Genomic DNA, 132,341 nt, shown 5'->3' with positions numbered 1-132,341 from the left:
GATGCTGAGATAGATTTAATATATCTTTTCATAACACTAAAACTGTTTCAATGACTATGGTTATCAGGGTTTTAATGCTTAGACTTAAACCAAACACCTGCTTTTTACCCCATTGTTTTAACTACGGTACATGTATAGTACTGCTTTTTTTTGCTCATTTATTATGTGTACCTCTTTTAATTTTGATTAAATTAATATATGTAACACTCCCAAACGTGTCCTTCCCCCCAAACGTGTCCGATTCTCCCAAACGTGTCTTTTCTCCCTAAACGTGTCCGAAATGTACAATATTTCCCAAACGTGTCCGATTTCATAACCCCCAAACGTGTCCGATAATTGTTATTCGCCAAAACGTGTCCAATATTTAACGCCAAAACGTTACACGTCTTTTAGCGCTTTTACATGTATCTCTCGCTGATAACGTTTACGGCAATTCTATGATGGGAGACACACGTGATGAAGATGTCATTTATCAGATTAAGTTAGTTCGATGTAGGTTTTTAATGATTATAATAATTGCAAAATTAATCTGTTATTATTAAGTAACTTTGACTGCAGTTGTTTATTGTCCAGTTGCAAGTATTTCATATTCGTTTAGAGCGAACATACACATAGTTCTGGAGTTGAATTAATCGTTAACTTTGTTAATTCTTTTGTACTTATAAACTCCGATGATGCCTTTTATATTTATCCGAATATTGCATGGCAGAGTTTTAACAGTATTTTTTTTTTTACTTTTGTCAATAGTTTGTGTGTATTTCAAAAGCTCATCAAATTATAAACTTGTTATCCGGGTTTTTAATAAATTTTAGGTTTCCACCATCACTAAAGACACACGATAAGAAACATAACGTCCAGTGCCAAATATTTCATGCATAAGTTTTATAGATTCTTTTTTTATGAATATTACTGTTATGTGATCAACGCCGGTTTTAAATGCACATTTATTTTGTAGTGTATAAATAAACTTTAGAATGTTGATTACGTATTGTCCAGTTGCAAGTACTTCATGCATATTTAGAGCTCACAATAGTTTTTCAAGTTTTAACGTTTTTACAGTTGTACTGTACACATTAACTTTAAACTAAACTTTAAACTGATGATCGCGTATTGTCCAGTTGCAAGTATGTCATGCATATTTAGAGAGAACATACAAGTTTTAATGTTTTTGCAGTTCTATGTAGAGAGAACATAGGCTACCTGTTTTGTTTTTTTTACATTTTAACATACATGTTTTAATGTTTTTACTGTTCCCTTTGTTAAGATAAACTCTAGACTGCTGGTTGCATATTGTCCAGTTGCAAGTATTTCATGCAAATTAGAGAAAACATACAATTTTTAATGTTTTTTTCAGTTCTACTGAATAAATTAACTTTAGGCTGTTGATTGCGAATTGTCCGGTTGTCAGTATTTCATGCATAATTAGAGAGAACATTAAAGTTTAACGCACAGAGAAAGGGAGACTTTGACCCGTTAACTGTACTGTTTAACTCAACATGTTTGCTTACAATTTACAAACGAAATAGCCGAAATGACGCCCCCACTTTAAGCCAGTTTAATTCTTCCGTTTTAAAAAAGTACTTACGTGCTTATGTATATTTTTAATGAAATAGTAAAATTAGTATACAATGTACGTTAATGTAATAGCAATAACCAAATAACGCTTGATATGGACACGTTTTGGGGATTGGACACGTTTGGGGGTTAGTAGAGAAATGGACACTTTTGGGCGTTTATACAAATGACACGCTTTGGCGCAGTTTTCAACTAGACATGTTTGGGGGAATCGGACACGTTTGGGAGGAAGGACACGTTTCTGAGTGTTACATATATATCTGTGAAATTTGAGTTGTCTTATACATTTTTCATTTTGATATCGTTTTTGAAAAACATGTCTTTTGATGTCTTACATGTTATAAATCTTCCGCATAAACTGTGATCCATTATTATCAGTCTTTCGAAATAGTATTCATATATTATTGTTAAAATTGAAATATTCATGTGTCAAATGTCTATTATCTGAATTTGCAAATTACTTGTCTAAAATAAAATAAAAAAAAAAAAATCAATGTCCATAACTTAACAAAGTTGTCTCATGTCAATAAAATATCTGTATATTTTCCCCGGGCGGGCGCACTACGTTTGCGCGCATTTGGGGATTAAAATGTTTTACGTGTGCGCGCAGCTTTCGATTACATTTGCGCGCATTCATTTTACAGGTAATCTCAGGTAAAAATATAAATAAAAATATATTAAATTAAAAATGTCTATAATTTTTGGTATTTTCATAATAGATATTATTAACCCCGCCACAAACCTGCCACATTATTTGTGTATGTGCCTGTCCCACAGAAGCCTGTAATTCAGGGGTTGTCGTTTGTGTGACATATTTGTTTTTCGTTCATTCTTTTATATAAATAAGGCTGTTAGTTTTCTCGTTTGAATTGTTTTACATTGTCATATCGGGGCCTTTTATAGCTGACTATGCGGTATGGGCTTTGCTCATTGTTGAAGGCCGTACGGTGACCTATAGTTGTTAATGCCTGTGTCATTTTGGTCTCTTGTGGACCAGGGCCGTAAATTACATAGAGGCATGTAGGCAGTTGCCTCCTATTGCAAACCGAGAAAAAAAGAGAAAAAATGAAGAAAAAAACACTAAAAAAAACCCAAACAAATGGTTAAAATCATGCTTTATTTTAATAGTACTGGTTGTTACTCTTGAGCCTAATGGAGGTTGGGTAAAAATATTCGATAGAGCAAGCATTCAAACGCAATGTCATGCAATTAAAACATGGAACAGGTGAACAATGACGGAAAGCAGATTGTGTAATCTCTCTATGCAACACTTACATATACATAGAAGTCACAATGTTGCAATATTGAATGCATATAAGTACTAAAGAGATGGGATTCGACCAGGCACAGAAAAATCTTTTTAGCATTTGACAAAGCCTAACCGAATAAAACTTTCAGTGTAAACAAACTGTGTTACGCTATAATAATTTGTATTTGATAATTAAAGTTTTCTTAAGTATGCATTTTCATTTTAAGGTTTGAAAATTGTGTCTTAGATCTGAAATGAAGTAAAATAGCTCCATTTGGACAGCCAAAAAACCTGATAAACCATAAAAAAAAATATTCAACTTCTGGGGGCATTTTATTTTAAGTACGCAAATTGGTTCCCTAAAACTTAGTAATAATAGCTTTTGAAGAGTCATAAAGCAGGACAAAGGATAAAAGAAACTTACATGTTATCTAACTTTGGATAAATAAATATTTTCAATATATTTATTGAAATATTACATAGATTTAACAACAGGTGAATTCTGGGAAAGTACATTGCATGTTCTGCATAAAAAGGTCCACAAAGTTTTTCGCTTCGCTCCGCTCGGCGAACCTCAACTGCCTCCTATTATAGGGAAGGCAATTTACGGCCCTGAGTGGACAGTTGTCTTATTGGCAATCATACTACATCTTCTTTTTTATATGACTATCAATTATTAGTTTTGAAAATACTTTGTTAATTCAAATTATATATTGTTCATATTGAATTCTAAAACCAATTTTAAACCCCGTTATAGCTTAAGGTCAATCAAAAAATAAATGGGCTATGTCACAAATTTCTTAAAATTTTGCATACACCTTTGACTTATTGAATTGTATCCGAAAATCAAAAAATATGCGGTTTTATCTCCTTTTTTCCCTGCCTTAGGAGACTTAGACTAACGGAATGGATACTGATACTTGTAAACGATTGAACAGATAAATGAATAAATAATTATTATTAACAGTGTTTTCCCTAAAATATTACTGATTGAATTCTTTCAAAAAAGGTGCCTTAGCAGACTTACACTGACGGAAGGGGTACCGATACTTGTAAATAATTGCTCAAATTAATAAATGAATTAGTATTATTACCTGTATTTTACCTCAGTTTACCTGTCAAAAATAATGCGCGCAAATGTAATCAAAAGCTGCGCGCAAATGTAATCAAAAGCTGCGCGCAAACGTAATGATTTTTGCGCGCAAATGTAATGGTAATGCGTGCAAACGTAATGCACCGCCCCGGGCGCCTTTTCTGTTCCCCGGGCGCTATATTTTCTTCTCCGGGCGCTTTTTCTTTTCCCCGGGCGCATTTTAGTAGGACCCCATTGTAACTATTATTATTGTTATTACAAAACACTCGTGTTTCGGAAATTATAGAAAGAAAAAAATAATAAGAGTCGAATGGAGATCGATTCCAAAGGAAGTTGCATGTATGTCCGAACTCAGCATTATAAACACCTACAGTTGAATAAGTCCTTTAATATCATGATTTTTTGATATAACTCTGACAATAACTACAGTTTGTATATGCAAGCCAAACACGAATATACAGGAACAAATGAATGTTGACAACCTTGCAATATTTGAAATGCTCTTTGGTTTCAGGCTGATTTGTGCTTTGTTGATTTGCATATGTATCTAACTAATCAAATAAATAAAAAAAAAAAAAAAACAATCAAACTATTTGGAAATATTCAATATAATAGTATATTTTTTTTAAACTGACATTTTTTTCTTTTGTTCGTTCGTATATTCGTTTTATATTAATTATTTATTTATAGTAAAAGACATTGGTCAGGAACTACTTATCTGCCTAAGGAACCTCATTTCCGATTTTTAATAGTTTTTTGTTTAGGCCGAGTCTTTAGGTATCTGTGTAGTATTTTGTCAACTTTACCTTTATAATTGGCAAAGACAAAACCTGTCACGAAACATCTAAAAATGCATTATTGCATTATTGATAAGAAATGTATTTATATTTGGATATATTCGATTGCTCTGAACTTTAAAGAAACAGGCAAAGTTTTAATTCGGTTAAAGGAGTTTGAAAACATTGCAGCATTTTATTAAACGATCGGGCAATAGGTTTGATTGATAACACAGTCAACAACTATGTATATTTGTCTTTCCTGACATTTCCCAATTCTGTGATTTCAATTTTCTCAAATTTAATTAAATCTAGAGAGTGTGTCAAATACAGCAGTACATTTCAAAATGAAAAGTATATTTTTTTCCTTAAAGGTATTGACATTTCGTTTTGGAAAAGCCTGAGGGAATTTTCATTTATAATAATAGGAGAAAAACAACAGTATGGATGAATGCTTTCAATAAGTAGATTGTTTATTGGCGTAGCCTTTTTTTGATTTATAGGAGAAAAATCGGTCAATAAACAAACATATTGAACAAAAAAAAAAAAAAAAGAAATATGCGCTCACGGTGATACACTCGGTGGTTAAGAATTAGTGGCATGAATAATGTAAGACTTAAAGGGTTCTAATCGTATGTTGTTATGAAAGATAATGTTTTAATATCCATTAAACGTTTATTTTTTCCATTTCGTGTAATATTTGATATCAATGATCAATTTTCGGTCAATATGTAAATTGTCTAAAAAGAATAAAACGACTAGGTGAGTATCATTATACTGAGGCCTAGGGCCGTGTCAATGAAAGAATCCTTGAATATGTCCTAAGATATGTCTTAGGACATTATTTAGGATGGTCTTAGGACGTGTCTGAGACATGTCTTAGGATGTAAAACAAAGCTGTCCTAGGATAGTCCTAGCTACGATGGTCCTAGACCATCCTAACACATGTATTTAATTGAAAAAATATGTGGAGATTTCTATGATATAGATTTTTTTGTATTTTAGTATCTAAATGTAAAGAGAGGGACGATGACTCTTGGAAAACAATTAACGCAAAATAAAAGTTAAAGATAATACTAATAAATTTGTTATTAAATATGTTAAAAGATATAAATGAAATTAATACGAAAACAAAAGTAATTAGTCACAAATCTTTGTTAAATGTGATATTCGTGCTGCAATTCTAGTACATAAACTAGTTCTTAGGTTCACTCGATTTCATTACACATATCGAATCAGGATAAGTTTTCCCAATGTTTAAATTAATATTGCACCGTTTTTGGTTAGTCGCAAACATGTTGCTTATTGTCGTAGTATTTTTTAGGCTTCAAAAAAGGCAGCACGAAATAATTTAATGTAATATATTTGAATCTTTAACAAATATTGAAAAATATTTTGTTTTATCAATTTAATTATAATAACAGTATGATAGTTTAATATTGTATTAATACTTTTAGTATTGAGTTTAAGCCATATTTGTTGTTTTTATTACGTTAAAGGACATTGTAACCTTTAGGACTATCCTAAGACATCTATTTTTATATCCTAACTTTAGGACTAAATTTAGGACATATCTTATTTTAGGAGACTTTCGTTAACCGGACTTAGGACTAATTTGACCATTTATAGGTTACACTTCTGCAAATGTTGAAAATGCAATCTCTCATAGGAACTCCTTTTAAGTCTTAAACTGTGTCCCTTTTACTGAGAAGTATCGTACATAATTATACCCTGCAATAGAAAATTCTAGCGAAGATAAAAAATATATGCATGTGCGGTATATTTTCAACATTTATATATGCCTGGACGTTCTAATAGTTTAAAATTGCACTAAATCTGTGCTTTCGCTCATTTTATTTGGTTTGTGAATCCGCTGTATTTACCAAGTTTTACCTATAAAGATGTAAATGTATCATTTACCATGTCTTATACCTTACTCCAGCAGTGTCATAAAATCAGCGTATATTTGTATTTTTACAGATGTACCGGTAGGAGCGCTGTGAACCTGACTCAACCAAACTCTTCAAACTATAACCATGATAACGTATCTGTTGAGTGCACACAATTATGCTCAATCTCGCTACATTCTGTATGTGTCTGTCAAAGTCAAAAGCCTTCAATTTAGTGGTTCTCGTTGGTTGCTGTCAGGCATTTTGGTTCACTTTTTATTGATTTCAGCAGGAAAAAAGGCCACATTAGTTTGATGCGACTGTCATATAAGTGAGGAGATCAGCAATCTTAAAAACCGGGTTTAATCCATCATTTTTATTTTCCTGTACCAAGTCAGGAATATTGTAACGCGTTTGGCTTATAAACTATCTGTTCGCATCCGTTTTCACAGAATCTGAGATACTCCAATATCAATATCTTAAACTCAAAACCTAACTACAACTTGAATAATTTACTAAAAACTACGAGACTAACATTTAAACTTTGAAACTTAAAAAAGAAACAACAATATTTACACAGTTAACTTTCTATTAAAAGTAGTCAAAAGACTAAAACCTCAAATTATCCTCAATGCTTTCACTGACTTCGAGGTCCAACTGATTTGCTTAACAATTATAACCTTTCAATAACCATAAGAGGAAAAGCTTCAAAACCATAGTTTCCTGAAACACCTAGTTTCTGGGATCCTAGTTCTAAAACGACTAGTCTCTGAAGCACCTAGTTCCGGAGACAACTAGTTTTGAAACACCTAGTTTCCGGAGCACCTAAGTCACCAGATCATTACACGCTACCTGTTCGGGGGACTGCAACCATTCTCGATGTAAATTACAGTTTTAGAACAACCCGGTAGCTTCCAATAATTGTAAAACACTTAGTCTCCGAAGCACCAATGTCATCAAACTATTACACGCTACCTGTTCGAGGGACTGCAACCATTCTCGATGGAAATTACAGTTTCAAAACAACCTGGCAGCCGGCAACAATCGTAAATACTTCTCAACCGATTGCTTCAAAACCACATGCTTTAAACTCGAACTAGGTTTACAATCTTCTCAATTCTTACTTCTTTATTTGCTGGTATTCACTTTCTGATGCTTAACCATCAACAGTCAAATAACAAATGAGCAAACATGCACAATGGATTGTCGTCTTTATATACCACGAGCGTGGACATCGAAGAGAGCACCCTAGCAACAATTAACGCTTTTCATAACAACCAAGGATAAACTGATGATTTCCCATGTAGTTTTCGTTAACGCATTGTTCAAACGGGTAATTTATTATGACGTACATTTAATCACTGAATAACAATTATTGTATTTTGCTTAAACTGCATTTTTTTCACTATATGACAGTTGTTATCCTTTCATTTGATGTGTTTGTGCTTTTGATTTCGCCAATTGATTAGGGACATTCCTTTTTGAATTTTCCTTAGAGTTCAGTATTTTTGGGATTGTACTTTTTGCATAGTTTTTTAAAAAATAAACTGAATACGAAGACAAGTCAACAAAGCATACAAAAACGGATGGAATCGCCGAAACTAAAAAAGGAGTGCAACTAGGTGCGACGACATGATAAGCTTTTACCCGTTATTCGAATCCCATATAAATCAAACCAAATAATAATCAGTTTTCTCTTTTGAAATATTTCATAGACAAAAGCTTAGAATGGTATGGTACTTATTGTTAAAGCCCTGTGACCTATTATAGTTGTTAACTTCATTGCCTTGTGACCTATTATAGTTGTTAACTTCATTGCCCTGTGACCTATTATAGTTGTTAACTTCATTGCCCTGTGACCTATTATAGTTGTTAACTTCATTGCCCTCTGACCTATTATAGTTGTCAACTTCATTGCCGTTTGGTCTTTGATGTATAGTTGTCTCATTATATTCTAATGGTGATTGTTTGGTCTCTGATGTATAGTTGTCTCATTGTATTCTAATGGTGATTGTTTGGTCTCTGGTAACAGTATCTAATTGTTTTTTTTAATGTAATTATATATTGATGTCTAGTACAGATTTACCCATCTTACAGAACTCAAATATATAAAAAGAAGATTTGGAAATTTATTTTGAACACATGAAAGATATGAAGTGTTGTATATAATGTGTTGTGTTAATCCATACTTCATACTGTGTTGACACCAAATGAAACTTTTTCATCAGGGATCGTTCACAATATCAACACATTCCAAAGGTGCTTTAAATGTCAATTCCTTTTCTCTTCGAAGTAATTTGCACATCAACAAATCCTTTGGGAATGAACAGGAAGAACGGACTGTTGATAGACTAGATCGATATACTGACCGTATATAAACCTGCACTTTTACAGTCACTTTCGAAACAAGGCACTCTTAGTTGTTGTGTCAGAACCAGAAAGGATACATTTTTATAATCATAACTCGGAAGAAAGGAAGATAATGATAATTGATTAGTAACTATTATATTATTATCAAATATTTCCAACCAATAAAAAGTCAGAATACCAACAACACACTACATAACATATATAAGGGTGTTGAGGGCTGTGTCGACAGTGAAAACAAATCCCCAACGATAACAGACTGAATAAGATCTCATGACAAACCCGTCAAATTATTCCTGTCAAAAGTCATATCAATAAGTGGTATCATTAACAAACCGAAAAACATGTCATATCGATACAGTCGATGTCAGATGACCACAGCTAGCATGTTAGATCAATATTAAAGGCATGTCAGAAACACACAGTTGACATGTCAAATGGACACGATGGACATGTCAGATGAACACAATAAACAATAAATCAGATTGTCACAGTGGACTGTCACATTTCAAATTGACACAGTGCACATTTGAGCTGTATTTATTTTTATCAATTGCTCACATTTATACATTGTCATGTTACCTTCACATTCAGTAAAGAGGTATACCTCATCAGGACTGCCCTGGGAGAGCTTTTTGTATAACACTGAAGCCCTGTGCTCTTCTGATTGGTAGATAATGTTTGTGATGAATATTTGTTGATAGATGGACTAAAAGTAGAGTGTAAAAGAACTGAATGCACTTATATGTTTTACAACAGGGTTGAAAAGAAATAAGGGCCGATTAAGGAATAAAGTTTGAATCTGCAGTGATTCTAAACAAGGTCACGCGAATGCCCAAAAATGATGCATGACCCTATGTTTCTATTGTGCCAAAAGAAGTAGCGTCATTTGTACTTTGATGAATGATATATGAAAGCTCCGAATTTATAAAGGTAAAACAGGTATAAATTTAATTCAAAACATAGACTTTTATTAAAGTGAATGGGAGATTTTTTTTACTGAATTTACCCCTTTTACGACGACTGGAGTATTGCCAAGTATGTCACGATGAAACTAGTACAAATATGTGTAATTCCGCTACCTCCCTAAAAAAGATTACAAACAGAAATGAGATTGAGCTTGATCAGCAGTAATAGCAAGATACTTATTGTGAATGGAGGTAAGACATCTTAAAGTTTCGTAATCTTCGGAACTTGACTGAAATAGATTCGACATAATTTCAATGAATTAACTGTCACGATAGCCGTGTCAATTTCCCACTTTCCGTTGTGACAAATACTCTGCCATTTTTCAATGCAATCCGATTTTATAGTTCTAAATGAAAAGAGAATAAAGTAAAAATAATAGAAAAGTGCATGCCATTAAGATTACATCACATTATAATAAACGTCTTAAGATATTTAAATCATCCATTGGAGTAGTATATCTAAATCATCCATTTGTGTAGTATATTTAAATCATCCATTTGAGTAGTATATTTATGGAATATGGAATTTGGTTACTGAAGCGTTTTCGAATATCTATATTAGATAATGATTGGAATTAGTAAAATGGTCAAACAATTTGCCTTTGCTGATTACAGCTTCCAATCCCACCATATGACAACGAAATTACTCGAAGGACGTTACATTCCATTATATTCTACAAACATGAGACGATTTCCGGCAACTTAATTCCATCTACAATCCTCTTATAATACTATTAATGTACACTGATGGAATACACGACAAGTGCAATGTCAACACGGCAAGATTGGATACCAATTTCAGGAGTTTCGTAACACTATTTCCTATTTCGTAAGCTCTCGAATCGCGTTATAAATTTGATGGGACATATCATTTCAGGACTCATTGAGTGTGTCACAGATTTTTTTTTATCTAACAGTTTTTGGCATCTAGGAGCAAGGCTTTATAGAAAAGACAGAAGATGACGAAGCAGAATAATCATAAATCGTATAAAACGAACTTTTAACTCAATTTGAGTACCAATAAACTTCAAGTATTTGTAGATAATGTGCGATTTGCACATTGTTTACTGAATGGATGTAATCCAATCTCGTTCGATTTATCGATTTTTATTATCTTCTTATATTTGCCATTAAGACCAAATTCTTCAAATGACCTTAAAAGAATGAAGATAAGATAAAGGTCAACAGCTGTCAATATTCCTGACTTGTAAATGGCGAATGTACATTTGGGTCTTTACTCAATCTGCCGCTGAAAATATGCTTGAAAAGGATTATTTTGTATATGAAAATCGAGAGTACCATCGTATAATTTACAAGATAACTTCCCTGACGAGCTTTTATTTTATTACAAAGTGAAGTATTTCATTGATAAGATATAAAACCTCTCAAGAGCTTTGTATAGACGATATATTTGAAACTCAAGAAACTGTATTCAAAGATACCAGGCTTATAATTCGTATGCCAGAAAGCGTTTCGTCTATAAATAAGCTATATTTAAAAATGGAGAAGTCCATAAACCATGAAAAAATCCATAAACCATGACAAAGTCCATAAACCATGACAAAATCCATGACAAAGTCCATAAACCATGACAAAGTCCATAAACCATGACAAAATCCATAAACCACGACAAAATCAAAGGAAAATATCAACCAACGACACGAATGGGAAACAAATGTAATATTCATGACTTAGTATCATTTTCTGAATAAAAAAAAACCCTGGTTTTATACCTAGGTAAACTATCCACTTGTATGACAATTGTTTATAGTTTTATTGAATTGACATATTTGAGTGATAAACCCACATAGACATGTTTCGTTTAAATGACAATATTTATGATCCAGCAACCAAACACATACAAATTCAACTGAAAATCTGACAAAGCGACAATAATTAACCTATTGTGTATTTGATAGAACCAACAGCATAGTAAAACATATGTATATATAAAATTATATATATATTTAATTATAGTTCATGTCAAAATTTGAGATTCTGATTTGTAAATACAAGAGATACAATTTACTCTATTATACTTCATGTCAGAATGTGGGATTCGTTAATACGAGGGGGGAAATGTACCCTAACCCATGGCAAATTCTCTCTTACCCTTTACGGAAACACCTGAGCATTTGTGCACGTTTCTAACAACAAGTAAAGGGATTATTGTTATGTACAAGAGGTCAATATTTACTTTGAATTGGAAATTTAAGAGACATTATTAGCAGAACATCTAGTATTATAAAGTGAATAATATATAGTTGAAAGGTTGATACACATGTAGATCAGATTGTCGCCCCTCAAAAAGACATTGTCTACCTTGGCCTCGCCGCGGTAAACAATGTTTTCTTAGGGTAACAATCTGCTCTATCGCCCTCTTAGCGATGTGTTATATATATAATATACACTTTCAAAAGAATTAAGATCAAGCAGCAACAAAACAATATTCACCAGTAGCGCTAAAATTAAAACAGTTGTTCATATCAATTGGTCAAATAGAAAAGGATTGTTCCTGAAACAGAAGCTTACTGTACACCCACTCTTCTCTTGTTTTTGATTTTTTGCTGTATTCAATTGTAAATAGTAAAATTACAAAAGTACTGAACTCTAAGAAAAATTCAAAACGGAAAATCCCAAATCAAATTGCAAAATCAAAAGCTTCAACACATCAAACGAATGGATAACAACTATCATATTCTACAGGCATGATTTGTGTAGAAAATGGTGAACTTAACCTGGTTAAATAGCTAGCTAATCCTATCAATTGCATGACAGTTGAATTAAATTCCATTATATTGACAATGATGTGTGACCAAAACAAACAGACATAATAGGTAAAAATGTCAAAAATAGAGGTACACCAGTCAGCATTGTTTTATAATCTTAATCACTTTAAAACAAACAAATCTGAAACAAAGAAGCACAAAAAGGCGTTTAGACAAAACACATCAGTAAAAATGAAAGACACGAATTTATAATTGCACAATAACATAATGACGGGATGTTTAAGTACAGAGCAACATCATATGTATCAAAGAAACACAAAAAGGCATTATAGACAAATTTAAACTCATAAGCAAAAATGAAATACACGTATACAAAAAATATCGAATCTATACATCAAGACCATCGTGTATCATTTGTGAAGTTGATACGGAATATTTATAACCGTTCGGGTTACATATTTACAAAAGATGTTCTTTGAATACCCTGCTTCATCAACTTTCTGCTCAGATTTTGGTGACGGTTTGTCAAAGTCTGAGTAGGAGCTGCAAGCTCTTGGATACTGAATAATCTGGGAAATGTATATCCCATATGCAGATGAAGTTGGTATATATAAGGTGAGAGAAATTAATCATTTCAAAATCATTTCAAAATTAAAATCGTCTCGTTTGTCATAGATTGTAAATTTCATCTTTCTTTCTATTATCAATCAAATTTAAATACCAGTTTATTCCCTCGTGTTTCTGAAACGTTCTTCCTCGGGTACGCTGGAAGCAATTAGTTCAAAGCCAAAATATTCATGGCATGAACATCGAGATGAAAAACACGGATTAGTCAGAGTTACAGGTACAACCTTAGTCAATTATAGGAGATGATAAACACGGATCAGTCAGAGTTACAGGTACAACCATAGTCAATTATAGGAGATCATAATCACGGATCAGTCAGAGTTACATGTACAACCTTAGTCAATTATAGATCATAAACACGGATCAGTCAGAGTTACATGTACAACCTTAGTCAATTATAGGAGATGATAAACACGGATCAGTAAGAGTTACATGTACAACCTTAGTCAATTATAGTAAAAACACGTATCAGTAAGAGTTACATGTACAACCTTAGTCAATTATAGGAGATGATAAACACGGATCAGTAAGAGTTACATGTACAACCTTAGTCAATTATAGTAAAAACACGTATCAGTAAGAGTTACATGTACAATCATAGTCAATTATAGTAAATTTACTTAATTTATACATTGATGTGAATGGTAAATTTTACTATCCGCATGTATCGTTCAATAATGCCAACTCATATAAAAAACAAATTTCACCTTGAAAATATCTCGTATTTATGAACAGTTCATTTACCAAACCTGAATTGTACGGCCAATTTCATTGCATTTCTGGTAATCTCACAAAATTGCCAACAATAAAATGGTAATATTGTACACTTAATGTGTTGCTCGCGTTATTAAAACCTCCAACTTTTTACTAACGAGATATTTAGGTAATTTATGAGTGTGTTGAACCTTGCTATTTTAAATTGTTATTTCATTTAATGGGAGCGCACCAATTAGAAAACATTCTTAGGATTGGACCCAGACATTGATACTTATTTTCTTTTTATATTTGTCTGATAGACGGATATCTAGTTTATTTATCAATAATAATTAATGTATAACATTCTATCTAACATAGTTAGTCTGACTATTGTAATCTCAGAGATTGTAATGAACACATGTATTCAGTACGTCACTTTGGTATGCACCACATACTTTTTAGGCTTATAAAAAATATTATAAAAATAAATAAGTATGTTAGCTTCAAAACAAGTAATGTTGTCAATGGGTATACTTTTCTACCAAATGATCATTTTCGCTTTTTATCTTGATCATACTACAGTGATATTACAGTTTCATATGGCTATATTAAAATGGTTTCATAGTGTTTTATTTCTATATTAGATTGATCTCATATTTTCATATGGATATCTTAAGGGAAATAAGCTTATTTGTGGGTTAAGGACTTTCGTTCAAGCCATCATTTTTGGTTGTTAAGTATACAAGGTCAATATATTGCTAAAACTAGAACAATAAGAAATGTATTTTTATTAATCAACATCAAAATGTGTTTGAGCTTTTGATTTTGCTATTTTAAAAGGGACTTTCCGTTTCGAATTTCCCTTGCAGCTTGGTATTTTTTTAAGCGACATATATTCCAATTTTCAAAATGCTGAATTTTCTTTTCTATAAAAGCATTCATCAGATGGGAAATGGAATCTGAAAAAATCATTTCTTAATCTAATGAAAATGTAAACAGTTTTGTCAAAATCCCCAATCTTATTGGAATTTAAAGGCCAGAGCGAAAACGACCTCATTGATAAGGCATTCTTGATTGATATGTCTTCAATATTATCAGAAAGAACATCTTAAACTATTTTTCATCCGTCTATATATTTGACATTTTAAATAATATCATTTATAGCAATTGGCAGAAAACACCATCAATATCCATTTCAATATCGACCGAGACATTTATATTAGTGTGAAATATATGACCTATCAGAGAACGATAAAATAGAGTGAACAATTATGTTCCATGTGATAAAATACAATCCGAAAACAAATGAAGAGATAAAACACTGAATATTGTAATAGGTCATGTAGAAAACTCCGACATTATAGTTAATTGTTCGGTAAGACAAATATAGCAAATGTCTTAGTACACAGTCACTGGGTCGGAAAAATAAAACACTTACCGCCCCCAAAGGCCATGTACCATAAACGATGTCGAATACATAGTCAGTACGTATACAGAAAGCTGAGGCTAAACAGTGATAAACGTGCATTAAAGGAAGGGTAACTGCTTTAGATTGAAGGTAGAAACACAGGTTAAAATATTAACGTGCATTATTTGTACTATGTTAAACGATGGATGTGTTTTTTTTATTTGATAGATACTTTTTGTGCTTTTTTGTAAATGTTTGTTTGTTTTGAGAATGTAACACAGTGATGACTGCTATAACCATATTTTTACTATTTTACCGATTATGTCTGTTTTGTTCACGCATCGTTGTAAATATAACGGAATTTGACACGACTGTTATACAAGTGAGAGGTTTAGCGCTATAAATCCACCATTTTCTTCATTTGAAAATGCCAGTACCAAGTCAGGAATATGACAATTGTTATCCATTCGTTTGATGTGTTTTATCATTTGATTAGGGACTTTCTGTTTTAAATTTTTCTCGGGGTTCAGTATTTTTGTGATTTTACTTTTTGTATATATACACAGCAAGTATCGTTATTGTTTACAAAACTCTTCAGTGGCGTAGCCAGAGTTGAAATGATGTGGATGCCTTCGCCGAGCGGAGCGGATCGAGGAGAATTTTTTTTAGACTATTTTATGCAGAATTTTTTTCAGACATTGTTCCTGTAAGCACATGTACTCCCCTAGAACCCGACACTGGTTAGATTTTTGTTTAATTTCAAAATACCCACCAATTCATATAATTATATTTCAAACAAAATTTTAATGTTTTCTCAAAATTCTCGAAATTGAATGTAATTCATAATTTATTTATTTGATGTAAAAGTTTCCCACCAATCTTATATTTTACTTCTCATAAACGGCCCCATCCCAGCGGCACTTCTGTATAAAGGAACTGAAGTGATCCCCTTTCCTAGCATTTCTAAAAAAAAACGGCCCCATCACAGCGGCACTTTGGAATACAGGAACTGGAGTGATTCCATTAACGCGTCGCAGGGGACATCATCGAAATTCCTGGTGTCCGTCAATCCGATCTTGCTTGCAATCTCATGTGTACAATTCTTGCCAGATTTTTTATATCATCAGCAATGACAATTTGAATAAGTCCTAAGCTTTGACCTTTTGAAATATAAATTATAACGGAAATCCCATTGCATTTTCTCTGAAGCTTTTATTTCTCCATTAAAAATAAAAGGAAGAGGAAAACATTATTTTTTATTAGTTATTGCCCTTGTTCCTTGGTTACATAAAATATGTGCAATACAGGGGATATATGAACTTTGTTCTTTTATTGAAAATAAAATTAATATGTGGACCTAGATAGAAACTGGAATTTACCTAGGAATGATCACACTCAATTATAGATTAGTTTTTTTCACGTCGTCTTTCATGTCACAGGAAACGATATCAGGATATAGTGGTTTAGTTGTCAGTTATGTTGTTAGTCAGTTGTAGAAGCCATCGCACTGCTAGGCTCAATTTCAGATGAAACAGATGATCTGTGCATCGTCCTTTGCACTTATCGTAGCCGACGACGTAATCTTTTTACGAAAAAAAAAAAATCGAGAACACTTTTCTGCAATTTATCCATCTTGTTTTATTACATGAACTAAATTATCCTTAATAAAAGACCAAGCATACTTCATCGGAAATAATTGGATGTTATCCTCATATCCTAACCCTTGTTACATACGGATACCTCCGAGTTTAACTGCTGCGAACATAATTATCTTTATTTATATTTTTTTTCCTGTCACAATGATGTGGATACTTGAGCATCTGAACATACATGCAAGCTGCTCTTCAAAAGTTCTTATTCATAATTTAATGGAAGAGGTATTGCAATAGCTACAGTTTCCATGTGAAATTAAACAAAAATGTTTAATCACATAAAAGATAATGAAAAATACTGAAATATATTTATTGTTTTTCTGATATAAGAGACAAGATACATTTAATTTCCAATACAGGACATATTATGGGCATACTCAGTGCATGTTATAATATAATCTGGATATTTTAGTGCAGCGTATTATTTGTGATGTCACTATAATTTCGTAGTTATGTTGCAGTTTTGAATATTTAAATGTAAAAACCATCCAATTCAACGTTAAGCTTCAAAAATGATATGATATTTTTTCCTGTTTCTTAATAATTGTTTTGTAACCTACTTTGTTATGTTGTTCACTGAAAACGAAGCATTGAGGCGATTTTTCTCAGAATACGCCGAGAAACGCTAGAATGCCATGCGATACTAGCTGGAAGCAAGGCATACATTTTTCATATCAGCTTTCTTCTTGTAAGCATCAATTCGGAAAATATTGATTCGCTTAAATTTAATGTTTTTATCATACTGTTGAAATAACAAATTATTTACTGTAAGTATATGAAAACAAGAATTATCATATTCGTCCATTCTTTGATTCACAAAAAAGAGGATATTTGTATCTAGGCTATTATGGTCACGGTGGGTATGGTTGTCCTGCGAGAGAACGTTCTGTGCTGGTGATTTGGTCCTGTCAGGTGCTGGTGGGTCCTGATTCTGTGCTGGTGGGTTTGTTTACATTGTATCAGAACGGCAATAAAACGACTGTTGTGTTGCTTAATTTTTCTCTGATGCGTCATAAGTACCATGCAAAATATATAACAACAATATTATATTGCAAAAGTCGTGCAAGTTCGTTAAACGGAATTGTCCTGACGCTGTGCTGGTGATAAGAAAAACGGTCCTGGTTCTGTGCTCCTATGTCCTGGTTCTGTGCCTTTATATTTTAGTTAAAAGTGGCATATATTCAAGATTATTGATGCTGTACTGTTATTGACTAATTAACTGTTGTCTGCTTTCTTGAAATTGACATTGTTGTGAATCTGTTTACTGTTATAATGAGAAAAAAATGCCCCTATTTTTTTTATTTTTTTTTTTTTTTTAATTAACTGTAATCTTATTTATTGGCCTGTTAATGGAACCCTTCTTGCCCCCTTTTAAGATAAGAAAATATGTTTACGATTTTCGGGATTACGATCATTTTGCAAGATCACCAAAATACGTTGTAATGTATACAATACTTATATAAAGTAGATGATGTGGTATGTTTGTTGTCAATGGACAAATTTCCATAAGAAACCAAAGGAAGTATGTGTTAACAACCATACGTCATAGCACGACCTTCAGCAATAACCCATAAAACAATAACCCATAAAAATGTAAAAGGTTTTGCATAAAAATGGAGAGCAAAAATATAGAACAAAGGACTTTCTGAGCGTTTGAATCATATGTCTTTAGCATCTTAAAACACATTTGTTTGTGAACAATTTAGTGCTGACTATAAAAATGACAATAGTATTGCGGGTTTGTTTGTTTGTTTGTTTTTTTTTTTTGGGGGGGGGGGGGGGATGGGGGATAAGTTAGAGCGAGGTTACAGTGAAAGTTTTAAGTTTGGAATAGTTTCCCGTAAGATTTAAAAGTTGTATTTTAAAAGAAAAATGTATCTTACAGCTATTAAGAATCACTTGCTATATCTGTAAGATTTTTTCAACATAATTTTTTTGTCTGAACGGTTATCAGGTATTTTTTTTTCGAAAGTTCGATAGAACACTAAAAAAATTCACTATTTTATGAAAGGGCAGACTAGAATATGTCAATTTCAAAAATTTAAATATCTCGTAGCTTCATACTACCAATTGAGTATAAAACAAGTATATAAGTTTAAAAAAGAAATTCTTAGATTAAACACCTACATTTAACTTTAAAAGGTCATAACAGTTTAAAACAATACAAATCTACACACACAAAAAACTGGCTTAATTTCAACTGGTTATCAACCCGAATCGCTATAAGATCATATATAAGCTCACCTGTGTCGAGGGGTCGTGTGAGGTTCATGTATTGTCTTGGCGTCCGCAATTACAAAAAAGATCTTTTCTGAAATTACTTGACCAAATGTTACCAAATGATTTTTCAAGAGTGAATCTAGGAAAAACAATATTCATCAACAAACATGACCACTGTCTGTTAAAATGTATTTGAGTTTTTAGTTACAGCCGATTCCATTGAGTATGTAGGCAAAGGTAATATCTTTGGTTAGCTTGCTTGTTAGCTAAACCGTGAAGTCATTGTTAGGTAAGGTATACTACCCTCCTTTCGAAGTAGCCTGGTCCTACAGACAGAAAGGTGTGTCATTTGTCGGACTAGTCTACTCTTAAAGTAGGGTAGTTTACTAAAAAACAATGACTTTTCTGTTCAGCAAGCAAGATAACCAAAGATATTCCCTTTGTCTACACACTCATTGAAATCGGCTTTAATATTGCAAAAGTTCAAGCAATTAGGGCAAAACTTACCGAGTAAAAAAAATCAAAAGGCCAATGTCTATCTACCTTGCACATTTCAGAAAATTCAGATCAGATATCGAAACTGGGTCCAGCAACATTTATAAGCAATTTAAGATTTTGACCCTCACAGTTTCCATTCATCACAAATATTCTCGTTACAACGAATCATTTTAAATACAAAAATACCAGTTGCAGCCTTTTGTTTATCTATAAATATATGTATACGGATAAAGTTATGAAAGGCAGCAGGGTCACCAGGGTGAGGAGTCCATGTCATCTAAAATAAATGCTAAGCATAGATCTAGAAAGCGACAGATAATCATGACATTAAAAAAACTCTCTTCTTTTCGACTTTTTTCGAACAAATTGACACATAAAATGAATTATATAGTATTGTGGAATTTTTAACTTGTGTTCAATTCATTGGTTACACCTTTTACTAGGATAACAATCCTGTCAAGTATGAGCTGGGTAAAATATTTCAGAAAAGAAGATGGAAATGTGAAAGTTTCCGTGCGTCAGGTGCAACAGCATACGAACAGCTAACATGCCTCGTCAGGGTGGAAGCTAAAAAGTCCACGAAAATTTGATTTAAAACCTTTATTCGTTCCAACAAAGTTATTGAGATTTTGTTGAGGATTAAACCATCTACGACAACAAGAATTTGTTTTTTTTAGAATTTACAGCTCTTCTATAAATATATGCAATGCAAACCCCCCCCCCCCCCCCAACCTTGAACCTAATTTGGGAAAAATGATTGACCAATATGGATATATGTATAATCGATTTTGCATGCAGCAAATGTTATCCCCCTACCCCAAACTATTTGATTTAAGTTATTATTTTTATCCTACATTGATCTTTTGATGTCGTCCCTTACCAAATAGAGGAAAATATCAAGATTATCAATTTGACGCTCAATTTAACAGTGTCCATTTTGCTATAAATTTTTGTTATTGCACATTGATTATTCAAAATTTTACAAAAAGAATCGTGTTGTAACCATTTTTAAAATTATCCATGTAAACAATTTTGGTCAAATAAATAAACACATTTATTGATAAAATATAACGTATTTTACATGCTTTAACGAAACTTTTGATTGAAGGACATAGAACGAAAATTGATTAATTCGGATATAACTGAAAAACGATGTTTTCCTTCCGATAGTAAAAATCTGCAATCTGCTCAAAACTGTCATAATTTTACTGATATATTGGCGTGATGATTTAATCTGTGATACAAACTTAATACAATGTTAGTTTTGATGGGCGTATGATTGACATATTGGACCTAAAATGGTGGCTTCTTTTAAAGTTCATGTAGTTTTCCATAAAATACAGGAAATGTAAAACCTATAATTAAATATAGATACTTATAGAAGTTATTAGAAAGGTTTATAATACTTTGATTTTAGAATTCAAGCAGTCAAAAATAGGCCGTATCTGACCGTAGCAGTCTTGGGTCTAATTGCCAACACTATGAAGCATTCAATGACATGTGCACCAATTTTGCAAATGCAAAAGGTGTATATCAGGTAGTATTCCATATTCTAAAAAAGACTATAACATTACACAAAAAAGTATCAATATAAGCATGAAATCGGGCTTCAAAAACTTATAAAGTTAATAGAACCGAATGTACTTCAGTATACTTATAAAGTTAATAGAACCGAATGTACTTCAGTATAAAGTTAATAGAACCGAATGCACTTCAGTATACTTAATAAAGTTAATAGAACCGAATGTACTTCAGTATACTTACTTGAACGATATCAATGTCTTATAAAATTCTATAGACGAAAATTAAATTGGTTCGTTCTCTTAATTTCACTTTTTGTTTCATCAATGACATGCTGTCATTCAAAGACGTAACGTTTATGTCAGATTAAATCACACAGTATACAACTGAGGATAGATTAATGCTGGCAAGTCTGGAACAAAGCATGCGGAGAAAATAGTTAATTTCACTGCGGTAACGGCATCGTACATAATGTAAACCTGACAAGCTTTACGAAAAATTTCATTTATTGGCAGTAAAATCAGATGTTACACACATGCGTTGGTGATATTATTCAATTTTCTTATATTAGAAATGTATCAATTATTAAACTTTGGTTTTCACGCGTGTTGTTTTAAGCTATATGGTAATTCATTTGATTTAAGAGTACATCAGAGTCTTAACGATAATGAAATCTGAACTAGGCTAATTATTTACTTGAAAATTCTATGGTTACATATATAGTATGAATCCTTAAGACGAATATGATAAGATATTTCCGGCAACTTTGTAATCATGAATTCTATAAAGTAGTATAATTTTTAATTATATTTGAGTTATGATTATCATAATTTGATAAACTTTTGAAATACAAAAACTTTAATACTTTTAAAAATAAAAAGATATGGCATGATTGACAATGAGTCAACTCTTCACAAGAGATCAAATGACTGAGAAATTAACAAAACCCATACTACCTAAAGTCAGTTTAAAAAAACCGAAATGACAAATGTAAAACAATTCAAACATAAATTATGATTCATTAGATTTATGATATTACTTAGTTTCCAAGTTTAAATTTTGTCGAGTTTTACTAATGTTTGAAAGCTGTGTATTAGGGTTAACGTATAATTAAATCAAATAAAGAAATAATAGAATAAACAAAATTCAAAACAACAAGAAAAATTCAAAACGGAAAGTCCTTAATCAAACGGAAAAATCAAAAGCTGAAACATATCAAATAAATAGATAACAACGTGCATATTCCTGACTTGGTACATGCATTTTCTTTTGTAGAAAATGGTGGATTTAACCTGGTTTTATAACTAGCTAAACCCTCACTTGAATGACAGTCGCATACAATGCCATTGTACATACACAGAGACGTGCAAACAATATTCGGTCACAATGGCATCGTGGTTACGTTTTTACAGGTGAGTGACTTTTAATTGGCCTTGCCCCACGTCATTCACGTCACTAAAAGAGGGACGAAAGATACCAAAGGGACAGTCAAACTCACAAATCTAAAACAAACTGACAACGACATGGCTAAAAATGAAAAAAAAAGACAAACAAAAAAACAGCACACATGACACAACTTAGAAAACTAAATAATAAACAACACGAACCCTCCAAAAAACTAGGGGTGATCTCAGGTGCTCCGGAAGGGTAAGCAGATCCTGCTCCACATGTGGCACCCGTAATATTCTTGTACTAATCTTTAGCGTTGTTCATCACATGTGCTAAAATAACAAGATGGGTACAAAAGATCAAGAACTGTCAACGGATGTCAAAACATGATTGTGAAAATGTTCCAGAATGGGTTTTCTTGTCAAAAAATCGCTGACATACTTAAAATTACCAAGTCAACAGTTATTGACAATGTTCGGAAATGTTTAAACACGTGTTCTGCGGAGAATAAATCAAGAAATGGCCGTCCATTGTTTGTAAAACCACACGACTACTGCAAGTTAGAACGCATTGTAAAGACAAGTCGGCGGAGTTCTTTTTGTGACATAACAAACAAGTTTAATGAAGAAAATCTTGTTCCCGTGTCTAAACGTATCATTCAGCACCATTTACATAAACATGGGTAATACAGGTGTGTGAATAAGAAAAAAAATGTGATCAGGGAAGTCAATCGAAAAAAAAATGACTTGCATGGTGCAGAGAAAGGGAGATGGACGGTTAATAACCACTGGAAAAAGGTTATTTTATCTAATGAGAGCAAAATTATGATTGGACATGATGAACGTGTTAACGTATGGCAAAAAAAGACGAGGGTGGAGACCGGACTTTGTTCAACCGCGGACATCACAAACAATATATCAAGTCATGAAATGGGGTTGTATTTGCTGGAATGGCATCGGCTTACTTACTCCAGTAAAATATCAAGAAATAATTTATGAACATTTGTGGCCAGTGATAGCTTGACATTTTCAAAGAGGAAATCATTTTTCCAAGATGACAACACCCCTGTCCATCGTGCACGGACCACCAGAGTTTGTGGCTCGGAACGGAATAAAAGGTATGAGCTGGCCTGCACAGTCCCTAGACTTGAATATAATAGAATAGAAATTGTTTGGTTATATATAAAAAGAAAACTTCAAACTTGACTGGGATGATTAAATCTTAAAATGAAGTGTTCCAAGACATCCACCGTACTTGGGTCAATATTACCCCTGACTATATTCAGTGTTAATACAAGTCGATTCCGAAAAAAGATATTAAATGTAATCAAGCTAAAAGGACATTTAACAATAAGTATAAAAGGTATCTTTTTATTTTTGTTGTATTTTATTGGTTAATAATTTACAGCGCAAGCATGAACTTTGCAACTTTCGTTTTGAAACGTAAACAAGCCGATGTTTATGACTTTTTATCAAAACTCGACGGTAAACGGTAAAACGGTAAAAATGTAAAAACAAATTGGGTACAGCAGTCGAAATTGTGTTAATCATTATAAAAACAAATAAAAAAGTATACAGAATTCATCATATTGACAATATGATTCGTCTCAACCAAATTTGATGCAACAGTCATAAAAGTGAGAGATTTAGCGCTATAAAACAGGTTCAATCCACCATTTTCTACATTTGAAAATGCCTGTACCAAGTCAGGAATATGACAGTTGTTGTCAATTCGAATAATGTGTTTTATCATTTGATTTTGCCATTTGATTAGAGACTTTCCGTTTTTAATTTTCCTCGGAGTTCAGTATTTTTGTGATTTTACTTTTTTGTTTTTTTTTTGTTTGCTTAGGTCATGTAGATTGGCCCATTTTACTTAATTCAATTACACGTATATAAAATTCCTCAATGTTATACCAACGATCAAGATTTCACTCAATTTTATTAATTTACTACGAAACCATAACTTGTTTAGTAGTTTCTGTGTAATTTTTGATACAAAATCAAAATTTGGGGAAGTGTTTAAATAAAGGAATTATTTTTCATCCTTTATATCCCTTGTTTATTCTACTCAAGTGACACCGAGTAGTTTGCTCTGGAAGCATTGTAATCTCTAATAAGTGGGGTTTTTTTGTCTTAGCGTTTTGATGCATCATCGAGCTCTTTCACCCACTGAATAACGTCATCATTGGTTCCATCATAAATAAGACGTCGAAACATTTTTACAAACTCCACGGTAACCTTCTTCATAGGTACTTAAATAATTACCTTGTTTTCGTAACCACATGTTCAAAGCTTGTTCGTCTACAAAATAACTACTAGCGATAAAATCCTCGACAACTGTTTTGATTTGCCTCTCCCAAGAGGAAATGCCGAATGCATTCGAATTTAGTCTATCTTTTGATGTAAGATTTTCATATATAGACCTCATATACATACCAACGCTGCCTCGTAGTATTTCTATTTGTTGGCCGTAATTTATAGAATTCTTATCTAGATAGTCTTCATCTAGGTGTACTACCAATCGATTTCGTATGAGATCCATGAACTCTCCGGGGAGAGGCTGATAATATGCTTGCACAATACGTGAATCCAAACTCAATCTACCAGTATCGACAAGACTTTGAATATCCATACCTGTTACATCACCAACGAAGCCATCAATGATATCTCTATATACCCTGAGAACGTTGTTGTTGATCACATGTTCTCCCCTGCGTGCTGGGTTTTGTATTTGGCTATTGTCTGGTTCGATATTCCATGGTGTTCTTTTCTTTATTTCAGATAAGTTGGAATATGTCATCCTACCACTTTCGTAGACAATCGGTTCCGCAGTTCTTTTTCCAACAACGTTATTCGCTATTGCCTTGTGCGATTGTTTAGCCATCTCTTTAATATCAATCTTACGAATAGCTTCCGAAAAAGTTCCGAATGTTAGGACATCAAGCGTACCACCAACCAAAGCTTGAGTTGCGTTAATGGCTGCTCCTTGCTAATGGCACATAACCAAGTGCATTCTACCATCAATATATCTTTCTTGTCTGTGAAGAGAAAAAATCATTCTTCATACGTTATACTAAAACACATAAAATTGAGAATGGAAATGGGGAATGTGCCAAACAGACAACAACCCGACCATAGAGCAGACAACAGCAAAAGGTCACCAACAGGTCTTCAATGCAACGAAAAATTCTCGCACCCTGAGGCGTCCTAAACAAATATATACTAGTTTAGTGATAATGAACACTATACTAAACTCCAAATTGTACACAAGAAACTAAAAGTTAAAATAATACAAGACTAACAAAGGCCAGAGGCTCCTGACTTGGGACAGACGCAAAAATGCGGCGGGGTTAAACATGTTTGTGAGATCTCAACCCTCCCCCTATACCTTTAGCCAATGCAGAAAAGTAAATGCAAAACAATACGCACATTAAAATTCAGTTCAAGAGAAGTCCGAGTCTGATGTCAGAAGCTGTAACCAAAGAAAATAAACAAAATGACAATAATACATAAATAACATCAGACTACTAGCAGTTAACATGCCAGCTACAGACTTCAATTAAACTGATTGAAAAATTATGTCTTCATCATATGAATATCAGGCACAATCCTCCCCGTGAGGGGTTTAGTATCATACCATCATACCATATATAAGAAGAACATAACCCATACTCATTTTGATATTGAATTATATGTCACCTGTTTTTTTAACCAAGAAATAATTTGGATTACTTACAAATAGGAAAAGAGAACAAACAACCAGATTTTTTCCTGTCGTTGATCTCGTTATCGTATGCCAAACCCCTTAAATTTTAAAAAAGGCTGAAAATGTGCCTTTGAAAAATATTTTCACCGCTAAACAAATTTGTCTATGTTGTTTTTGCGGTGAACATGGTGAACTTCATATAATTTCTGCCCGTCAGTATGAAACGATTTACATTTTTAAAGCAATTATTATCACCAATATGGAACGACTTCCACATGTTCACTGTGAACCCCCTTTAGTAAACATATATGAAAAGAACTGTCATAATGGTAATCTATTATAATCAACTTTTTTAAAAGTTTATCATGTAAAATTTATGACTTGTTGAATCAACAAACAAGGAAATGTGACCAAAAACTAGGGTAAATTATTTATAGCACCTGTTTCACATAGACACACATATATTATTTTTTATAAATAATGATAAGGACATTACTGACGCTGTTATGTTATAGTAAACTAATATAAATGTATAATCAATTGAAATGATATACTCGTATTCATGTGTGTCTATTTATGAGTGTTTTAAGTATGTACTTACTTAAAAAAATACTGCGAAATTAAACGTCTTCACTTGTCACTTCATCTTTCAGCTAGTTTAGTTTAGTTTACCGCTATATGAATCATTTGAACACTTAGTAGAAAACGAAAGTAGATCTTTCTGAAAGTGAAAGTGCTAAACCCCGATTTAAATGCAGAAGATACACAAGTGGTAACAAACGTATTTCTGGGAAAGCTTCCAACCACATAGATGGGTACGAAAAACATTAAAGGTGCATTTGCACATAAATATATATTGGGCAATTCTGTTTTCCTTTTGAACTAGTTATACATTACGCCAAAAAACTGTTTCACTTTTGCTATGAAGTTTCATAAACACATTTACTGAAATTAAAATGCACTACTTTGTTAAAGGTAAAAACACAGGGTTTTGTGGTTTTTCTTTTCTTTCAATGTCAGCCTCCATTTCCGTGAGAGTTTAAAGCTTACACTAACAATTTGCAGTTATCTCCCATTTACTTAGTATACTTTATTTATAATAGTGAAATTCGACACAAAAGTCATTATAAAGTTAAGAACTCAACAAAAGAAGCATGGTTTTTAATCAGCCATATCAAGAAAGTACACTTCATAAAATTTGCGCGTCACACGCGTAACTTAGAATAAAATATTCCAAGGTCAAGTGTACAGTAAGAACCACAAATGTTTGTAATTTACATATCTCATATTCAGAATTTAATTAATCCAAAGATATCATGAAAATTAGGAATGTTTACTCGGTTAAGATTTACTAATCGAGTACCCGTTTGATTTACCGAGCGATAATCGTGTACTCGCTTGGAAAATCATCTACAAAAAGGAAACACAAAATTATATCCATTCAAAATTGTCTTCGAGAGCCTTTAATAGAATTTTAAATCTGAACATATGAATCCGTCTTATGGACGTAACCCCCACCTAACATTCAAACCTAGTGCTTACCAATAGTCCCACTAATTTTATACCATAATCAATCATCATGGCGCATTTACTACATGGAGTGTTGATGTTTAAAGGAAATCAATCGTCCCGTGGGATATTGAAAATCCCATGGGATAATTATAGTGCAGTGGAATTTTGTTTATAGAATTATCCCATGGACCCCTAAAAATCACATGGTATCTAACCAAAATTCTATGGGATAATGGTCAATCCCAAGGGATTTTGCCCTGTCCCATGGAATATTGAAAATCCCTTGTTTCTAAATCAAATTGCAAAATATATTTAATATTAACAGCAGAAAAGCAATGAATTTATTGAATCCCATGTAATTCTTTACATGTTGATTATATACATGACACCTTAGCTCTAAGGAGAGGCGACGAAGAATTTGCAAATGAGTGTTTTGCTCATTCAAAGTGTCCAGATTAGCTCATTTACGACAAGTACTAATTATGCAAACTGACAATCATCTAATCAATAAATTAATAAACACACATAGAAACAGTATTCATGAATCGTAAAGAGACACATTTTATTATCAATGACTTTTGTTTTTAATTATGCCCCATGTTCAATAATTTTAATTTCGTACTGAGTTCTATTTAAATTCAATTAATAAAATCAATTGTAAAAAAAAACTCTCATTTGTTTTGATTGAAAGGGATATACACACAAACAAAAAAAAAACAACACGAAAATCTCTAGTAGAAACACTGACATGTTCGAAATAGAAGTAAAAATATTTTAAATTGTTCGATCAGTGCCTTCATTTTTATCATCAGTCCGAGCTTCATAAAACCAGGTTATGAAAAGTAAATTTCCGGAACTTTGTATCATTGGAGAGATATACATTTCATTCACTAGTGCTTATGGAATACAACTGCACAGAATAATAATGAAATTGATTTCTTACTTATGATGCCAACCTACCCTCAATATCGATTTACATGTTGGTGTCATTTTTTGACTATGATATCCTTTTGTATACTCCCAATTCTAAAGGAGGGTTGTATACTGTTCAATATCTTTCCGTCCTTTTGTCCCATGAAATATAGAAGCGTTTTTTTAAGGTTTTTTCAAATTAGGTATCAAGCTTTATATGAGAATGTACCGTGTGACACTTTTTTCAAATGCTGTCGCTCGTCCATTTCTTGTTTAGCGAATACTTATATATTCTTACACATAATGGCTATTTATGAAATTTACGTTGCATTTTTCTCAGAAACTACAAATCAAGGGTTTTTTTTTAAAATTAGAAATCCAACTTTATGTTCCAATGTTTACCATGTGATTCGTTTTCATATTGTCTACCAGTATCCTAGTATTTACTGTAAAGTTATTAAAGTGGAATCCTTTATAAACAATATTACGTAGTTAAACTGTGAATGTCTATATGACAGAATATGTACTTTAAACCTTTTTTTTCACAAGTTGCTTTTGTACAAATAAGTGTCGAAAAAGGCATCAGTGTTTTCATTTATATAGTATCAAGGAAAGAAATCTATAGTCTCAATTTAAAACATGTGTCAAACTGGTCATATTTGTTCGGACAATCTAGCTATATAGTTTATGAATTGAAGTCTACGAGTTTGGCTTTTGATTAACAAAAGTGAATACTTGTGCACAGAAAACTCAAATTGTAATAACTTGGCCATTCTCGCTACACTTACTAATAAATATTTTGAGAAACTTTTGTAAATGAAAAAAAAATCACATGTGTTGATAATATACAGTGTTTAAAGAGTGCCTTTTTGATTGTATGCTTTTAACGTTATTTTTATGATCAACATGCAATTGAAAAGGTGTAATGAACAGCTTGTGAAACAAGTGGTAAAACGCATGTATGTCGCAACGTTTATGTTATCCTGTGAAATTAGGGAATAGCCGAATCTTCGGTTTAGGCAGATATACAATATATATTATGTTGATGTCAAAAAGACTTCCAAGGGAAGTGTACGTACTTATTTTTATCAAAGACCTAAAACCTAAACAATCTTGCTCGACATATTGCTCCCGTCGAGTTGGTCATATAAATACAAACCCGAGGATAAGTCTAATGTATTAGGTCACAATCGGTGAAAAGAGGACGAATTGTGGTTACAAAAATACATAGTACAGAATATACTAAGGGGACAATCAAAAAGAGATAACATCCGGACTAAATAGGAGATTACGAAAATATGATCTACAGTTTACAAAATAGTATACAGATAAATAAAAACTGAGCAGTATGAATCCGTGGCATGCACTAATGCTATCCGTGTTAAGGTTAACAATTACTCCTTCACTAGTGCACCCTTTGTGTTACCCATTGCAATTCCAATGTCACAGTCGATGATGTTACAATCAATGAACTGAGAACATAATTGCTACTGCAACGGGATTTTGGTTTGAATTTGGGCAGCACATGCATGTTCTCTAGGGTTAATAGTTTTTGAGATATCTCCCTTCATCTCCTTCAAATGTTCTTTTATTATTGTATGTGTTTACCTCAATTTCTTGTTTGTATTGACCTCTGAATAACCAGATGGGAATAGGAAATTTCAAATGTTTAGCTTTGAGCATTCCTGATGAAGGTAAGTCCTGAAAAGCGATTCGGACGCATTAAAATTATTAAACGTATGTTTTCAATTTTTTACATCACTGGGTCGCGATCGATACCTCTGCTGGTGGACTATTAGTCCCCAAGGTATCATCAGCTCAGTAGTCAATACTTTGGTACTGACATGATTTTACAAACTTTTCTAAAATTGTCCGTTTATAAATTTTAAAGTTATTAAGAAACTAAGGTTTCAACTCCCTCAGGCAAAGTTGACTTTAGATGAATTTGGCTATCAATTATAGGTATTTTTGTCATATATTGTTAAACTGCCTATTCTAGAAGAGGCATGAATCAGATGTGGATACTAACGAAATCCAAAAACTTTTAGAGTACATATAATATAAGACTCTTTCATGATCATCTTGCAATAGTATTAAAACTTTCCACTTTTCTACACTTTACACAAGCATTCCCCCTGTCAAACTAAAAGACAAATTTGAAAAATTTGGTTTTTTTTTGTTTCATAAAAAATAATGGCCAACGTAGATACAAGTATCTTGTCTTAGAGCGGAATAATCCTACTTTATAATTAAGAATCACTCTGATTCAAACAAAAAATTCTTTAAAACTGAAATTATTTAAACTGATAGACAACATATTTGTCAAATTTGGAGGATGTGCTTTTCAACAGACTGTCAGCATTCCAATGGAAACAAATTGAGCCACTTTTTTTGCCGACTAGTTCCTTTATTATCATGCGGCCGACTTCATATAGGAACTTCTAAGGAGGAATTGACAATAAGGGTTTGTTGATTATGACAAACGTGATGATTTCACCTTCCCAATTGTGAACTTTCCATTTCATTGAAGCAACACTCCAGCAGCGCCTGCATACGGAGTTTATATATCCAAATTGATACGATATTCCCGGGCTTGTATTTCTTATGCTTTCCTTGATAGAGGGTTGCTGCTCTCTATGAAGCTATTAAACATGTAGTTCCAAATGGTGAAGTTGAAATCATTCCTTCGTAAATGTTACGGTCCTCATCACGAGTTGGTTGACCGTTCTGGAATAACCGTTTCACAGATGCTATCGATATGTTCCATATGTCGTAAAAACAACATTTTAAGCAATTTCCTTTCCCTTTCACGAATGTTATATCAAATTAAATCATTCACCAGGTTTGTATTAACATGAGCAACACGACGGGTGCCACATATGGAGCAGGATCTGCTTACCCTTCTTGAGCACTTCAGATCACCCTCCAGATTTGTTTTCTTTGGGGGGGGGGGTGTTGCTTAGTCTTTAGTTTTCTATGTTGTATCTTGTGTTCTATTATTTGTCTGTTTTAGCCATGACGTTGTCTGCTGATTTTTATTCTATGAGTTTGACTGTCCCTCTGGTATCTTTTGCCTCTCTTCTTAAAGATGATAGAATATTTTCAGAACTGTTTATAGATTTGAAAGTATTTGAGAATTGGGTGTCTTGTTAATTTAAACAACCGAATAAGTTTCTCTTAAGTAAGAACATTTCATTAAAATGAATTTTCAGATTCATTACCTTCATGTTTTCATACCGTACATATATGTTTAATTTTGTGATTTTGTACAAAAACAGCCTTGGAAGATTGTTAAGACCCCAAAAGGAAAACTGTTATTCAATTTTCAATGGTATTGAAGATGCAAGGAAAGGTGATAGATAGTTAATGATAAAAGAGTAATTATATACAGCACACTATATACGCAAAAGCCTTTGTTAAAATATCCATATGTGACATGAACAAATAACACTAAATGCTCAAGCAATTCCATCTTTGTATTGAGCGTTCGGCAATGCATCGTTTCAATGGGAAAGAAGGTCGATAATCCATTAATCAGATATGTTAAAGTACACAGAAATTGGTGGCCATGGAAAAAGATGGTAGCTAGCATCTGCCAGTAACATCATGGTAATATGATAATACACATAAAGAAAATTTATCTGTCTATGGCGTAGAATCATAATCACTGTGTCAAATAACTCCAACATTTTTGAAATCCAGTACATCTTGAAACATGATAACAGACATTGATCTGGTCCAAGCTTGAAAATTGATTCTATGACAAGAAAACATTTTAAAAACCCACAGAATGTTTACAGGATACAAGACTGCAACCAAAATTATGGAGTGTCATCAACTGAAAAAGGAAAATATACAAATCAAAATCACATGTCCGAAGAAAGTTAATGCCGACGTCACACATTGGCGTATAGACCGGCGTGCACCAAACGTATAGAGAAATTTGACAAAGTCGGTATACGTTACTTGCACGCCAGAGGAACGCTAAGCAATCGTTCAACGCGCATTGTATACTTTTTCGGTACGTCGAAATACAAAAGTATACGCTTGGTAAACGCTACAACTCAAGGAAATTTTTATACAGCATAAAACACCCCATAATAGAACGTCCAAGATACGACCGGGACGCGTCTCAAATACGTTTATAGAAACTTTTTTTCTTCGTAGCGTGCATTCCATCTACGTTCGACAAACACCAGGCATACGCCAACATACGTTTCTTGAACGTCCGATAAACGCTTAGGTACACTTCTCTTACGCCCAATGTTACACGTTACAGATATGAATGATAGGTTGGATGCATCCACAATTACAAGCGTATTGGCAGCGTACATGATTTTTTAACACGCTCGGCGTACGTCCGAGCTATACGCTGATGTGTGGCGCCGGTATAAGTGGTTAGTGTATTCAAATCTCCATTTGCATTCATTTTTAGATATTGTATAAAATATTAGACCTTTATCTCAAAATAATAAAGCAATATCTTCCCCACAGAAAAAGTGGTCTTCATGGTATACCCTGATATGCTAGGAGACACCTTCACTTTTGTCAAAAGGGCACCAATGAAATATTTTTGATTGCAATCGAGTCCTGCAAATTTTAGACACTATATAACTAGAGCCCATCGTTAAGGTGTGAAGTCGGATTAAGGTGGTACCAAACACTACAGGGAGATAGCTCTGTAAAGTCAGCTTAACGTTTTAATTACGTTGTGTTGTAAAGGGAATATTAAGCTTCTCAATGATCAAAATTGGTGTTTGTCAAACTGCTATATAACCAGTGTAATATTCTGACAAAGAGGTTGGTTCAAAATTTTTGAAATTTTTATATTTTCGTTAAAGGGTCAAAGTAAATACTTTGACAAAATTTTATGAAAATTAAACGAGCCAAATTAATTTTAGTGAAAGTGTTGGGTACCACCTTAAAAATGTTATGTGTATGAATAAGAATCAACATTAAATACCAATGTCAAAAAAGTCATTCATTTTGAAATTACAATCCAAGACCCACCTTAATATAATCTGAAAAACAGCAAACTGACCGAGTCCGGGTAGATATTATATTGAAGATTTTTATCTAAAGTTTGAAATAGTTATGTTAACTGTATCTGTATGAACCCAACAACTAATAAAATCTCTAAAACATTTTTTTCTTATGCGTCGTTCACACGTACATCTAATTCGAATTGAATTCGAATCGAATGCGAATCGAATTCGCTAATCGCGTTCACACACTCTTCTTTTTCCGACGTAGTCGGTAGTTTCGGTTTGTGCCCTTTGAACTCAAGGACGCTTAACTATGGCAACAGAATACGAATGCTCGAAAATCCTTTCTGTGATTGGACAAAATGCTGTCATGGTGGGTGATTTGGTTGTGTTTGAAAAAACGTCTCGTTAATTATATCGTGATGGAAAGTAAGTGAAAAACTATAAATATTTGAACTAGATCTTACAAAGATTTATATTTTTATTAAAATAATTGTTTCTCCAATAACTCTGTGCATCCATGACAGCTGTTTATTCGGGACAATTATATAATTTTTAATGTAAACTTTGTTGTACGAACGTACATGACTTTTAGAACGCACCTACGCATGTGAGATTTCCGCGGGGTTTTGGTGAATGTAAACAGAAAGATACGAGGACCGACAATACTGAACACAAACAGAGAAAACGTTATTTAAATGGTAAATCACTCATCTAAATATAATCGGAATATTCACAAAACAATTTGTAACGTTCTTTTGTTGGTAATTCATTGATTTTTAGATAGTTAGAGCATTGTTGTTCACAAGATGGAGGTAGTGAACGGGCGTTGCCACCAAGGACACATTGTGTCAAACTATGCAGTTTTTCAGTCCACTGCAATCGCCTTCTTGTAGTTACATTCAGATGGAGATTTAATTAAAGAGGTCCTGCATAATTAAGTCATTGTGCTTCTGAAGGTCATCGAAATGATAGTTTTAAACATATACTCAAATTTAAATACGTCGGATATCTTTTTTAAAGATAGTTCTTGTTTTAATTCGAATTAGAAATGCATTTTCGTTAATACGAATTAGTTAATTTACTTTAATTCGAATTAAACTGTGGTGTAGACCCTTTCTAAATTGTAATTCGAATTAATTTAAAATTAATTAATTGATAATGCGAATTAAAAGTTAACGTCATTCGGACAGTAAAGCGCATTGCAATTCGTACTAAATTTTACGTTTGGACGTTAATCTTTCGAATGCGAATTAAACAAATTCGAATTAGTTAATGCGAATCGAATTCGAATTACAAGTGAACGCAGCATATGCAGCATCAACCATCTCTTTTACCCACTGAATGATGTCATTGTTGGTTCCATGATAGATTAGACGACGAAACATTTTTACAACTTCATTGTGACCTCCTTCATAGGTACTACAATCATTACCTCGTTTCCGTAACCAAATTTCTAAAGCTTGTTTGTCTACAAAATAATTACCAGCGATAAAATCCTCTACAATTGTAATGATTTGCATCTCCAAGGGGAAATGCCGAATGCATTCTAATTTAGTCCATCTTTCATATATAGACCTTATATACATACCAACGCTGCCTCGTAATATTTCTATGTGTTGGCCATAATTTATAGAATTCTTATCTAGATAGTCTTCATCTAGGTGTACTACCATTCGATTTCGTATGAGATTCATGAACTCTTCGGGGAGAGGCTGATTATATGCCTGTACTATACGTGAATCCGAACTTAATCTTCCAGTGTCGACAAAACTTTTAATATCCACGCCTGTGACATCGCCTACAAAGCCATCAATAATATCTCTTTACACCCTGAGAACATTGTTGTTGATCACCTGTTCTCCCATACGTGATTGTCTTTGTATTTGGCTGTTGTCTGGTTCAGTATTCCATTGTGTTGTTCTTCTCCTAATTTCAGACAACTTAGAATATGCCATCCTACCACCTACATTGACAACAGCTTCCGCAGCTATTTTTCCAGCATCATTCTTTGCTACTGCCTTGCCCGATTGTTAAGCCATCTCTTTAATAACAAGCTTACTAATAACTCCCGAAGTATCGAATGTTAGTACATCAAGCGTACCACCAACCATAGCTTGAGTTGCTTTAATGGCTGCTCCTTGTTTGTCACCCTCTGTAAAAGAGACGAAAGCGTCTGCTTCATTTTTTTAAAGTACTGAATACTGGTACATAATCAAGTGCATTCCACAACCAAGACATCTCTAGTCTGTGAAGAGAATGCATCATTATTCGTAAAACTAAAACACATAATAATGTTATTGTTAAAATATACCCTGTTGTGCTTTATACAATCAATTTTTTCTGGAGACAAAAGCAAATATGAAGAGAGGACAAACAACTCGATTTTTTAAATATTTTACGTCGTCAGGTTGCTTTTTCGTTATCGTATACCAAAGAGTTAAAATGTGCTTTAATGGTCCGGCGTCATGTATCTTACTTATCTGAAACCATAGTTCAGGTCGTCTGTATTGTTGATTATGCACAATGTTCTGTTGTGACTTTTTTATGTAGACATGCTACACCAAGTAATTCGTTGTCATATCGACTGTCTATCAAAATGGTGTTTACCGTATATTTAGTACCGGAGGAATCCTTTATGGGCAATATCGCGCAGTTCAACTTTGAATCCACAGTGTATGAAACTCAATACGATGGAATATGCTCAAATACTCACATGAATTACCGTTATTTCTCGAGAAGCGTTTGTACAAATAAGTTTCGACCAAAAGTCCTCAGTGTTTTTCTTTTCAAAAAGTATCAAATAAAAAGATCAATTGTCCCAATTTAAAAACATGTTTTAAACTGGTCGTAATTCTTATTTGACGATATAGTTTGTGAATATATGTCTACGAGTTTGACTTTTAATTAACAATAGTGAATACTTCTGTACAAAAAACTCATTAAAAATACCAGGCTTATAATTTGTATATGCCAGTCGTGTGTATCGTCTACAAAAGATTCATCAATGACGTATAAATAGTAACCCGATACATTTGTTTTTGCAAATGAAAAAAAGAAATCAAATGTTTTGATAATATACATTGTACAAAGAAAACTATTTTGATTGTATGTACTCTTAACAGATCGTTTAAAGATATATTTTATGATCAACATACCATTGAAGAGGTGTTGTGCACAGCTGGTGAATCCAGTAGTATTATGCTATACGTTCGAACGCTTATGTTATTCAGTATTCCGTAGAATAAGGGAAGACCCCAAACTTTAGATTAAAATTCAGAGGAGAGCTACAGTAATTATAATTTTGTTTTCAATAAGGATCAATTGTTGTGTTACCAAGTGAACTGCACATACTAAGTTCTTTTATAAAGCGGTTAAAGTACTGTTATGCATAAATGAAAGGCGAAAGATACCAGAGGACAGTCAAACTCATAAGTCAATAATAAACTGACAACGCTATAGCAAAAAAAGAAAATGACTAAAAGACAAACAATAGTTCACAAACCATAACATAGAAAACTAAAGACACGAACCCCATCAGAAACTTGAAGTGATCTTGCTTCACATGTGACACCCGTCATGTTCATCATGTAAATACAAACCCGTTGAAAGAGTTTGGTCCAGTAGTAATCAACGGCAACAGTAGTATAAATAAAGGCAACAGTAGTATACCGCTGTTCAAAACTCATAAATCTATGGACAAAAAACAAAATCGGGGTAACAAACTAAAACTGAGGGAAACGCATTAAGTATTAGAGGAGAACAACGACAAAACATTAAAATGTAACACACACATCAACGGACTAAGCATTAGACAACATCCGATGAGAATAACCAATATAACATCAAAACCAAATACATGAATTTGGGATAGAAAAGTACCGTGACACGTCTTATAGTAATGTGAATTCACACTCAAAAATAGGAGAAAACAACGTAAAAATGTTACACACACAGAAACGAACTATGATATAACAATGGCCATTTTCCTGACTTGGTACAGGACATTTTTAAAGAAAAAAAATGGTGGATTGAACCTGGTTTTGTGGCATGCCAAACCTCGCACTTTGATGGCATTGTTAAATATAACATTAAAATGACAACATAATAATACAGGACTACAATACAAATAAATAGCAGAACGTATTTGGCAAAGAAACACATGAATAACAGATAACAAAAGGCATCAGGTTTAAAATTCATTCCGTCAAAAACGCGCCTCGTCCAAACAAGACTTACCAGTGACGCCCAGATATAAAAGTTCGAAAGTCAAAAAAAGGTACAAAGTAGTACAGCTCTGCGGATCAAAATTTGAAAAAGGTTGTCCAAATACGGCTAGGGTTTTTTGCTTGTGATAAGAGCATCCTTATTATATAGAACAATTTATGCTATTGCAAACAGTAAATTTTATCAAGTGAATATAAAAGATTTACAGGATAAAACTGACGTCTTAACTAATTACAGAAAACAAAACCCGAATACATAATACATTGAAGACCAACACAGAAAATAGACACACCCGACTCAGTGACAAACCAGGCCTGAACGCAAAAAGTCATAACCATGACGTCACATACGAAGTGGTGAAATGGCACAATATTACGTCATGCAGACATGTGAATTTCTGAAACATCACAAATATGAAGTCATATTTGAAAAATTATGTCTAAAAATAAGATAGAAATAGGCTTGATTTAAGATTATAATAGAACTAAATAATGATATTACATTTAAACACAATGCACATTGCAACACTTATCAATGGCAATATATATATTTTATATATGTCTGGGTTTTTTTAAGCTAGCTTCAAACATAAAAATCGTACAGATTACGTTGAACAAAATCAAAACTAATAAATGAAGGCGGTGATTAATTTTCTTTACCATAACACATGAATTTAATAGAAAAGACGTCAACCAATTTGACAAAATCCGATGAAAATTACAAATAAAATATCAAGCTAAATACATGAATTTGGGATAGATAAGTACCGTCACACGTCTTATAGTAATGCGAATTCACACTCAGCAAAACAGTCACAATCGGGAATAAGTCATGTTAGGTAATTAAAAGATAAGACGACGTAATAACAAACCACAATCTATTGCGTCAATATTGAGGAAAAGATCAAGGTATGAAGCACTACTTCTAGTATCAGTAGTATCCTTAATTTCAAGTTCGCTGGGATATATGAGATGTAAGTTTTGGTTGAAATATGGGTTATTCAATGATAGAACATAATCAAAATATCGGAAAGTAAAATTAAAGAATTTCGCAAGGTGCTTTTTCTTTTTGTCTTTTAGAAGGTTCTGAATGAATTCTGCTTCATACAAGTACAGAAACAAATCGGCCAGTAGGGGTGCACAATTAGTACCCATTGGAATACCGACTGTCTGTTGAAATATAAATCCTCCAAACTCAACAAATATATTGTCGACCAAAAAGTCCAGCATTTTGATAATATCATCTTCAATATATTTTCTTGAAGATTCAGTGTGATTCTTGACAAAATATGAATTAGTGTAACCCAAAACCAGAAATTTGTATCTACGATTCTCATTTTTATAAAAAAGCTCTGTTTTATGAGATGGTGAAGTCGATCTTTCAACTGAGCATGGGGAATAGTAATGTATAGCGTAGAAAAAATCAAAAGTCTTTATGTTGCTACAAAATTGCAAAGATTGTGATCGAAGATTAAGCAGTAGATCTTTCGAATTTTTGAGAATCCACATCTGGTTAACACCACTGGTAGAATATATCTCATCACAATATTTTTGAAGCCCATCTTTAACTGTAGAAAGAATAGTAGTCAGTACTTTAGAATGTTTAGTCGAACATTTTGAAGAACCAGCTATGTATCGTTCTTTATATGGAGTTTTGTGTAATTTAGGTATCCAGTATAAGGAAGGTAAATTTTCTTCGTTTTCTTCGATGTTGATACAAAAAGAAAGAAGGACAGATTTATGATTTTGTAAAAATTTCGTCCTTGGTAAATGATGTTAAAGAATATGTAGGGTTACCAGTAGTTTTATTTATTCCAAGCTCTGTTGTGAGACATTGCAAATAATGTTTTTTACATATGAAGACAATATTATTGGAGGCTTTATCTGCTGGAACAACGACATATTTGTCATGCAAAGAGGATAAAGCATCCACAACATCCGGATTCTTGAAAGGGTTAGTAACTCTTGTACTCATATTACATCGTAGTTTTTGTATGCGCCTCTGAATGCATGATCGAATAGCTTTGATTCATTCAGACAAAGTTTCCAGTTCTGGTTCGTCTGGTTCGCGCTTTACCCATTTTCTTGCATAGTCCTCAACTGCATCCATCAGTAATTTGAAATTCTTTTTCCAGTTGATTGGCTGGGGGATTCTATATTTTGGTCCCTTGGCTAACAACTGTCTAAGTTGTTCATTGGTAACGATGCCAAGGTCACCAGTAATAACATGACCAGCTGGACTACAATTGTATTGTGACGATGCACATGAGCAATCCGGAGGCTTGGATTTCGTATCTTTGAGGTTAAAGGCCTCTAAAACTCTCTTGTGGTTGAAATCTTGGATGCAATAGACTTGGTGTAAGTATAAGAAATAACAGGTGTAGCTTTATTTTTGAAATAATCAGGTATTGTTTTTTGTACAGATTTTTGATGAAAAATATTGCTAATATTTACAGCATCTAAACCTTTATTGGCGAATTCTATCTTAAAAAAATAACGTTGTTCCTCATTATTGGATGTAGTCGATACAGGTTTGAATAGTCTATGGCTAGCAATGTCCATGATTATTGCAACTAGTCTTTACAAAACAGAACGAGAATCAGTAACGGGAGTGTTTTGGGCTTCTTGAAATAATAAAGAAAAATGTATGTCTACAGACTATTTTCCCTAGTTAATCAAGTCAATGGCAATGATTTCCTAGGAAAATTAGTCTGGTGAAATACATTTTATTAGAAATGTAAATACATAACTCTTATACATTAACTTAGGAAAATTAATGACATGGAAATGATCATGAATTTCTAGGAAATTAGTCTGGGGACATTAATTTTACTAAAAATATAAATACACAACTCTTAAACAATATTAACATAACATTTAAATTTCAATTGTTTAAATGTAAATGATTTAATTCATTAATATTTTCCTATTTAAATAAGGGACATTGGCGTTTTAACCTAGGAATATTATTGACATGGACATGATTTACTAGGAAAATTAGTCTTGGGACATAAATTTTATTAAAAATATAAATTCATTAGGTCACATTCGGGGAAAAGAGGACGGGATTGTGGTTACATCAATTGGAAATTAAATAAAGAGTACAATAAGTTGACAATAAAAAAGACAACACCAAGGACAAAGAAGGAGATGATATAGTCTACAAAACAGTCCACAGTACACTCAAGACTGAGCAATACGAATCCGTCAAAAACCAGGATGAACCCAGATGATCCATGTAAGAGTTAACAGTTTCTGCTTCACTAGTTGCACCGTGTGGGTTACCCATTGCAAATTCGGTGGCATTTCACAGTAGGTGATGTTACAATCAATGAAATGCGAACACAAGTGTCGCTGCAACGAGATTTCTGACTTTAGGCTGAACATGAGTATACACCTTATCGCTATTCCCAGCCGACCGGAGAATCTGTCCCGCTTGAACTATTGACGTCATACAACAATCACTTTTCCATTGTGGCGTCAGATATTTAGTATTATGACGTCAACATTTTACGGGAACTTGTGTGATGTCCAGTAATGGCGGACACATAGCGATAAGGTGTTTTCTCTACGGTTAAGAATAAAGGCAACAGTAGTATACCGTAAATCTATGGACAAAAAACCAAAATGGGGTAACAAACCAAAACTGAGGGAAACGCATTAAATATAAGAGGAGAACAACGATACAACATTAAAATGTAACACACACAGAAACGGACTAAGCATTAGACAAAATCCTATGAGAATAACAAATATAATATCAAAACCAAATACATGAATTTGGGATAGAAAAGTACCGTGACACGTCTTATAGTAATGTGAATTCACACTTAAATATAAGAGAAAACAAACGACACAACGGAAACACAACGTAAAAATGTTACACACACAGAAACGAACTATGATATAACCATGGCTATTTTCCTGACTTGGTACAGGACATTTTTAAAGAAAAAAATTGTAGGTTGAACCTGGTTTTGTGGCATGCCAAACCTCACACTTTAATGGCAATGTTAAATATAACATTAAAATGACAACATAATATTACAGGACTTCAATACAAAAAGTAGGAAAACTTATTAGGCAAAGAAACACATGAATAATAGATAACAAAAGGCATCAGGTTTACAGAAAACAAAACCCGAATACATAATACAAAGACCAAAAAATATAGAAAATAGACACACCCGACTTAGTCCAGGCCTGAACGCAAAAAGTCATAAAAATGACGTCACATACGAAGTGGTGAAAAGACACAAAAATTACGTCACGCAGACATTTGAATTTCTGAAACAGCACAAAAATGACGTCACATTTGAAAAACTATATCTCAAAAATAAGATATAATTATGATTGATGTAAGATTATAATAGAACTAAATACTGATATTACATTTAAACACAATGCACATTGCAATACTTATTAATAGCAATTACTTATATTACATATATGTCCGGTTTGTTTTGAATCGAACCTCAAACGTAAAACATCGTTCAGATTACGTTGAACAAAATCAAATCTAATAAAGGAAGGAGGTGATTAATTTTATTTACCATAACACATAAACATAATAGAAAAGACGTCAACAAATTTGACAAAATCCGATGAGAATTACAAATATAACATCAAACTAAATACATAAATTTGGGATAGATAAGTACCGTAACACGTCCCCTTCCACTCCTTCAATTGTTCGTTTGTAGTTTATTATTGTTTGTATTTACGTCAATTTCTTGTTTGTATTGACCTCTTTTAAGTTGGTTTAATATGATGAATATGCTGAGAATTGTTCATAGATATTTAAGTCCTTGCGAATTGGGTATCTTGTAAATATGAAGAACTGGAGAAGTTTTAGGATCATGCATTGATATGAAATTACAGATTCGTTAATCTTCGTGTTTGCATGGCAAAAAATAAACTTTTTTTGTAAATTTGTACAAAACAGCATTGGAATAATGCACAATAACTCAATAAAGTTATATTTGTTTTTAAAAAAAAAACCCAAAACTGTTATTAAGTTTTCACTGGTTTTGATGAGGCAAAGAAAACGTTATAGACATTTAAGGATAACAGAGTAATTACAAACATCACACCATATACACAAAAGCCTTTGTTAAAATATCCATATGTAACATGAACGAATAGCACTAAATGCTCAAGAATTTCCATCTTTGTATTGAACTTTCTCCAAAACAACAATTTCTCGGGAATAAGGTCGATAATCCATAAATCAGATATGTTATGAAATGAACCAATGAATTGGTTGCAAAGTAAACAGACATTGGTGGCCATGGAAAAAGATGGAATCCAGCATCTGCCAGTAACATCATGGTACTATGATGATAAACATGAAGAAAACTGATCTGTTTTCGTCTATGGCGTAGAATCATAACCACTGTGTCAAATAACTCCAACATTTTTGTAATCCAATACACCTTGAAATATGGTAACAGACATTGCTCTGGTCCAAGTTTAAATGTTGATTCAATAACAGAAAAACAATTTAAAAACCCAAAGAACGTATACGCGGATACAAGGCTGCAACCAAAATTATGAAGTGTCATCAACTGAAAAAGAAAAACATACAAAATCAAGACCACAAGTCCGAAGAAAGTTAAGTGGTTAATGTATTCAAATCTCCATTTGCAGTCATTTTTTGTATTGTTTAAAATATGAGACCATTATCTCAAAATAATAAAGCAATCTTTTCTCCACAGGAAAAGTATATCAGGTATACCAGGATAAGATAGATGACACCTGCACTTTTTTCAAAACGGCACCAATTAAATGTTTGTGATTGAAATCGAGTCCTGTAATCTATAGAAACTATATTATCTAGAGCCTATCGTGAAGGTGGGAAGTCGGATAATAAATTTTTATGTGTTGCTTGTGTATGAATAAGAATCAACATCAAATACCAATGTCAAAAAAGTAATTAATTCTGAAATTACAATCTAAGACCCAGGAAGCCTAATATAATCTAAGGAATAGCAAACAGACCGAGTCAGGGTATGTCGACAGAGTATGTTTATCTTGCTATGTATGCATTGATAGAAATAATTTAAATCGGTGAACAAATTACAAAAGTGAACTGTCAATTTACAAATCTTCTTGTCTCTAAAGATCTAAATCTAAAAATGGATGTCTTTCGTGAGATGAAACTTGGGTACAACGTTTCGGTCAAACTCGTTGTGATGGTGACAGTACAATTTGTGTACTGATGATTTTATTCATGTTTTCAAATGACCAAACTAAAGCATTTTCAACGTTAGGAGTCCTATAAGTTTTCAAATGACCAAACTAAAGCATTTTAAACGTTAGGAGTCCTATAAGTTTTCAAATGACCAGACTAAAGCATTTTCAACGTTAGGAGTCCTATAAGTTTTCAAATGACCAAACTAAAGCATTTTCAACGTTAGGAGTCCTATACGTTTTCAAATGAATGTTTTTTCATGAATACAGTGTTATAATGTTTATTGTGTGTTCAGCTGTTTTATATCACAATATCTTACAATATCATAATAACTTTCATGTTGCTTTCACATGATAATGTTGCAATTTTAACATGCTATAATATAATTTTGCTTATTGCAATAAACGTCTTTATTTTATCTTATCATTCCATTACGGTCAAAATGCGGATTAGTTTGGGTTTTTTTTTTCTCTCAGAAAAGTCTCTAAGATAAACTTAATCTAAAATATAGCAAATATAATAGCTCCTTTATCCAGAACAACAAGTTAAAAGTAAAAACAATAACACATAGACTGGGATAGCAAGAATCAACAAAATATATTTTACAGTTCACCAACAACAACTGTTACAGCGACAGTCGACTCCTTCAAAGCCTTTAAACTACATGCAAATATATAAGGAATAAATAAACAATATTTTCGATTTCAGCTGATACCACATAATGAAACTGTTATCTTTTTGATACCCCATGAGTTGTAAATGACCATATAATAAATAAGTAGTTATAGATGATGAACATGCGTAGGCAGTAACCTTGCATAAACGAAATGCATTTAGAGGTTGAAATACGGTTTCTACAATAGACCAAACTACATGTAGAGTACATAGCTCAATACCATCCAATTAGTTAAGAAAAGTTATAAATGAACATTATAGATCTTATTTATCAGCTTATCATGCTAAAACCACTTTCCTTAAATGAGAAACAAATATTTTCTAAATTTATAACAATGAAATACCTTACGCGGGAACATTCCAGTTGTTTTCCTCTATCTAGGAAATTTAACGTTATAACAAAAAGATATGGTATGATTGCCAATACGAAAACTCTCAACAAGAGACCAAATGTCAGAAATTAAGAGCTATAGGTCACCTTACGGCCTTCAACAATGAACAAAGCCCTTATCGCATAGTCAGCTATAATCATGTTCGTTAAGATTCTTGCTGAGCAATGTATAATGACACGCCATCAGATCACTATTGTGACTAAGACAAATAGAAAGAAGACATTCGGTATCATGTAGCACATAATGTTTGTAAATGTACACCAAATAAGGAGATCGCTATATCATTTTAAGGTTAACCAGCTTCACTGAATAGATACTGTTTTTATCTTCGTTTACTCACTAGTTTAATATCAAAGGCGGTTGTCCATTTTTCCCATACCGGATATAACAATACAATAGCGAAGTGGAAACAAAATAATGGAAAAGAGCGAAGCGAAACAATCACTTCCAAAAAGTTCTGGATACTTTCTGCTGTCAATGTCATTTCTGAAATAAAATGATGACATATATATAAATACAGATATTACTACTGGTACTATTTACTGACTGCACCATTGTGAAAGAGGAAAGAATGCATAATGCTCATGTTTATGTTCTTTTCAAATTAGACATTTGTTAACATTGATAGGACACTGTAATCATTTGAAAAAAATGTTTAACATAATTGTTTTATTTATGAATAAATCATTCCTCAATCCTCCATTCTTATCAAAATGCACATTTGGTGCAGTCAGTAAAATTAGTACCAGTAACACCTTTTTATTGCATTTCATTTTCAAAATATAGTCATTAAAGATAACATAACGCTTAATTAATGCAATATATTTTAGATTCACTAGCTCTTTCATCCGGAGATAGGTTCCAGCGCAGTATTTTGGGGTAGCCGATTAGTTGATTTTCCAACCGACACGATTTAAATTTGCAGACTTAGAAAGGGTTTTCACGCTTATTGTAGAATACTCTCAATCCTTATTTTTTTGAAGTAATATTAAAGGTATTTGATGAAAAAAAAAACTTTACATGCATAACTTAGATCAGGTAATTTCAACCATGAACAACATTAATCTATTTTGTTTAATAACGAGAAAACATTTCCCATGATCCAATTTTCTTTTCAATGCCGCCGTTTGTCGTCAGTCTCCGAGGATATCCTTAGCCAAGTAACTAGTACTTTGATTCTGGTATGGAAATGTGGATATTTTTTTCTTAAAATTTTCTGGTGCAAAATTCTTGAAATCCTTCGAAAGTATTTCCTATTTATATAAGCTCTGATTATTTGTCCGGATTGGTCTTATTTTAATTTCTTCGTGTTTTGGTCAGATTATAAACAGTAGTTTTTATATAGTTTGGCCAACAGCTTCACTGAAGTGACATTTATTGTAAACAAAACTGGAGTTTGGTATCTTTGGTAAGTCTTATTTGAGAAACAGTTTCAAACTAACGATTCTGGTATTGTAGGGAAGAGACTTTTCAAAAGCAGTGTCTTAAAGATTCATTTGAAATAAGATATTTATTTTTATAAATAAAGGCAGTAGTATACCGTTGTTCAAGAGTCATAAATCGAAAACAAATCCGGCTTACTAAATAAAACCGAGGGAAACACATTAACTAAAAGAGGGGGAAAAGAGAACACCGAAATGTAACAAAACAAACACCAACTGCCATATTTCTGACTTGTTACAGGACATTTAAAAAAAATGTAGATCCTACTTGTTTTACGTTATACATTGTGTACGTTATACTATCATGCATAAACATATTTACTATATGCAATCATCTTTATATTATTAACATAAGTTCCTCACCTAAAATCAATTTTCATCTAGTTTAGGTTATCCTGTGCATCATTTGACTTTTCTGCATTTGTTATAAATAATATAGCGAAAATATTTGTATAAATATACTTTCTAGAGATATGATTTCTGGATAACATTAAAATCAAGAAGGTACATGTAGTTAAAAATATATTTGTCGGAAATAGCTTCACAGGAAATAAATTGTAATTCTACAAGTTTGATAATCAGCTCATCAATGCTATATTAAAAAAAAGTTGTTATCATACAATAAGTAAATTACAATAACAACAGACAAGGGATTGAAAATCAAAGTATCTGTTTTACCATCAGATGAAAACTTTTTTACCGTGTTATTTTGGACAGTTTCTTTCGCTTTTTTTTGTAATGAAATGTTTTATTTGATACAGAATGGACTTTCTCAAATTTCATAATTATCATTTTGTCGATACAACACAAAGTCAAGGTAAAAAAAAATAAAGGTATTGCTTGAGTTTCAAGGGACCGAGACCATATGTGTCGTGATGATTCTTATGTTAAAAATACCATTGAATATCAGAGTGAACGAGATGATTTAGTAAACCCAAAGTAATTAAAACTAATACAATAGACCAACAATATTAACTAATAAACCAATACGAATTAATTAAATACCAAACTGTGTAAAACAATCGAATGTTCAGTGTTACGCAGTATCGTTTTACAAAAAGATAGACAGATATTTGAAAAAATGTTTTTCGTGTGGGAAAGCTAACCAAATATTTATCGAAAAATCAGTAATATAGAACAAACTCATTAGTAAGCGGGTTTTTTTGTTAAGGAGTTTCGGTACTCGGTTTAAAAAAGACAAGCTTTTCAGAACACTAGTATATAATGATAGGGAATTAACAAAGGAATCAAAAACAGGCCAACAATATATATATATATATATATATATATATATATATATGCCAATGTGCTTGTTTTCGAGATATTAGACATTGATATTTTGACGGGAAATGTTCTTGATTTTTCATAGTTTCTCATTGACCAGTTCTCAAAATCTAATAATATAAGTTATATGGTTCGCTACTGACCCCGTACGGATCCATAGAGGGTTAGTAAAATCCATAGGGGGTGAGGCCGGAGGCCGAGTCCCCTATGAATTTTATTCATCCTCTATGGATCCGTAGGGGGTCAGTAGTTAACCGTATAACGAATTTATCGGACGCTGGACTTTTTCTGCGGCGTTTTGTTGAAAAATAAACAATGAAACACAACAACATTAATAGATGACGTCGCCATTAACGCGTCATGAACCCCATATGAAACTTACTAACCCCATACGGTCTCATAGGGGGTCACCACGTGACGGCATTTAACCAATCACAACGTGATAATTCATCTGTGGTCCGATAAAAGATAAGAAAGATCTAATAAGATTTTTACAAATGGCTTATAACTATACATGTAAAAAAAATATAAAAAGAAAAATGGTAGCAATGGATTATAATTCTTAAGGCATTCAAATGGATAAAACCAGAGGATTCCGAAAATCTAACAAAAATCCCAAAACATGACAAGCGAACATCCTTAACATGAAATATTACTTGTATGTTGATGTTTTGGTAAATTGACTGTATTTTTTTTTTTTTTTTTTTTATTTATTCGAAAAGTTTATCTTCCTTAATGCATGGGTTGCCATAGCTGAATCTGCATTACTTCACTCTCTCATGGAATTCAAGTTTATATTTGATTTAGCATTATAACTATTCTGAATATAACACCACTGATGAGTGTCATGTAGACAAAACTCATTTCTTGCGTACATAATTATGAGTCTGGTATTTATAATTAGTTATTTATTTACATAATTTTCATTTAAACTGTTTAGAATGAGCAAATCCATTAACAGTAACTGTCATCTTTGTAAAACAGAAGATGAAACAGCCACACATATTTTTCACAGTTGTAATATTATCAAGGGAGTTTACAACGATATTCAAGATGCTTTCACAGTGTATAAGGTGCCAAAGATTGCTATATCCAAGTGTGTAAGACACATATTTAACTAGGAATGTAGAACCTAAATCAAAAAATAATGTCATTATGAAAACAGTACTAAAAACAGTAAAATAGGTTAATCATGAAATTATTATTCAACGTCATGAAAATTGATATCATATACAAAATGTTAAATGCACAATTATGATTAGATCCACTAAACGGTTCATTATTAGCTACTAAAAGCTGTTCGTCATTAAGATAAATTCTTCTTATAAAACATTTGAAATTTGTGGTTCACCTAGAATATGCTTGATATGCGTGTCGATATTTGTAGCATCCCAACTGTGTGGAGGAGATATGGGAGACCTACTGACTAAACTAACAGTTTAACTCTATGTAGGGATATCAAAAATGACGGAAAATATCGTGAAACAAATTGGCAAACTAAGCATTATAACTAAAGTAGTTGGAACGACTAAAATCTGTATTAGAGAGCTGAAAGATACCACGTGGACATTCAAACTCATAAGTCGAAAATTTACTTACAAAACTAAAAAAGAAAAAAAAACCGAAAAAACAAACAACAGAACAATGACCAACAGAAAAGCATTAGTTCATAATTCACAATATAGTAAAATTAAAGACGAAAAAAAAACGCAAACTCCATCGAAAGACTTTGGTGATATCAGTTGCTCCCGAAGATCAAGCAGGTACTGCTCTACATGTGGAACCTATTAATTTATTTATAAAATTATATTTAATTTAAAGTATTTACAAAAATATGTACCTTTTATCTTTCAATAGATATAACAAGATGTGGTATGAGTGCCAGTGAGACAACGATACATCCAAGTCACAATTTACTAAAGTTAACCATTATAGGCCAAAGTACGGTCTCCAAAACGGAACAAACTTGGCTCACACAGAACATAAATCTATAAAGCACCCCATAGGGAATGGCCATTATTTATCAGCTGAGGGGGTCGGTTCAAATTTTTAATATAAAATTTTATGTTGGGAACCCCCCCCCCCCCATTATTTTATAAAACCACACTATGACCCCCCCCTAAGAACATAATTTCAAAAGTTTGACCCCCCCCCCAAAAGAAAAGAAAAAGATCCCCAGTTGTGTTAAGGTAATGATTACCAGCTACATAGTAACAGGCTTTGAGAAACTCTGAGTATAACAAACAGCTTTTCTTCTTGTTTCTTGTTTCTCAAAAAGGAATATTTAACACGTGCATGTAGAAAAATAGAAAAAAATATACAGAAAATTGTGTGTTCCAATTTATTAATTTATTTTGCTGCAACCTATAATTCTACAAATTTTATCAGTATACCGGTAGATAAACTTTCAATACTGACTGTTATTTTAATCCCAATCACAGGCCCTTGTATGTTATTTTTTTTAACCTTTGTGCCTTAAAATATCTAGTTATGAATGGGGCGGGGGTCAGGATTCCAATGTACAAATGTTTTAGGAAGTGCAAATAAAATAACACTGATAATATGGTTCTTGTCCTTTCTTGATAAATATGTACACGATTTATTTGAGATAAAGAAATATACAAACAAGCCAGGATCCTCTGGCCTTTCTTTGTTTTGTACAGATGTATTTTTTAAGAGTCAAGTGTGTTATCAATTTTCTCTGAACAAGTACACATTTTTGTTTAGGGGCCCAAGCTGAATATATTTGTTCTTTTTCCAAATCATATAGTGTTTTGTTTAGTGTGTGTGAATGCCATGGTGCCCATCAAGTATTGTTTTTAGTAAGGTCTGAAATTTGGATAGGAAAGAATATCGGAGAATGGGTAAAATTTACAGAAAAATGGACCAAAAAAAAAAAGAACAGGACACTGGTGTTCAAATATAAAGAAAAGGAGAAAAGAGCAAAAAATAATGAAGAATAGAGAAATATTACCTTAAAAATTAAAGAATACAGAAGGGAAATACCTTATATCGAGATCATCTTTTATTCTTATTCAATATCTTTGTAATAATTTCATAAAATAAGTATACCTATTTTTGTAACCACGTGACAGACATATAACTAACATGCATCCTTGCTTTCATCAAAATAATTAAATATACACACCCATTTCATCTCAAGAATCACATCAAAATGATTTAAACACTATCATGACTATAGAAATGTCCAGAAACCTTGAAGTTTATAACTCACTATTTCCTGTGGTCAAAACTAGGGAGAAATGTTTCATACAGTTGTTAATCTATTGATTGTAAATTTACACAACTGTGATAAGGAGTGATCAGATGCACTGCCCTTGAGAAATTAGGCATATCCTGCTGGTGCTTTACATTTTACACTATCAAAGATTTAATAAACAGACATTATTTCACAGATCGCACACTCATTTCAATTTTGTCAACAATTTATATACTAGTCAGACATAAAAACCTTTATTGTGTGACCCCCCCTAGTTAAAATATTTTTTGATGGTAACCCCCCCAGTGGTATGACATTTTTGGAAATGACCCCTCCCCCCCTAAAATGCACCGACCCCCTCAGCTGATAAATAATGACTGTTCCCATAATTGACAAGTGCAAAACCATTCAACCAGGACAATCAACAGTCTAATCTATATTAAAAAAAAACGAGAACACATCAACAAACGATAACCACTGAACATCAGGTCCCTGTTTTCTTTATTTGTGTACAAAGCACCATCGAAGTAATGAAACGAATAAAGAATATTTGTAAAATTTTAAAAAATCTTTAACAATCTGCAATCACTTTTGAAGATTTTGTTGACTCAAAGAAAGATAATAGATATTTAGCGATAAAATAGTAATCCCGTAAAGTACACTATAAATACAAAGTTCGTTGTTTAAATATGCAAATGATGCAATTACGTTTAACACTAAAAACTCTGCAATCTCCATCTTTGTATTAGTCTTTCTCCATGGTAACAATGTATTAGGAAAGAAGGTAGATAACCCGTAAAACAGATATGTTATAAAATGAACTAAGGCATTTATTGCAACGTAAACAGATATTGTTGGCCATCGAAAAAAGTGGTAACCAGCATCTGTTATCAACAACATGGTGGTATGATGATAAACATGAAGAAAATTAATCTGTTGTCGTCTATGACGAAGAATCATAATCACTGTGTCAAATAACTCCAACATTTTTGTAATCAAGTACACTCTAAAATATGGTAGATGACATTGGTCTGGATCAAGCTTAAATGTTGATTCCATGAATAAAAAACAATATAAAACTCCAATAAATGTATACAGGGATGCAAGGCTGCAAACAAAATTATGAAGTGTCATCAACTGAAAAAGAAAAACATGAACATCATTTATAAAAAAACAGATTAACATGAGAAATTGTGTCTTTGTTCGACGAAGTGAAATTAGGCTTGCTATTTTCGTCGACGGGAACGGCAGCGTAAAAAATGTATATTTTGATTTATTAAATAAATGCGAAAGTATTATGCGTCTGTTCAAAACTCGTAAATCGATGGGGAAAAAACAAAATCGGGGTTACAAACTAAAACTGAGGGAAACGCATTAAACATAAGAGGAGAACAGCGACACCACATTAAAATGTAACACTCACAGAAACGAACTAAGCATTAGACAAAATCCGATGAGAATAACAAATATAACATCAAGACCAAATACATGAATTTGGGATAAAAAAGTACCGTAACACGTCTTATAGTAATGTGAATTTACACTCAAATATAAGAGAAAACAAACGACCTAACGTTAAAATGTAACACACACAGAAACGAACTATAATATAACAATGGCCATATTCTTGACTTGGTACAGGACATTTTTTAAAAGAAAAAAATGGTGGCTTGAGCCTGGTTTTCTGGCATGCCAAACCTCCCGCTTTAATGGCAATGTTACATATAACATTAAAATGACAACATAGCATTACAGGACTGCAATACAAATAAATAGAACATGTAAGACAAAGAAACACACGAATAATAGCTAACAAAAGGGACCAGGTTTAAAATGTAATACACCAGAAGTGCGCATTGTCCACACAAGACTTACTAGTGACGCCCAGATACAAAAGTTCGAAAGTCAGTTAAGTCATTAAATCAGTTTATGAGTACCAGTACTTGTCAGTTAATGATGTTTGGTTAGCCTTATCAGAGTTCATTTCCACTTCGTTAATTCGGGTCCGCTCACTCAGTCGTGGTTTATTGACTGTGTTGCTAAGATCAAGTGTTTTAGTTTGCTAAATAAAGGCAACAGTGTATACCGCTGTTCAAAACTCGTAAATCTATGGACAAAAAACAAAATCGGGGTAACAAACCAAAACTGAGGGAAACGTATTAAATATAAGAGGAGTACGACACAACATTTAAATTTTACACACAGAAACGGACTAAGCATAAGACAAAATCCGATGAGAATAACAAATATAATATCAAAACCAAATACATGAATTTGGAATAGAAAAGTACCGTGACACGTCTTATAGTAATGTGAATTCACACTAAAATATAAGAGAAAACAAACGACACAACGGAAACTTAACGTAAAACCGTTACACACACAGAAACGAACTATGATTTAACAATGGCCATTTTCCTGGCTTGGTACAGGACATTTTTAAAAGAAAAAAATGGTGGGTTGAACCTGGTTGTATGGCATGCCAAACCTCGCACTTTAATGGCAATGTTAAATATAACATTAAGATGACAACATGATATTACAGGACTACAATACAAATAAATAGGAGAACATATTAGGCAAAGAAACACATGAATGATAGATAACAAAAGGCATCAGGTTTAAAATTCAATACGCCAAAAACCCGCCTCGTCCACACAAGACTTACCAGTGACGCCCAGATATAAAAGTTCGAAAGTAAAAAAAAGTACAAAATTGTACAGCACTAAGGATCAAAAGTTGAAAAAGGTTGTGCCAAATACGGCTAGGGTTTTCTGCTTGTGATAAGAACATCCTTATTATTTAAAACAATTTAGAATGAAATTCAAAACAGTGTGGCTGTGGCCATTGATTGACACATTAAATTCATCCATTGACTGGGACAATTTACGTGAACGTTTGTCTGTAACGACCACTGTTCACGACGTACCTGCGATAGACATTTAAACTGTGGGGTCACCAAAGGTTTCTTAACGCCTTTAATTATAAAATAATTCGAAAAATTAATCAGGAATAACCTTTACGTTTTTGATATCAAAACATCGTGTTATTTCTGATTAATTTTTCGAATTACTTTATTAAGGTGTTGAGAACCTTTGGTGACCCCATAGTCTAAGTGTCTTTAAAAAGTACATATTGAGCAGTGGTCGTTACATACAAACGTTCACCTAAATTGTCCCAGTCAATGGATGAATTTAATGTGTCAATCAATGGCCACAGCCACACTGTTTTGAATTTCATTCTATGCTATTGCACACAGTAAATTTTATCAAATGAATATAAAAGATATACATGATAAAACTGAAGTCTTAACTAACAACCCGAATACATAATACAGGGACCCAAAAATACAGAAAATAGACACACCCGACTTAGTCCAGGCCTCAACGCAAAAAGTCATTAAAAATGACGTCACATACGAAGTGGTGAAAAGGCACAAACATTACGTCACATTTGAATTTCTGAAACAGCACAAAAATGACGTCACATTTAAAAAACTATATCTCAAAAATAAGATAGAATTAGGATTGATTTAAGTTTATAATAGAACTTAGACATTTTAAGAAAACAAAACAAGCTGTAATTATGATCGTCAACCTGGTAACCCTTTTGATATTAAACTTCATTTCTACGAACAATGTAGTTTTCCCTTAATTAATAATACTTAAATTGTCTTTTTACTTACAGGTCTAACATCAAAGGTGATTCTCATTTTTGTCCATGCTGGATATAAGATTATAATACCAACGTGAAAACAACATAACGGAAAAGTCGGAAGTGAAACTATCACCATGAGACATTTATGAATACCTTCTAATAGCAATGTCATTTCCGAACCTCTTCTAATGTCAATTCAATTTCTGAAAGAAAAAGGGTAATTTTGCTTGTAATATTTCATACTAATAACCTTATTGCGAAAAGGTGTTCGAAACCTTATGTGCTAATATATATATAAGGATACAATTCATTAAGCAAACAATTAACAGTTCAATGAGCAGATATTACAACATAGCTGTTGCAGAAAAAAAATGTTGAAAGGTCAGTCTTCGTCAAAGTGAAAATGATATATTGGACGTCAAAAACTAAGTGAAAGCATAAATAAACGAAGCAAAATATTATCAGTTTGATTCTGGTGCTATATATTCTTTATGATGAAGTTTTTGTATGTATTTTTTGTAAATTTCACTACGGTTTAACATTGCTTTTCAAGTTCTGAGATAAAACTTACCCAGGCTTATAATTTGGTGTACCAGACTAATATTGTGTAAATAATTATTCATTGGCGCTCGAATCGAAAAAGATGGTTAGTATCAAAAATGAAAATTTATATATATGACACAGCATATTAACTAATACTAGGGCAATCTATGCTAAAAAAGAGACAACTTTTTAAAAGTGTTTCGAATAATTTAGTAATTCAACATTTATAAACAGAAGATAATTTACATGTAAACTCGTTATAGACACAAGAAGCACGTTTATTCAGCACGTTTTTTGCTGACATGAATTATCATTGATATGGTTATATTTATAAATTAACTGTTTACAAAATTTAGAATTTTTGAAATACTAAGGATTTTCTACCTCAGGCATAGATTACCTTAGCTGGATTTGGCAAAACTTTTAGGAATTTTTGTCCCTAATGCTCTTCAACTTCGTACTTTATTTGGCTTTTTAACTTTTTTTGGATTCGAGCGTCACTGATGAGTCTTTTGTAGACGAAACGCGCGTCTGGCGTATATATAAAATTGAGTCCTGGTATCTATGATGAGTTTTTGCTACAAAAGACTCACAAGACTGTATCTAAAGTGCTCAAGTTAAACACATGTATCACATCAAACTTGAGATACAGGATACATTAAATACCACTAAGTCTGTCTCGTATCTTGACTTACATCTAGCAATTGGCAATGGTAATTGATTAACCAGGGTCATGTCAAAGAACGTCTCGTCCTATTTCCAAAAAAATAACGGTCACCGGAAAATACGTTTTTGACATATTTGGTAGTTTTTTTTTTAAGATAACAACACAATGTTGATGCTGTATTTTTTGACATTTTTACTTATTGTTTTGTTCACATATTGTTGTCAATATAATGAAATTGTGCACGACTGGCATACAAGAGAGATGTTTCGCTCTCTATGAAATCAGTGTTTATCTACCATTTTCTACAAAAGGAAATGCATGTACCAAAGCAGGACTGTGAGAGTTGATATCCATTCATTTGATGTGTTTGAGGTTTTGACTTCAGACTTTTCTCGGAGTTCGGTATTTTTGTTTTTATTCAATTTTATTCACATACATTAAATTTAATATATATAAAAGATACATAACATTTTCAGTAATTTCATATAGAGCTATGTAACAAACAATATCTATAACTAACAATATTTTCTAAGCAATGAAGTCAACTGACCTAGGTCATGTAAGGTCAAATTCTAATCAATGAAATGAACTGACTTACATTATGGTAAGATCATCCTCTCCGTTAATTGATTTCTTCACTAAATTTCTTCTTCGTTGTGAAACATACAAATGAATTAAGATTTTTTGATATCATTTAGTATATCACTTCCTATAACCGAGTATGTACATGTAGTTACAACATATTTCGTCGGAAAAAGCTTTTACTGTTTTACAATATATAATTAAATTGTATCCGCTATTTACGAGGTTTATTTGTTATTTGTTGCATTAAAAATGCTTTGTTATGACAAATACATTATAACAATAACCACAGAAATATGCTTAAATCACTTTACTTTGTAGAGTTTTGAATTATATTTCTTAGTTAAGATTAATTGGAAATTCGTGCAACATGCGTGAGTGAGATGTTTCGAGTACTCTGAGATAGAAAAATATATTTTAAAATAACTCGATAATTTACTTTAAAGGTCCTTTTTAATTGTCAGTACCAAAACCGATTATTCTAACTGAGTGTCAACAGGTGCTCACTGAACTGAATGTTTATCTAAGAAAAATAATAAGTGATTAATATAGATGGTCTGTCTTGTTTATTGAGGGTTTATAAAGTAGTAAGTTTGGAGGAGGAGTAACTAAAACATAGACTTATTTTTTTAAGTATAGAAATATCTTACCATCCACCGTGATATTTTCAGATAGGTTCCAGATGCAACGCTACCAAACAAAGACTTTATGTTTAAAAAGTAAGGTACATTTAAAGAGATACTATCTGTCTTGATTGATCCTTGCTTATCTGTTGTCGATGATGGAATCATGCCAATTTGTTATTAAAAATTCCCAAAAGAAAAGAAAATTCATTTAAAAATATTTTATGTAGATGTCAATTTGGTGCCTTCTTGCTTTATAGAAATCTTCAAACCGTCAATAATGAGCAAAATCCACACGATATAGGTTGGTTTCTACAATAGCCCTCTCACGTTTTCCCAATGAAACTACATTTTAAAAAAGCCTGTACTGCTCACCTGTATCTTCTTAAACGACCTCCTTTTATTAAAAGAGAAATTATACTATAAATAGTTAACTAACAATTATAGTCATGTTGAAATATCTTATCCTGCAGGTAAAGTTTTCTTTTTATCTATTGTTTTTATGATGATAGGCAAAATATGTTAAATGTATCTTTTAACCTCTCATCAAATCTGTCAGAATCTGTCAGGTGAAATGTTCCAGGACAGTATGTAGAACTGTCATCCTCACACCTTTTAGACAGTTCTAGCTAGAACAGTTCTAACCTAGAACTGATTAAGATAGTTCTACCTAAAACTGATCCTGACAGTTCTACTCTACAGTTTTAGACAGTTCTACGACTAGAACAGTTCTACAGCTAGAACAGTTCTTCAGCTAGAACAGTTCTACAGCTAGAACAGTTCTACGATTAGAACTGATTTGGTCAGTTCTATCCATAGAACAGTTTTAAGAACTCTTTGTCTCCATTATAAATAAGTCAAAAGAATATAATATATAGTACAACATTCTAATCACAGCACTGTTTTACCATTCAGTGACGTCATTTAGAACTGTTCTGTTTGGTCATTTCTACGGCTAGAACAGTTTTAGAAAGTTCTGCTGACAGCTGTACGATAAGAACTGGTTTAGACAGTTATGCAGACAGTTCTACAGTTGGAACTGATTTGGTCAGTTCTGCTGACAGTTCTACGACTAACACAGATTTGGGCAGTTCTACCTAGAACAGTTTTGATAGTTCTTCCCTGATCCTGACAGTTCTGCTTAGAACACTCCTAGGGTAGAACTGTTCTAGGACAGTTTAGAATAGTTCAATGACAGATTAAATTCTATTATTATTATAATGAAAGGTTAGAAGTGATCTCAACTGTACTAGCATTGCAACAAATCATTACATGCACAATAATTCAAATATCACCCCTCCAAAATTATTCCCCTTTTTCACATTTTCAACAGACTCACCCATTATTAAAATCAAAAGTTCCTACATGAAAATAATAACCTGAAGAAAATGAAGGTGCTGAAATGGCGACAAATAAAGAAGTTTTGGATAGACCAATATATGGACATTACAAAACATTTAACCATAACCAATTTCAAGGCAAGGGTACTAAATAAAAAATTCAAACAAATTTGGTATTATTGCTAAAATATCATTTTGTTACAAGAATTATTTTAGATGCATGTTATTTTGCTTGTTTGAAAAAGAGAAAAAAATGAAATGTAGATAAACCTACATTTCACATAAATGAACATGTAATATAAATAAAGAGATAAAACAAGAAATATTTAACAACTATGACAATAAATAATATAACGAGAACTGATCTGATAAGATGATGAGCTTCATCCGTTATATCAATATATTGTATTTTATCATTTTATGATATAAGGTAGGTTATCTGATTATCTAAACCAGGTATAAACATGTCCTGATCAGAAAAACATTTAAAAACAATGGTGAAGGTATGATTGTTAATTGTCATATGAAGAACGTTATCCAAAAGGATTTTTTAATACACTAGAAGGTATCTAGTTAGTATATAGAAATCATCACTAGACGGATATGTCGGATATATTTAAGCAAATTGAAAAATATGACTTGAAGAATGTTTAGTTTATTCTAGTATTGACTATTGTAGGGTTTGTTGCAATTAAAACAAAAAAATGTTGGATACAAAGCAATTACAACTAAAATAAAAAAAGTTTTGGGTTTATAATAATTATGACTAAACGGAAATGTGACGTTTATAACAATCATATTAAAAGAAAATGTGGAGTATTTAACAATTACGACTAAGGAAATATGGGGTATATAGTAATCAGGGTATAAAGGAAATGTAGGGGTATAATGCAAACAATTTCAAACTCGAATATCTCAAAAATGTCGACAAATATATCAAATCTGCAAAAGATGACGTTCAAAATTATTACAAAAACATTAGATAATTCCGAAGTTCATTTATAGATATAAGAAGTTGTGGTATGAGTGCCAATGGGACGATTCTCCATCCAAGTCACAATTTGTAAAAGAAATAAAGTTGAGAAAGGAAATGGTGAATATGTCAAAGCGACAACCACCCGACCATAGAGCAAACAACAGCCGAAGGCAACCAATGGGTCTTCAATGTAGCGAGAATTCCCGCACCCGTAGGTGTCTTTCAGCTGGCCCCTAAAATATGCATAATAGTACAGTGATAATGGACGTCATACTAAACTCCGAATTATACACAAGAAACTAAAATTTAAAATCATACAAGACTAACAAAGGCCAGAGGCTCCTGACTTGGGACAGACCCATTATAGGTCAAAGTACGGTCTTCAATATAGCCTTGGCTCGCACCGAACAGCAAGCTTTAAAGGACGCCAAAATGACTAGTGAAGAACCTTTCAAATGGGTCACTATAATTAATCAAATATATGATGCTACTAAACTTAAGAACTGAAATGGTAAAGACATGGGACTACCACCATTTAACGCAAATGAAAGGTCAAAATTGTTGGTTTATGTCCAAAGTGTCAACAACTTCCAGTTCTCGATATTTATTTCTTTTTAAATTGTTTTTTTTTTTTTATAAATCAAGGAAAATAACTCTTACAAGGGTTGATAACATAATAACTGCTTGTTTATTAACATTGCCATCTGTTGCCATTTTCAGATCGATTCTATCTGCATTTATTGAAAGAAAATGCAAACGTAGGGTATCGTTCTAAGGGATATAACTCTACGCAGCCTCATCTGGTTAAATGTCAAGATGACATCTACTTAATGTCCAAATAAGGACATGATGTCTGCAAAAAAAAATCAAAATATTGTCTTTTTTAGCACAAGTCATGGCATCAATTAAACATATACCATGTGGGCCTTGTCACGAAAGAATATCAAACATAAAAGCTGAATTCTGGTGTTACAACTGTGATGAAGCATTATGCTCAACATCTTCAAGTCGACATAAAATATCTCTATTGTCACGTGATCATAAAACCATTCATATTAAAAGTCATAAACCATCCATAAAAGCTATTAAAACGGAATGTAACAAACATGGTCAACAGCTAAACCTGTACTGTCTCAATCATCTAATGCCTTGCTGTGATGATTGTATTCTTCTAGCCATTCAAAATGTACTGGGATAAAACATTTAGCTAGTATAGTAGAAGAAACCAAAATGGAAAAATCCAAACAACATTTAGAAAAAGATATAAACTCCATCTTAGACATCTTGAATAAAATGCTGATCAACAAATCGGGAAATATCAAAAGAGGAGAACAACAGTGTGACAGCATGAAAGACAGGATTATAGAATTTCGAAATAAAATAAATGAACATTTAGACAATCTAGAGAAGAAGTTATGCAAAGAAGCAGAAACCGTCCTGAATAAAGAAAAATCAAAAGCATCAGATTTAATACTGAACTTGAAGAAAAAAAAAGAACAACTTGATGAAATGAAAGACTATCTCCATACAGTAATGACACATAGTTCAAAACTGCAATCATTCTTAGGTGTACATCAGATTGAACAACAAGTACATCAATGTCAACAATATGTTGACGATCTGGAGGAAGATGACAGGACTAAAGAATTTGACATCAAAATGGAGCAAAATAATGAAATAGAAAAAACCATCAACAAATTAGGATTGCTGGAATCCCTTGGAGAAGTAACAGTAGTTAAAACACATATAGCCATGAATAGAAAATCAGATGTGAAAAGGGAAGCACAAGTAGAATCACGAGAACGATCCAACATAACAGTAATGACGATGAAGATTAAAACTAAGATAAAGATCAACATTGGGGAGTGGATTAGGAACATGACTTGTCTGATGGATGGTAGTGTTATAGCAATTAAACAGTTTGGTACAGTTCACTTATTTACTGGAGCTAGCAAAAACAATCAGAAACATATTGTTATACCTAGTGAAGCATACAGTGTTACACAGATAAATCAGTATATCATTGCCTTAACTTATCCTGGCCAGAAAGCCATTAAGATATTTAATATGGAGAAAACAAAAGTTACTAAAGTTATCAAATTAGACAGGGTTTGCAGGGGTTTGTCATTCGTCAATAATTCTCTGGCTGTAGGTTTAGATAGAGATGAAATCCGCATTATAGACCTGGAAGGAAATACACTGAAGTCAATACAAGTGAAGAGTCAGTCATACCTGTTTCATCTTGTTTACTGTAATGACAGAGTAACTTATTGATAGTGATGGTAAGGTGGTATGCTCTGTTGATGATTCAGGAAAACAGATCTGGCAATATCAACAGGATTTAACAGGACCAAGGGGACTTTGTACAGATACTTATGGTAACATTATAGTAGCAGACGGTAAATCGAGGAGACTAATAGTAATATCAAAAAACGGACAGGGTAGTAAAGTGCTGATTAATGAAGAGGATGGACTAATGTTTCCTCAGTGTATTAGTAAACATAATGAGTCATCAGGTTTTATTGGTGATTACTTAGACAAATACTTGGTAAAATTCAATTTATCTTATGAATAAGAAAAACACTGAAGAATATTTTCTATTTAATGGTAAGTGTTAGATTCGTCACAAGTAAAGAACTTGGTGGGTGTCTAATTATATCGCGAGAAGAAAAGACAAGTGTGAAGTTGTATATAAAGTGTATAGTTCAAACAACTAATCAGAACATTTATATATATATAAAACTATAGATGGAATATGTCTACCATTATGTTTTTATTTGGTAACACAATATTCTCTCTAATGATATAATTGTATTCATTTGTACTTCTGATTTCAACAAATATTAATGCTGTTTTCAAGAAACCTGTTTGTATTGCTTTTGGTTTTAATATATATTTTATACAGCATATAGTTATATATTCTACAGCTTAAGCTACCTTCGATGGCTACTTGTAATAGAGCCTACATTAAGACCCTCTTTTTCAAATTATGTCATTCTCCTCTTTTCTTGTTCAAATTGCAGTTTATACTGTTTATTGCTACACTTGGTTTGTTATTGTGTGCTTTGCGTTTATTTACAACAATTCGTCTAGTACACCGAAGAAAGTATATCTGCACATAAAATAAAAATAAGATGCGACAAGATTGTCGATGAAACAAAATTGCCCACTCGACCAAGATGTAGAAATTAGCAATTATAAGTCACTGTAAGCCTTTAACAATGAGCAAAACCTGACGAAAATGTAAAACAATTCAAAAGAGAAAAATAATTGCCTGATTCATCTACAAACAATGAATAAAAATTAAATATTATGCTTAATTTTAAACTATAGAAACATGTAACCATCCAGACAATGGTATATTTGAGTTAGTTTTCAAATCAAATGCGATCAAACAAGGACTATAAGCTTCATCGGTACGTTTGGTATCTGGAAACCAAATGTGCTATCAAAACAGGGGCGAAAGATACCAGAAATACATTCAAACTCGTATGTCGAAAAATAAACAGACAACGCCATAGCCAAAATAGAAAAAAAAAACACCAACATACAAACAATAGTGCACATATCAAAACATAGAAAACTGAAGACTAAGCAACACGAACCCCAACAAAAACTTGAGAAATTTCAGGTGCTCCGGAATGATAAGTAGATCGGGCTCCACATGTGACACCACTCGTGTTGCTCATGTTAGTACAAACCCGGTAATAATTCTAAATTGGTAGGTCAAAAAACTTTCTCAAGAAACCAATATACAGAAAAACCTTTATCCTGCATCTAGTCTAACACTTTTGGTGAGAAATTCTTTTGCCCTTACTTACCCTTTATGTCATGAAAAAAACACATAACCAATAATATTGCTAAACCTTATATTACGGTTATTTTATTTTTATTTTAGATCTGCAATCTCACCAATTGTGTTTTATTTTTGTTTGACAGGTGATGGATGTATAGCTGTCAATGCACTCGTTCTATTTGACTCCATCTTCATTTTTGTTAAGGAGGCTCACGGGTACAAAATTTTCAGCAAAAATTAAACATTTGTTTTTTTTACTATAAATTTTATTTATTACACTATTAGTTATAACTTAATGATATGGTACACAAATCAACCAATAAAATCGGTTATGTTTGCCCCCAGATGACTTTTTAAAATGTTTATATCATTGAAAAAGCTCCAAATTATCTCCCTTTGGTCCAAAAATGCAATTTCTTGGCATTAAAATTGAAATATCTTTTTTAACACATAGGTGACCTATATTTTTGACCCCAAATTCCTGCATGAATGGGGCAATAACCCCCAAACTCAATTTCAGCCTTCCTTTTGTGGTATAGAACTTTGTGGTACAATGTCAGAGAGATCCATACACTCAAGCACAAGTTATAGTCCAGAAAGTACAAAAATGCTTGTTTTGGCCCCTTATTCCTAAACGGTTGGAACCTTCACCCCAAAATCAATCCCAACTTTCCTTTAGTGGTATTGAACGGTCTTATTAAATGTCAAAGAGATCCATTCATATAAACTAAAGTTATTGTCCGGAAACCAAATGTGTCTTTGGACAACCATGCAGACGACAACAACGTAGACAACATCATACCATTATACGATCCCAAAAATGTTTTTGCAGTCGTATAACACAGTGTACTTATCGTAGAATGCTCAAAGATATGGTAAGCTAATTTAAATCGAGTTTGAACTCATAATTAACGATATCTTCTAAAACTTGAATATCAATCAGTTTGTAACCAATATATATAGTGTGAAAACTGACATCATAAACAGTCTGAGAAGAACATGACCATGTGAAAATATAAGTATGAATAGGATGCAGGACCAGAAGTTTTATAACTGTACAGCAATATTTATGACACAAGGCCAATCTCAGAAATAGTAGATCTAAAAAAAAAATCAGATGATTATCCATGAAGATTCGATTGAAAATGCTTCAAAAACCAACTTCAAATAAGCAACTAATACTATGATAATGGGTCCTGATCTCTTATGAACAATTAAATGAACGAGAATAATAATATGTATGTTTTATTAAAAATGTATATCTTTAAAATCAAAACACATCTCTGGTGGTGCCTAATGATACACTGGAGTCATCTTGGAACCATATTCAGGTTAATTAAATGTCTCATTGTTGGTCTTCCATGTGGACAATTCTGTAAATAAATATAAATTAGCAAGAGTTAATATTTTGAGTTGATATTTTAGTTTGATATGTATTTCAGTATTGAATATTTGTCTAATAAATGTCTTTTTTCTTAGTTTTCACTTAGAAGATGAATAGTATTACAATTTAATCATTTATTTATTAAATTTATTTATTGTACTACTTGTCAAATTTAAGCAAGCTTAATTTTTACATATTGTTATCATTAATTATGTTCAGGTAAAATTATACAAACAATGTCTACATTTCACACATGGCCATTAGGTTTCACGCTAAATGTTAGCACGAGTTTCTTGCTTTTAAATTCAAATAGACATAAAAAGACAGTTTCAATGTACCATATTGTTAGTTGTTGAAAAATTATTCAGGAGTTAGACATAAAAACCCTCCCATCCCTCCCTTTAAACTTATTTCTGCTGTTTCTGAAATTATTTGACAGGTTGCAGTTTGCATTAATATTTTGAACATTCTATCCATGTACTTCTCGTTTTTTATATAGATCAGACCGTTGGTTTTCCCGTTTGAATGGTTTAACACTAGTAATTTTGGGGCCCTTCATAGCTTTTTGTTCGGTGTGAGCCAAAGCTCCGTGTTGAAGGCTGTACATAGACCTATAATGGTTTACTTTTATAAATTGTTATTTGGATGGAGAGATGTCTCATTGGCACTCACACTACATCTTCCTATATCTACATAAGAAGATCATCAAAAAATCGTCATGGCAGAACTTGCTGAACTTAATTGATTTTTGTGATGGCGGACTTATCGAAATTCACTGGTTTGGTTGACCCAGCAGAGACAATTGTTTTACACTGACTGGTACACCCGTCAATGTTTGATAGTAATTTTGCTTTAAATTGTTGACAATTTATGTTGTTTCTTTGAAGAAAATTAAATATCCATGACAAATAAGCAGTCAAAAACTAATCAAATTGTTGTTGTTTATTTTACAATGAATAAAATGACCGTATAATTCTTAAACAATATCTTTGCTTAGTTTTATATTCATTGTTCATTCTTAATAAAATCAAACAAAGGTATTTATGTATAACAAGCATTACACCTTTTCTTTTAAAAACATCAATTATATACAATAAATAACATTAATAGTTGAAGTTTTAGAATTAAGAAAACATGTGAAAATATACAAATCTTCAATGTGCTACTCTTTTAATACTTGTCATTAACAACCAATGGGAGTAACTTGAGGACTGTTTACCCTTCAGGAGCCCCAGTGGTACATGGTTTTAGAAGTTCAATGTTAGGTTTAGTGTGTAGTGTTTTGAAGGATCATCTTTGCTGTTTTAAGACTATTTATAGTACTTGTATTCATCCCTTATGTTCTATTTTTAGGAATGGTGTCTGTGTTATTTCGCTGGCAGCTTCAGAACACATATATCTTTAAACTAGATATTTCAAGAATTGTTATGGGAAAGTTTAGTTGCAATCAGCATCACCTTCAATATTTATATATTGTATTTATTGCTAATAAGTTATTGTCCTAAACATGAATGAAATATCTGCCACTGGATCAACAATCAATCAATCAGTTCCTGTGATGTGAAGTTCTGACTTTGGTTTGTTTCATTTTACGTTTTGTATCTATGCTCAGTGCCTTAATATTTAAAAGTGTCTAAATATTTGTTTATTAGGTAAAAAGCAACAAAGATTAATGTAAACCTACCCATGGCTGGTCAATTTGGCCCATGTGCTCCACCAACTGTAAGATAACAAGAAATAACTAGTAAAAGGTCACACACACACAAAGTTGTTTAATGTTTGTTAGTTTTCATACTGACCATACATCTGGTGTTCTGGTAATTTTTTTTAATTTTTCCTATAAATTTTCAACTGTAGTTTTGACAAGGTGAATTGTTCTTTCATTCTGAAAAAGTCTGAGGAAATGAATTTTATTTCAACATACGACTTGATGTTACCTCTTTTTGCAATTTTCTAAAAGAAATGCTCTTTAACTAACCTGCCTGAAGTTGTAAAACATTAGAATGTCTAAATAAGGTATAATGTTGCTATGAAACCCACTGTATACAGCAACTATACTTACCTTTTTCATTTCAGATTTATTCAGTGCTGTACCAATCATTATGGACTTTCTACATGATCTAGAGGCAAACATCTGTCGAACTCTGGATGGACGACACATTACACCCTAAAAACATACATTTTGTAAACAGTTTTATCTGTTGCAAAAAGTCAATATATTGTATCTTCAAATTATCATGGGTAGTAATGATAAGTCATAGTTACAGAGTCTTGTGAATTTAAAAAAAGAACTGCCATTATAACTTAAATTCACATTTATTTATTGATTAGTATTCAATAGGAAATCAGTCCATATTGGCTGTATCACTGCATTACAAAACTGGAGACCTCTTAGATTTCTAAGGTTAACAGAGGGATAAATATAAGTTATTATCATTAGATAATTAAAATATAATGGCAGCATATATAACAATGCATCTTACTGTCATTTGGATAATTCCTAAGCACTTAATTTTCTTCTTTCCTATATAGAAACAATAATCTATCTTAAAATATTTTCCAATTTAATAAACAAATGTAGAGTAAACATTAAATGTATGTCATCCAGGTCTCATTTTGTATCAACTGGTAAAACACAGGTAAAACACACTGCAGGATAGTCAAACTCATCAGTCAAAACACACACTGCAGGATAGTCAAACTCATCAGTCAAAACACACACTGCAGGATAGTCAAACTCATCAGTCAAAAAACACACTGCAGGACAGTCAAACTCATCAGTCAAAACAAACTGACATTTTCAGGGCAAAAAAAACAACAAACGACTACAATGTATAACAGTATGCAAAACAGATGATAGTAAACTAAAGATCTTGAGTCTAGTTGAGTGGTACTATATCTTGGGGCTATTCCAGAAAAAAAATGTATGGGGGGGTTGGAAGGCAGTTTTTGTCAGCACCAGCCACCTAGACAATTGTAATTGAGTATTATAGTGCATTATAGTGTGAAAAGTTGCTCTGATTCCCATCACCCATGTATTATTAATATAATGTGCCTTCCAACCCCCCCCATACATTTTTTTCTGGAATAGCCCTTAGGTTTTTTTAACAAAAGAATATACATTTGATCAAAGCCATCACAAAGTAAATTAGCCTCTAGTCAACTTCACTGACAGTGGCTTGTACAATTCTCTGGGCAAGAGCAGTTTAACTGCAGTCTGGATCTCCCAAGTAGTGATGGTAAATCTCTTGTTGTAGTGAATAGGACATGAATACATGTAGAGCAGGATATGCTTACCCTTTCAGAGAACTCGAGATCATCCCAATTTTTGGTGGGGTTCGTGTTGCTTAGTCTATAGTTTCTGTCTTGTGTATAATGTTCTGTTGTTTGTCTGTTGTCTTTTCTGTTTTAGCCATGCATGGCATGGTCAAGTTTATTTTCAGGTTATGAGTTTGGGTGTCCCTATGGTATCTTTCACCCTTGTTTTTCCTCTTTAATTAACCAATTCTATCTAAATTGAACATATACTCACAGGTGAATCTGTTAACATGAAGATTAGTTCCTCTATATCTGAAAATAAATATACTTGAAAAATCAATATCCGTTGCTAGATCTTTATATGTTTTTGATAACAAAAAAATGACTCAAATTTATAACTAAATCACAAAAATTATCTTCAAAATTAAACACAAAATGTCTGTTCAATTCAACAACATGTCGTCTGTATTGGCTCTAAAGTTAAAATAAACTAGAACACACCCGTGAAATTGCGGGCATTCAGAGGGTGGTTAAAAGTATGTAAAGTGTTGTAGGAAGAATTTTGTAAAAGATTTAATGACTTGAGAAAGGAATTAAATTATTTCAGGAATAATATCAAAAGTCATAGGTGCTTGGGGATAGGAAAATGTTTTTTTTTTTTATCCCTTCTTCTTTATTTCAAAAATTCCAATTTTTTTGTTTTCCATTAATTACAGTATGAACATATATTTAGTTTATTATGAACATGCAAGTCAGGAGCCTGTAAATAGTGGTTGTCGTTTGTTTATGTGTTACATATTTGTTTTTTGTTCATATTTTGTACATAAATAAGGCCTTTAGTTTTCTTCTTTGAATTGTTTTACATTGTCAGTTAGGGGTCTTTTATAGCTGACTATGCGGTATGGGCTTTACTCATTGTTGAAGGCCGTACGGTGACCTATAGTTGTTAATTTATGTCTCATCTTTGTCTCTTGTGGAGAGCTGTCTCTTTGGCAATCATACCACATCTTCTTTTTTGTAATCAATGAATTTTTGTAAAAGATTTAATGACTGGAGAACTTCAGAAAAGGTATCAAAAGTCATAGGTACTTTGGGACAGGACAAATGTTTTTCTAGTCCGGCTCATCCTTTTGTTTCCAAAAATTCCCCCTTTTTTGTTTTCTATTAACTTTAATAACACATGGATAATTTTAGCGCTTATCTGTATGTACATTCATTACTATAAATAAAGTGTATTTGTTTTTTTACTTTTAATTCTCACTTTACTAATCCATCCACGGGCCAGCGGTCATTGATATATTATACAGACTCTCTTTGTGACCGCCGTGGATAGTTACTTGAAAATGATATCAGATAGAAAATACACTTTATTCATAGTATATGTATGTTCAATGTATAAAGAAAAACGTAAACTGGAAGTCTAATCTGACTTAAGATTTCGTCCAATGACGGAAATAATATCCGGACGCTTTTTTTCTCGTTTTCTCCCAAAATAACTCAACCTGAATAATCATATGAAGGATGCCAAATGCGACTATGTCATTTACCTATAGGACATAGAGGCATGATAATTAATTTATTGTGGAAAGGAGAGAAGCAACACACAAAATGAGGTCTTCTCGTTTAATAGTATAGATAGGGTCAAGCTAATGCTAAACAGTTGAATCCATACATGGTGTTTAATTCTGTTAAGTTTTGTTTTATTTATTTTAAACATTATGTCATTATTATGTTATGATACTAATTGAATTATTTTTGCAAACTTTAAATAAGACAATAATGGAAAACTATTTGATATTTTTTTTTTATTTATAAGCTTTCAAGGAGGCTCGCGGGTACAAAAAAATCAGCCAAAAATTTAAAAAAAAAAATTTTCATTACAAAATTTATTTATTACACTATTAGTTATTACTTTATGATATGGTACAAAAATTTACCAAAAAGATCGATTCCGTTTGGCCCCAGATGACTTTTAAAATGTTTATATCATTGAAAAGCTCCAAATTATCTCCCTTTGGTGAAAAAATGTCATTTTATGGCATTAAAATTGAACAAGAGGCTGTCACAATGACAGCAAACCGGATTTATTTACATTTATTTGTGTCCTGGCAATATCACAAGAACCATTACTGATGAATGGTGAAAGTGAAAATCATCAATATCAAATTTGACCTCCATTTTGTCATCAGTATCAACATTTTGAAATAATAATATTTGAAAAGCTTAGATTGAATGGTTCATGAGTAAATGCAACAACGTGAATGGAAACGCCATTTTACGATCTTTCAAGAACCATAACTCCTGAACAGTAAAAGTCAAAATCGTCATTATGGAACTTGACCTCTATTTTGTCATCAGTAACAACATATTAAAATTTCAAAAGCTTTGGTTGAATGGTTCATGAGAAAATGCACGGACACGACTGGAAACTCCATTTTTCAATCTTTCAAGAACCATAACTCCTGAACGGTAAAAGTCAAAATCGTCATTATTGAACTTGACCTTCGTATAGTTGTCAGTAATAACATATTAAAATTTTAAAAGCTTTGGTTGAACAGTTCATGAGTTAATGCACGGACAACATTTGATTGCCGCCTTTCAAGAACCATAACTCCTGAATGGTAAAAGTCAAAATCGCCATTATTGAACTTGGCCTTCGTATAGTTGTCAGTAATAACATATTAAAATTTTAAAAGCTTTGGTTGAACGGTTCATGAGTTAATGCACGGACAACATTTGATTGCCGCCCGCCCGCCCGCCCGCCCGGCTGCCCGCCGTACATCCCCAAATCAATAACCGACATTTTTGTCACAAAAATCCGGTTAAAAATCTTTTTTAACTCATCGTTGACCTATATTTTTTATTGTTGTTTTCAAATTAATTGTACATAAACTAAATAATTGTAAAATTTAAGCGATTTCTGTAATTTAGTTCTTTTTTTATTTCGATATTACCTCTATTTCTCCTATTAGTTCAAAAGGAAAAAAAGGACATTAACAAAAATGTATTTTTCTTTCAAAGGCAAAGTGTGACCTTAAATGAATGGTGACTTATTTTTTTATTTCATTTTTCTACTAAGTATATGATAAAGTTCATTCATACTGAAATCCTATATTTAAAAAAGAAAAATGATTTACACCTGCGAGCCCCCTTAAGACTGATGTATTTGTATAAAAAATATACTCCTGTTAAACCAGATGTCAAATCAACCAAGAATTCTCATTTAAAGTTAAAAAACATTGCAGTTACATGATTGTGCTAAAATATATAAAGTTGTCCACGTCTTAAGGAGCTACTACATTTCTAAAATAAATAAACAACTACAAATGGGCTGGCCCAAAGCAGCCTCAAACAACTGAATGTGCCAATGTCGAATATGCAGAAAATTATATGCATTCAGTGAAATCAACATCTTATGTACTGACTGGCCTTACGTTCTTTTTTGTTGTAAAATAATATTTTTGCAGAAAATACAATATAACAACATGTAATATATTACTGACTAACCATCTTTCCCAAATGTCCAGTTTTTACTGACTGGTGTAGAAATTAACTTTACTCTCTGTGTAGGATCACCTGTCAACAGAATAATATACAAATACTTTTCTTTGTTTAATGATATTAAAGAATGTAGTTAATTTTAATGTTACAACACCAATTTCTTTTTCATTCTATATCATTCTATCAACAACAATAATCTCTGCAGGTCCAATATTTCATAATTTCATTACATCAATGATAATTTCCCTGATGTCAAAGTCTTGGACACTGATGTCAGAATGCCTATTCATATCATCCTCTTATGAAAGATAACACAAGAAAATTTATTTTTGATTCAACATATATAAAAACTATACAACACAACCTCCAGAGCTTTTGACCAAATATAAAAACATAAAGACAACATGAAAACAATAATAACAACATGCATTAGGGTGGTATGTGAGTCTAAAATAAAAAAAATTCGTAAGGGTTCCACGGAACCCGGTGTCTCGCCTACTTTTTCTGTTAATCGCAGACTCAACAAAAATGAGGAAAAACATCAATAAAAATTTCCCTCACAATACTGTCTTTTGATTGAAAGAAGCTTCCAAGTTTGGTAAAAAAATCCAGGATAGTTTATGAATCTAATAAATGTTTTATAAACTTTAACTGCAGACTGTATGTAATGTTAACTGGAAGAAAAACTAAGTCCATTTATAAGTAAAATACGGAAAAAGTGAATTTTTTTTTTACAAAATTTACTTCTGAATAATATCTTATGATCAGAAATAAGCTTTTGTCTAAGTTTAGTAGAAATCCAGGATAGTTTAAGAACATTATAAAATTTTAAAAACTTAAACCACAAAGTCCATTTATAAGTAAAATACGGAAAAGTGGAAATTTATTTTTACAAAATTTTCTTCTTGATACTATCTTATGATCATAAACAAGCTTCTGTCCAAGTTTGGTACAAATCAAGGATAGTTTATGAAAGTTATTAAAATTTTAAAAACTTTAACCACAGAGTGAATGTAATGTTTCCTCGCAGAAAAAACTAAGTCCATTTATAAGTAAAATACGGAAAAGTGGAAATTTATTTTCACAACATTTTCTTCTTGATACTATCTTATGATCATAAACAAGCTTCTGTCCTAGTTTGGTACATATCAAGGATAGTTTATGAAAGTTATTAAAATTTTAAAAACTTTAACCACAGAGTGAATGTAATGTTTCCTCGCAGAAAAACTAAGTCCATTTATAAGTAAAATACGGAAAAAATGGAATTTTATTTTTACAAAATTTACTTCTGGATACTTTCTTATGATCATAAACAAGCTTCTGTCCAAGTTTGGTAGAAATTCAGTATAGTTTAAGAAAGTTATTAAAATTTCAAAAACTTTAACCACAGAGTGAATATTTGTGGACGCCGCCGACGACGACGACGCCGACGACGACGGAATGTAGGATCGCTTAGTCTCGCTTTTTCGACTAAAGTCGAAGGCTCGACAATGATAGAATTTGTTCATACTTTGCTAAAACATAGCATCTATTGATATATGTTCAAAAGTTTAATAAAAATGATAGGTCACCACACATTTTCTCAAACTACAGGTTGTGACAAAATAACACGTTTTGTATAGATTATACAGGGAAAAACACCATTTTGTGATTAGAAACTAAACTAAATGATAGAATTGTGTAATAAATTACGCAAAGATAGCTTTTAGACAATGCTTTGAGAATATCATTAGAAAAGATAGGTCACCGTACGTTTTTTCCAACTAAAATATAAAATATGAAAATTTCATGAAGGTTCCTTTAGAAAATGCACTGTTTTAGAGTTACCTCCCCTTAAAATGCCAATTTAAAAACATCTAAAAACAACCAAAAATAATCTATACATGTACCAATATTAATATGTATTAGTTATATTCTTATTGACTGGTTCTTTTAAATTGATACCTATATTATATATCTGCATTCCTGCAGAAAATCTGGACCTTAGGTTCTCTGTTTTTTACAATCCAAGATGGCGAAAGACACCTGTACCACCTTTAATACACCAACTACTGCACTTATTTGTAAAAGACTTTTGACCTGAACAAAATGTCTCTCAATTTTTTGAATACACCAAAGTAGATACATGTACAAGGTTATATTTTGAGGGTACACTATTTTGTTTTAAATATTATAAAATAAAATTTCCATACTTATGTTTTGCTAAGAAATTATTGACACTAATACAATCAGAACGGAAAAACAGATATTTTGTTTCCTTTATCTTTTCAAATACAGAACACTTTTACCTTTGAAATACACGCCCATCAAAAACTCAGTAGATCATTTCTTGTATATATTTTGGGTTAACCCATGTTAACTTTGAATAAAACAATTTTTTTTCTTTATTATTACCTTGTTCATCTACAATGAAATCAAATCCATTCTTTCGGAATACTTCTATACTCTCCATTAGTATAATTTCATTGCTGGATGTCAGTTCTAGACTCTGTGGACTACAAGACAAAGAATAGGGTAAATTGTTTGTGTACTCTCTTCTTTTTTCAGGAATTTTGTTTTAACATTTTCAATTTATTGTAAAAGCACAATTTGATAAAAAAAAAAAATATAAACTAAAGCACATAGCACATATAAACGCCTAAAATTTCTTGGCGTTGGTGCATATATATCATTGTATATAGAAGCAATTGCATAATAGATTTTAATTGCAATAGAAATAAAGTAAAGGGTCACCATATGCCTGCCACAAATGGTAAGCAACTTTGTTGCCCTAGTATTCCTGACTTTACTTTACAGAAGCCTCAAGGAAAAGTTTGTTGCACTCGATTTTCAGTAAAATTCCCAAAGTCAAGAACAACAGGTCAAGATCAGATGAAACCTGCTAGTTTGACATGTACACCACACATTACAATCATTCCGCATACCCAATATAGTTGACCTATAAGAGTTCCTAAAATACAGAATTGACCACAAAAACTTAATCTTAATCACTGATCCATGATTTGAGGTTGAGGTTAGATGAATCTTGTCTGACAGACATTTAGACCTTTTAATGAACCATATATCAATCCTATTACTCATATGTGAGAATTTCACATGACAAACAAGAATGTGTCCGAAGTACATGGATGCCCACTCGCACTATCCTTTTCCATGTTCCATGGACCGTGAAATTGGGTAATAATCTAATTTGGGTTGAGTATAGTTGAGATTGGGGTCCAGGAATATTCAGTTATAAAATTCAGACAATTCAGACTAGTCAAGTAAAATTCAGTACAGTCTAGTACTAGTACCAGTACGTACAGCTAAAGGATATTTCAGACTTTTAATAATATATGGTGAAGTGTAAAATGTTGTGCTGGAGCCAAATACAAATAACAGTTTCAACAGCATATCATGCGACAAAGTTGATGTCACGGGTCATATTTTTATGTTAAGTGATGAGAAACAAGACATCCTTTTGTTATTGACCATGTACAACCTTGAAATATTTCACATAAAAGACAGAGCTACTGTTTCTCTTTTTAACCCCCACACCCTTTTTCATAATTTTTACAAAATTGTGTCCGTAATGCAGCTCCACTTAAACATTTCATATTACTTAATAGTTTGAATGGCTATGTCTCTGTATAACTACAGTTTTAGTTTCTGAATCTGAATGACTGACTTTATGTCCTCATAACATACCACATCACTTATTAAATCAGTTTCTGAATCTGAATGACTGTTTGTCACTGTAACATTTCACATTACAGTAAAAACTGTATAAACCAACTAGATATGGGACTATGAAAAAGAGCTGGTTTGGACAGTCAGGCAGTTTATTCAGGTTTTCGTTATGACCAGAAGTTAATGACTTGTGCATCTAATATTTTACATGTAAAAGTTCTGTCTGATTACATATCCTTTTATGTCAAATAAGCCTTGGTAGCATCAGTCCCTGGCATGTCACTTTCAGTTTGTGTTCATAGTTTTCATTTGCATCTAAATCCCCACGTTGTTTGAATTGTAAAACAACAGTTTTGTTTTACTTTCATCGTTCATTTCAGACATTGGTATAGCTGATTAAAACACCAAATTTTTATCAAACAAAATTTCATCACGATCAAAACATTTTCATGTAGTGTATGATACCAAGGATTTGCCAAGTATACAAATGCTTGATGACACCCATGGATTGTTGTAATCCAGGTGTTCTTCATTATCATGGATTTAGGGGTTCACAACAGGGACCCCAGGATTTCGAAAACACAATGTAAATTTCTAACTCTGCAATTTGAAAAAAATCATCCAATTTACAATGCAAGTTCTATCTGAGATATATAATTGATGTATCTTTTAGTTTAATTTACATTTTTACAGTTATTCAATAATAAAGCTCAGTACTGTACCATGTGGAAGTTCACGGTTTAACACCTGGTTAACTGATTATCCTGAAAAGACATCATTTATAAACAAATATGTTTTGATTGCATATCAATCAATATTGTTATCATTTCAAATTATTTAGACAAAACAGTTTTCACAGGTAACAACTGACGAATTTTAAAAGAGTATTGGCACTGCACCATTAGATCAGAATTGAGAATACACAGGGTCCGGTTTACAAAGGGTATTTCAACAAAGACTTTGAAGAAAAATAAATGGAACTTCAATTTTTGGCTTGAATGGACAGGAATCTGCTTTATTCAGTGTTCTGTTTTCTCAGGTTTGACTGTACTTACTGAATCAGTTTCTGACTCTGAATGACTGTATGTCGCTGTAACATTTCAAAGTTATATTTCTCGTCTGTAGCATGCTGATCCACAATAAACAGGTCATCTCTCAACTTAGAGATGATAAATCCTAGGTTGAACTATGAAAAAAATAATCAATATTATATCATATTACATTTTAAAGAAAACAAGAATGTGTCCATAGTACACTGATGTCCAACTAGAACTATCATGTTCTATGTTCAGTGGATTGTAAAATTGGGGCCAAAACTCTAATTTGGCATTAATCATATAATATGGAACATTTGTACATATATAGTTCCAAGTTAATTGGACTTCAACTTCATCAAAAACTACCTCAATCAAAAACTTAAAACTATAAAGAGGGACAGACAGACAAACTGACGCACAGACCAAAAAAATTTAATGAACATAAATGGGCATAAAAAGTGTTATCATATCCTTAGAGCAAATACCTTATAATTTTTACAGTATGATAATAGCATTAATTTTAAGTGAATTCCACATTTTTCTGAAATGGTGTTTAGCAGGCTGATATGAAATATTTATCACATGTTTCAAATATTATCACATGCTTTTTTGTAATGTTATCTTATGGCATTCCGGCAATACTCGGCAAATTCTGGAAAATACACCTACATGTATGGTATGTTTTGAATGAAAATCATTACAATTAAAGTAGGGTACAAACCAAGTATTACATACAACATGTACAATATAATATATTATGTAATGTGCAAAAAAAAATTAAAAAATAAAAATGAAATAATAAATGCATTTTTGAAAGTTTCTAGCATAATTTAGAAAGTGACTTTATAAATGTTAACTTTTCAATACAGTGTGCATTATGTTTTGTTGATTTTTTTTATCGTCAATATAAAAATATATCATGTTGTGGTTCTTTGTCCTGTTGAGGCATAATTTTTTATGATAGATAGATTTCATATCAGATGTACAACATTTGGCGTCTGTAAACTTTTCCAAAGCACTTTTGTCTAACCACTAAAAAGGATCACTATATTAAACTGTTTCTCTCCATTATTGAAGCATATGATAAAAAGATCATAACATGTCATTTTTCATATCAGGTGTATTATCAGCCCTCGAGTCTATGGTTCTTGGACTGATAATACATCTGATATGAAAAATGACATGTAATAATCTGATAATATTGACTAAAACTTTTGGTCTTATTACATAGTTTTATCTGAAAACAACAAAAAGATAGTTTTAATTTAAAAGCTTCAATATAAAGTCATTTAACATAGTCAAAGGATCATTCTTTTGTACATCATAGAATAAAATAGGTATATACCTGTCCAAGGATTTCCATCTGTTTAAACATATCTTTGCTGTAAAGACAAACACATAACTTAGTATATTGTTTCATATAAATTAATACAGTTGATCAAGATCTTCTGTAGACTTCTAGATGTCTTACATATTTGTTGTGTTGTTAGGTTGCTGTTTCATTGATGCATTCCCCAAATCTACTTTGTTTCACTCCTCATTAAAAACATCATCTAGAGACTTCAGTGGATTCAGAATTTGCTCAGCGTTGTAAGCAACACCTCATCTTTAACAAAAGCCTTGTAACGAGAAAATATTTTTGACAAAATATCAATCTATTTTGGGGTTGCTTTCCCATAGATGTTTAACAATTATCTAATCAATCCTTTTACAAAAAGAAAAATACAGCCAATCTGTTTTTATTTTCTGTAACTTGTTTTATATCAGCATACTTCTCTGGTTTTCTGTAACTTGTTTTATATCAGCATACTTCTCTGGTTTTCAAAAATTATACAAAGTACTGTTGATTTAATAATTATTAGTTGATACCAAGTTTCATGGATATCATGGAACGATTTTCAAATTTTTAAAAGGGGTGTTTGCAGACTTTACCAAAATCATGAAATTAAATATCCATGAACATACAACAGAGCAACTTATCCTTAATTCATTAAAATTGGAATCAACGAATATAAATGAATCCATAGTAAATAAATTGCAATGATGAAAGAGGTGTCAAAAGGAAGGCAGAAAGATTACCTATAAATCTATGTGGACATTTGTTAAATAAAAATAACATTCAAAATGGTAAAAGTTAAGATTGTAAAGAATTGGTTTTGGTTTTTTTTGTTGATGGATTGCTGTCTCACTGATAATAACCCACCTCAACATTTGATTTAATTTGTATTACCTAATTTCTTTTTGTAATTCCTCTTCGGCAGCTTTGTTATCTGTCGGTGATATCTTGGCTCGGAATGTACGACAAAAACTTTCTTCACTCTTTCCTTAAGTAAAAAATGTAAATCTCAAACATTAAAGAGAACATGTTACAAAGATTTTTGTGTAAGAACTAGGTGCTATTGCAAAACAAATAAAATTATAACGAGCAAATAAAATTCTGTAAATTAATAGAATTCTTAGTTGAATTCTCTAAATGTGACTAGGCCTTTGTTAAACTATCAAAATCAATTGTTCTTACTGTTTTTCCTTTTCTGCACTCGATCTCTAAATCCATGAAAATCAAAGGTAACTGTTCTTTCTATTCTTTTGTGGTCTTGTTTCTCATCCTTAAAATATATAGATGTTTGAAATTGATGAAGCAAAGACTTGGTAGATCTATTTCCATCAAAAATATTTAGAATAAACAAATATACACAGTGCTTATTGTTGGTCTATAGAAAAAGCTAAAATCAGTAATTTGCAAAAAGTGTTCCATGTAATAACATGACTTGTGTTTATAATGCTTATAAACTATATATGTTATAATGCTTATAAACTATATATACACTTAACAAATGAGAGTATCTCTGTCACTTATTGAAATTTCTGTTTTGCTTTATTTTATTAAGATCGAATTTTGAAATGTCTATCTTTTCAAAATCGTGCGGATAGGAAAAATGCAATTAAAGCTACTAACCTGACAAAAAAAAAAACAATACAAAGATTACTTTATGCAATTTTTCAAGCTAACTTATTCACACAAAAAAACTGTCGAACGAATTAAATGTATTGTTCCCTTGACTAAATAACTTACAAAGCAGGTCACTTGTAAACTTGGTTCTGGTTCTTTATTCATATTAGGACTTAAACAATCTACTTCCAAAATATCTGGATCAGTACACATAGTAGCTTTCAATCTTCCATCAACTTCATCAGTAGAACAGTCTTCTTGAACACAACTGGTGGCACTTGAACACAAATAACTTGCCTTAGATTCTACTTTGTCTGATTTAAGGCCTAAGCATTCAACATTATTACTACTGTCTGAATACAGGTCTAACAATATCACCTTTTCTGTTTCCAATCTTCCTGAATGATCTTCACATATTTTCTGAGAGAGATGTTGTACATCACTGTCTGATGATATTGTCACACAGGCTGATGGGGAATCTGTCTGGTCCTGTGAACTACTGATTCCTGATTCAGAATCTGTTAGAGTTAATTCCCTTTTCTCATGATTTACTATAAATGAGTTTTGAGATTCACATTGGTTGTCAGTATTTTCAAGTAAAGATTTGTTTGTTTCAAATGTAACAGACAAGTCTTGTGAATCATCAGGTACTGTAGTGATAGTTGGTTTAGTTTCAATAAGAGATTCTTTCAATTCTTCTTTATCGTCTAAAGTTTTTGATTCAATGACAAAAGAATCAAGTCTTCTCTCTATAATAGAAATTTACATTCAAGTTAAACATGTTAAACTATATAACTTTACTTCAGGTGTAAGCCAAATATGATATCTATAGATTCAACTCTTCAATACATTTACTGACGAATTATTTTGTTAATCTAGACAAAAAGAATATTTTCAACTCTCTTGATCATATAAATATTCTGCATGGTCCATTTTAGTGAATTTGTTTTTACACATTCATTCAAGCATTCAAAAGAACTATCAAGTGTGGAAATTATGACATAAGTTAACCGTTATCTGGAGTACGTTTGTTTCACTTAATGCAAAGTGAATATAAATGAGCAGCATTTTAAATTATATGAATTTTTACATGCATTAAGGAAGTAATAAAACTGCATCTGAATATCTATTAATTAATCAGTTTATTTTTTATCTGTGAGTTTGACTGTCCATCTGATATATTTGTCCCTCTCTTCTTTTACACATGTATATGTATGAAGCTTTTTTGCAAATCCAGTATTAAACCTAGTATTTACTTAAACAGAAATGTTCACAGCAATAACTAGATAACATATCATTTTAAAAAGAATTCTGAATTTAATGTTAAGTTTTGATTTAAAGATCAATTTGTATTTCGATTAAAGTAAGAAATTTTGGTTCTTTGACTTGATAGGGGTAATCTGCTGATAACTTACGTTTACTCTGTTGCTCTTTAACAGGTGATATTGAACTTTCCTCTTCTTTGGTGAAACTGCTACTAAATGTTCTCTTTAAATTATTAAATGCACTGCCTACTGAACGCTTAAAGAGAAAAAAATAGGTCTTTAATGATAGTCATCCTGAATTGAAAATTATGCTATGCAAGGTCCATAATAATTCAGATAAAACAACAAAAAGGAAGTGTACAATGACAATATATGATGATGTTAATACTTCAATTTTTCAATTTGGGTCCGAGGCTTAGCAGGAAAAGTGTATAGGAATTTGAACTGATTTGGGCGGACATGACAAAGTCCATCTCTTGCCAAACTTAACCTCTCAATCATTTGGATGAAGAAATGAATTAGGAGGTGCAAAAGATTTTTATTAGAGTAAGATTCTGAGGAAACGACGTATATATTAACATATAACTATAAAGTATTATGTACTTACCTTTGTCAAAACAGGACTTTGAGTATTTAACTCACTACTTTCCCTGAAAAAAAATCAGAAAATAAATTCAACGTAATGATTTAAATCTGTCACTTATATGGGAGGTCAAATCTCTCTCTTACAGTAAATCACCTTAATTTAAACCTCTTTCATCATTTGAGTTGTTATGGTTACGTTTTTATATTTGGTTTTCTCTGCATTGCAAACATTGTTCTTACTTAAATATTTAGAAAAAAAACATCCCATCTGATCAAGAAGGTGTTTTACTAATAAAAATCATGTCAAGATAATTAAATTTCATCCCTGTATTTTTAAAAATATCTAAATACTACACAATTTTGAATTTAAAAATCTTATTGTAAATACCATGCCAGTAATCTCCACCTTAGTAGAGCTAGAATGAAGATCATCTTTCCTTTGTACCTCCACAAGGTTGGCATGTATGTTGCTATCTTATGAATTTATACTAAATATCTCGTTTTATTCACATTCATAAAAAAACTGAACTCCAATCATGCAATGTTTCATTTAGTGAACTACAAAAATGGGTTCAACACCATTATTTGGCACAAAACAATTTTGAATCATAATGAACTTGCTTACAAAGATACGAGTTAGTGTGACCAGAATTTCATGAAAACTATTTTATCAAAAAACTTTTACCTGACATGGGACAAAAGAAGGGACAGATGCACAGACCAGAAAACATATTGCAATAAACAGATTATTTTCAAGCTACATACCTTTGTTTAAAGGGACTTGTTTTCACCTTGTTGCCTACAGAAAAATAAAATGTAATATCATTCATAACAATCTCTTAACAAAAGAGAAAAGGAAATCCCTAAAATTTACCATTCATTGTAACAGTTTGTATCATTACAGATTGGGTTGTACAAAAGATTTGAGCTGAAAAGAAGTCTTATTAAAAGACTGGAGATGTTATGTCTGATGTTAAATGGTGAAAATATAAGACTTTTGAGCTAGCAACAATATGTCATATAGACAGGAAAACTGAATTTTATAGAATTCTTAGAGATCTCTTATCAATTTTGCTGGGCAGTCTTATACAATATCACCAATTAAAAGTATAACCAAGCAATATTCATTGTGTTACACAGACATTCATTTTCTATTCACTTGTCATTGTTTCAATTTATATCAGTAAATTTTAAATAATTGATATTACATATCTTATAGCAATTTCATTTATTTTTTTATTTCCAATTCTATTTCGACCATACTTACCAAGGTTTTGTAAAGTGCATGTATTAACATTATATACTGATGCTGTTGGTTCAAACATTTCTATCAAAGATGTCTAAAAAAAAATTAAGATTCATACACTCATCTACATGTAACTTGCTGTAAATAAAATCATGCTTTCTTATTATTGTTGTAAATTTTATTTCATGATGTCATGTAACATTTTTCACCTGTTTTGAAACACATATAATCTACACATACTTATTATGAACATCAATGGGTGGCATGGGTATAAAAATATGGTTATATGGACTTCCCTTGTGGATATAAGAAATACATGCTTAAGAAGCCACACTCTGTATGTGCCTGTTTCAAGTCAGGAGCCTGTTTTTCAGTGGGTATCCTTAGTTACTGTGTTTCATATTAGTTTTCTTTCATTATTGTATATATTAATTAGGCCGTTAGTTGTCTAGCTTGAAATTTTTTGTCATTTTGAGGCGTTTTTATAGCTGATTATGTATGCAGTATGGGCTTTGCTCAGGTTCTTATTATTGAAAGCCATACAGTGACATGTAGTTGTTAATTTCTGTGTCATTTGGTCTCTTAAACAGAGTTGTTACATTGGCAATTATACCACATCTTCTTTTCATAGAGATAGGATCGAGTAGGGTGTGTCTATGTCTAAATAGTCAGTCACATCAATATATCTGTTCCAAATGGTGATGTTAAATTTGACACTTGATGTAGGAGTATCATACTATTTGTATTTTTAAAGAAACCTATCAAACACTGTTCACACATCAGCAGACAATACCCATTTGATTTTTAAAATACATCAAGCTTTATATGTCAATCAACCTATACATACTTACTTTAATGACAGCTAATAAAATCTTTTCATTTTCTATAAACACTTGTCTTTTATCAGGGGTCACATTCACGTCTACTGACTCTGAAATTCATTAACTTTTAAGTATATTTGTCTTTATCAAAAAAGTTTTACAGTCAAAGCTACAATAAATTAAGTGCAGCTTCATCTGCCAATATCATCCTAGTGTAACAGACGGAGGACACACAGAACTGATACTCTCGGCAACTGTTTGCTACATCATTTACATTGGAAATGTCATGTGTTCATACCATCCATATCAAAGCGCTGTAAGCACTGTAGGCAGTTAACCAAAAACCAAGGCAAACATAATTATGAAAACTGGCAATGTTGCTTCAATTTTTGTTTAAAGATTTAAAAGAACAAACATTAAACATTCATATATAATTGTACATTTATGTACATTTAATGATTTATTAAGGCAAATAATTCATAATTTATCAAGGTCTTCAATATATAGCAACTTATATATCAAGTATATTTTTTTTCGTGGTCATGAGTCTTGAGTCAGCAGTGGTACAAATTCGCAATGATTGCAGTTCTTCTAGTTGATCGTAATTGTTCGTATTAGTTGACTGTTAGTAGTTCAAGTTGACTTTAGTACGAGCTTGTAAAAGTATGAATGGACTTGCTTCCATGGAAAGAAAACTGAGTTTGTGTTCTACAGTATAAAATTAAAGTTATGAGACACAAATCGGACAAATGTTTACTACTACAGGGATCAATGGTGAGGTCGGACTGACCTGTCCATAGTAAATGTAAATGACTCCCACCTTCACCCCAAGTCCATGATGTCTTAGTTTGGAATAAAATGAAAGGTGTTAGGTCTAGCAAAGTGATATGCATATGTGACGCCTATGAGATTGACCTTGTATGTCATTCAATCTTTTTGAAATGACAAACAGTAATGAATATGGTTTAGGAGTTGGTATCTCAATCTTTTACAAGTTCTCAAAACACACACAAGACGGTGTGGGGTGACCCTAGGGACTACCCCCATTTTTTTATTGATTTTTTCTATTGTCCAATACATGAATATATATGGTTTAGGGATGGGGATCTCGACTGTTTCAAAGTTCCCAAACAGGAGGGGTTGGGTGACCCCAGGGACTCCCCCTGTATTTCATTTGATTGGTTTTATTGTCCCATACATGAATAAATATGGTTGAGGGGTGGGGATCTCGACTGTTTCCAAGTTCTAAAGCAGGAGGTGGTGGGTGACCCTAGGGACTTCACCTATATTTCATTTGATTAGTTATATAGTCCCATACATGAATGTATATGTTTGAGAAGTGGGGATCTCATCTGTTTCAAAGTTATCAAACAGGAGGGGGTAGAGTGCCCAAAAGGACTCCACATACATATCATATGATTTGCTTACATTCAGGTATCATATAATCTACTTGCACTATATGTGTAAAATAAGAAACTTCCAGCTATTTTAACTGACCCATCAAAATTGAGAAAAACAAATACCCATTGAAATTGCAGTAAAATGTTTACACTTTAAAAGCATCTAACTTGCTTTACCTATATTTATTACTGATTAAGAAAATTTATACTGTCACCAGGACCATATATATTGTTAGATATACTGTTCCCAGCTGTCACAAAGACTCACAATGTATTGGATTTTGACATTAAAATTTGTCAAAAAGTACAAAATATTTTCTGTTTTTTCATTCTTTTACATATATCTTTTAGTTTTCAATTCTAGTGTTTATATTTATTTACCATGCAAAGATGTATTTTGTCATCTGTCTGATTTTTTTAAAAGTTGATCGCCAAAACCCGGAGTTACCCATATCAGCTTCCGGAATCGGATCCGATATTGTAATTTTCTTCTCATGTCAGCCATTTTGTTTTCAATGTTGTTTTTGTCAGTTACGATTCTACTCGAATTTACACATTATTTGTTGGCGATTTTCTGTATAAAGCTAGCGGTTGAACAAAATGAACATCGCTGTCATGAATAATAATGCTAAAAACAAGTTTTGAGATCGTTTATTAGGAGACTTTGGTAAAAAGGTTTGCAAAGTTATTTTTTATTTCAGGCCTGTCAAGTCGGGCATGTCGAGCGTAGCTAGTAACCAAGTCGAAATCCGACTGCAAAAGTGGAAGGTCACAGACCTCGGACAACCGCTAATTTGAACCCCTGCCTCCAAATTGAAAAGATACAAAAATTTCGTGTTATAATTTAAAATTGCCGCCAACAGCATGAACAGTGGAACTTATTTTAAGACTACTGACGTTGTTGACTACGTATTGACGACAAACAATATTCCTATGACTTTTGCCATTTGGGAAATCTAAACTACTTGTCTTTAGAGATTTTTGGCGATTAAACATTTCATACATTTGTTCTTTGATAGCTTAGCCAAAATCTCAGGGGATGATAAACTACATAAAGATTCCTATTGTGCCCTACTTCCTATATGTGCAACTTCAAAACTTTTGGAGAAATCGACGATCATTTAAGGTTTTTCTGGTCATATTTTTTGTAATCAAGAATTAAAAGTTTTAAAAAAACTAGCCAATTAGTTTATAAATAACATAACATCCAGCTAGATAATAACAATGGCACATATTTCAGCATTTATTGGGTAGAACACAAATCTATGGTGCTCGCATAAGGCAGCTTAACTGCCTAAATATATTTACCTTTCTGTATAGTAATACTGAGGGCCACAAAGGGATACTGATGTCTGTTATACTGATGATAAACTTCATTTACAAGTTTTGATAGCTGGAAAAAAGAGCGATAAAAAGCCACAAAATAAATGTTTAGTATCCAAAAATTAAGCAAAATAAACTAATTTCAGGAACATTTTGCTGTATAAAGAATTCAACACAAGCATATTTTTCCTCAGTGAAAAAGCAAAAAATAAACACTTCCTGTAAGAAATGGATTTTTGCGGCAATGTTTTTTTTCTCTAAGCCTTTGTCAAAGATTTCAACTACATTATAACCCGTAATTATATAACTGAAATTTAGTGATTTGTATGACCAATTGTAACCCTACTCCACAGGAAAATAAGACAACACTAAAGTACCTTAGAATGATCACATGGTCTTTTGTTAATGAAGTAAAACTGTCTATCTGCACTGCTTCTCCCCTGACCATGTTCACATTTAGATACATGGCCCTCTATCCTAAAACATTAAAAACAAGAATGTGTCCTCAGTACACGAATGCCCCACTCGCACTATCATTTTCTATGTTCAGTGGAGCGTGAAATTCGGGTAAAATCTCTAATTTGGCATTAAAATTAGAAAGATCATATCATAGGGAACATGTGTACCAAGTTTGAAGTCAATTGGACTTCAACTTCATCAAAAACTACTTTGACCAAAAACTTTAACCTGAAGCGGGACAGACGGACGAACGGACGGAAAGACGGACGAACGGACGGACGGAGGAACGGAAGGACGAACGGACGCACAGACCAGAAAACATAATGCCCCTCTACTATGGTTGGTGGGGCATAAAAATTATAAATATATTCTGTTATGTACAAATATTATACCTGATTCTTTTTGAAACGAAGTATGTGGATATTGTGGCTTATATGGTCCAGCAATTATTTCAAAAACTAGTCTACTTAGAAGATAAGTAAATAATTTCAAGTTTATTTCTTTTACATTAACATTTTGAGTGCCATTAGCACTGTCTAACAAAATTTTTACCGTCCTGCATAATTTAAAAAATTTAAGAATGTGTCCATGGAACAAAGATTCCACTGTTTGTAAATATATGGCAAATACTCCAATTTCTCAATTTACAAAGTGACATAACTCAAGAACTACAAATGTGACGCTACCCAAATTCAAACTTGACACATATCATAGAACATAATTCTCCTCTTCTATTGAAAGAAAGGCATAAAAATATCAAATGTGGTTTCTTCATCATTGTTAATTATCAAAAATTGAAACAAAAAAAATATAAATATTATTATCCTTCTAATTAACTTAACCAGACAGATATAGGTAGATGTGGTATCAGTGCCAATGAGACAACTCTCCATCCAAGTCACATTTTATAAAAGTAAACCATTATAGGTCAAGGAACAGTCTTCAACAAGGGGCCCCAAAAATTACTAGTGTGAAACCATTCAAACGGGAAAACCAATGGTCTAATTTCTATAAAAAACGAGAAATGAGAAACGCTTATGAACCACATAAACAAACAACTTGTGAACATCAGATTCCTGATTTAGGACAGGTGCAAACAATTGCAGCGGGATAAAACATTTTAATTGTACCAAACCTTCTCCTTTATCTAAAACACTGCTAATGGAAAAGATCCTTTTTGCTTAATAGTATGACTATAAGAAAGTTGATAACTGTAATACAACCAACTTGAACAACTCGGTCTGTCCTTCTGTCAGTTTTATTCCATACTCTGTTGATACCTCCTCAGTTGGCTTGTGTTGCTTAAACTCTAATATACTCTGTGTCTGAAATGTACAATAAATCTTTGAAATGAACAATCGCTAGAACTATTTAAGAAAGGACTAAAGACGCATCTATTCAAAGTTGCATTTGTGGATCGCTCATAGTTAATACCTGGAACCGTGATTGGTTGTATTTGACTAATGTTGATTTTTAATATTTTGTGCATTTTAGTCTGATTTTATGTGTTTCTGTATATTTTGATATAATGTTGTTTTTTGGTTTTTTTTTACAAGCTGGAGTATTTTAGTAACTTATTTTCAAATACAAAATTCAGCACATTTTAGAAATATTTAGTTAAGATAACAAGTTTTCAAATTTTTACTTATTCATTAATAATTCTTTTAAGTCATTATATGTATTAGAAGTTACTCAGGTATATTAAAAGGGCATTATGCCAATTATTTAGTCTTATTGCCATAGGACCGAAAAGAGCAGTTTCCTCCAGAGAAGAAAATGCTCCAAAGGGTGAAATAATGTCCTTAAAAAAAATCTGCCGTACTGATGACAAGAAATAATGTAATTTTTTTACCAGGCTTTAAATTGGTGTACACAAACAATCATCTTCTGTTAGATTAGCGAAAGCTGCAGAGTCACTACCCATGCTACAATATATGTAGCCTACCTGTTTTGGACCAAATATATTTGAAATATTTTCCTTTACTGTCTGGTTACCTTTACTCGATACTACTGTTGTTCTGTTCCTATAGTGAGAAAAAAGGATGTAATATGATCAATCAAATGCTGTGTCTTGCTTGCAATTGTCGCTATCAGTGTAATATTGTAATGTGACCACCAAAAACTAAGTCAAATGATTAGTAAAATACAGAAAAATCAATTAAAATAAATGGAGAATGTGTCAATGGGACACAGATAGATGATGGTGGAACATAACTCAATAAACAGCTGCGCCATGAGCGCATGATACGCCCGACGTCTTGTGTGGAAGTTTTTTTCAATAATCATAAATAGTTTCTGAGAAAGTTTTAAGCAATAACCATATATTGTTTTTGAGACACGGCGGGGACATGTGAAATCCCCAACCCAGTTTTTTTTTTTACAAAAACTAAATTTCACTAAAATAAAATTTTGAATCAAAACCAAAAAGTATACAGATCTTTAGATTAATATAACAAAGAAGTGTGTAAAGTTTTAAGCAATAATCAAAAATTATTTTTGAGATACGGCGCGACATGTAAAAAAAAACCTCCCCTGTTTAACAAAATACTCAATAACTCCAAATTAAAGTTTTGAATCATCACCAAAAAGTATACAGATCTTTAGATTAATATAACAAAGAAGTGTGTAAAGTTTTAAGCAATAATCATAAATGGTTTTTGAGATACGGCACAACATGTAAAAAAACCCTCCCCCTTTTTTACAAAATACTCAATAACTCAAAAATGAAATTTTGAATCATCACCAAAAAGTATACAGATCTTCAGATTAATATAACAAAGACATGTGAAAAGTTTTAAGCAATAATCATAAATCGTTTTTGAAATATGGTGCGACATGTAAAAAAACCCTCCCCCTTTTTTACAAAATACTCAATAACTCAAAAACAAAATTTTGAATCATCACCAAAAAGTATACAGATATTAAGATTAATATAACTAAGAAGTGTTTTAAGTTTTAAGCCATAATTAAGAATCGTTTTTGAGATACGGTGCAACATGTGAAAAAAAACACCCCCCTGTTTTAGTTAAAAAGTGCCGTAACTCAAAAAGTTTGAATCTTATTTTCACCAAAAAGTATACAGATCATTTGACCATCATAAGAAACAACTATGTTAAGTTTCATGAAATTTGGATAAGTCGTTCTCAAGTTACGGTGCGACATGTTTACGCCGGACAGACAGACGGACGGACACTGGACATTTGTATACCATAATACATTTTGACGGGCATATAAAAACGGTAAATGTGACAAACCCATATTCGAAAATTAGAATTGTGTATAAGTTTCATAACATTTAGTTGAGGCAAACTTAAGGTTGAGAAAAGATAAAAAAAAATCAGCGATTTTTCAATATTTGTAAAGGTACATACTTGTAGAACGGTAAAAGTGTTGCCAATTGAATTCAAATTTGATCTGTGTTGTGTAGGAATACACATTGTGTATAAGTTTTAAAACATTTGGTTGAGGCAAACTAAAGTTGGAGAATGAAAACCAATTTTAGGACATGCCAGACGGACAAGGGTAACACTAAATGCCCCCTTCCCCTATCAGCAGAAGCGTAAAACTTTTTTAAAATCTATATTACGGAAAGCTCTAAAGATGAAAATATCAAATCTCATTATAATGTACAAGTTTTTATAAATTCATTTTAAGTTAAGATATGTGCATTTTTTTTCTTCACTTTTATGCTTATTTCATATCATACATAGCCGTTTGTTTTAGTTCTATCAAATTCTCTTTTTTTCGCAATTTAGAGCATGATGCATAGTACAAACATGGGTCTTTTGTAGAAGACTAGCTATGGTAGGATTATATCAAGGTCTATTTTGGTCTAATTTTAATATTGGTTTGCCTGTCTCATGGATGTTTTCCACAACATTTACTTCTATGCATTACTAACCCTTAATTCATATATAAGCAACATCAGTTATTAAACATAGTAATTACATGTCAAATATTATAAGCAGCAGATGTAGGTGGAGAGTCCTTGGTCTCCAAAACCCTTTTATGGAGCTACATATATACAATAAATGCAAACACTTTTTATAATTATCACTCAAAACGTTTTTAACATTTCTGGATCTGGAGGGCTACATAATCTATAAAACAGAATAGTAAAAACAAAAGGGCAGCAGCAACCAAACCTATGCAATGCTGTACACTCCAAAGTCATATAGTAAGTTATCATGTAACTACCGCAGCTCAACTTAAGGTCTCCACGGAACATTTGAAGGTCCCCACTATGTATTGTTTACCTTTACTACACAAAATACCCATAAAATATTGTTTTATATCTTGGCCTCTAGTAAATGTTCTACTTCTATAAACGGTTGCCTATAATTGCTTACATCCACTTCTTTTCAACTTTGGTAGATATTTGTCTCATTAGCAATCATACCACATCTCTTTTTACATTGAGTAAATCTTAATATATTTTTATAAAGGAGGATAATACATCTTGCAAGAAACTGGAAATAGTTTCTTAGATACCTTCCCCTTACAATGTACCTACCCTTTGCCAGTTTGATTTGTACAAGTTATTCGTACACCTGTATTGATGAGGCAATATGCATTCAGGACATGTACCATCTTTACAAATTCCTTCTTCAGATTTCGTTGGAATTCTTTATGTCTAACAGGAAGTGTATAAAATAGGTTCTGTAAGGTTACTGTAGTACCAATCTATAAATTAGATTATCGTATAATATAAAATCCTGACTGTAACATTAACTACAAATGTCTCAAATGTTTTGGAATGTTTTTCACCAGATTGCTGTATAATCTTAGGGCTTCAGTTCAAAACAAAAACTAATCATCTTTGTATCACTATATATGTTTACTAGAACACACCCGTGATATCGCGGGTCTGTGACTGAATTAAAGTATATAACTATGTGCAAGCCTTATTTTAGTATTAGTATTGTTATCTGATAAAGTCATGCCGATTATAAGATACACAGTTTTCTCTGCTATCAAATCTTTCTGTTTGAACCCGTTGAACTGGAACTTATCAATTATTGGTAATATTAATTATTTAGAAAACAAAAGCTCCTGGAATGGAGTATTTTTTAATCAACAGCATTGTCCTATATGAGTTATAAATACAGTTGAATTCTTTGATTCGCTGTTTTACGTCATGCCCGCTAACAAATTGAAAACTGTACCTATACGCCTTATTTTTAGTAACAGATTTTTAGTATTCGTATTGTTATCTTAGAAAGTCTTACTGATTAAAATACTACAATAGGTAACAATTTGACAATTTAGTAGTGTCAACCCTGTGATTATGACCCGTGTATATAGCATATTAATCCTGAATACACCGTTTGTTGGTGGGCCTGTCAGATGCGGAACGTACAGATAAGGTAATAGGTAACAGGTGAATATACTATTGGTATCGGTATCGGACTCGACCCGGAACTTCTTAATTATTGGCAATATTAATTACGTGGAAAACAAAAGGGCCTGGAGTTGTGAAATTTTTAATCTACACCTTTGTACTATATTAGTTATATATAAAGTTGAATTCTTTGATTCATCGTTTTTACGTGATGACGGCTGACAAATTGGACCTCGTAATTTTAGTATTATAGATATTTGCTAGAAATTGAAAGTCAAACATCTAAAATTGAAACAAGAAGTTATGTTTAATAATAGTGTTTGTGTATGCTTCATGGAAATTCCAGATTTTAAGTATTACATTATTTGCAGTGCTTTCAGTAGTAATATGGTGCTATAGAGCAATCAACTAACATCTATAGCTAGTGCCGATTTTTGAAGATGCAAAGATTGTTCTTTAAACCAAACTTAGACCAAAACAAGACACATGTGTTGTGCTAATTCTTTTGTAATTCAAAGTATCAGAAAACAGGAAATAGGTGTCTAACAGACACTAAAAGCACTCACACCTTATTTTCATTCCTGTCAAGCTGCTGGTCAATTACAAATAAGATGTCTATCTAATTAGTAGTATTTACAATTTGAATTTAACCATACCTGCCTAGCCACTGATGACCTACTGTTGACCTTGCCATGGTTATCATATTCCAGTTTAGTACCTACTTCTACATCTTTGTGTCTGGTTACAACACTCATAATACTGTAAAGAAGAACTAACAATATAATGCTATAAGTATTATTGTGATGTTTTTACTATTGCATAAAATATAACAGAGTTATAAACACATTAATAATTTAAACTCTCATTTTGAATTTTTTTTTATTTAAATTAAGGAGGTACGTGGGTATAAGATTTTCCAAAAAAAATTTAACATTTATTTTTCATTACAAATTTTATTTATTACCTTTAGTAGTTGTTACTTTATCATATGGTACAAAAATCATTCCAAAAAATCAATACATGTTGACCCCAGGTGACTTTTAAAATGTAGATATCATTGAAAAAGCTTCAAATTATCTCCCTTTGGTGAAAAAATGCAATTTTTTGGCATTAAAAATGAAATATCTTGTTTAACTCATCAGTGACCTATATTTTTTATTGTTGTTTTTGAATAAGCTGTACATGAACTAAATAATTATAAAATTTAAGCGATTTCTGTAATTTTGTTCTTATTTATTTCGATATTACCGCTATTTCTACTATTAATTCAACAGAAAAAAGGACATTAACAAAAATGTATGCTTCTTTCGAAGGCAGATTGTGAGTGTAAATGAACGGAGAATGCATGTTTTTATTTCATTTTTCTATTAAGTAAAAGATAAAGTTCATTTGTAGAAAAATATAGCGAAATCCTATATTAAATAAAAAAATTGAATTTTTCTCAATATTGCAAAAATTAAAATAGCATTTTAGTCAAAAATGACAAAATCGCAATAAAACATGCATGCAATAATTTCTGAATTTACAGAAACTGAGAATACAAATGCAATTGGCTATAAATTAGCATTCTTAAAAGGTGAGTAAAAAATCTACAGCAAAATTGTTTTGAACATTTATTTTTACATGTGTTTTCCTGGGGCGTAGCTGGGTCCTTTTGAAGTGCACGCCAACCAGGGACGTAATGGGGTATTCCCCCCCTCCCCCAAAATTTGTTTTTTTGGCTAGACGCAAAAGGGTGTGTTCTGAGGGCCTAAAATTGGTTTGAATAGCAAATTATTAGGACTGTATTTGATCATTTTTATTTAAAAACATCCTGAATAATTTTCAAAAATCTGCCCTTCGCATTTATAGCTGCAACAAAAACGTCCATGGTCTTGTCTAAATTGACCTCAAAAACACGATGGATGTGCATAAAACCCAAAGCAGATAATCTGTCATTTCTCAACAGGTATTGTATTAATAGACAGATACAATGCGGGGTTGACTATATCAAGCTGTCGGCACTTTATCACTAGGTAGGATTCGACAGCGAGCTCTCCAGCGTTCAACCTCTCTCTTGTAGTCTTCTAAAGACAACCCGATATCTATCAGGTATGTCTGATGCATTGTGACAATTTGGTCATTATTTATTTGTCAGACTATACACACGGAAGAAGATACTGTGCATGAAAATGGTTTTCTGAATTCAGAAGTCGAGAATCAAGTTCCGTCATCATATGATCCAGAAACGGATAGTAGAGTAGAGAGAAATTCGCCAGTAATCCTTAGGTGTTTCGGCTGGATGGCTAGCTCTCGAGGTTTGTCTTCAACACCGCCTAGGAACATTTTCAACTATATCAAAAGCCTCTGCTATATCTAGAGAGATTAGGTATAGCTCGTTCCAAACACTCATTATCATCATTTCGCTCGGAACGCAACATTTCAGTAACGACTATTATTGTATAGCAATATAATATTTCCAACAGAAAGTAACCAAAAGTTAGCGTGCAATAAATTCTAATATTGCACTAGTGCAATAAATCCTCAAAATTCATGACGTCATCAACGACAAAATCTTAGTTTAAACCAGTTAATACTTTTAAATATTATATTACTATACAATAAAAGGGTTATTGCATGAATATCGGGGAATATTGTCCCTCGTAGAACATATATTGCACTCGCAAGCTCGTGCAATATAAAATTCTACTCGGGACAATATTCCCCAATATTCATGCAATAACCCTTTAGTACTGCGGAATCGGATGAAGTCTTGAAAGACTATTTTATTTTATTTTTAATGCATTGAAGCCTTATTTCGACAGGAAGGTGTCAAAACAGAACAATATGAAGTAGCCTTTCAACACAATGATTTAAAGAGGGAATTCAGATTAATATTTACCATTATCGTAATTTACATATAAAAGAGGGGCGAAATGTACCAAAAGGACAGTCAAACTCATATAAAGGTTATTGTACTTCGTTAAATTGTTCAGGGTTGGATCCAAAGTTGAGAGATAAAAATGAAACAAACGTCAATTGGTCATTTTTTGCCAAAATTAGGTACGAAATTTACAACCCTCATCCAAATAAAAACGTGGATTTACAACCCCTGCGGTCCTGGTAGTTCAACGACGTGAATTACATTTTTTTTATTGAATATACCTTGTCAGAAATTTTAAGGTGTGGACATCTTTCCATTTGTCAGTCAAAAGTTGTAACTTTACATTTTTCGTAATGATTTCGAATCTTTCAACAAAGAAATATCTGGATAAGATGGTCCCAGATTTTTTTGTGTACTGGCTTTGACATTGACACTGATGTGGCGCTTATGCTACGGGTTCATCGTAAACCTTTGACGTTTCAGAGTCTATATTGTCCTGATTTGTTGCTGGTTGTGTTTCTGCATGCCTATCACCGTTGGTACTGTTAGTAGGCATTTTGGTGAAAAAATTGTCTAAAGTTTGCCCTTTCGGCAGGTCACGCTTTGAACTGCTCATGTTTACGCTGCTTTTTTACTTTGAGTACCAGAAAAAAAAATTCTCATAAATAAATTAAAAAGTATTTCGGTCAGGGTTGATATATACGGAAATATTATTGTGACGTTATTAAAGTAGTTATACTGTATCGTTGTCTACGTTTCTTAAGTTAAATTTTATATTTTTTACTCGTTTGTATTTTTATTTTATTTTTCGGCGTAAATTATTTTTTTAGACCCCTCGATGTGCACGCCATAGCGTGCCAGCGTATATGGAGCTACGCCCCAGTTTTCTGTTTTGTTTTACAAGGTACAGCTTGGACTGGACCATTATTCCCTGTACAACAAAAGCATAGGAGAGTTGTCTTCAAAATTTATCAATCAAATAAGGAGAGTAACTACATGTACATTATACCAGACTGAAATTCTTTCTAAAACCTTTGTCGAGATTAATACTTCCCCATCTTTCCACTTAGCCAAGATTTTGATAGATGGAAGTTTGTTTAACATGTTTAAGGGAACTGTTTTCTTTGTTCTGTTTAAATGTTTTCCTTTAAGGATATTTTTGTGAAGTTTTTACCTCAAAGCACACAAGGAACTCAATGCTTCTCCTCTGAATCCAAATGTTTCCACATTTATCAGGTCTGAAAAATCTTCTAACTTAGAAGTATGATGTTTCAAAGCTAAAGAAAGAAAAAGAAAACATAAGATAGCATGTGTTAAAAAATTCAGAGTATATATGTAAGACTCAGATCGACGTCGAGTCTCTAATCGATGTCCATTACTCAAATCGACATCCATTAAAATAACATTCCAAATCGACGGCCAATTGTATTCCTATCTAATCGACGTCCATTTTTTTTGGCTTCTTTAATCGACGTCAGATTTCTAGCGTCTCTAATCAACGTCTGTTTTGGAAACATAATACAAAATTGACTAAATTTTTGACTAAAATGCTAACGCTCAGGATAAAATTTGAATATCACGGCCCAGGCCTTGTGTAAATTTCCAACAATCTATGGCTTCCATGAATTATTTCTTAATTAATGCCAAAATATGCAATCTTTAATGACCTGACAAAAGTATCGTAACTATATCCCTTCTTAATAAGTCTATTTAAAGGTTTCGTTAGCTTTTTGTGCTTTATAAAGAATATTTCCATAAAAAATTGGATGTGAAATGCCTGAACGTATAAGAAGTCTGCATGTTGAGCTATATTTACGAATGATGTCCTTATACCGATGATAAAATTTAGTAAATGTTTTGACTAGTTTGTGATATCGAAAACCCTGGTGTAATAATTTTTCAGTAATACATAAATTTCTCTCGTTAAAATCTAAAACATTGTTACATACACAAGTGAATCGCACAAGTTGAGATATGTAAACACCATAAGATGGTGACAAGGGAACGTCACCATCTAAAAATGGATAATTAAAACGATAGGAAATGAAAAATCATCTCTTTTATCATAAATTTTAGTATTAAGCTTTCTGTTAATGATATAGATATCAAGGCCGAGGAAAGGGCAGTGGTCATTGTTAGTATTAGCTTTATTTAAAGTAATTTCAACAGGATAAATTTCTTTAGTATATATACTGAAGTCGTCATTATTGAGAGCCAAAATATCATCCAAATATCTAAAAGTATTATTAAATTTGTGTATCAGATGTTGTTTCGATGGGTCTTTGCTGATTTTTGTCATAAATTGTAACTCATAGCAATACAAAAACAGGTTGCAATAAGTGGTGCACAGTTAGTCCCCATTGGAATTCCGATAACCTGACGATATACGGAATCTCCAAAGCGAACAAAAATGCATGTCCAATTGACATAGTTTTTTTGTTCATTGCTACTAAAAAATTACATAAAAGAGTTTGAACATATATATTCACATTCTGACTTTTTAAATGCCCATTTAATTAGGTGTGTGAATTTTTTCTTAATGAGAATGTGAGGCAATGTGGTATATAGGGTAGAAAAATCAAAATTTTGAACAGATTCAAAATCACCAATATAAGCATGCAATTTATCAAGTACTTCTAACGAGTTCTTGACACTCCAAAAGTAATTAATTCCACTATTTTCGAAGGCCTTATTTGAACAATTTATTATCAGGTTTTTGTTTGTACCAAGTGTACTGGTAAGAAGAATTGACAATTTAGTAGTGGAAACAATGGCTTGAAGACGGAATAAATCTATATTTGTAAGGTGTTTTGTTTAGCTTCGGAAGCCAATACCTAGTTGGGACTTTCATTGTTAAATGTTTGAACCCTACAAAACATGTTCATGTTTAAATGTTTGAACCCTACAAAACATGTTCATGTTTAAATGTAATTAAGTGACTTAAGTCCAGTAATTTATCATTTATTGATATTGGACATCGATTAAAGACGACTACAATCAATTGGGCATAGTTTTTGGCAATACATGCCGTCACATTGGATGTTGATTAGAGTATCAAAATATTGGACGTCAATTTGAGAATGTGACGTCCTATTTGGACGTCGATTTAAGAAACAGACGTCGGTTAGAGGCCTGACGTCGATCTGAGTCTAACATATATGAAAAGGTTAACCAAACATTTGACATCATCAAGTTGTTATTTCAATATTTCAAAAGGTAGAAATGAAAATTTTAAAAATACAGTTTGATTCCAGTTTGGAAAGATACAATGGAATTCACACGAAACTTTAATAATGCATTTTAGTTCAGAGGTATACATTGTACAAGCTCATGAAGCTGTTCTGAAGGCACATTGGTTGATTTGAACAAGAAAAGTTATATTGATTCTTTTAAAAGAATAGACATGCAGCGCCAAAATAAGAAATTCTTTTAACATAGTTCATTATTATTTTTTTCAACCTATTGTGCCTTACCCATGCATAGTTGTTAACTTTACATCATTTGTCTCTGGTTGAGAGTGGTCTCATTGGCATCATACCACATCTTCTTATATCTTTATATTTATAAAAACTTAAGTCTTACTGAGTCCTTCAAAGTTCTTCTCCTCCACACCCAATCCATTGTCACTGACATCAATCATCTCACTCCCATATTCTCTCAGTTTGACCTCTGTAAAATAGGATTTAAATACTCAATATAGATACATGTACAACTTCAAGGCTTAAAAGTTTATATGCCATTTTATCCACAAAACAGAAGTGATGAGAAAAGCTCACTTAGCCCTTCAGGGGAAAGGGGGGTTCCAGCCCCCAGAACCCTCCCCTTGGACATGTTGGATCAGCCAATGCATGTTTGGTAGACCCAAATGACAACCCTAGGGGAATAATATTTGAGTGCAACTGGGTATTAAAGTTGCTGATTTTTAGAAGAGATGACAACACTTTAGTTCCTGAGATCTGGGACACAGTTCAAACCACTTAGAGTAAAACAAAAGAAGTTTTAACATTTAAATATACATGCTCAATCTCTTTCAGTGATACATGTACCTATAATGCTACCATTCATACCTACAATGGTGGCTCCAGCATCAATACTATTCTCTACCAGTTCTTTAACTGCTGTAGCTAATGTTAATACAACTTGTCCTGAGCATATTCTGTGTACAGACCCTCTGTCTATAGCCTTTATGGACCCAGCTTCCATTACCAGGATTAGACTACAATCCTGAAGAAAAAATAAATTACATCTAGAAATCCTCAGGGTTCGGCCAATAAAATAATACATGTGTTACCTCTAACCCTTCCTACCCTAATTTTTAGTGCCTGGAATAACCCTATAGAGTTATATCTCTGACTGTGAACTGAGGATACGAAAATATATGACATACGAAAACATATGACACGACGATATAATGCATTTGGAACTCTAGATCCGGCCCCTATACACCTTATCGCTATTTGTCCGCCATTACTGGATATCACACAGGTTCCCGTAAAAATTTGACGTCATAAAACAAAATGTTTGATGCCACAATGGAAAAATGATTGTTGTATGCGTCAAAAGTTCAAGCGGCCGGATCAGCCGGGATTAGCGATAAGGTGTATAGTTTTTAATACAACTTGTCCTGAGCATATTCTGTGTACAGACCCTCTGTCTGTAGCCTTTATTGACCCAGCTTCCATTACCAGGATAATTTAGACTACAATCCTGAAGAAAAAAATCATGAAAATAAATTACATCTAGAAATCCTCAAGGTTTGGCCACTTTTTATACTTTGAGGACTGAGCGAATCAGGTGAGTGTGTGAGTTGGTATGTTTTATTTTTGTTATATTGTATTATGTTTAGGGAAGGTTAACTTTCTGGTAATAAGACCCGTCACGGCCTAGCTGGGGAATTGGGTAGGCAAATGCTCACATTAATCTGTACCGATACAGGCTCCAAATGCTTCCTTTATACGCCATAACTCATGGTGGTGATCCTTATAAAGGATGCTTATACGGAGACAAGAAGAAGAAGAAGTATAGATCTGTAAACTAACACTGACTAACAGACTAAAGTAAAGAACACCCAGTGGCGTAGCCAGGGTTGAAATGATGTGGATGCCTTCGCCGAGCGGAGCGAGGCGAATGTTTTTGGGACTATTTTATGCAGAAAATTATATTTTTTCAGACATTGTTCCTGTAGGCACATTTGCTCCCATAGAATCCGGCACTGGTTATATAGATTTTTGTTTAATTTCAAAATACCCACCAATTCATATAATTATATTTCAAACATAATTCTAATGTTTTCTCGAAATTCTCGAAACTGAATGAAACTCATAATTTATTTATTTGATGAAAAAGTTTCCCACCAAACTTAATATTTGACATCTCATAAATGGCCCTATCACAGCGGCACTTCTGTATAAAGGGACTGAAGTGATCCCCTTTTCTAGCATTTCTCAAAAAACGGCCCTATCACAGCGGCACTTCGGAATATAGGAACTGAAGTGACCCCATTAACGCGTCGTAGGGGACATCATCGAAATACCTGGTGTTCGTCCATCCGGTCTTGTTTGCACTCTCATGTGTACAATTCTTGCCAGATTTTTATATCATCATGATCAGCAATGACAATTTCGAAAATAAGTCCTAAGCTTTGACCTTTTGAAATAAAAATTAAAATGGAAATCCCATTGCATTTTCTCTAAAGCTTTTATTTCTTCATTAAAAATAAAAGGAAAAGGAAAAACATTAATTTTTATTAGTTATTGCTCTTGTTCATTGGTTATATAAAATATGTGCAATGCAGGGGACATAGGAACTTTGTTCTTTTATTGAAAATAAAATTAATATGTGGACCCAGATAGGAACTGGAATTTCTAATAAGCCCAGGAATGATCACACTCTATTACAGATTAGTTTTTTTCACGTCGTCGTTCATTTCACAGGAAACGATATCAGGATATGGTGGTTTAGTTGTCAGTTATGTTGTTAGTCAGTTGAAGAAGCCGTCGCTCCGCTAGGCTCAATTTCAGATGAAACATGTCCGAGGATATGTGCATCATTTTCTGCACTTGCCGTAGCCGACGACGTAGTCTTTTTACGAAAAAAATCAAGAACACTTTTCTGCGATATCTTGTTTTATTACATGAACTAAATTATCCTTAATAAAAGACCACGCATACTTCATCGGAAATAACTGGATGCTGTCTTCATGTCCTAACCTTTGTTACATACGGATACCTCCGAGTTTAACTGCTGCGAACATATCTTTATTTATATTTTTTTTCCTGTCAAAATGATGTGGATGCTTGAGCATCTGAGCATACATGCAAGCTACGCCACTGACACCGACATCATTTCAGACATTTGGAACTCTAGATCTGTAAAATTTCATATTACCACATCACAATATGGTTCTCAATTAATCTTGATGTTTCTTAATCTGCAGGATAAATAAGCGAAAATCTTCCAGTAAGACATAAACAACAACAAAATATAAAATTTCAATTTGGCGCACTTTTCGGATTGTCTCGCAAACCTTCCTTTCGGAACACTGAAAGTAAGACACGAACTAATGTCGGACAATATCCGGGAAAAGTTTTCGATGTTCCTCGAGTTCAATTTTAATCATGGACAAAGTTAAATTAATTAAAATGTTTCATACAATGTATCCTATTTCACGTACAGTTTTACTATTACCACATAACTGGTGAGAGTAGTATGTGTTAGTCATTTTAGGAACAACCCATATGAGAAATATTTTCAGTCCAGTGTTTAACCAGAGGATATATAATATGAGGCTAAGTATCTCTTTTAAAACGAAAAAGAAAAAAATTAACACCTGCCCATACTTGAAATGGCACCAATCAATAAAAAAAAAGCATACTCCCAAAATATGCTAGTCCTAAACTTTAAAAAGATACAAGCCTATTGGAACTAGAAAAAAAACTGAGCTAATTAATTTTCAAATATGAACACACTGATGTAGCGGCACTTTTCTCGACTATAAAAAAACAGCTATAAACTTTAATTTGTTCAAACAGGGACCCTCTATAAAGTCAAGTACATGCTCGGATATTTTTTTCAAAGAGATGTGCCTGTGCCTGGTTTCTAACTTAGTTTATCTACAACCCAAATAAAAAAATGCTTCATCATTTACCATAAATTTGTGCCATTTTAAGTAGATTTTTATTCAGCTAAAAATTAAATGTAAGCACCATCAAATTGTCACAGTTCTCAATTTAGGGATTGTTGCACAGTTAGGGAATGGATGTCTATTAGCTGAAGTTGTCCTAAACATTGAAGTTATAGTATTATGTTTAGCTGAGTAAACAAAAATTCCAGACGGTCTGATAGATGAGATATTATATCTAATTCAAAGTCTGATTTATACAACAAAGAAAACGCAATCTTTCAAAAGATTTTGTCAGACAATGAAAATAATCTTTTAAAAAATAATGTCAAATTAGTAACAGAAAAACTCAAGAATTGGCAGGCATTTCTTCAAAACATATTGTGCCTCATAGCTCTAGAGGCAGGTCTTTCTAATACAGAATGATATAAATTGTCTCTACAATTCATAGAACAACGTGTACAAATACGATTTGAACTAGCATACAACCACCTACAGATGTCTATTTAGACACTACTTGTCTCTGGCTTGCAAACAATGTACTATTAAGCACACACACTCTAAGATTCAACCAATGTATTGTATTGCATCACACACGTGTGTTGTTACGATACATACAGGAGATTAAGAACAACAAAATGTACAAATCAATAGAATAATAAGTCTGTGCTTTAAATATTAAAATTGAAATGATTGTCAAGAGACCATTATTTGTTTGCAAGAATAATATTTTCATACAGCTCCATGTCTAACAATCTATGATGAAAATATGTTTATTACGCAATAATAAGTCTTTTATTTTTAAGCCATGCAGCAATACACCTTAAAGAATTTACATATATATGAATATAATAGCATCATTGATTAATAGTTACATATGTGGAAGGGATCTATTTCTGAAGTTCTTTGATTTGGATTATTCATGTTATTTGAGAACCGAGAAACGAGTGCCTTGCAAACTATTGGTAAGATTTATTTTTCATTTTAAACAATGAGCGTCTGTTGTAAAATAAATAAATAAAGCTCCCACAAGAAAATGTTTAACTGATTGTGATCTGACAATATTCAACCAATTCCATTTGAGCAATACAGTCCGAAGGAAAGTCCACGAGACAACAACCAATCGACAGTAGGTCGTAATTGTATAACCACAAAATGTTACATTCATTTAACGGTTTTTGTAATATTTTGAACCTTTTGATAACTGATTTTACAATAGCTGCGGCGGAACCATAGCTCTTATGTCCTTATGATATATTTTGACTTTGTGGGTCAATGGTCTGCAAATAGTCAACAATATCACAAGGACCTAACAGTTACGATTCCGCATCTAGTTTTACAATTGTTGATATTATAATTATGACAAATTTAATTTGTTGAATTTTTTCAGTTCGGATAATTAAAATTATGTAGTATCGGAACTTAACATAAGTCATGTTTGTGTCTTATTGGCAAACATTTTAGCTTATAACATGAAAAGAGCTGTACAAATCTTTATTATAATTTTAAAACAACATTATGGCAAAAGACTGTCATGAAAATACTGAGATCAGTTTACCAAAATTAACATTCATCGTTAATAATTAAGTTGATTCAATATTTTTTTTATAAAAGACGGATTCAACTGTTTTGAGGATTATAGGATTCATTCACTTTTAGGAGGACTTTTAGTGTATAAATGATTAGACTATCAGCAAATATTTTAGATACAAGGTTACGTCTTTGAATTAGCCTAGGATTTTTACAGTGATTGCATGGGTGCAGTACTACACATACACAAAACACATCTGTCACTGTTGATTCAATATTTGTCATGCTAAATCAAACATAATTTACTACCAGATCTATATTAAACTTTAACACAAATCTTTTAATCATTAAATGTCTTGCTTATCTTTACACATTTTTATCACTAAAATGCAGTTTTATCAGATATATATACGTTAATTAAACACGTGTTATAATATGCAATTTTAGAAAATGTTTTAAGGCTACAAATAACTTTTCTGCATCATCAAAATCATTGGTTCTATCAGTTTTCTTAGAATAATAAGCTCAACTCTTTCATCGAACTAAACAATACTGGCTCCATTAAAAGTTTACTCTGAATTCATGAATTTGGTAATACGTCTTATGATTCTATACAATACGTCTTATGATTCTATACAATAGTAATTTATTGTGTACGTTATCTTGCTATACGTTTTCACAAATTAAGATTTTATTTACCAATTTACTGTGTGAAGATGCTACTTCAAATCTTATTGTATATAAGGATAATTTGTTTTCGTCCTGAATATGCATGAAGTATTTGTCACTGGGTGGTACATGTGGTAAGCAAAGAACAGTCTATCAACTCTTGTTTAAAGACGTTATACATGTTATACTGGTATCTAGAGTTATTTTTCAAACTTATCTTTATTTACCACTTTCATGTTGACAGAGTAGAGCAATTGTAGTTTTTATTTCTATTATTCTGCTTTCATATATATTGGAAGATGTGGTATGAGTGCCAATGAGACAACTCTCCATCCAAGTAACAATTTATAAAAATAAAACTATAATAGGTCAAAGTACGGAATATGGCAAATTGAATACTAGTATATTATCCTGTTTAAAACCCAGAACAGTTATAACTTTGAAAGAAAGTAATAAATAAAGAATACAGTGAATGATGTTTACAAGCAAGGACAAGGACGAATATAAACTGTATTGGCATAGAGATCACACTGCAACTCAAGAATCCTGAAAAACTACAAGCTTACTTATCAAAATGAGGTTACCTGTATGAATAAACACATTATTCATATAGGACACCGAAAGCTATAGATACAAAATAAGGTATGTTAATAAGGTTATGATCTAACGGCAAAAAAAAATAATTAGATAATAATAATAAATGATAATAATAATATTAAATCAGGCTCACCTGCATAAAAAAGTCAATATGGGATTTGGTCATCAATTGATGCACGTATTTACCTTTAATTTTCAAAGATCTTCCGCACTGAAACACTTGATCCCAATTCAGCTTAGTGTTATTCATCCTTTGGGTATAGAATGCCTGAAACTCTTTTATTTTAATTTTATATGACATCACACCCTGTGATTGGTGGGGTTCGTGTTGATCAGTCTTTAGTTTTCTATGTTGTTTCTTGCTTACTATTATTTATCTGTTTGTCTTTTTCATTTTTAGGCATGGAGTTGTGAGTTTATTTTCGATTTTTGAGTTTTCAAATCAACATTTTCTAAATCAGTTGTTATTGGCTTTGAACTAACTGTTAGTAACTGCGAGTATACTCTCAGATTTGTACTTGGTGTCTTTTTGTTGTTGGGATGTACAAGTACCCGACCACTCTCTCAGATTTGTACTTAGTGTCTTTTTGTTGTTGGGATGTACAAGTACCCGACAACTCTGTCAGATTTGTACTAAGTGTCTTTTTGTTATCGGGATGTAATAGTACCCAGCCACTCTGTCAGATTTGTACGTAGTGTCTTTTTGTTGTTGGGATGTACAAGTTCCCGGCCACTCTGTCAAATTTGTATTTATGTCTTTTTGTTGTTGGGATGTACAAGTACCCGGCAACTCCGTCAGATTTGTACTTAGTGTCTTTTTGTTGTTGGGATGTACAAGTACCCGGCCACTCTGACAGATTTGTACTTAGTGTCTTTTTGTTGTTGGGGTGTACAAGTACCCGGCCACTCTGTCAGATTTGTACTTAGTGTCTTTTTGTTGTTGGGATGTACAAGTACCCGGCAACTCCGTCAGATTTGTACTTAGTGTCTTTTTGTTGTTGGGATGTACAAGTACCCGGCCACTCTGACAGATTTGTACTTAGTGTCTTTTTGTTGTTGGGGTGTACAAGTACCCGGCCACTCTGTCAGATTTGTACTTAGTGTCTTTTTGTTGTTGGGATGTACAAGTAACCGACAACTCTGTCAGATTTGTACTAAGTGTCTTTTTGTTATTGGGATATAAAAGTACCCAGCCACTCTGTCAGATTTGTACTTTGTGTCTTTTTGTTGTTGGGATGTACAAGTACCCGACCACTCTCTCAGATTTGTACTTAGTGTCTTTTGGTTGTTGGGATGTACAAGTACCCGACAACTCTGTCAGATTTGTACGAAGTGTCTTTTTGTTATTGGGATGTAATAGTACCCAGCCACTCTGTCAGATTGGTACATAGTGTCTTTTTGTTGTTGGGATGTACAAGTTCCCGGCCACTCTGTCAGATTTGTATTTATGTCTTTTTGTTGTTGGGATGTACAAGTACCCGGCCACTCTGACAGATTTGTACTTAGTGTCTTTTTGTTGTTGGGGCGTACAAGTATCCGGCCACTCTGTCAGATTTGTTTTTAGTGTCTTTCTGTTGTTGGGAAGTACAAGTACCCGGCTACTCTGTCCATTTTTTTGTTAGATGTATTTCTTTTGGTATCCATCTGATGAGTAAAAGCCTTTTTCAACTGATTTTTATAGTTCGTTCTTATGTTGTTCTGATATACCACTGTCTAAGGTTAGGGGGATGGTTGGGATCCCGCTAACATGTTTGTTTAACCCCGCCACATTCTGTATGTATTTGCATGTCCCACAGAAGCCTGTACGTCACTGGTTGTCGTTTGGTGTTGTCTTAAATATTTGTTTTTCGTTCGTTTTCATTTGTACATTGATTTTACCATTAGTTTTCTCGTTTGAATTGATTTACATTTGTCATTTCAGGGCCTTTTATAGCTGAGTTTGTAGTTTGTTATTTGCTAATTTTTTAATGCCGTACGATGACCTATAGTAGTTAATTTCTGTGTCATTCGGACTCTTGTGAAGAGTCGTCTCATTGGCAATCGTACCACATCTTCTTTTATATATTGTGAGCTCTCTATTCTTTCCGACCGTGCGAGGGCTGATAAGCCAGTCAAGGTCGTTAAACACTTCCATCATCACCATTCTTTCTCTAACCTTGACAGTGGTGAAACAGCTCAGCATAAGAACACACTGTGAAGATCAGTTAAAAAAAGTCTGAATTCATCAGATGGACACAAATCATGAAAAATCACTACCCAAAAGACCATTAAAAAGACACAAATTACCGATATAAGGGTACTCGCAGTGACTAGAAGCTATATAGTTCAAAGCACAATACAACTAATTATTAGTATAGATAAACTATGTTAAGCTTGACTTCAGAACCAATCCATACTCGTTCGAAGCATTTAGTGTAAAGACGTCATGAACAGTGACAGCACCAGGATCTTGTGCAGTGACGATTCGAAATATAGATATCGACAGAATGTAACACCATGCATTGATGTTCATAGCTGTATAACTAAAATATCTAGTTATGTTTCAATTTATTGATAACATAATCAATGTTTGTACCTATAACATCAATATTTTAAAATCTGATTACAGTTTTAAATTTGTAACCTTTTAGAATTAGTTTCTGAAAACAGTAAAGGATCGATAAGTTTGCACGAATCGCATATATATTTTAAATTCGACCGGTACAGTCAAACTTGCAAACCAAATTCAATAAAGGTTTCTAGTAATTTATGAAATTCCTGGCTTTACGGTTAATAATTTACCAAAGTAACATAGATTACATTGTAAGTTCATGAAAATCTTAAACGTGACTACGAAAACGAGCAGAGCGAACTAATTAAAGTATATAAACACGTCATAGGATTGAACCGAAGAAACATCATTGTGACAGTCTAAGAAAGAGGAACATTAACAATAAGGAACAATCAATCTTCCTTTGCACTTGTTTGGCTTTATAACTATTTTGATCTGAGCGTCACTGATTAGTCTTATGTAGACGAAACGCGCGTCGGTCTGGCGTATTAAATTATAATCCCGATACGTTTGATAACTATTCATTGAGTTTCTATTTGTGGAACTAGAATATCTAAATGCAGTTATTGGTGTTTATGAAAGATTTATTTCAAGTGGGTCAACCGAATTGAACAGACCACCAAAAGCACGTAATTATTCGAAACATCCAACGAAATTTTCTATTCAGCGTCATTGACCATCTCTTTCATTTCATTTATTCTTAGGCAATTCAAAAACAGGATTCAAATATAGGTGACGAAGTGAATAATATTCGACAATATAACATGTATAATACGATGTGTGAAACAAGTTATTTTATAGAGCAATTCGGTCATTTAAACCATGTTTTCAAGTCAAAGTGAAAGGTATGTTTTATTCTTATTCATTTCTATAATTTAATATATATCGTAAGTCAATTTAAATACTTCCAAGCTAGACTACTAAATTTGTGGAGAATGTTTAATGAATGACATGTTGATATGAACGGTTGCAACAAAATGTAGAGAACGTTATAGGGAATATAGATACTGCGATAACGTATGGCCACTAAATTATTTAAACTTTAGAAATTGATCTGTTATGTAATCATGTTTACCATGTTAACCTACTTATTTAATTTATCTATTCCATTGAACTTGACATAAAAGGATACCACATGTACAGGTATGTGCCGTATAATGTCCCTGTTGAAACCGACACTGTTGGTTGATTGTGAATAACTCTTTATGACAAAAGATTTGACTCAATTATAAAATCTGTACTTTCAATTTTCATTTATAATTACTACAGTGCACATCAGCTAGACAACGGATTACCTGTATATGTCACCTAAATTGTACGATTTGTTAGAGCGTGTTATAGACCTCTACTCATATATCATCTAAATTGTACGATATCCGGAACATGATGTTTATATCATCGGATTTTGTCTAATGCTTAGTCCGTTGCTGTGTGTGTTACATTTCAATGTTGTGTCGTTGTTCTCCTCTAATATTTAATGCGTTTCCCTCAGTTTTAGTTTGTTACCCCGATTTTGTTTTTATCCATAGATTTATGAGTTTTGAACAGCGGTATACTACTGTTGCCTTTATTTTAGAAAGGTTTTGACACAATGCTCCTAACCGTATTGCATAACGTTGATTTGAATACTTTTTATTTATTTTACGAACGCATGAAATTATGACTTGGTGGGTGCAATGTATTGGTACAGGCGTTTTCTTATGTAGAAAATGTTGGATAAAACCTGGTCTTATAGCTAGCTAAACCTCTAATATGTATGACAGTTGCATAAAATTAACGATGTGGAAACAAAAAAAAACCCAGATATAATAGGTAAAAATGTGTTGCGTGTTGATTTTGTATTGTTATTGTTGAAAACATATTTTTATTGCACGTTCACCTTTGTAACCTGCACAGTATTGTTTTTATTGTGCTGAATATGATACAAAGGACTGTTGGGATGTGAGTGGGTAGTCGTTATGGTCAATATTAATAGAACATTGCCATATAAAAAGTACCTGACCGGAAAATTGTACTTACATGTTAGATTTTGTTCTTTAAAACAATTCAAAGCTGATGTTGGTAAAGCTATTATCTTGACCGCTAAATATTTTTCTTTATTTTGTTGGGTGGTCAACTTATTGGCACATATTCCCAAATATCTCTTTGTTTTATGACTGTTTTATGCATATTCTTGTGATTTATATAAGATCTAATCTCACAAATGGTAATTTTATGTCATAACATATTCTTTTTAAGTTGGAAATTATTTCTATTCTAATTGTTGAAAATGATAGTTTCAAATCGTTTACAAGGTATATATGGTAATTTAACACAATGACAATGTAAAAGTTGGTTTGAAGTTCAACGATTTTTTTTAATTTTCTTATTAACAGCCGACAAAACGATGCCACTGTTGAGTGTACTAACAGCCCAGTAGTCAGCACTTCTTTGTTAACATGCACTACCATTGCTCTGGTCAAAATTATAAATTAAAATTTTACAAAACTTTGAATTTTTTTACCTCAGGAATAGATTGTGCCCCCTCTTCTTGCCGACTTGTTCCTTTATTATTATGAGGCTGACTTCATACAGGAACTTCTTAGAAAGAAAGATTGAAGTTAGCAATATCCTTTAACTTTAATTTCCGCTATATAGATGATATTCACTCAATAAAGAATTCAAAACTTTGGTGTCTATGTTGAACGCATCTATCACATTGAACTAGAGATAAAGGGTACACCAGATACAGTTAAGTCTGCCTCATATCTTGACGTACATCTAGAAACTGACAATGAGGGTCGGTTAAAAACAAAACTTTACGACCAAAGAGATGATTTTAGTTTCCCAATTGTGAACTTTCAAATTCTATGTAGCAACATACCAGTAGCGCCTACATACGAAGTATATATCTCCCAATTGATACGATATTCCAGGGTCTTTATTTCCTAGCATGATTTCCTTGATAGAGGTTTACTGCTCACAAGGAAGGAATGAAACCAAGAGTTCCAAATGTTGAAGTTGAAATTATCTCTTCGTATTTTACGGACGCCAATACGAGTTGGTTGACCGTTTCACAAATGATATTGGATATGTTCCTTATGTCGTAACAACAATCCTGTTTCCTTTTCACGAATGTGACTTACCGAATTAGACTATTCACTTGGTTTGTAATAACATGAGTAACACAACGGGTGCCACATATGGAGCAGGATCTACTTAGCCTTCAGGATCTTATGAGAACAGACCCAGTTTTATGTGTTGTGCCTTGTGTACTATTATTTGTCTGTTTGTCATTGTCTTTTAGCATTGGCATTGTCAGTTTATTTTCGATCTATGAGTTAAACTCCCTCTGGTATCTTTACCCCCTCTTTTATCTTATCTGTAGTTGATAAAAACATAATAAGTTCGGGTGTCAATGCTCTTCAATTTCTCGAAATTCCCTTTTTCAAATACGTGATATAACAAAAGAAAAATATACTGAACAATAACATGAAATTATACGTTAATAAGTTAATTAGGTATTGTGCTTACCTGTTTTAAAGTCGGGCGTTACGTAAGCATAATTAATGCGATCAATCATCCAATAAAAAACTGTATTTGCAAACGATAGAAAAGTATTTTAGGAAACCCTATTTATACCGTATATCAATGTATTAAGACACTATAATGATGCATTCTTTATGTATACTCTCATATCATTAAAAGGATTAATATTGAAATTTTATAATCAAACTGAAATGCTACCTCAAAATAATGATCAGAATTTAGCTGAATAATAAGTTTGCAAACATTATATAATAATTAAAGAGGCAATACCGTATTAATGAGTAGCAATCAGTTTTCTGGTCCGCTGTTCATCATCTGTGAAACAGATTTTGCATTATGGTCAATCAAATTTCGTTTGGAAGAGATGACTTTAACTTTATTATTTCGAACTCTAAATAACTTTTTCGTAAAAAGTAACTCGCTATCAACGGATGTATACTCCCCAATTAGGAGCTACTGTGATTTTGTAGGTACATAGAAATGGCAATTAACTATTGGGAAGCCAAAAATCCATCTGTTTAATCGTAAAATCGAAAAAAGTAAAATCACAAAAATATTAAACTCCGAGGAAAATTTAAAAAAGGAAAGTCCCTCATCAAATAGCAAAATCGAAAGCTCAAACACATCAAGTTAAACGAATAGATCATATTCCTGACTTGGTACAAGAATTTTCTTATGTAGAAACTGGTGGATTCAACCTGGTTTATTGCTAGCTAAAGCTCTCACACAGTCGCATCAAATTCCAAGTTTTGTTCTCAATTTTTGTAAACTCTCGTTATCTACTTCAAATAGTGAGCATAAACTCGCCACACATCCAAATTTCTTAAAAGCAACAGTAGTATACCGGTGTTAAAAGGTCATAAATAGATTGAAAGAAAACAAATCCGGGTTTCAAACGAGGGAAACACATCAACTATAACAGGAAAACAAAGGAACAACAGGAACACTGAAGTGAAAAAAAACCGCTAACATACATTTACATAGAAACGAACTATTTGATATCAACTGTCAAATAAGTTATGAAACTTATATTTTTTTTATTTTAAACATATTTGATTCATTAAGATATGAAAAGGATTGAGCAACAGGCACAGCCTATAAAAGCTCTCTCCATAATACATGTGCAAGGTATACTTAAATTACAACAACTGTATTTAAAATAATGCAATACAGTGGAACATGCATGCCACTTGTGAGCACACACGAGCAAATATATAAATATAAAAAAGAAATGTTGGTTATCCTCTACAGGATGGTTACAGTTTGTGCAAAAAGTGTTCTCGGATAAGAACTGATTAAACAAATGAGATTTAAGGTTTCTAGCATTATTTCTGAGTTGACAATGACTTATATTAAGTTTCCTTATCCCATAGTTGAAAGGTTTAAATATATCATCAGTCCTATAAAACCTATCCAGTCCACTTCTAAATATACCCAAACTTGGTGATTTTTGTAAACTCAAAGGAAGGCTATTCCAAAGTCTTATAGTGGAAGGAATGAAACTATTAAAATAGGAGCTAGTTCTAGCAAGAGGCGGATGAAAAGCGTTAATTTCATTCCTCAAAGAATAAGGAGTTTGTCTGTGAAGATATGGCTGGATTAACTCATATAAGTATGCAGGTGTCATCTCATTTAATATTTTATAGAATAGTATAAGCTTATGTTTATTACGTCTATTCTCCAGAGTTTCTAAACCTAATTCAATATAAAGTTTTTGTCTGGAGGAATTACGTCGTAATCCTGTAATAATTCTAGCAGTTTCTATCTGAATATTTTCAAGAAGCTCAGTCTCATGCTGGGAGCAATTGCCCCAAATAACATCACCATATTCTAATATAGGTCTAATAAAAGCATATTTAACTTGACGAAGCACAGATAGACGAGAGCATGCTTTTTTATAAATTATATCAATATGCGTGTGCCATGAAGCTAATGACTTAAATGTTATCCCAAGATGACAGTGAATATTTATTTTCTCAACCTCTTCGCCATTTATCCCAATTTGAGATAACATCCAAGTCATCAGTCAAAGAAGCAGCCGCTACAGCATAATCATCATCTACTATGACAAATAAAGAGGTGTCATCTGCAAAAAGTCTAATGTCATTAGCAATGTCATTTACTATATTATTTGAATAAATAAGAAACAGAAAGGGTATCAAAACTGATCCCTGGGGGACACCTGCATGTATACTTCTTAGAGTTGACGAAAAGCCTTCTGAAACTACCTTTTGTTGACGATCCAAAAGATAACTTTCTTTCCAAGATAAGAGCTGGTCATTTAAGTCAGATTGTTTAAGTTTAAATAAAAGTCCTTTATGCCAAACTTTATCGAAAGCTCTAGATACATCACAAAATACAAACCTTACATCCCTACCACTATCCATATTACTAATAATTTTATGATATACTTCGATTAACTGATTAACAGTAGAATCACCTGGTTCGAATCCAGATTGAAACTTTGACAAAAGGTTATTACTCCTCATATACTTATACAAATGTTTAAATAAAACTTTTTCCATAATCTTACAAACAAAAATAGTAACAGATATTGGACGATAGTTTAGAGCTGAATGTGGACTACCTTTCCCTTTAAAAATAGGATTAACATGTGCAATTTTCCATAAAAGTGGAACCTGTTTAATTGATAGAGACATATTATTAGAAATAAAGCTAACAACCTCTTTTAAAATTCTAGGACTGATACCATCAGGTCCAGCTGGTTTATTAACATTCAAAATTTTTAATGGTCTAAAATTTCTTTCTCAGTGATGACAAATTTGTTTAAATGACATGGAGGAGGCTCATTATTATCATGAATTTATGGTTCTATATCAATATTAGCTATATCAGCAAAATGATTGTTCATGATCTCTAGTTTGTCAAATGGATAAATAAAAATTTGGCCATCATGTTCCAAAAAAGAGGGTGAATCTCTGTTTTTAGTAAAATTTGATACAGACTTGGCAATGCACCACCATTTACCAGGAGAAATATTTTTGTCAATATGTTGTAATGTCAGTTTGCACTTATAATCATCGTTTACCTTTCTAACTAAACTTATAATTTCATTACGAATTTCTCTAAATTTTTTCCAGTGATCTGGATTATTTGAAGTTTTCGCTTTGTGGTGAATTCTATAACGATGTCTTATCTTGTTTATTATCAAGTTGTTCATAAATGGTTTATCATTCGGTCTAACAGTAATAGTTTTAGTAGGTATATATCTATGGACAGTACTTTCGAATGTTTTGACAAAGTTCATATAAACATCAATTTTATTATTTGAATTAAAAACAACATCATCCCAGTCAGTATCATTCAACTGGTTTTTAAGACCTTCATAATCTGCACGCTTAAAATCTCGAATTTGTCTTTTAAATGAGTGTTGTTTAAAAGTTTTAAATGCAATTTCGACTGAAACAGGAGAATGAGAACTGCATATCGCTGTAAAGTACAGTTACTGATTTAATTAAGTTTTTGCGATTAGTCACACATAAATCAATACAAGTTCCAGTTTTGTTGCAAAGTTGGTAGACTCCCAAACAACATTTTCCAAGTTTAACCGGTTAAGTAACTTTTTAAAAGAGTTAGTTGAGTTTGACATCATATCACAATTGAAATCACCACAAAGGAAAATTGGCAAATTACAATCAAGTGCCTTATCTACTGACTCACTAAATAAGTACCATATATTAGAATTTGAGTCTGGAGCACGGTATAAAACACCAACTAACAATTTTTCATTACTACAATTCCTCACTTCAACCCAAAGTAATTAAAGATTGCTTACAGATATGTCATTCCGTATAATAAAATGTAAGCTATTTTTTTTATATAAATGGTCACACCTCCACCATGTCTATTTCTATGTAACCTAATAGGTTTATGAAACCAATATAATTTAATTTGGTCATCAGTAATTGACTTGTCAAGATGATATTCTGATATACAAATAATGTCATACTGGTGTAGTTCATTGTTAATGAGATCTAACTTAGGAAGTAAACTACACACATTATTGTGTACTATTTTCAAATTCTTTTTGTTACTCTGATCTGGACCTGGATTTTGCACAATTCCAGCAATCAGTAATAAAAACTGTATTACACTACTGAGGATAAAAACGTGTTTTATGATTATAGGGAGGATTATGTTATGAATAATAATATAGTTTACAAATTTACAGATTAATGTAAAATACATTGATCAGTCAAAACTATCAAAACTTATAATGAATATATAGTGAAACATAAGCACATGATGTACACTTTGGACAGATCTTTGAAACCGAAAGCTGACGTATATGTTACAGTAAATAGGTGAAATTAGGAATTACATGTAATTACTAAAATTTAGGAATTACAGGTAATCCCCGATGCACTTAGTAAATACAAGTAATTCCTGAAACGGCCAAGTTATTACCAGTAATTACTAATTTTAAAATGAGTTTTTACACCTATTTACTGACTGCTAAAACAATGTTGTCCATGTATTATGGTCAGGTGATCAAAAGTTATGGTAATACTAACTAAAAGATCAGTTAGTACAGTACAGTAAATTTTGAATGGTTGATTTCTATTAAAAAAAATATCTTGAATAAATATGAACTTTCAAATATTTGGTTAAATCCGAGTAACTTTAGTTTTAAACCAAAATGGTTCAAGTTGAGCATTAAAAAGATAATTTTTGACCAATTTCAGCAGATATGGATATCAGAAATGGAAAATTCTCCTAAAGCATTATGTTTAATTTTTTTAAAGAAAACTTATTTATATTTAGACTTACTACCTTATACAGATAAGATAACGTTATGTAGGTTAAGAACTGGAATGAACTGTTATGTGCATTAGCTTCGAGATATAAAAAAAGATATATATTTTTTTTGTTGTTAAATCATTAATAAAATGATATAGTGAAATTATAATTCACTGTTAGGAGCCAATCTGGTTATATTTTGATAAAACAGCTGAGAAAGAAGGTTGATGAGTTGTGCACTTGCGAGTGAATATTTGGACCTCATTGAATACGTATTCATGTGACCTTCAATTCAACCTCTAGCTGGAGATGGGTTATCGATGTATTAAGCTATTAAAGTTGTAAGGGTTTTGCAGAACAAATAGCCTACTTTTGCTGTTAATCGCAGGCTCAACAAAAATGAGGAAAAAATATTAAAATTGTCCTCTAGATACTAACTTTTGACTAGTACTGTAAGAAGCTTCTGTCAAAATTGGGTAAAAATTCAGGATGGTTTATAAACCTAATGTTTTAAAAACTTTAACTGCATAGTGTATGAAATGTTAACTGGAAAAAAAAACTCTAGTCCATTTATAAGTAATATACGAAAAAAAAGGATTCTTTTTACAAACTTTACTTTTGGATATTAACTTATGATCATAAAAATGTTGCTTCTGTCCATGTTTAGTAGAAATCCAGGATATTTGGAGAAAGTTATTTTAAAGTTTTAAACCACAGTGCATGATGGAGATTTTAGTTTAACCAAATTATGAAAATCAATTTGAGATAGATATCATTGTCTTGCATAAAATTGAGAATGGAAATGGGGAATGTGTCAAAGAGACAACAACCCGACCATAGAAAAAAACAACAACAGAAAGTCACCAACAGGTCTTCAATGTAGCGATATATTTACAGAGTTTCAAAACCTATAAAACAACCATTTTCCAGTTTAAATTCACAAACACTAAAGAGTATGCACTTTTGATGTGCCTTATATTCCTACATCCTTAAGTAAGCTCCCTTAAAATCCCTATTCCTTTACTTTCTTATTTGGTATCTTGAATTATGTTTTTAATTTTAAAACAAAAACATCAAGTTAGTAAATAGCTGTAAAAATGACAAAAAAAATCAGTGATTACCAGTAATCACTGAAACAACTAGTAAATACATGTAATTACTAAATTGGCTAGTAATTACAGGTATTTACTGAAACGTTTAGTAATTACGTGTAATTCATAATTTCACCTATTTACTGTAACATATACATTGATTAACAGGACACTCAAACACAGACGAGATAAAGTACAAAACAAAACATACATGTACAGAAAAAAGTAAAATCACAAAAATACTGAACTTAGAGGAAAATCGATGCGGAAAGTCCATAATCACATTGCAAAATCAAATAGCAAAACGCATCAGAACATATATACAAAAGGGAAACATTAATAAAAAATAAATGTTGGTGATATCAAATATCACTTATCCTGTGATACTGTAATTCTATAGAAAAAATGAAACCTATAACTGTTCACGTTGCCGTAAAACTATTCAAGCATGGGACAACTCCCGATTTACATATATCATGAAAATTTTGTCGTAGACACATCGATTGAGATTATATAAGAATTATTTCTCGCTAATGGTGAATTTATTGAAATCTAAAGATAAAAACAGTAAGACATGTGCCGGTGAACTTGACCTACCTTGTAATAATGTCAGATAAGATAGCAAACATTTGACTTTTTAAAGAGAGTTACATGTGTACTTGACACGACGCATATTTCAATATTTTCATCTGTGAGTAAACTCTGATTTTATATTTCATTTATAGTAACAGCTATGATAGTTTTATATATCAGTTGTAAATTTTCCATAGTTTAAAATACGGAATAATTTATCTGAGAAGCATTTAATGTAATACATCCTCCCTTTTATATAAATGTAGAGATAATTCATCGATTTGTATGAAATAATTATTTGTTAATTTGAAGAGGGGTCCTCTTTGTTTTCTGACAACTATCTGTGTATGTAACTTGCAAAAGTGATTTTGTTCTTGATTTGTTTTGGTTGTATTTTAAGCATTGACCACTTTTTCTAGTAAATTAATGCTTTAGCCTTTTGTTAAAACAATATATATTGATGGGAAACTGATAGTCAAAACAATTTGACCTTTTCGTAACTCCGCATGTCAGCCTAGAAAAAATAGTTTTTCTCATTTTATTTGTCATCAGATGGCTCAGTCGAGGCAAACGTTTCCTTAAAAGTCCATGTTAATGCCACATTAGATTAAAACTTTGCTACATTTATTCTAGAGGTTTCCATTGTTTTAGAATTATATTCGATTTCGTCACCAAACATTGAACATGACAATTTTTAATATTTATAGTTGTATACCTGGGGAGCACCTATTTGAAGAGTGGTTGACTGTGTATTTGTGTCACATCTGTCGCATATTATTAAAAAAAAATATCAATGAAACTTGTTAAAATAGGTCCCATGCATACAAAGAAATAAATATAGACCCTCCAATGTCCGCACACCAAAACAATACCATGGTCAGTCCCTAGAGTACTTTACCTTTGATCATATATAACATAATTTCAATGCTTAACAACTGAGCATTTTATTATTACCTCCCCTTTTTAAAATCTTGTGATTTATGATGAATTGAAATAGTTGAAATGAGTGATTTTGCCGATCAATGTATCAAAGATATTTTGTGTTGCATAAATCTTAAAACCAAATAATATGAAAACATATTTTCTGTAATGTTAATTCTAACAAAATATTGCCAAATGGGTTTTGAAAAATGGGGCACACCTGCAAAACAACTTTAGGATTATGATTTATATAAGATGTCTATAAATTAAACATAAATAAAAGGTAAAATAACAAAGATACCGATCTCTAAGTAAAATTCAATTCGAAAACTACCTTATTTAATGGCAAAATCAATGTCTGTAGAAAACTACCTTATTTAATGGCAAAATCAATGTCTGTATAAAACTACCTTATTTAATGGCAAAATCAATGTCTGTATAACACTACCTTATTTAATGGCAAAATCAATGTCTGTATAAAACTACCTTATCTAATGGCAAAATCAATGTCTGTGTAAACATCAAAAATAAAAATAAAAAACTGTATAAATGTTGCTTGATGATGTTGTAGTCACCCATCCGCTTCCATAAATCAGTCTTTGTTTGTTAAATGTTTGGTCATACTTTGTAAATGTAACGGAATTTGATGAGACTGGCGTACAAGTGCGATGTTTAGCGCTATGTAACCAGGTACAACCCACCATTTTTCTACATTTGAAAATGCATTACCAAGTCAGGTTTATGACAGTTGTTGTCCATTCGTTTGATGTGTTTTGTCATTTGATTTTGCCATTTGATTAGGGACTTTCCGATTGAATTTTCGTCAGAGTTCAGTATTTTTGTGATTTTACTTTTTACATATTTCCAAGCTAAACGAATTATTATAAAGCTAAATATAAATATAAAATGCAAAAATATTTTTTATGATTTCTGATTTTACACATTTCTTTCATTTAACAGTTGTTATTACAACTTATATCGGTGATACTATATGTACACGAAATATCCTAATTAACCTTTCGTCTGTTTAAATGTGATGTTTAATCTACAAGAAAGGTTGTAATAATTCAATAGGTATCGTTTTAAATGGTTATTATTGATCTTTTTTTATCAATGAATTGTTGTATACATAGGAAATAGATATGATTATATGAGTAAGTTGTTAAAATTTAACTTTTAAAGGAATGAAATGAGCCTATTCACAAATTAAATAGCGCAACTATTGCATTCCAATAAAAAGGCTTCTTTCTACAATTTGGTCAAATTGTTGTCGCTTTGACACATTTCCCATTTCTATTTTCAATTTTATCAGACACAATGGTGTAAAAAAAAGGGGGGAATTTGGATTTGAGGTACACAAATTACACCAAAATTTAACGTTTGATGATGCAGATAAGGAAACAAGAATTGGTCAACTCATTCCTGATTCGGATTTAGGCTTACATGTAATTAAGTATCATTATTTTGTAAGGTTTTAATAAAATGAACAATACTGTGAAACTGGCATTATACGAAAAAAAGTCATGTGCTTTTCTATCATTCCGTTCAAAAAGGACCTGGTCATTTGAAATAAAAGAATCCATCAAATCTTTCACTTAATTGGTAGGTATATGGTTTTTGTTTTGTCTTTAAACTCTTGTTTCATAGCCGAGATACAACCTTATATAAATGTCGTCTTCGTTATTTATTTGATTGTTATGTTTTGACTGTTCAAAAATATCAAATATAGACACACAAATTTCTTATCTTTTCCTTAAGCTTTTAATTTGTGTATATATCGACCTTATATTATATCAGTTCACCTATTAGGTATTTATTAAAATATTGAATAGCGGTACGACGGAACAGCAGAACTACCTAAATAGCAGAACATTTGCGAATTACAGAAAATATTAGTTAAGTGTTCCAAAATATATCTTAATCGTGTTAAGTAGTTATATATAACAGATGAAAGCATTTAAACTATATGCAAGTTCATTTAGCCAAATATTTTCCAATGTAATAATGTCTTTTGTATCATGAAAGTTTGCCCCCTTCTACGAATTAATGTTAAGAGAAGGACTTATTTTTTGCCAAATACAGACTATATTTCATAGACAGATAGTATGAAATTTATCTTGTTAAAGGGAAGTAATACAAAATTATGTATATAGTGTAGACTGAGACTATAGTTTGTCCTCAATGTTATTCAAATTCGTGCTTTATTTGGCCTCTTTAACTTTTTGAGAGTTGATCGTCACTGATGAGTCTTTTGTAGACGAAACGCGCGTCTGGCGCAAATACAAAATTGAAATCCTTGTATCTATGATGAGTTTTTTTATATATAGAATAATCATGAGATTTTGTCGAATGAATTTATAAACATTGACGGTTTTGTCCGATAAATACACTCTGTCTTTCTCCGTGTTTTTCGCAACAAGATCCATTTACCCTTCCGGAAAACATGATAGCAATAGCTTTATGGTGGAGTTGATTTATGTTAATCAGTCTTACTTTTCTCTGTTGTGTGTTGTATACTTATATGAGTCACTTTTGTCTTTTCTATTTTTGCCATGACGCTGTCAGTTTTATCTTCGTGTATTGAATTTGAATGTTTCTTTGGTATATCTCCTTTTTTATTTATCATTAACGATATGCTGTATACTAGCAATGTGTTCTAGATGATACATCCTTCCACAATTAATGTTTGCCATTATAACATGTAGCATAGAAATATGCTCTTTTCTGAATAGAATGTTTCCTAATCAGCTTTTTTGAACTTGCATTTGTCCTACTATCTCAATCGGCCTTCTAGTCATCATTTTTTGTCGGCGATTTTTGTTGGAAGGCTATTACTTGACCACCTTTTGGTCTAAACGGCTTCTCTCTACTATTTAACTTATATTCATTTGAATAACTGCATCATTATCATGTGCAGTTTGCTCTTCTTCCAAAATGTTGTTTTGCATGACAAAACATTACAATACAGACATCTATGACGACGGCAACAGACTTTTATATCATCCGTTCAACCAATATTCCACAATACATAGTTAATGGCAATGGACAGTTAGGAGTTTGGATTCGCAATAAATCTGGCCCAGCTAAATTTCAAGAAAGAGATGACAACATTTCAGAGATTATTGCATAAGTTTTGGTGGGGTTCGTGTTGATTAGTCTTTAGTATTCTATGTAGTGTCTTCTGTACTATTATTTGTCTGATTGTCTTTTTATTTTTAGCCATGGCGTTGTCAGTTTATTTTTAATCTATGAGTTTGACTATACCTATGGTATATTTCGTCCCTTTTTCAAATAAATGAGGGTATTGCGCACTGAAAATAATATTTAGATGGCTTAAGAATAATTTATGCCTCAAAGTAGGATAGTATGAATATCAAGATATGTTTTGCATGTTTAATAGGCTACTGTTCGTTTGACATCCGTATCGGCCGAGGGTCCAGAAATAATTTATAGTGTTTTTCGATCGAAATGCATATGATTTTTGAATAAACCTGTTGATAGATAAATGTCAATGGTATTAGCGAAATGCCGCTTAAATCTTGAAATGTTTATAGTGATACACAGATTGGGTCCGTGTTTCTACAACTGGTTTTATGCACTGATGTATTATGTTGACAGTTTTGATTAGTTTGTCAGTTCTTCTTCCATAAGAGTTGAATGGCCCATTTGTAGCTTGTCTCGTTTTTTCTTAGTGGTGCGCGTTTGATAAAGTGATACAAGTTGTCATATCTTTTTAGGGTGTTTGAGAAGTGCGAGTTGGCTGTGCGACGAGTTGTCATAAATTCAAGTCAAATTGCACAAAAATTGAATACAAAACCATTTTCGCCTTCTTACAAAAGGTAGACGGTAAGAAACCAGCTACGGAACTTTATTTGTGGGTTTTATTAATTAAGCGACGGCAATTAAAGCAATTAATACATTAAGTTATAAAGTCCATTACATACATTAAATATTTATTGTATTATAATACGTCTGACGATCGTCGGCTCGGAGACAAACTGGTTAAAATAATTGGTCTACAAATTTAACAGTGTATAATATAATTTATAAAACGGATTAAAAACACACATTTATAGGCTTACAAGCCCCGTTCACAGATATATAAATCTAAACTAACTAAATCTAAGTACCAATGTATTTATACACACACTGCTAATATTCATCAAACTTTAATATACGGAGTGTGAATACTTTATTGTAAAATAACATTAAAAATGTTACATATTTATAATGATATATTGAAGCGAAAACACAAATGATAAAGTGAAAAGAGCAATACATAAATGCATAATAAGAAAACTAGCAATAATATTTTGTATTTAATGTGATTAACCATGGGTATTTTATATAACTACATTATTTCTTTCTATAAAAGTCGTTCAATATATATTTACGGATTATTTACCTTCACGTAATATCATTTGAATTTATTTCTTTCTTGATGATAAAGTCATGCAGTAATGAGAGTAACATGTGTACCTGCCCCGATGTATTTTTCATCTGTAAGTAAACTGGGATACGATATTTCATTTATAATAGCAGATTTTTGGTCCAATTATTCTTCAGTTTGTTGGAACATTGTTACTTCTGTAAGTAAACAATTAAGAACTTCCCTCCTTGATGTAACTCGTCACTTTTCATGAGTGATTGCGTTCACTACGGACGAAAGTTTGAAAAGGGATTATCTTGTTTTTTTCTTCATTTTCTGCTTTTAATTTTTCCCGATACCACATGGTTAGTTATGTTTTTATGAGTTATTATATTTGTTGACCACGGGAATAGCCATTAGAGTTGGTAATGGTGTTTTGTTATATGTATGAATGAAAAATATGCATGAAATGTGTAAATTAATAAAAGTCTCAAGAATACAAAAAAATAAATAAGTGGGAGACTTATTTCTGATTTATTTTTTAAATGACCCTACAAAATAAGTCCCCACACCACGCCAGTTGATCTCTTTATATCTTTATCATAGGTCATCGATAAAATAATTCTACCGATTGACAAATGTGTCTTTTTCTTTTTATTAATATCATCCAATTTAAAGGTCTTGTTTACTCGGTCATTGAATGAAATTGATGAAAATATTGATTTTGCAAATTTAAGCATGCATTATAAAAAAAAAAAAAAAAAAAAAAAAAAACGTCGCCGTCAGCTGAAATTCGTAGCGATTATCGGTAAAAATAATCTAAACTATCAACCACGTTCACTCATGATATAGTTTTTCACATTCCATTCATAAATCGCAAAAAGAAAAACCACTACTGACCTACCTTTTAAGTGATTGCACTGTGATAATCCTGACATTCACATTTTCCAAGACGATTTTGAATGGTGAAATCCGCCATTGTTTTTACCGGAAGAGTTTCCGTGGAGTTCAATTTCATAACATTTGCATAAAGCGCGGGAAACCTTATCACATCAATGAAAAGAACATTTCAGGAAACTGCGTAAGTGATGAATACCATATGTAAACAAATGATCCTCATAGAAACGAAGATGGCGGAATTACAATGGAAAACATTCTGGAAAATGTGAAGGTCAGGATTATTACAGTGTGATCACTTAAATGGTAGGTCAGTAGTGGTTTTTCTTTTTGCGATTTATGAATGGAATGTGAAAAACTATATCTCGAGTGAACGCGATTGATAGTTTAAATTAATTTTACCGATAACCGCTACGAAAATCACCTGACGGCGACTATAAAGGTACTTTATATATTCTATGAATTTTAAAATACTTTTTATTTTTCTATGTATGTTATTCAAAACAAAAGTTACTTACTGTTTTCGTTGTTGACATAAAATGAATTGATTAATACCAAGCAGAATGAATTATGATAAAATTGTAGTTAAATTTGAAATACAAACATAATTTTCACGATTTTTTAAGATGAATTTTCCCTTTCAGCATAAAATAAATATTGTTAATACAATATAAACTCGGTGACACCGCTGTATAGGAAATTATCATATTAATCTTCCGTCTTTAAAATTGGACAGTAAAGCTGTTGACAAAAATATATAAGGTGATTTAAAATTTCAGTATGTAACATTCTAAAGGTTTATTACTGACATCATTTGTCAACGAACAGTTGTTTAAATATGAAATTGATATGATTATTATTCACTTTCAATTTTCTAATGAATAAATTGAGCATCGCCAATCACTACACAATATCCATATATACGATTTTGATAAAAAAAAAAAAAAAAAGCATACACACAAAATGCAAACTCTTATAGTTGCAATCAGCAAATTCAAAATGTTTGCATTGCTTGGTATGAAATCGTGTCATCATACATGTTATATCTTATGCTTTTTTTCTGAAAAGTTTGTTAACGTCAACGAAAGAAACAAAAAATGAAAATAACACTTTATATATTGAATACGTCCGAAGTCTTTTGCCATAAACGCACAAATCAATGAAGACGAAAGTTAAAGAAATATATTTAAAAAAGAAAATGCAGTAAAGGTGCCAATGAGACAACTCTTTTTCCATGTCACAATGCAGTAAAAGGTTAACAATAATAGGTCAAAGTATGGCCTACAACACGGATCATTTGCTAACTCCGAACTGCAAGCTATTAAGAATCACACAATGGCTAGTGTAAAATAATTCAGAGGAACACCAACAGACGAATCTATATATATATATATATATATATATATATATATATATATATATATATATATATATATATATATAAACACTTATGAAGTACTGCTACTGAACGGGCTCTTGATAAGGGAGAAGTGTATAAAAATACAGCAGTTATATCGAACATGTGAATAGCTTTATGACCAAAGAGACTTGAAAATAATGGCAAATTATAGGACGACGTGTTTAAATGAAAAAAAAAAATCAATGGTTCGTAAAGAACTTTGATGCTGACAAATACAAAAAGAGATAAAAGCCGATAATATGAATATTATTATATCAATTAGTCTATTTGACCAAGAGGAGAGGTTTTCAGTGAAATATATTGATATTTTGGTAAAAAATAATACTGTTAAATTCGGTCAGTGGAACGCATTTTTTCATTAAAAGTCTGCAAAGTTTAATATGGTTTCATTTAGTATTGTTTTACGTCTTATTGTCTTCATAACAAGTATAAAATACTTAAGAGATTTATCTGACCTGATTTGTTTGTATTTGTGTTAGTCTTTTGATATTAACAGAGGAAATCAATCATACCACATTTTTTTTTATTTGTATACATGTATGAAATATATTTTGTAAGTTTTTACTAACAAAAGAGATTTTAATTAATATCTACCTTTTATGCTTTCACTAACTGGTTTCCCCTTAAAACAATGCTTTATACTTATGGAGTTCCCATGACAAGGCAAATACATTTAAACTATCACAGATTAATCGTAATGCAAACTGCAATCTGACAGCCATAGACTCAAATTGCTTTACACAATATCAATTGAGTATGAATATTATGATAAGTGTTATGTAAATTAAACATTTAATGTCAGTATGATAACCACTTACACAAACAATATTAAATTACACATCACCCAATCCATTTAAACGGTCATTTTCTCCAATTTACCGATCTCTATACACAATTTATATATGCTATAAATATCGTTATTTTAATTGCAGGTTGAGTTGTCATTGGGAAAGGGCACCTGCTTCAAGGACTTATCGTGTTGGATATGAAATATAAGGAAAGAATTGTAACAGCCACGATTTTAACGTTATTAGTTTTATTTACATTAACATTATTTAAGAAAAACGATATCTCATTATACAGGGAACAACGTGAAAGAGATATATGTGAGCCTAAACATTCTTACATGACAGCCGACTGGACGGTAGATTCGATTTACGATAATCTTAATTTTACTGTCAATTCTAAAGACGGACTATACACAGTGGTTGAAAAGCCAGGTTTTAATACTGGCCACCAAATAAAACATTCGGAACCCCTTAGGATTATCGTTGTTCCTCATTCGCATAATGATCCAGGATGGCTGTGGACGTTTGAAGATTATTACACTATAAGAACACGCCAAATATTAACTAACACTATAGAGGCTCTACAACGATTTCCTGATTTCCGAATGATTTGGACAGAGACAGTCTTTCTGGATAGGTGGTGGAAAGAGTCTCCAGAACCCCTAAGATTGGCTTTCCGTGACTTAGTACAGAAAGGTAAAATAGAAATATTATCAGGTGGTTGGGTTTCTGTTGATGAAGCCACGACTCACTATACCGCAGTACTAGATCAGATGATAGAGGGACATTTGTGGATCAAAGAACATTTTGGAATATTTCCAAACATAAGTTGGTCAATTGACCCTTTCGGCTACTCTTCGACGTTACCATATTTGTGGAGGAAAGCCGGGATGAAAGATATGGCAATTTTGCGAATTCATGGAGCTGTCAAAGGATTTATGGGTAATAGAAAGATGCTTACGTTTAATTGGCGTCAACCATGGGACAAACATGGAGATCATGATATCATGTGTCACGTTGAACCTTTCACATTGTACAACATTGAATGTAGTTGTGGTCCGGACACGGAAATCTGTAAAGTTTTAGATTTTTCTAGTGTGGGTAGTTTTCCCGATAATGAACAACCAATAAATTTTGGTAAAAACAGACAGGCACGAAATTTTGAAGATTTTGCAGAATTGGTAGTTGGACAATATAAACAAAAGGCAGCGCTTTACAAGCATAACGTCATATTAATGCCTCATGGGGACGACTTCAGATACATTGAAAGTTATGATTTTCAGACCAATTACGAAAACATGAAACGATTAATGGATTATGTCAATAAGAAATCTGAATGGAATATAAAAATGGAATTCGGCACAGTTGGTGATTACTTTGATATCCTTCATGCTGAAATGAAAAAATCTAAATTAAAAGATGTCAGTTTAACTGGAGATTTCTTTACATACACAGATAAGGATAACGAGTATTGGAGCGGATATTTTACAACAAGACCTTTCGACAAGCGCATGATAAGAGAATTGCAAGAATATCTGAGAGCAACGGAAACATTTACGTCACTGATTTATGTGAACTTATTACAACATACAGATTCAATGCCGCTTGACTTAGACAGTGATTGGGAAGCTATACAGTTAGCTAGGCGAACGCATAGCCTAGTACAACATCACGATGCAATAACCGGAACATCGACCGAAGGAACGGTTGTTGACTTCGAAATTAAAATATACGAAGCGATACATTCATTGATAGAAATTATTCAAAAACGTTTGACTAATATCTTGTCGCCAGGAACACGTACTAACGTAGCCGATCTCAAACTCACGCGAGAGTTACCATCTCCAAAAAGTAATCTGGAAGTTAAAACTATATCCAGTACGTCTGACACTAGTTCACTAGTTGTATTAAACTCGTATTCAGTACCAAGGACAGAAGTAATAAGCGTCTATATTGACACGTATGATGTTGAAGTGTTTGACAGTAAAAATAAAGTTGTTCCGTTCCAAGTAAGTCCTGTTTGGTTAAGTCATTATACCATATCTCAACATGAGTATCAAATCATATTTGAAGTAAATGTTCCAGCAATCGGGTTTTCTGTATATAAGATTCGTAGAAGGAGTCTGGTTATCAACCGTGTGATCAAGCCTAATAAAAAAGACAAATCAGTGTTTTCTAATGTCATCAGTGTTAAAGGAAAAATAGATGATAAATATAGGTTATTTTCCATAAATAAGGATGAAGAAAATTCGAAAGTGGACTTTATTGTAGAAAATAATTTCTTGAAATTATCTTTTATAAAAGCAACCGGTGCTTTACATGAAATGTGTTTGAAGACTTCGACAAAATACTGCACAAAAGTTGCTGTTGACTTTTTCCGTTATTTTGGAAACAACAGCAATGCTTACTGCTTCAATTCAAATAAATTTGAAGAGGATTTATTTTTAAATGCCGATTCAGTGACGCTTATAACAGGAAGATTTATGTCTCAGGTTAAAGTTCACCATAAGTTGTTTTCACATAGTGTGACCCTTTATCATAGCAACAGTATTCAAGGTCAAACTGTCCACATAGAAAACAATGCAACATTGCTGACACCAGAAGAAGAAAATACCGAATTAATGATGCGAATATCGTCCAACATCCAAAATAAAGATATATATTTTACAGATTCAAACGGTTTTCAAATGAATCGACGAAAGCCGAGAAAGAATTTACCAATAGGTGCCAATTTTTACCCATTTACAACAATGGCAGTTGTTGAAGATACCGATACACGGTTGTCAATACATACAGCCCAACCGCTTGGTGTTGCAAGTTTTACTCCTGGCTCATTAGAGGTTATGCTTGATAGGGTGCCTATGTCATTTGGTAAAGGGTTGGATGAACCTGTGACGGACAATAAACCTGCTATAAGTAAATTCATATTACATCTAGAACAGCTTCGTGATCACCACATCACAACGGATTATAGACAGTACCAAATGCAACCATCCATGACCAGCTACATCATAAACGATTTGCTGCAGAACCCAGTAATATCTTTGTACTCTTTCACATCTGTTCATTTTAAAATCAAAGAATTGTCATTTCTGAATTCTGATAAACTACCTTGCGACATTTCAATTGCTAACTTCCGGTCTTTATTGACTGAGTCAGGAAAATTTATTGGAACTGGATTAACATTACACAAACGTGTTACCTCTTGTAACGTTCATCAAAACGAGAATATATGTTCGGGGACGCATGAACTTGATCTAAATTCATTATTTAAAGATTTAACTTTAGAAAAAGTAAGTCAAATGTCTCTATCACATTTACATGAAGTGAGAAACGAAATAAGTAGGGTAGTCATTAAACCCATGGAGCTAGAATCATTTCAATTCAGATGGAAAAGGTAACATGATCAATGTTAGAGATCAGATCATACTTTTATTCAGTTGATAATGATGAAACAGCCCCGGCGCGTTCGCTTTTCACAGAAAAACAATAAAACGAAGTTCTGAAGAAGAAGAGAACATTACTATGGACATCTTCTGTCTGTAAATAGAAGTCAAAAACCGTATTAATAAAAGATCAAAACATGAAAATTAATGTTCCTAATGCCTCAGTACTTAAAAATGAAAGGAAATGTGAAAGACAATCAAGGCACAAAATTAGTCGTATATCTGCAGTTACTTATTAATTTCTATACCAAAAGCTTGAAAAGTATGTGCCATGACAACGAAAGTTTGCTAACGACAATGTTTGTATGCTTTTGTTATATACCGACTTTGTCGGCGCTAAAGGAGAACGTAGCACTAAATCTCTTTATGATTCTCGGCTGCATTATATTTGTTAAGCAAGTAATCATTTATAGGAATAAACATGCAATGATTATAGAACTGGTCAATAGAATTCACCTTTTATATACATACTGTATAATGTACCAGAAGTAGGCCAAGTCGATACATGATATAAAGGGGAGATATGATACGAGGTTTATGACAGGTGTTGTTTTTTATTAGTAAATAAACACTGCATTAAATTATTTGTGATCCAATAACGATTTGAAAAATGTAAAAATTTATAGTTTCTAGTGCAATACGTATTTCATTAACCCCATACCATTATATTTTTAATATTCAAAACGCTCGAGTGGACAAATTTCGTATGAGGGTGTGGAATTACAGAATAGAGAAAATGGACAAAAATATTAACAATTGAGAAAGATGGACATAAAAAAGAATAGAGACAAATAAGATTCTAGAATATAACGAATAGAGAATAACAGGTCAAAGTATATAAAAAAGAAAAACAAATGGCCCAAACATAGAATAATACAGAAACGAAGCATCACCAAGGCGGCCATTTGTGTATCATTTTAGCTGTAATTAGACAGTTCTGGAAATTTCAAATCAAAAGGCTAAATTTCTGTTGAAAAAATATGGTAAAATATAAGGTCCTTATGATAATATGATACACCTCAAAATAGTGATTTATACATGTAAAATGACAAAATGAAAAAAAGTGTATATTAAATACTGGAGGCTAAATATTGAGTTTTATTTTTTCAATTTTGTAGAAATTAAATAAAAATCTAGATGTAGCTTTACAGGTATACTACTGTTTAAATTGCTACGTATACTTTTGATTCTTGTACAGTTGTAGAAAGTTGATTATTCTGTATCATAATAAGAGGATATGATATGATTGCCGATAAGACATCTATCCAATATAAACCAGATAACATAGGTCATACGGATTCAATAATCATCAAAATACACCCCAAAATAGTCAAATATAAAAGACCCATCAACAGATACTGTAAAACAAAAACTAATTGACTAAATTATGACATCAAGAATGAATTGGACTTTACATAAAGCTTCTAAGGGCGTGTTCACACCCAACTCCATGTATGGTATACATGTTTACAATTAGTTTAATGTAATGTCCACTAGTTTCACATCAAATTTGTTCACATCTATACACCTGGTTTAATATTCTGTACATCAAATTTGTTCACACTTGTAAACTTTATGTCATTTAAATGCTCATTACATGGAATCGAATTCATACTTTTTAAATTTCTGTGTAATTTGGTCTCTTGTAGGGAGTTGTCTCATTGTAAATCATACCACATCTTCTTTTTTTATATTTGCCAAAAAAAATTCAAACTAATGAAACTAATAAAACCAAAACAAGACCGAATAGAGTGAAAAGTGGCAAAACAGAGATAACAACTAACAATAATAATGCAGGATAAAAATTGTCATCACAGTCCCCCCTTTGCCCTTATAAAATTCAAATGGTAACTTCCTTACGATTGCGCAATAAAACAACGTTGGTTCTATTCGTTTGATGTGTTTGAACTTTTGATTTTGCCATTTGATTGGGTACTTTCCTTTTTGAATTTTCCTTGGAGTTCAGTATTTTTGTGATTTTACTTTCACCAGCGTGTTCAGAGACGAAGAAGAAGGATTGGCATAAACTAACAGTTCGTACATTGCAAATTAATGCAGACATCGGCATGTGATTATCATTTTATAGTATTATCAAAAAAAAAATCGTTTTTTTATTTAAGTGTGTGTATGAACCTTTTGTCGGATTCACCAGCTGTGTACTTTTCTGACTTTTTTTTTCTTGAAAAAATAACAAAAGGGTTTTACGTTAGGCTTGTGATCCATTTGATTACTGCAGATTAAAAAATAAGGATAAATATGCTTTGGGAAATGATTGATATTTAGTATGGGAGTAAGGGGAGAAGGAGTTTGGAGAAGGGAATGCAAGTTGGGAGTTTGGGGATAAAATAGTGAGATCAGGAACTCCTGAGTTCACCCTGTCAGCTGTATTTTTTTTGTATAGGTCAGTATCAGCGAACGGATTGAGTTCTTCATTGTTTGCAGATTGTTTTTTTTTTTCTAAAATTGATTTTGCATATTAAACATTTTTTGAAGAGTACATATATGAAAAGGGGGAAAACCTATACTCAGTTAAAAGGATATGTGACTGCAATCAATACCATATATTTCCTTATCGACAAAGAATGATACAGTCAAAGTTTGTTTTGCTGACTTTGTAAACAGATAAGAATAAAGTAGAGTGTAAAATCAAATTTTAAAAGATCAATTATTTGTGTTTCAATCATCTTGAAATTCCAACACTAAACTAATAACACTCAGAGCTTATTTGAATTTGCGATTAAACATAAGATCTTGAAACTTATACAACCTACAATGTAAATCAAGTAAAAAATTGAAGTGTCACGAGTACATCCTTATATAATGAATTGGGTAATTAGAGTTAGGTATCAATATTTGCCATTGCAAAACCAAGATGAATATTTAAACTATGACATATTGTAAAGTAATCTGCTGCACTTCTGAATAGATTGTATACACTCTGATCTAATATAAAGATTTTGAGCGAAAGTAAAATCAAATTTGTAGAGATGAACATAGATAGATATAAGAAGATGTGGCATAAGTGCTAGTGAGACAACTCATCGAAGTTATAGTTTGTAAAAGTAAACCATTACAGATCAACGTATAATCTTCATTCTAATATGACGTGCTTCATTCGCTATGTAAACAGCACTGTGATAAAATTCTCGATATATCTATACTTAGCGCAGACTCGAAGATATACATAAAAATGGCTGTTACAATATACTTCCCACGTAAATCTACATGTATTGGAACCTATTTGCAGAACCTTTGCCGATTTTAAGACAAAATAACTGTTATTCTTATTCGGATGCATAATAAAAAGCAGTAATGCACAAGAGCTCGAAGAAATCAACAAAAAAAAATCAAAAAAAAAAAAAAAATCAGCAAAAGTCTATTAATTTTGTTGGCGCATTTAAGTCATTTCAAAACATGACGTCATACAAATGAAATCGCTAAAGTTGAAAATTTTCTGTTACTTGAACCCATCGAAATTCGTATGATATTTTATTAAAACTGATTTTTGAGGTAGTTTTTGTTTTATTTTCTATTCTATTGCATTATTTGCATATTTATTAATTTCAGCAAGTCAACATGACGGCTCCT

At 32.2% G+C, this 132,341-nt stretch overlaps 2 protein-coding genes and 1 long non-coding RNA gene across 6 annotated transcripts; 1 reads left to right on the top strand and 2 right to left on the bottom strand.

Annotated features, from left to right (window-relative positions):
- Positions 1–43,281: 43,281 nt before the first annotated feature.
- LOC143046235 (uncharacterized) lies at positions 43,282–47,200 on the bottom strand. Its single transcript, XR_012969104.1, has 3 exons — positions 47,066–47,200; positions 45,601–45,746; positions 43,282–43,567 (listed from the first exon to the last, which is right to left on the bottom strand). It is a non-coding gene; the product is annotated as an uncharacterized LOC143046235 (long non-coding RNA).
- Positions 47,201–64,619: 17,419 nt separating this feature from the next.
- On the bottom strand, positions 64,620–101,020 carry LOC143046234 (mismatch repair endonuclease PMS2-like). Its single transcript, XM_076219283.1, has 26 exons — positions 100,880–101,020; positions 98,560–98,716; positions 98,075–98,161; positions 95,667–95,769; positions 92,286–92,388; positions 90,802–90,971; positions 88,234–88,312; positions 87,516–87,613; positions 86,207–86,306; positions 85,815–85,899; positions 83,137–83,216; positions 82,307–82,379; positions 81,805–81,838; positions 81,062–81,104; positions 80,605–80,710; positions 79,313–79,938; positions 78,758–78,845; positions 78,470–78,563; positions 77,585–77,621; positions 76,258–76,388; positions 73,928–74,028; positions 71,540–71,608; positions 68,307–68,344; positions 66,837–66,941; positions 66,459–66,494; positions 64,620–64,763 (listed from the first exon to the last, which is right to left on the bottom strand). The coding sequence occupies exons 2-26, from the start codon at positions 98,693–98,695 to the stop codon at positions 64,701–64,703; spliced, it is 2,685 nt and encodes an 894-aa protein (XP_076075398.1). The 5' UTR covers positions 98,696–98,716; positions 100,880–101,020; the 3' UTR covers positions 64,620–64,700.
- Positions 101,021–104,376: 3,356 nt separating this feature from the next.
- LOC143046232 (alpha-mannosidase 2-like) lies at positions 104,377–129,842 on the top strand. Of its 4 annotated transcripts, none has more exons than XM_076219281.1 (2): positions 104,377–104,453; positions 125,452–129,842. In XM_076219281.1, exon 2 carries the CDS (start codon positions 125,505–125,507, stop codon positions 128,706–128,708), a length of 3,204 nt encoding a protein of 1,067 aa, XP_076075396.1. In that variant the 5' UTR covers positions 104,377–104,453; positions 125,452–125,504; the 3' UTR covers positions 128,709–129,842. The 4 variants fall into 4 exon arrangements, with proteins under 4 accessions (XP_076075396.1, XP_076075395.1, XP_076075397.1 ...); XM_076219280.1 differs by lacking the exon at positions 104,377–104,453 and adding an exon at positions 107,659–107,804; XM_076219282.1 differs by lacking the exon at positions 104,377–104,453 and adding an exon at positions 108,068–108,102.
- The last annotated feature ends 2,499 nt before the right edge of the window (positions 129,843–132,341 follow it).

Source organism: Mytilus galloprovincialis, chromosome 9 (genome assembly GCF_965363235.1).
Source record: "Mytilus galloprovincialis chromosome 9, xbMytGall1.hap1.1, whole genome shotgun sequence".
Taxonomy (NCBI): Eukaryota; Metazoa; Mollusca; class Bivalvia; order Mytilida; family Mytilidae; genus Mytilus; species Mytilus galloprovincialis.
This window is presented reverse-complemented; position numbering and strand designations above follow the sequence as displayed.

Excerpts from the sequence above, each read along its gene's own strand:
- LOC143046234 (XM_076219283.1), bottom strand. The coding sequence starts at position 98,695 with ATGGAAGCTGGGTCCATAAAGGCTATAGACAGAGGGTCTGTACACAGA. Across the intron at positions 80,711-81,061 it reads AAAGTCCTGTTTTGACAAAG|CGTTCAGTAGGCAGTGCATT; the intron begins GTAAGTACATAA and ends TTTCTCTTTAAG. Across the intron at positions 74,029-76,257 it reads CAGAGTCAGAAACTGATTCA|TCCACAGAGTCTAGAACTGA; the intron begins GTAAGTACAGTC and ends TTTGTCTTGTAG.
- LOC143046232 (XM_076219281.1), top strand. The coding sequence starts at position 125,505 with ATGAAATATAAGGAAAGAATTGTAACAGCCACGATTTTAACGTTATTA.